This window comes from Brachyistius frenatus, unplaced genomic scaffold (assembly GCF_029030835.1).
Source record: "Brachyistius frenatus isolate BFR_SWC_R1_liver_20210118 unplaced genomic scaffold, ASM2903083v1 Contig_26, whole genome shotgun sequence".
Taxonomy (NCBI): Eukaryota; Metazoa; Chordata; class Actinopteri; family Embiotocidae; genus Brachyistius; species Brachyistius frenatus.
Window position 1 is genome coordinate 1,039,390 of NW_027210625.1, and position 140,611 is coordinate 1,180,000.

Below are 140,611 nucleotides of genomic sequence, written 5' to 3' on the forward strand. Positions count from 1 at the left end.
AATGGGCTCCAAATAAGCACATTTGTTAAACTCCTTTTGCTTCACATACCAAAGTAGGTTAAATATATATTTGTTGACAGAAATACTTCACTGGCCTTCACTCTGGCGCTCCCAGCTGATTTTGAGATGCATCCTATTTCCTTAAATCATCAAACCGTCTGTAGAATTTGACTCCCGTTCACTTGGGACGAATGAAGTGGATTGGACATGACTTTGAAAGGCTTGTCTAAATAAAGCCCATGCTCCTTCACAGTAGATGTGAGAGCAAACACAAAGCCTTCAAGCCTCAGAGATAGAACCGAGATAGAATCATGTCGAGACGTCATTCCAGGCGGAGTATAAAGATTTGCTAGAGCAATATTCCCTGGACAAGCGCTGTGATTCAGACTGAAAGAGATGATGGAGAGCACAGGAGGAACCTTAACCAAGCTTCAGAATCCTCCGGTCAGCAGGGGTGGAGAAACCTGCTATCCCTGTAGCGCTCCATCAATGAGGGTTTTATGCGGCGGCTAAATGGTAGCAATTTCTGAGGGAATGTAACATAGCACTCACCTGCTTGTTAAGCAGTCCCTGAGCAAACTTACATAAAATATTAAAACACGTTTTTCTAGGACCCATATATACCCGTTATAGATTCATATTTCGATAAGGACATTTTACGTATAGTCAAAAGCCTTTGCTTTTACACCTTAATACAGCCTTAAAAAGCACTCACTATCTCCTGCAATGTACCCACTTGTGATATTTTTGAGCTGTTGTTGGGCTGTACCCGTCTGTCGTCTCGCACTGGGATGGTAGGAGGTTTTTTTTTTCTCTGAAAACAGCTTCCTGCTGCAGTCAAAAGTGCCGCTATGATATATTGATACATTTTGATCATTAAATACTGTTATAACTTTAAGCTTGCAGGAGCTGACCATTTCTCAATTTTGCCTATTTGCTGTGCTGAGCCAATACCAATGGCAGCCAGATCCTACAAGTGGGAAAATACACCTGAACACCTGTCAAACAAGGTGTATCCCACTGGGAAAGGGAGAGTTTTTTTTTCTTTTTTAAAGCTCAGAGCAGTAGGTTTGACATCACGTTGCACGTTTGTAGTGAAAGGAAGAAATATACTTGCTCTAAAAATCTGATTTAATAGCCAGACTTTTCACCTATCCAACCTAGTTTGTGAACCTGAAGGATAAATACTACATCAGGCAAATAATACCTTATAAGAATCATATGATGATGATAGTTTTGTCATACATTTGTGGAACAATGCCAACTACCCACCATGCCCAAACTATATATTAAAGTTATTAAATATCAAAACAATATTTTCTGCAGTCCATGCATTTGACTGAGTTATAAATATATAACTGTCCTCCTTCAGTATTGCTTTACAGAGCAAAAACTCCTGCACTTTTGGCGAGGCAATTCCATTGTGGGTGTGTATCGATGAGCTTCACTTTGCTTGGTGGGTAGTCCTCCTCTTTTTCTCCTCATTAATGCACAATTTTAGCTGTGCTCCAATCTGAGCCAAATCTCAGGAGTTCTTCAAGAAAGCTTCAAAGTGCTCACAGCTTTAGACAGAGATGGAAATTCACCCTTAAGCACAACAATTACCTCGAGCATACAGCCTCAAGATTAGTCTGGAGTGGCAACTCCCTGGATATCCCTGTCGATACCCAACCAAAGCCTCGACTAAATTGGCAACATGCTGTCACAAACCCAGTTCTAAAGTCCAACACATGCTTTTAGGTTTTGTTTTTTAAGAGCGCAGAAGAAATTGATTGCACAGAAAAAAATAACACTCAGTGATAATTTAACCATTCTCTGTTGCACATTAAACAAATATATAAACAACATATGTCCTTGGAGTCTTGCACAGGAATCTCCATACGATGCGTCTCCTTGTGTGGCCCTGGCTCCAAGGTTGACAAACTCTTGTTTTTCTCGCTGAAGTTCAACTTTGCTCCTTCGAAATAAATGAATGACAAATTCGCTGGGAGCATCCTAAAATATAAATAAAATAAGGAGGAGGGAGAAAAAAAAATAAGAGGCAAGGTTTTCCACCCTACGAAGCAGGGGCTTTTGACAGCTAGACATGAGACTGGCCTCTTCTTTTCTTTCACCTCCACTATTCATTCCCCTCATTGGGCCTTTCCTTTCTGAGCCGTCTCTTTTCACCGTCGCCTTTCTTCTCTCCGACACATAAATGACCCCGGAGGGCTGGCAGGCTGTAAGCAGAAGCTATAGTCAAGCAAGATTTGAGAGGAGAAAGGGAAGAAGATCCAAGATATCACGCTGGATTCCAGACTGCATGCGGCTGGCGTGTGCGCGCGTCATGCGCGTATGCGCTCCAGCAGGGGGTTGTCAGCACAGGTTGGCCTGACACGGGAGTCGGTTACAGAGGTTGCCTCGGCAATGAGGCGGAAACGATTCCGCTAACTCCGTTCGTAAGACAGACAGGGAAAGTGACTTTGGGGAGTTAACAACCACTCTCACAAAGGACAGGCTGGCCTGAAGTTAAAAGAAGAAGAAGAAAAAAAAAAGATCATTTATTTATTTTATTTAGTTTTTCTTCCTCCGTGAGAGTTTGGAGAAATGACCTCAATAGAGAATTTGCAATTACCTCCGGAGCATGACGTTTATCTCCTTTAGACACCTTGCCTTGCGTTATACATCCTAGGAGACAAAGCGAATTAAAAATGTATGGTGGTCTGGCACCTACCTACAGTTCAGGAAGGTGCTGCTGCACAGACGGCTGGCGGTAACTGGGGAATGGCGGCCTGGTTTAGACTTTACCAAGTGTTTTGTAGCACGATGGCTTGATTTCTCACCTGATGAATGTAGTTGACAACCGGGTCTGTCAGTGAATCTTCATGTTTCTTCACATAAGTGATCTAAATGAAAGGTTAAATTTACCTGAGGTCTTGAGAAAGTCATCGGAAATGAAGGGGCATAAGTCTCGGAGTTAATGAACTCGGGGATAAATCCAGGTTTACTCCGTAGAAGTGAAAGGCAGAGTCCAAATATGATTAAAAGCTAATTAAACACGCCATCAAATCTGCAATGAATGTGGTTGCCTGTAGTGTACAATGAGTTTCATGTATCACGCCCAGCTGTCCTGCTAAGCGTGGGCTGCTTCATTTGTCGCCGCTGTGCGGCTTCAGTGTAGTGTCAGCAATCACAGAAATAATTTTTTCTGTTGATCCACTTTCTGCTCACAGAACTCTGATATCTCCTCCTCAGGACCTACAAATCAGTTTAAACAATTCTCTAACATCTCAGCATACTCCGAAGTGTGTTCGTATTGTATCTCCGAGGCAATTTCCTTTTGATCAGCTGCCTCATAAAAGTATAACTAAATCTTTATCCCAGAAACCTGTATCAGTTTACATGAACTGCAAAAAATACAAACATTTTCTGCCCCTTTGTTTCGGGATACACCGGAGTGAAACCCGGCTCGGCTTATACCCTGTGCAGGTCCACACACATATTTTTGTTTTTTATTATTTTGTATGATGCACAGCACACAGCATGCTGTCCTTTTCAAAATTAATCAGTGCCATTGTATTGCACAATTCTTCCCTCATGCATGTATCTTCCATACAAAAATCCCACAAGAATTACTTTAAACATTTGCTTTGATGATGAAATAATTTGGTAAAGTTGCAGCTTTCATCCCGTCAGACATTTATCTTTGACTTCATGAGACCAAATTAAAACAATAAATACATGATATTAGGATGATCACTTTTTTGTGTAACTTTTTGGTTTTTTTTTTTAATCCCTGGGGGAAAATGTGGATTTTCAGCTGATTTGTATTGGCCGATGTTGGCCCATCACAAACATATTGGTATCGCATATTTGTCGGCCGATATGAAACAGATCATAATGTAGAAGAATATGCTTGAGTTCAATTTTTATTTTTTTGTAGCTACTTGTAATGATTACATTTCCATTGAAACATCCTCTCCCTGTTACATATCTTTGTCACAAGAGTCAAAAGTATTTGATAATCACATTTTCAAAAAATGAGAATAATAATATTGCCCGATCAATGGGGGGAAAAAAAGGATTTGTCTCTTCCTCTTGTTTGCATTGTGGCTCCGGAAAGTCTCTTATTTGCAAGTGATTCTTTCCGCATCCAATTGACGACTCCCCGGTGTCCTTATCTTGTGACCTACAACCAACTCTGTATTACCATACGAAAGCAGATACAAAGGGAACGGGGGTGACTGCCAACTGTTTGTCAACTGTTAGCTGCCCTAAGGAAGAGGACAGCGTTGGAGAACGGAAGACAAGGACGGCGGAGGAGAGGACTGCTGGGGGAAACCAGGCTGGGCGGAGCCCGGCTGGGGCGAGCCCTGCTGGAAGGACTGCTGAAGAAGGACTGCTGGAAGGACTGCTGAAGAAGGACTGTGAGAGGACTGCTGAAGAAGGACTGCTGGAAGGACTGCTGAAGAAGGACTGCTGGAAGGACTGCTGAAGAAGGACTGCTGGAAGGACTGCTGAAGAAGGACTGCTGGAAGGACTGCTGAAGAAGAACTGTGAGAGGACTGCGGAGGAGAGGACCTGCTGGGGAAAAGAGCCCTGCTGTAGAGCCCTGCTGGAGAGGACTGCTGGAAAGCCCTGATGTAGAGCCCTGCTGGAGCCCTGCTGTAGACCACTGCTGGGGGGGATGGGAGAGCCCTGCTAGAGAACCGCTGGGGGGGAGCACTGCTGGACACCTCTCTTTGAGGGTGCATGTAGTTGCTCCTTCTTGTAAGAATAAATGTGCGGTGTGTTTGATTTTGAACCAAGCCTCTTGAGTCATTTTTCCAACACCGATATATTGATATCAGAATTTTTTTAATTCCTTATTTCGGTATCGGCATTGGTCCCATAAATCCAGTATCTGTTGGGCTCTATTAATAACATAGTACAAATGAAAAAATTGAATTCAGAGGCCTTTAAAGACTTCAAACATTTTCTACTCATCAGCTACCAAAACTCATATTTCCCTTGCAGTGTGAATAAGTCCCACACTCATATCCACAGTAGTTCTGTTCTTTGTTAATGGAAGGCAAACTCATGAATTTAATAGACGCCGCAATCTGTGCGTAATAAGTTTGGATAGACACGCACTGCATATTTACTATATGCAATTAGAGCAATCTTCTAAACTCATGCACTTGATCTATAGACTCGTTTTCTTTTGTGTGAAAGGGTTACAGCGATCCCGCCACTCATTAACGCTCTAGAACATCCTTTGGTGTACATGATGTAGTGCGTCCGGTTCCCTTGCCCCTGCCACTTTGGAAGTCTCTCTGGGGAAAGATAATTCACGCATCATAATTCTAAAAGAAGGGTGTTTGCACCAATATATGTATAATTACCCCCTGCACCTCTTGCATAAAATATGCCCATTAGAGGGCATATTTTATTTTGTGAAAAGTCTTCTATTCTTTTGTTCTATATTTGTAAAGATACATAATGTATAAGGCCAACTATAGCTAATTAACTGCTATGATGGCCTTTTAGAGAATGCATGAATAAAATCAATAGTAATGCTAAATCTTTACTTACATATTCTACTCATATGCATTATGAATCTTATTAGCTGCTGTATTATGTGTGTCTCAGAGGGATATTTTAATTCACAGCACTGAATAACAAGCACTCTGGCTCTCTCTGATTGTCTTGTAAGGTCTTTTCTTTGCTCTTTTACCTTAAAAGACTGTGAAAAGAGATGCGGCGGACGGAAATATAGCACAACTAGCTATTTAGTTGCTCAAACAAATAATGTTGGTGTCAGCGCAATGCCAGAAACGCTCCCTAAACCCATCCCAAAAGATAATGACCCAGAAACCCCCCTCTGTCAAGCAAAATAAAAGTACTGCTTCATCAGCCTGTTCTTTTTATTATCTGTTTTTGGCATCATGGCGTGTTTACAAGACAGCTCCTTATTGTATTTCCCGATCTTATCCTCTGCCCCCTTTCATTTCCGCCTGGCGCCTTTCATTTAGTCTCCGCGATGCGGCACCTATATATGCCAGAGCCTCGTCAAAGCCCGCTGCTAAATATGCAGCCGTCTCAAAAGGTGCTCCTTCCCTCCCCTGGCGATCTCCATCGCTACTGTGCCGCTCTCCCTCGTTTGTTTCTCCCGGTCTGTCTCCTCTCCCCATTGCCTTTTCACTCAAAGCTCAAGAGCAACCGGTGCTCTCAGAGGAAATACAGGCCCTGCCAAAGAATTCATTGAATTTGTTGTACAATTGATCCCTCGGAGGCAAGCTGGGGTTGCGAGCGGGATGAGAAGGAGGGGATAGAGCGCGGGAGGTATGGATGGGTCAGGAGAACAGGGAGGGAGGGTTAATGTGAAGGGCTGGAAAGTACATCGGGGGAGTCTGATTGAAAGTCACGCAGCGAAGTCTCAATTGGAATGGATCCTGTTCAAATTCAACCCACCCTTTACCCATCTCCCAATTCTGGGAAGTGGGAAAAATGGGAGAATATACAGTAACAGTGTCCACTAGTTGGATAATGAGCCGTTTTTGTTATCATAAGACAGTAATACTTGAATGAGCATCCAACCCGTCATCCGCCCACACCCGTACAGATGTATTGCAATGTTCGAGATCTAACCACAGTATTTGAAATCCTAATATTCGGCTGCCTTCGACAGCATTTTTGATGGAGTTTCAGTAGAATAGCAGGCTCGATAGCTTCCGCATAGATCTGATCATTAGAGAGAATGTAAGGGCGCCCGTGATTATCCACCTGCTTCATTTTAAGCTGAAGGGGGTGGGGTCGAAAAATTGAAGCTGCAATTTGAATCTTAGTGGCTTGTTTCCATTTAAAGGTCCACGATGGCATCAAAGTGGGTAAAGTGTTGGTTGTTCTCCAGTATACAAGAAAGCCAATCATAACTAATGATGGAAGCTGATGAGCAATTTATAGAAACAGGCTTTTCAATGCATTGCCCCTCCTGGGCATCGAATTAGCTGTGTTTTGGTACCATACAACAAGATGATTCACCATCATTGTTAGGAACATTATTTATAAAGCTTTTGTTATTACAAAAGAAAAGCCAGAGAATAATGCTGAGATAATTTTTTTTCCCATGCATGGATCTTTTCCAAAGCCCTTGTGGTGAAAGAAAGCTTAATTTCTTTTATTATTGTTTTTTCCCTTTTTCAAGCCTTTACTAAGGTCGAGTTTTCTAAGTCAAAAAAGCAAACATATCAAGGGAGACAGAAGAAGCAGGATACATGCTCTATCCCAACAAGAAGTGGATTCCAAAACTTAAGTTGCAAGGCTTCGAGACTCACAGCAGTCTGCGTTTGGAGAATAACCAAGGCCAGGGGCTAGCTGCCTCTCTTCAAAGGCATCGAAGCAGGAGGGGAGATGCTGAATAAACCCAAAGTTAGGCCATATTTTTTTTTTGGCATGAAAGCCCCCCCCCCCCTCTACCCACCCTCTTTCTGTTTTATTTCCCTAAACTGTCATATTGTCTGCTTATCATGCTTCATGGGTATTCTAAGATAGCTAACTCTGGCAAGTTTTACAAGCTGCTTGTTTATCCACGAGGGGCTAAAATCCCTCTATTCTTTTGGCTCTCCAGAGTGGAATATAGCAAGAGCTCACGAGCTGCGCCTTCCCTTCCGCTGGGCTGATTGGAATAGAGAAGCTGACCCCCCCCCCCCCACCTCCCCTGTTTCTCTCTCAGCCTAACTAGTTCCCAGCGCTTTGAAGTACCTCACCCAGAGCTCTGGCAGTCTGCAGGAGACAGATCTCAGACATGCTGGAAGAGGAGGAGCACGCTCGGCACGCGCTCGCGCATTTACGACTGTGGGATATGTGGGCAGCGAACTACACCCCGCCATGCATTTCTATATGAACTTGTACACGTGAACACACTTGCAAGCGAGCTCAAATGCAAAATAAATGTCCTTTCTCAACACTACCTGTGCTGATTGAAGAAGTGGAAATGTGCATGAAACGTACAGTTCATTTTGATGATAATGGTAATTATAACTCAGTTCAGTTCATACTTTGTGTCAGGTTATTGGGAAGAAGCAGCTGTGATAGAAACTGCCTGCCAATTCCTCCTATTTTAAAGTGAAGTTTTCAGATTTGCCTGAAATGACTTTTAATTGACTCCAATATGTTGCTGCCCTTCAAAATCTCCACTGATACTCTGGCTTGAATTTCACTTCCATTTGGCCTCATTGCAATTTAGCTTCCTTCCTCTTAGTAATAATATTGCCATCATTACACAGATGACTATTCCCTCCACTGTTCAGCTTCAAATGTGCCCTAAAATCCCCAAATCTCTACCTTGAAATGCACTCGTAGAGCGCTGCGAGCCACGCGCCCCGGGCAACAATCCATCGGGGCAATGAATCCTATACTATACAGAGCGTCTATAAGGGCAACGCATCTGTCTCACAACACACTGGTCCACTGGACTGAAATGTGCCTTCAGTCTGCATTACTTCCACGGCATTCATCCTTGGCCATGTTATTACATGGCCAAGGATGGGCAGATGTACACACTCTGATGTAGACAACTCCAGGAACCGGCTGCACTCTGAGTGAAGCAGTTCAATTTGTCAGAGCAAAAATCAAAAATAAATGGCAAAGTGTACAGTGGAAATATGAGCTGAAATTCCAGTCCGTGTCGGATGCCTTATCCCTTGTTGGTGAATTGAGACACTTAATGTGCTTTCTGCTTGGAGCTCCAGCCAGGCATGACGGGCGTGCTGTTTCTTTACACATTTTAATGGTGGAGACCCTGCAGATAAAGGCAGGTATATGCTACTGTAGTTGCATTTTAACTAATGCATTACTACTTACCTTCAACAAGTATGGTTGTTGTCAGGAATATTTTCAGAGGCAATTACATTTCAATTAAAAATTAATTATTGGTCAGGAGATCTGATTCCCTGAATACAATTATAAGAAGCTGAAAAAAATGGAAAAAAAAAAAGCACAAAAAAGACATTTACTTTCAACTGGTAATTACACATAACCCTAGGTTGGAGAGTTTCTGTCTTATATCTACTAAAATATAAAAGCAGTTAAAGCAGTGAATCCACAGACTTTCTACTTTTTAAGTCTATAAAATACTAAAACGCTTCAGTTTAATCGATTAATTAATTAATTAACAATCAAGAACAAATAGACACGTTGCTGGTGTGGATGTTTTAAGCAGGTAAAAAACATTTGAAGCTGAAATCAGTGTAGTTTATTGCTACAGAAACCACACACAAAATGAGAGGGCATCGAAGTAAACACACATGATCAATGTTAAAAGGCCCATTTTTTTCAGGAATGATGCTGTAACTGTTAACTGCAGCTATTTCAAGATGTGTTAAGTGCGGAGTAGGAGTTATTTTGTTGAAAGAACATTTTTCTCACTGGTTGGTTCAACTGTTGGTGATTACATTCACTCATTGTGGGTGTATTGGGCAGCAGGAGCAGTGCCTTAAAGCTATAAATGGTCAAGTTTGAAGGGATTGTGCTGCCAAAAAAAAAAAAACTAATTGTAAATCAGGGCCGCAGTCCGAATTCTGCTTGATCTGTGTCTGCTCAGTGACACAGCAAATCTAATAATAGTTGGCGGCGATTATTCAAACTCACCAGTCAACTGTTGTACTGCCAGCGCAGATATCCTGAGCTCCGCGGAAACGAACTAGAGGACCTCAAATATACACCACTGTCAATCTGAGCCGTGGTTCCTCTTCAGAATCCTGCCATCACTACAAATAAGTGTTCCACTGTGCTCTTTTAACTTCAAATACACTGTGACTCACCCAATTGAAACTCCAGTGCACGTTTCTGTGCCCAGAACGCCTTCAATCCTGCACAGCAGTATTTCACAAGTTTTGCCGGACAGATTGTTTGCTGATACAAATGCGATTACGCGGCCGGCATGTGTGCACACATGAACCGGGGTGCATTGCTATTCAAGGTGCTGCCCGAGTATTTACGCATTTCTCCTGGTGTGCAGTTGACCCATAAAATTACGAAGCCAAATGGATGTTTGACTCAAAACAACACCCTTAGGATGTTTATGCTGCACTGCAAAATGCAGTCTGCTTCAAATCGCCCTCCGGTAATTGCAGGAAAAAAAACAACCTACCTTTGCTCTTACAAGCTGCAGCCTTAACATGTCTGATTTGGGGCTGAGACGTAACGGTACCTTTCAGATGTGGGATGATTTGGGTACAAGGACGGTTGAGAAGGGATCTGCGTGGTTGCATAAATCCACACCTTGGGCGATGTCTTGTGTCGAAGCTGGAAAGAGATGGGTGGAGGAAGCAAGAAGCTTTGCAAGCTGTTGCACACGGGGACAGGGAAATGATCCCAGGCATCTTGTTTTGCATTGTCTTGCGTGGCTATTGTTTGTGAATGTCAGGCAGCAGCTTCCAGCTCTGTGTGCTTAGAGAGGGTTGAAGCTTAGTACTATGACAGATTCACACATGTACCACTGTGCGCACTTTTACACACACACACACACACACACACACACACACACACACACACACACACACACACACACACACACACACACACACACACACACACACACACACACACACACACACACACACACACACACACACACACACACACGCAACCGAACACACATGCACACACAGTTTCAGCTCCACTAAAATGTTGTAGAGAGTAGGAGAGTAGATTTTCCCCAAAGCCGCAGTCTGGAAAAGCTCCATTACAGTGTGTGCATCGTCCTCTGCTGGCTAAGTGTGTAAACTGCACTCACACGGCAGTTCCATTAACTGAACCATATTTGCATGCTGTTTACTTCTTGTGCAATTACCAACAGCTCTGTGCAAACCTCTCGTTAGCCCCTAAAGGCGTCGATGTTGTTACAGTTCTTTAGAGGCCTTTGTATCTCTAGTAACACAGATCAGACTACAAATTAAAAGCATGTAGAATTAGATTGAAAATACAGACACTTTCAACACTGCCTTTTATGTTTAACTTTAAAACACGTTATATTGTGTTTCTATACAGGACACTGTTGCTGCACCATGCCTGCCACAGATTAGTCAGCTGTTCTTGCATTGACATTTATAATAAACGGATCACTTAGCAGAAAAATGGCAATCGACATCATCAGTTGCTTCGGGTTTATTTGCATAAACCATAGAGCTTGACAGTGTAGAAGAAAAAGCTGCAACTTTGTTTGTGTTAATTAGTGTCAGTGTTCTGCAATGTACGCTTGCACATTTGCCCGCAAATAAGAGGTTTAGATGCGTATCTGTCACGCAGTACCATCAGAGCCATTGACTGATCCAAAATTCATTCTGCAGTATGACAACAAGTCCCAAACACACAGCCAAAATAACTCTCTAACCTAACTATTAAGGGTTAATAGTGCTGCTTTGAAAAATATCCCATTTTTAAATTAACAGCAAATTAAGTCAAAAGTTATATAAGTTTCTTCCTAGACAGTGACTGTGTAACTGTTGCTTGTAAATCAGTGATTCCAATCAGGTATCTCTGTAGTGCTTTAATCCCGGATCAGCTGTCCTGCTGTGCACTTCAAATCATTGATTCTCTATGGGTCCAGTCTAGCCGCTCCTCGGGTCCCAATTATTCTCATTAAAAGATGCAGCAGCACAGAATTTATAAACCCAAACCTTGTATTTGTACTTGCTCTCAAAATTAAAGAAAGACATGTTTAAAAGTTTTAGGACTCTTTCATGTGACACAGCCTCCAAGCAAAGGACGATACAGTCGGCATAGACGAGTGCATCAACCACAGTGTGAGTCAGTGCTCTTAAGAATACAAGGACCAGTGAGTTTGCAGCTTATCCCTGTCACCCCTCATCTACTTGAGGCCCACCACGGTTCAGTACATGCTGTGTGTATAGAGGTATGTAATTGAATGTTACCTATACCTTTCACCGCTCACAGGTTCCCAGTGAGTCTGAAACTCTATAAAATGCCCGACTCGCAAACAGCCTCCTCAGGTATCCTTCAGTATGAAGTGTAATCATAGTCTTCCTCTAGATTGTTTGTCCACATGACCTTAATTTGACCGAATAGAGGAGCAGTACATAAATATAAATGGCGGATGTTAATAATTCTTGACTTTACCAATGTGTTTTGAGTTCACTGGTGTTTTTGTCTGACGTGTAAATTTTGAAGCAACATTTCCAAACCATTTCCTGTCCTAACGAAGGGAATTTGAGCCCGACTGCCTTGGCTTTTACGCGGTGATAAAAAAAACATTTGTCGCAGAACATTTATCACCTTCCATTTGTTGCAGAATTTCCCCCTCTCTTCGTTTTTTCTTTTTTACTTTTAATGGCTACGAGAGCCAAGAAAGTCCTGGATTTTTCTTCCAAGTATCTCCAAGTAAATGAGGGATGGTGTTTAATACAATGTGTGAACTCGTGGACAACCTCACCAAGAATTACACATTGTCATTCACTTCCCTATCTCACCTTGCAGTAGAGGTTATTTAAGTCCAGTCAATTATGAGGAAGGTACTTGCAGGAGGACATATTTCACTATCAAATCAATAAATGTTCTTGCAAAAAGACCTCCATTCTCCACTTTCATACCAAGTCGGATTATTTTTTTTATTATTTTTACCCCCTTTGTCATTACTGCAATAATGTTTCATTTGAATCAGTAGAATGACCTATACACTCTGTACTCTGTGCATGGGGATATTGAAAACCCTCCCGGGGAGCAATTGTTGATAGTGGTTAACTGTCACTGTTTGAAATTCTAATTCGCTATAAAACAGAAAACAAGCTTATCGTCGACTGGGAAAATTGCAACAACCTTTTTCCCGATTTGGTGACCCCCTCTATTTCCACCGAACATAAATGACAGAAAAAAACTCTGAATGTGATGTTAATAGTCATACCTTAAGTGGAACTTTCTCCCCCGCTGTGTGTGCGTTTCGGATTACTCGCTTATTAGGGCTGCATCATGAGGAATTAATTTTGTGGCCAAAGCTGACATCAGTGGGTGGTGGAAAAATTAGCCTCAAGGGTGGGAAAGTAACACTGAGTAGTTTTCTTTGGTCCATTTAGGGTGTACTGCAGCTCAGCAATCATCATGATCAGTTAGTGATACAAATAACTTTCGTGCATTGACGATTATTTTCCACAATCCATAACCTGTCGATTACTGTCTCGATTGATTACTTAACTGATCTTCAAAATGTCCAAAAATGGTGTAAACAAATTCTACAAGTGTTTCCCAAAGTGAAGCTGAAAATGTCTCGCTGATATCAGAGAATTTCATAACATTGTTTTTCATTAATCGATTATGAAAATAGCTTGCGATTAATTTTCTGTCAATGAACAAATCCTCCAATTGGTGGAGCTCTCGACGAGAGTATCCTGGATTACATTATTTCTTCTTTTCAGACTCTATCGCTTCACTTAAGGGTAGCACTGTCAGTTAGTATATGGGGGTGCTGCACGATATAGTATATGCAGTGTGGCTTTGTATTTATTTTTCGTTGTGACACCTTTCAGCCCCAATATTTTCATGTGTAACAGCAGGAGGCTTGAAATTTAAATGATATATTGCCATCTGTATTTTATACCTGTGTTTGTGATTGCTAGCATGGATTCAATATTCCACAAATGATCCCCGACACAGACGGGACCGTTGTTTGTTTTTTCAGGATTTTTAGTGACACGTGCGATTGCGAAACGAATCAGTTTTGTACTAATGTAGCTGCTACACATTTTGATGTGAGACTCCGCTGCTGTCAAAGGAGTGACACTGAAGCAGCGGAGCGCGCAAACCACCTGTGTGTCATCACAATTTGCGCTAAAATGTTCCTGTTATAAGTTTGCCAACTGGTAGGCCGTGGAATTGAGCTCAGTCATAGATGATGGATTTGGAGGGTGTATGTGTTTGGTGTTGTGTGTGTGTATGTGTGCGTGTGCGTGTGCGTGCGTGTGCGTGTGTGTGTGTGTAATAAACAGCTCTGATGTCGCAGAATTACTTTTGTGTGAGTCAGTGAGATGAAAGAGACAACGTATCCCCTTGGATCTGCAAACGCTCACACAAGATACACAGAAACATGGACGTGCACACATGGACACACACACACACACACACACACACACACACACACACACACACACACACACACACACACACACACACACACACACACACACACACACACACACACACACACACACACACACACATACATACATCAGGCAAAGCAAAATCAAACTCTCGCTCAGACCGGATATGAACATGATTCAAGGAGTCACCTGGGAGTGTCATTTCTAAGTATCTCCAGTGGGACTCGCCTCAGGTAATCCATAAGCAATTATTCTGGGGAGACAACAGACAGGCCTGTCATATCCATTCTCCTCTCTGCAAATGCACTCAGGCAAGAACAAACGGCGCCACGAGCGTGCACACACACACACCGACAGACTCGCGCACATCCATATACAAATGCGTCTTTTGCTTTCACCTTTTACTCCCTCCTCCTGTCTCCTTCACACACAAATACACCTAATCTCTCACATACTCTCTTTGCTCTTCTCTTTTGCTCGCACAAACTCTCCTTTCCTCTCTTCTCACATTTTGCCTTCCCTCTCATTCTCACCTTCTCTCCTTCACGCGCTCTCACAGAGGACTTCCATTTCAGTCCTGATGAGTTCCTTCCACTGGCCTTCTTCACTCCGTCTTCATGAACTTAAAGAGGCATGCTGCTGATTTTACGCATGACGTTCATATTACTTGTCACGAGGCGTCCTACTCAACCTGGACAATAGCTGTGCAATGTTGTGTGTGGCTCTGAAGAGAAAGTTAGGCTTGTTGGAGGACAGGGGACGAGAGCAGGCGGCGACAGCGGTGGGCAAAAAGCTTATTTATCAACTTGTGGTCGTAAAAAATTGTCATTTTAATAATGTTGATTCTATATGACAGGGTAACCTGTTGAAATGCTGTTTGGGTTCTTTCTAGGCAAGTTGAACCTCATAATATTTGTGCTATCCCCAACATTTTACTCAAATATTTGACCTAAAAGTGTTTACAGGCTCGAATTCTCTGTGAAGCAGAAATCGGTTCGTCCCTCTCAAACTGCATATATTCAAAACCATTAATCAGTAATATTAATTTTGTAGACAGTCCATGCAAACGATGTGCAACGTGAATGTTTTCAGCCTCTCAGACTGATAAAAGTCACCATTAACCACAAGTTTATTTTGTTAACACAATATACCTTTATAGTACAAAAGTGCAGCTTGTTGATGTGTCTCGACCGATCAGTTGTTAGATCATGTGAGAGCCAGGTGTTTCCCATCACGGCCTGACATCTCAGTTGCCAGAGAATAATTGTGCTCCTGACTTAGACTTACTGATTTGCATTATGGGAAATAGATGATCTAGTGTTTTTGACCCATTCTAGGAACAGGTCTCGGCCTCTGTTGACTGTTCATTTTAAATATGTCACTTGTCAGATTGGCTGGCGTAACACTTGAACAAAATACTCTCATCTGAATCTAACATCGACCAAATCCCTCAAACCTTAACTTAATCAAATCCCACCATAAATATTAAACCAGTGTGATGAATGATTTTTTTTTTTTTTTTTTTTACTTGCTATTAATATAGTATGTATAATTACACCTGGTCATGAGATTTGATATTTGCACTTTGTATTAATAAGCATGATTGACTGATACCGCAATCTATTAATTTTGTACAGGGAACTTAATGCTGATAAAAGTGATGCTCCCCTAATTTTACACACACAGATGAAACATATCTGAGTCATTGCTTGTTCATTTGCATTGCCCAAGTAGGACTCCATTTAAAAAAAATATTGGCTGGCTCTTAAGTGTGGATGTGGTCAAGAGAAAAAAAAATTGCAGAAATGACTCAAACATACTGTAGCTAACACCCAGCCGGTTTTAATGCATGCCCTTTTATCGTTTTTTGTTGCTTCGTTGCTCCCCTCTCTTGTCTCTTATATATTTTTTCCAATTACAAGAGTGCACAAAAGCCCTTCCCCATTTGGAGTGCTATAAATTATCATCTCTTAATTAGGCAGCGAGGCGGTAAAAGCATGTCTGTCCAAGTTTGTTTCAACCTGACTGAAGATTTTATGATTGAGAGGTGCAAACTAATTGGATTCTTGACTGGCTGTCGGGATAAAAGTGCAAGACCATCGAAGAGGGACTTGACTGAATGAGTGATGGATAAGGTGGGAGAGAGAAGTTTATGAAGGGAAACCCAGGAAATGGGAGAAGTGCTGAGAATGACAGATTGTTAGAAGTAAGAGAAGGGAGATGGCAAAGGATGAAGGGAAATGGGAAGGAAGGAAGAAAGAAAGAGGTAAAAACATTAGTATCTAGACCAGTGATTCTCAAACTGTGGGCCCTTTAGTGGGGCGCAGTGGTATTACAGGCCAGGCGCAGGGGGAAATGCAGAATTTTTTTTTTATTTCAAGAACTTTATTGAGAACTTCACATATTACAAAAATACAAAGTACACGGACATAAAACTAAGTCATTCATAAATACATGGCGAAATGCCTGTACTTTCGTGTAAATGTTGACATTACGCCATTAACAGGTTACGCTTGCGACGGCCAAGATCCTTGCCGACTAATGTATAGCTTAGTGTGCACGTCGGGTGTGAGGGGTATGGGACCCAGGATCTGCGCTGCTATGGAGTTCGTCTCTCTCCCTCATTTCTCAGCTAAATAATCCCCGGCTCGATACAGTCTGCATGTTTAGTTTAGTTTTTCACAGGTTGCACTTTATCGTTATTACCTTGAAAAGATATTCAGTGCAAAACAGGTTAATCGCAGCCACAATAAGCTATTATTTGCCAAATATTAGTTCTTTTTTTTGCACAGATAAAACTTTATTTGTGTTGTTGTGATTTTATTTGTTTTTGCCTGATGGAACAATCTGGTTAACTTGAAAGTGATTGCAATTTTCTTTACTCTATTATTTGAAGGGGGAGTCGCAAAATGTTGTTATTTCAATACAAATTCAACACGGACCATTTTGTTACAATTTTGTTAGGGCGATGGGGCATGAACATTTTTCTTCCTCCGAAGTGGGGCGTGACAAAAAAAAGTTTGAGAACCACTGATTTAGACGTAGAAAATGAATGCGGAGATTAGTCAGAAAATGTTGTCATCGCAAGGTGTGATTTCTTATCCTCAAAAGTCAAACAGCTTGAGTCCACTACTAATTCAAAACGTTATATTGCCAGTTCATCCATCAGTCCGCTGGACGATACTCACAATTTGCCTCTCCGAAGGCATGAAAAGTAAGGTGCGTTATGTTCAGGCATCAAAAACCACATGTTTAGTTCTGTGTTTGAACAGATCGTGCTTTGGTCTAAAATAAGTAATTCTACGTTACGTATGTTACATAACTTAAAATAAAGCCGTGTTGATTTTTGCTTTTTTTTTTGCAAACTCCTGCCTCTCCATCACTCTTTGTACTTTACCACAGGACCTCTGTCACATGATCTCCTTCACTGACCCTGGTCATTGCATGCGTGTGCTTCTCACAGGCAAAGTGCGACTCTTACACGATATCCTCTCGCGGGCTGATGAGTATATTACACACTTTGACGTGATGCCGAGATGCTTGAAAGAAGTTTAACTGCCTAGCTGAAATTTGTAAATTTATTTTACAAAATTAAAAAAACATAACAAGTAAAAGTGATCAGTCATTATTTTGGTGCCAGGCTTTGCCTGATCAATACACTAAGATGCTCATCACAAAGGCCATTGTTGCCTTGTCTTGTACAACAGATTAGATGTGATCCGATTAAGATCATGAGCATTTAAATAGGAATGAGAGCTCCAAACATGAGAGGACACAACATAGGTTTTGCCAAGTTGGGGAGTACACTTGGATATTACTCGGAAGGTAGCAATCTGTTTCCTGCAAGATGCTGAGCTGGACTCGATTCTCTTTAATGACTCCCCTGTCTGCTATCCCCCTCGGGATGCAGTGAGCTTAGGAATAACACCAAAGCTTGTGGGAGTCATGGGTTAGCCACAGAATTGTTTCTCAAGAAGTTAGTATCACCATTAAGGCGTGCACTTCAGGGAGAGACACATTTCTTGTTGGAATAATTGCATTGATCAGTAACAAGGCTCAACGGAGCTGAAAGCCAGGATGAAAAAACAACAATGGGATACCTGTTACCTTCACGTCCCTAAAACAGCGAGCCTGCAATTAGCACAGACTGCACAGAGGCTAATTGCAGGCTAAGAAACGGAGTACCCTTTTAGTTTCCGCGTGTCCAACATCAACCTCTCAAAAATAATGCCAGGCATCCAGCCCTGCGCTTTCTTGGAGGGTTTCCTGAGGTCATCGGTAGACATGATTAGCCAGACAGCCTTGCCAGCAGCCAAAAAGCCTTGCAGCACCCTCCCTGAGGTATTTAAGCCAGGCGAAGCAGGCCATTCTAGACCCCAACCGATCCCCGCAGCACCAGGACCACTGCCAACAATCTGGCCTTTGCGGACGTCAGCCAAGTACCTGGATTCTTGGTGGCAGCAAACTCCACTGCTCGGCCCGTTATTAAGAAGCTTGACCAGAAGGCGGAACAGAGAGGCAGCAGCATATCAAACGAGATGGTTGACTGCCCTCGGTGCAGAGGTAAATCTCTGCTGTGCTGCAGACAGAGAACCACTGGGCCCTCCATTTGCTGTCAGAGACGGTGAGAGCCAACAGAGAGGCCTGCTGCTGCCCACACCTCTCTCCACCTCTCTGCTAATGACTGACCTGAAACCCGTTAGCCACAATAGCTAATAACTTTGCCGTAATAATTGTAATTTTACCATCACACCAGCAATTACGTTGTCAGAGTGGGTGTGCGATTTCTCAAAAGCGGCTATTTGGTATGTAATGTTTAATAATACTATGATAGTCAAATGATCCCCTTTGGATAAATAGCACAGGCTGCAGAGGCGCATATCTGGCAGCAGCAGGGACTCAGTATCACGGACACATCAGCTTGTTCACACAGAGCATGGCTCTGTTCTTTGTCTGGTTGAAGGACGCCCTCTCTCCGACAGCTCGGGTTTCAGAAAATGCCGCTGCTTCAGAGTAACAGCCTGTGAAGCTGCTTTCTGGAAATCACAAATACAAATAAAGTACATGAAAGAAGCACCCCTGTGACATGCAGAGCTGGAATAGCATGGCTTGCGTGCTTGCGGTTTTCTTTCTTACAGTTAGACTTGCATATGATGGTCTTTCAGTTCATTCGTGGTGTGCAGTACTGTGCAAAACCTGTTATGGCACTTTGATTGCCTAATGTGATATAGTTACTATGGTGAAAGACAAATATCCAGGTTTGCTATGTGTTGTGTGTTTGCAGATAACCTGGAACCCCTCTCTGTTGTACCTCCTGATTTTTGTCACCTGCTGGTTGGCCTTGAAAAACCCTGTCAAACTCCACCCACAGTTCGCCCACATTACAAGCAGTGTTAGCAGCATTACTTTTAGGCTCTTTGGTTGACTTTGTTTGACTTTGCTTCTCCTGACCGGGGTCATAATACGTGTCACCACACTTTGTGGAATCAGGCTGTCACAGTGCCGTCTTTCTCTTCATATAATCCCAGACAGACTATGAGTTTAAGATCAGGGCTCTGTGGGGGCTGTACCATCTGTTGCAGAGTGTCTTGTTCCTCTTGTTGCTGCAGATAGACTCTAGCTCTGTGTTTGGGCTCGTTGTCACGCTGCAGAATGAATTTTGGGACCCATCAGGCGCCTCTCTGATGTTAAAATCTAAAACATCTAAAGTGCCTCAAATTTCTGAGCAGTAATTTGCATTCTGTTCCTGCAATTTAACATAAAACAAGAAAGTGACTGCAAGCTGAAATGTTAAAAAGTCTCCATCTGGTGATAAATGGAGAACAGCGACTCATAATAACATTTGTGTCCTTTTGAACTCTCCAAATGTGGATCTGCTTGCACTGTGATATTTTCAGTTGTCTTCCCCAAAGTTTGGGAAGGCATTTGTACCGTTTACAACCCCAGTGTCCCTGACCTGTGCAGACGATACCAGACAGTTTATTTAGACTAACCTCAAATATCTGCTGCCCTGTTTCTGACACTTTCCGAAAAACATGGGAAAAGTCCCGACACTTTATTTTGTCGTATACTCGGTAGAGTCAGTAGCTATCTAGCGGTGTTTTTCCTCTAAACCAGGCCTGGGTAGAAAAGGTTAGCTCTTCTGAATCCCCGTTAGAAGTATAGAAAATGCCCGACAAGCTCTTGATTGCATATCGACTGCATTTCCAAAACACTGCTGAAACATGATGACAGCAATCAAGCCGTATCACACATTTCCTCTGCCCACAGCCCAAAATAGACACACGTGCCATATGGTTTCTAAAAATGCCATGACTAGTGAGGATTTCCAGGAATAACAGGCTCGAGAAATCACAGACTGACCGATGCAGAGGGAGATGTGTTTCTCCTATGTGCACTGCATTTCATTGATTTTCTCATTCAAGTGCAATAAAGTTAAATCAGGTAGATATGAGGAGCTCTGTGACAAATGGACATGATCACTGTTTGTTGCCCGGACCCTCCTTCATGTAAAATACATGATTTCGATATGCATGGATTGCTTGTAGATTACCACAGATGACAATCTATTGATTTGTCTGTTTGAAAATATGACTTTCTTCAACCATTGACACACACACGCACACACACACACACACACACACACACACACACACACACACACACACACACACACACACACACACACACACACACACACACACACACACACACACACACACACACACACACACACACACACAGGGTCATGTTTCTGTAACTTTAGAGGACCTTAGGTCGACAAATATTCAATTTACACAAACAGCAGCCGTAACTGCTGCTTACCTAGCCCTATCCATAACCTTCAAACAAGTTTGAACCCTTAGATTTCCCTATCAGGGAGACAGGGCCCGACAATATACCAGTGCAAACAGATGCCCCTAGAACATAAATGAGACACACATATATACACACACCAAGTCCAGAGAGGAGTTCAATAGTTGCTATTTACTGTCTATAATTCATTTCTGTGGGGGGGGCTTCTATTTTCTTGAATCCCAGCAGTGACATCTGCTGGGCATTTGGAGGAGTGATATTCTTTGCGGCATACAGAACAAAGCTTCTGCACATCCAGACACAAACACACATGAGGAGTTTGTGAAAAAATAAGACAAAAAAAGAGGGACATTAAAGCTTAAAATAACTTTTATAATAGAGAATAAATTGTATTTCACCATCTTATAATTCGGTTGTGATGTAGCCTTTAATGGTTGATGCACAGAACTAGTGTTTTGAAGACTTTCTTTTGTCTTTGTGCTGTTATAGTGCGTCTGTAACAAATTCTACCCCATTTTCCAAATCTGCTCCTGAGGGAGTTGCCATCATTGCTCATCTCAAAATGCTGCAGTTTGCTTAGAGAAGCCAAAATTGTCACCGGCAAGTATCCATTGGTACATGCACACTCACTCTCCACACACACACACACAAACACACACGAGTACATTAGGTTGGCTAGAGCCTATAGAGAACATGCACAGCTCCCCCAGGAGCTCGGAGGCTGTGTCTTTTTGAGCCTCTCTCTCTGCTGTAGCTTGGTTGGAGAGAAATAAAACAATCCTCCGGGGACTGCAGAGCCTCAAGACTGCCCAGACAAGTGCAGTTGCAGTGGTAGCAGCACAAACAGCAGAATGCTGAAGCAACTCTGGCCTGATGCTATGTATAAAAGTGGGACGGTGTTTGCCTAAAGGAGAGTGAAGTGGTCTTGTGAGGGAAGGTCAGTGGTTCAAATTCCCATGGGGGGGGAGGGGGTAACAGCCTCTACTTCCTGTTAAAGTAGATTCAAGGTGCCCTTGAGGAGGGGGAAAATAAAAAGGCCTGAGCTGTTTAGGCTGCTGGACATTCCCACTATGTTGTCATGTGTGACGATCACAGCACAAACAACACAAGCTCAGCAAAATCCCTCCCCTTGATAATAGTTAATAAAACAGTTGGTCCTCAACCTTTTTTTGCGGTTATATTTCAGCCGAGCAGCGAAATCCCTGAGACGCATTAAGTAACTGTATCGATTGTTTAAAATGTCACACAAAGTCTCGAATGAGAACACAATAGGGTCAGTAAGCACATTTTACTGCTGAACTTGGCTCAATTGTATAAATTTGGAAGAAAAGGTCAGAATTTAAGGGCTGGGAGATTTTATTTTAATGCATAAACGAAATACAAATGCTGGAAAATGACTTGAGAAAATCTCATGGCACACTTCCAGTGCAGCGGAGCAACAGTTTTTACATGTCAGCTGAATAGTTTAGTTTCAGAAGGCAGTTTTGGGAAGATAATTGCTCTCTGTGGAAATCCTCATCTCAACACATGACACAATTCGTGCTCGTTTTCCTTCCTTTTACAGTCACGCAGACGGCCTCATGTTGTGACTCACGACTGTATAGATTTAATATGCAGAGAATGGAATTTGTGTCATAAATATAATACTGCAAAACTGGTTGTGAGGACATATGCTATTAATTATAGTCAGTCAGTAACCCAGATTGTTTTTTTGTGCTTTGCTGTCGAGTGTTTTGTAATTTAAATTCAGACACAATTTTAACTGTTAATGTACTGAAGGAGAATTATTTATAACAGAATAGTAAAAATATATTGTGTAGCATATAGAGCTGTGTAAAGCAGCTCCAATGACTTGTAAAACAGAGAGATGTCCACCCTAATAGCGTCAACGGATCCTCTGTATGACAGGTATTACAAACACACACACCTCCATTATTTATGGTGGCGGTCTGTAAATTGTCTCTCTGTTCTTCCCTTTGTTTGCTCAGCAGAGTGCTGGGTAGATTCATTTCTCCCCGCTCTCACCACTGAGCTGTGTGAACGACACACAAAGCTTCAGCTAAGGCTGGCCGTCCAGCGATGAACCCCTTTCCGCCCCCTCCCGCCCACCGTCGAAGAACAATTGCCCCTGGAAATATCAGGAAGAGACCCCCGATGTCCGCGGGAAGTTCACATGATAACACTCGACAACTTCCCCTTCCCCACAGGAAGCTCACAAACTCGAGTGAACTCGGCAAGTGAGGTCTGAACTTACTGAAGAGTTTGACATCATTTTCTTGCTTTGATGATTCATCATGTGGGAGATAAAGTACAGGTGCAGTCGAGTCCTCGGATGCTGCATTTGTTTCTATGAAGCAGAAGTGATGTAAAAATATTGATTTTGGCAGCTTTGAATGTCTTGATTCTTGCTCACGGCAACAAGTACAGCACCTTACTGAAGTAACTTCACTCAGAACAGAATATCATAGTCTAAACTTATTGAATTTGGGACTGCTTGAATTTGTGATCTTTGCTTGTGAGTTCCCCAGAAAGACAGAAATGGCCTCCTGGCATTTCACCCTGTCCTGTTTTTACGGGATTGGCTCTTGACATTCTCACACGCTGTATTACTGCTCTATTACTTCACTGAAAGGAAGAAAAAAAAAGAGCACACTTTGATGTGAAAAGGAACAATGTTTATTTCCCACCTTCTCATAGACTTTTCTCAGTGATGCAAGCACTCGTATCCTGTTTTGTTTTGTTTTTCCATTAAAAATGTCCACAGCGACAGAACATATAACACCATGGTCATAAAGTTCAAATGGAAACATTAAATTAAGCACTATATATCAGATACAATGAAACAACGCAGCTCAATGTATTGCCAAGGTAACACAAAGTCAAAGAACTATTGTCCTCCTTACTTTTACCTGTTCTGGGAATCCAACCAAATCCCATTGAGAAATCGTTACATTTACACGGTTTTGAAACTGTTATTACATATAGAACTAATCTAAATTATAGAGTCCTGACTTGACTGTGTCCCTTTGGGAAGTTTTCCTCTTCGGGCTGCGACCTTGATAAGTATCAGTGGCTGTTTCATTTTCGGGTGTTTTGTCCCTTTTTATTAATAAAACAAGGAAAATCCAAATCAGGATTCAGCTATTAACTGAAGTGAAGAATGAGGTGCACCCTTCTGACATCATCATTGTGCAACAGTTTAGACTTTGTGCATGGATGTGTTGTCTCAATCAAGTGACGTGTTTTTGCAAAGGAACTTCAAGTTTTGAATGTAATTGTAGATTTGATGAAACAACGTGTACAATTTCAAAAAGACTCCATTGAAAGAAAACAAATGGTTCCTGGTACACCGGCACAGCTGTGTCTTATCAAACCATATGCTCGTTTTGCAGAAAAGTGAGAGAAAGAAAGAGAAAACAGCAACACCCAAATGTGCATTTTTACCCCTTATTTTCAATAATAACCGGGGGCAACAACTGCAACACAACTCACAGTTTATGCATCACATGAAACCATGAAGACAGTACTCCTGCTGCCAGAAAACAATATGAACGAGTCAAACAGAACACAACACTTGCCCAATATGAATACATGTTAATTGCACTCAAATTAATTAAATTGTTTTTAGGCTACAAAACAATGTGCAAAAACAAGGTCTATATTTAAGGGAATCGTGCATTTTAATATTATTATAACGCTATTTCCTCTCTGTCGCTTTTTAAAAATAATTATCGTAGAGTAAAATTTATCTGAATAGACAGCAATGGCTACTTTGGTTCCTTTTTAATGAATGGGGAAATATAAGAGGGGGGATGCAATGAATTTACAAAATATACATCTGTTATTCTGCTCTTTATAGCAACTGTGATTAATTAAAGGGCGTGTACTTTAAGGGATTTTCAAAGTGCTATATCTGATAAAGTGATAGAAACAAAAAAAAAATACAACTTGATTCTTGGCTTGTTTCCTAGTTCTCATCGTAGCCCAAAGTGCCTCAGAGTTGGACTGTCCCGCCCAGAACTTTCCATTTGAACTCGACTGACTCCATCTAGACAGGGTTTTCACTAAGACTTTTTAGAGTATAACACAATATTAGCCGGCATCATACAGTATCTGCTTAAGGAAATTATAATAAAAGGAAAATCACTTCTGAGAAGCTTGACAAAATGACACCCTAGGCATTTCTTCTTCTTCTTTTTTCTGCACATTAAAGCTGCACTAGGTGACTTTGCACAAATGCAAGCAAGTTAAATTTTTGTCTGAGAAAGTGAAGCCTGATGCATTTAGGAAAGAAAACCAAATTGGGAAAGAAGATTGAAGTAGATGCTGTTGAGTCCAGCTTATTTTAGGACAGTGTTCATTTGCTGCTGTTAGAGAGGAGACCATTTGTATTTCACTGTTTTGTCTCTGCCTCTGGGTGCAAACGTGCACATGAGCAGAATTTAATTTGGGTAAATAGAGCAGATCTGTATGAAGTAAAGAGGATGGATCACTCTCCCAACTCTTGCCCAGTGCAGCTTTAAGATAATGACTTATTGTTGTCTGTCTGGTAGCCTTCAGTTGTCGGGTTCCAGTCCCTCCAGGTGGTCAGGGATGGGTAGGCCTGTGAGAATGGTCAGACACTTATTCCACACGTTGAACACGGGACACACGGGCTGCACGAAGGAGACATGGAACGTGTGCAGGTGCTGGGAGCCCACGGCGTCATAGAAGGTCAGGTACCCGGCGTCGTAGTCCAACAGGACCCCAACGCGTCGCAGGTGGGGCGAGGGCTCGATGGCCAGCTCCTTGCTGTTGTGGCGCACCACCCAGGAGTTGTTGCAGCGGCAGAGCACCCAGGAGGCCGAGTTCTTGCCGATCCACTCGTGCTTGGGGGCTGATTTGTAGGCTATCCCTACAGCGTACCTGGGGAGGAGAGGACAATTCAAAAAAAAACTTGAACCTCGGCTCAAACAGACTCGGTAAATTACCCCTGAAATTTCTATGGCTCTCACCATGTGCTCCCTCCAATCAGAGCCTCCCAGTAGTGACGCCCGCTGTCAATGTAGACATTGCCCACCACGCCGTAGCTGCTTTGGCTGGTGAAGCGCTCCTGGCTGTGGCCTTTCTTGGACGTGGTTTCGTCCCGCTCCACTGTCAAGTTATCGTGGGACACCTTCAGCTTCTTGTGAGCTGATTTGGGGTCCAGCTTGAACGGCTGGCCTGATTGTACAAAAATAAACACATCTTAAACAGGCAGCATTTTTCACCGATCATTTGAATTACATTTTTTTGGACATCATTTTTTTAAAAAGCAAAACTCAATTTTCTTACTGTTGGTCTTCAGAGTACCCGGTTCACTGCTCCTGCTTCCTGCTTGGTTAATGGCCTTGACAACAAAGATATACTTGGTGCCGCTCTGCAGCCCGTGTACCGTGTAGTGGTTCTGCTTGATGTTGGGAACAATCATCCAGCTCTCCAAGGAGTTACAGAGGCCTAAGAGGAGATAAAAAGAAGAGCAGGATAAGGAAGGAGGAATTAGTGCATAGTCAGTTAAATCAGGGAAATGATATCTACGTTTTCAGATTTTTTTTTTTTTTTTTTCAGTTTAAATGCACATTAATTGCAAAGGCTAAAGTTTGGAAGAAATAAGAAAGCTGGTGAGAAATACATGTAACTATAACTTCTGGCGCATTTTGCACAAAAGAAGAAATAGCCAAACAGGAAAGAAACTATTTACTTCAAAGTTTCCTGGAGAGGAGTAATGTACAGCTGTGTGAAAGGGCAGTGCACTAAATAACTGATTGTGTGCGAGCCTGTGGCAGTGGAAACAGGTGAGAGGGTGTGAAAAGGCACAAGAGGAAACTATTCGCACCTCGTTGGCTTCATAGCTGCACTGCGCTCTCACTGCTGTGTGCGCGTGTCTTCGGTGTGATGTTTTTAATGTTTTTTCTTATTTAATGGGACTTTAACACTGCTGCACCAACCTCCTAAGTGTGTGTATGTGGGTGTAGCTACATTTTCCAGCCATGTCATGGCTGTGTTTGCCTGAGAAATTTACTTAAGAAGATACTGCTGTACTGTCTTGGTTGGCCACCCAGAAGTGAAAACCAGGAAAATTACTTTCCGTAACGAGCGCCTTGAATTTAGTTTTCATTGTTACACGGTCGCGTAAACTTGTGCTCATTATGTCCAGCATCTTGTCGTGAAGACCTGCCTAGATGCCCGCCTAGTTGATTTGACCAGCCTTTAAATTACATATTTATATGGAATTCGATTGTAAATGAACGTATAATGCAAATGAGTAAGACTAGTAATGTTAAACAGATACCTGCATTCATTTCAAATTAACTTATGAATCCAATATTTAGAATACGTTTCATATTAGAATAATACACATTTTGTGTTATATCAAACCTTTACATTAAATGATAGAATGGGGTCTGACTTTATGAAAATTGAAAAGAAATACGACTTTAGGTGGAAGTGGAACCTCCTGAAGTGAAGCCTCTGGCCTTTATGCCACTAAACATACATGTAGTGTTGTTCTAAGCAACTACAACACACTAGAGCATCACTCTATGTAGTTAATTGCTAAAACGTTACTATAGCCGTTCCGTCTGGAATATGCTGTACGACTTCACATGGGAAAATTAATTAAAATGATGACGAATCATGCAGTTCCACGCATATCAAACACAAATTGCAGATAAGAAAGAGAGTTTGTCTTCCACTCTCATCTTGTCATACATTTCCCACTGGAAATCCAATTCACAAGGCTGTGCTGAACAATTATGCACGGCAGTTAAGGGTGTTGTTTTTAATGTTTTTTATTGCATTAACATTACAAGACTTGCACTTCTGGCATCGTGATTCATCTGAATTGTCCCAGGGGGAATTATCTGGCCGTGACTCGGATGCCAACAGCGACACCTCTGACATTAGGGGATGTGATAAGAGCGGCAGTGGAAAAATCACAGCATCTTATTGAACGGAAAGAGACGGGGGTTTGAAGGCGGGAGGCGAAGAAAGTGTCACATTAGTTCAATAGCTGTCAATTCTAAATATGCTTTAAACTGTAAAGTAATGACAAGGCAATGACAAAGATGTAACCTTGGGAAGATGTGAAGGGTGAAACAAATGAAAGAATAAAGTATAGAGGAAATTAAGCAGAAGGGGAAAATAAATCAAAGAAGGCACTGAAATTTTGCTGTGAGGTAATGCTATTTGAATCTTTAGAAAAATACTTCAAAAAAGAATATATAAAAGAATAGATAAAAGACAGAGGAAAGGCAGTTTGATTGAAAGGGAGCATGGGAGCTCCTCTTCAGCTGCCCTGACCCCATTTCCTTCCTTGTAGTTGTTGCTCACTCGAGTGTGCTCGTGATTTTCTGGGTCTTGTGTGGATGAGTGAGTGTGTGTGTATGTCTACCTATACTGCATGTCTGTTGTTTTACAAGACGTTGGTTGTGTCACCGTGTGTGTGTGTGTGTGTCTGGGATGCTGAATCGCTTTCCGGCTGTCATCTCGCCTGATGCGACGTCTCACTCCTTCAGTGGCGCTTAAACGTTTTGCACACATCGACGTAAGAACTCTGCATATCCACTGAAGTCTAATCTTTTCACTGAGTGCTCTACACACAATGTGGATTCCCCATTGTCACATCTTATCCCCTTTCATCCCCTCACGAGCTATAGTCATTTGATGTGTGACAACATCATGTCGCATAAAGGCCAGAGGCTTCACTTCAGGAGGCTCCACTTCCACTTCACCGCTATCTCAGCTTTTAGAAAAGCACTTCAACCCCCAGCTGCCTTAGGGGAGCTGGTGTCCGCCAGATTGAACAAAAAAGTTCTGTATATTGGATATGTTTGTGTTAGTAGGACAAGGACCGTAGCTAAAATTGTATTAATAACACCTCTATCACTCCCAATTCCAGACACCTTTCTTTTTTAAACAAGTAGTTAGTAGCTTATTCTTTATGTATTTAGTTCATGTTTAATGATAATATGAAAATTTGATTTCCCCTCATCTAAACAAGACATTTCAAAGACTTCTCCAGTTGCTTTTACTGCCCTTTGCATTTTCAATTCTGAAGCCTGGAGACTTTTGCACCAAAGCCATTTACATCCTGTTTCACAAATATATGTCTTTTGCCTGAAGTCCTGTGGTTGTTGATTTGCAAGTGTCTTTGTTTTTAGTTAAACATGTAAAAATTATGAGGAAAGTTGTAGCTTGCCAAAGTGGCAAGCCACTGTGACATCAATTATTTGTTTGGGAAGTACCATTTCGAAACCCTCGAGTCTGGCCACAGGTTTTTGGGAGCCAGCATCCTAGTGACTCCATTTTTACATATTGTTCATGTACGATATGAGATTAAGTCATACCCTAATTCGGTAGGTAACCGTAGCTCAATTTTGGAGGGATGTAAACAGGAGGTTTTGTCTTTAGAACATTAGAACTTGCCTGAGAATCATCATGTTTTCAAGTGACAATATATAGATGTTTGCTCGCTTTTTTACAATTGAAAATGTATGTCACACTGGATCTGTGTCCATGTGTTCTGATTTAACTACATTACAGCTCTGAGGAGCACTGCTATTTTTTGCCACAAATTGCATCAATTGGATGCTAAGGGTCTTGAAGTGCCTTAATTGCTTCCGTGAGCTGCGTGCCATAGACGCTGCTACAGCTTCAACCCCTGAGTGTGTTGGTGAACAGGCCCCTTCAATTTTCATGTGCCCCCCCGGGCACATTGAAAAGCTGCAAAATACATGCGCTTTTAACTGTAAATGGTTAATTCTAATGCTGCTGATACCGAATATTAGTGGTATTACCCACATGGCCAAATGGACAACTGGGCCATGTCCTCTAGTTTGTTTCAAGATCTATTCTGCTGCTTCCAAAAATTGTGAAAGTTCGTTTGTGATTTCAGCATTTCTTGTCAGCCATATATACTTACTTGCAATGTTGGACTGTCCGGTGAAGATGGCATACTGGAGCTCATAGGAGACCACTGTGAATTCATCATCCGACGTCCAGTGGACAGTGATCGTGTCGTAGGAAGCCGTGCACAGCTCTTCCCTTATGCACGGAGCACTTGGAGCTGCAAAGAGTGCAGAAAAGAAGCATCATCTCAGGCCCTAATGCCATATTCTGTTTGGATAAAGTTGCAAATTACATGAATGAAATTCCGAAGGGATGACACTCTCAAAGGTTGTCGGTTGTTCGAGCAACAGAAGCCTGAATTAACCATGTGCGTGTTCATTCGGGTCAGTTTATGAGTCCACAGGCTTCATTACACGCGGGATTGAAAATGCTCTTTCCAGTAGAGTGGTAGGTTGAGCATTAAAAGCAATGAAGAGGGGAAAAAAATCAAATATTGAGGTAAAAGCCAGGTCACATTTACACAGCAGGAAGAGTAAATATCACAATCCATTTAGCAGTAACAAATGTGAGACGTTACATAACCAGAGACACTGGGTTGGTTCTCGTATACATGCAATACGATGCATTGATTCATGGGAAAACTTTATAACGTTCGAACTGTTTTTGTTCTACGTAGAAATAAATAGAACGAAAACTCCTTTGTATTCCGTTTGTGAAGCCTCTCGTAGAAAGAGAATGAACCGAGGTAAAGAAACACAGATACAAAGGCACAGCTTAAATTGATTGTAAAGCCACTTCCTATCCCTCTCTGTGTCCGTCACTCGCTCCCTCTCCCGAGCCTTCTGTCATGAGTGGCTTCACATAGTGGAGTGATTCAGACTGATTCACTTAGTGAAAAGGCCCTCCAGCGAGGCCCTCATGCATCGCACCGAGTAAATATGAGCCAGCCATTTTCACAGAGCTTCATAACCACGACACCCGATGCTTTGTTTTTCGTCCCCAGCGTCCTCATAACTCAAACAGCGGCATTTTTTTGATGGGTCCTTTGCAAATATGACATCAGGTATTAAGGTGGAAAATGTATTTTGGAGTTAACAGGCTGGGGTCTGTACCTTCAAACGCAATGCTTGAAGACAGCAGAGATTTTTTTTTTTTTTTTTAAATCCAAATTTTGAAGCTGGAATGGGATCTTAATTAGAGCCAACGTTTGGGTTCCATGGTCAGTGAGAAACTGAAAGACTCAAAGGGTGAGACTAGATACAGACAAAAAGGACATTTGGTCGGTGATTCTAACCTCCAAGAAAGACGGTATCAAGAGACGATGATGCACATGCACTAAAATGCCCATTGATTTTCCCTTCAGACATCACAAATTCATCCTGAATTTAAAACGGGGAAGATGCAGGTCACAGACTGTTTTGACTTTAATCAATAGATGTCCCGCTGAACAGAAAGGCTTTGATGAAAACATGAAGGCTTACCAGTGAGGTAATCCAGATTCTCCAGCAACTTCTTCTCTCGGGTGAAGTCCAGGGCGAAGGTGTCGAAGGTGTCCGTTAGGTGTATCTCTGGGATCAGCACTTGGGTTGATGCGGTTGCCATGGAAACCCTAGATCAGTAGCAGGTGAAATTGATTGATTACATGTGATTACATTAGGATATGGATCTTCTTTATTTTATTTTTATTTTGTTTTTGGTAATTATACATTTGAACACGCCGCAAGTGGACTTTTAAAGTTAAAGTACCACTACTGTGCATAGATGCTGGTGTTTGTGAATCCTTCAGAAATGTCTATATTTCTTTATAAATAAGTCTGAAAGCAGATAAAGAGAAATCAGTTAAACAAATAACAGAAACTATAACTCTGTCATTGTTCTACGAAGGGAGCCTTTTCCATATGTATATATAGCATGGAAAGTATGTTTTAGGTCATATTTGTGCAGAAATATAGAAAATTCTGGAAGATTCACAAACTTTAAGTATCATTGTATGTCACAAGTGTTACTCTTATAGAGACAAATATTTGTATAATTTTGCACCAGATCTGATTTGATGATCTATAACAGATATACACCATTAGCTCCTTCGTTGCTAACTTAAAGAATACTGAGGGGAAAAAAATCAGCTTCCTTATTATTAGATTAGATTAGATTAGATTCTGATTGAAACTACTTTTGTTTGAAGGACTAAAGGATAATGATTTCTTTTTATACGACTTCCTTTGTTTCTCCTGAGGATTTGCTTATTGGACACAGGGTTTTTTGCTCTCAATTTCCAAATCAATTAGTCACAAAGCTTAATGCAGGGGCAGGAATACGATTAGGCTAAATAAAAGATGAAATCCCTCTTTGCTTGTCTTGGCAGTCGGGGAAGTTAAGCAGACAAAGTTTTTCAAACTGTTTCTCAACATCTCTTGCGTGAACTCGTTTAACCTCTCCCTTACACTAGACCTTTCATGTGCTAAGCTGAATGACTCCGGCATGTATGCTCAGTGTGTGGGCCGCCTGACCTCTCATTGATGCTCTTGGCCGTCTGCAGGAAGCGAGCGTGATCGGTTTCTTTCAGCGTCTGATCGGCCTGCGTGATGAGGGCCGAGGACCTCTCGATGCACTGCTTGCAGTTAGAAATCTGTTGGGCGAGCTTCCGAAGCCTGTGCGCCTGCAAGGGATGGTATGTTGTTAGGAAGGATCAAAACAATCAAATCAGAAAACGTCCTGATCCAGGTGAAGATGTCGCAGATCATTAGGGATGAGAAAATAATCAGGGATGACAACAGGAAATGATCCAAGAATATGCAGTTTAAGATAATAGGTGTTGTATGTAACACGTACACAAAAAGGTCAAATCAAGGGTTGACTGATGCAGAGACTCATCTATTTCTTCATGTTTCCTTAATTTGCATGAACATCAGAGAAGGTAAATTATAGATAAGGCATCCTTAGCTAAAGTTACAAGGGCTGGAAGCTGATTTGTTTCGACCTTCTCTCTTGCCTCTTGTTTAGAAGCCCTGGCTCGATTGAAACTATGAATATAAATGAGGCCGACACCTCAAGGTTAAATTTTTCGAAAGACAGACAAACATCTTGACATATGTTTTAATAACATGAGCTAAGCTTCTCATGTTCCAGCTGACATGACATTTTTCAGGCTCATCCATGATTCTGTTGCGTATAAATCTGGTACTTCATTTTCCCCTTTTTTGCCCCCCAGCTTTGTTCCCTCTCCCTAAGAGCAAAGATTTTAAGAGACATATTTAGGTCAGCAGTTGGATTGAGGTCAAAGGATATTTCATCTTCAGTTTGGCTTCTAAAAGAACCCCAAAAAAATGCAAATTTCAGTGGATTTAAATGGAGATTACAAAGTCATCTAATTTAAAGATTGACAGAAACTTTCTATTTGAAAAGAGCATGTTGAGTTATTGATCAGGATGTGGCACTCCACTAAAAAGCAATTTGTAGAGGTCTGTTGGCTCTTACATAATTATTTCAGAATTTTATCTGATCAAAATCTTAATAGCTGAAAACCATGGTTACAAAAAAAAAAAATACCCAATGGATTTCAAGCGTCATTGGACACAGTTTAAAGTCGTCCGGGTTTATAGTACAAGTTAACGCGCCCTCCCCTATGCTGCAGGATCCACTTTTGACCGGTCTGACTGTTTTTTTCTTTCTGTTCCGATTGTGTCGAAGGGTTTGCATTAGACTTCTGAAGAGTTTGTCGTCTATTAGTGGGATAAGGATCAGGTCAGGCAGCCTTAATGAAGGCTTGCTTTGGACAGAAAATGTGGTCTGACGGTATTCTGATGTGATACCGGGGTGTTTAAAGAGAGATTAATGAATAAGGGAGTTTGATTGTTCTTGCGGAATATTATTAACCTGGTGTTACAAGACCCAAATTCACCGCGTGCATGTTAATATTTTCTGGCGTTGGAACAACTCTTCGCCACCCCGCCACCACTGTTGGTACTGCATCTTGTAACAAACGCTTGACTTGAGCTACCGTCGCACTTAGCCACCGACACTGGTCGCTGATTGGTCTGCTCTTCAGGGTGGCTGAGCTAACCGCCCTGCTCACAGGCTTATGTTTAGATTCATTCACTTTTTGCTGAGCTAGAGACAATGCAGGAATCTGAATCTATCAGGTAAACTAGATTGCACATAAAAGACGGATCTAAAGACAGCAAGGGAAATAAATGGTATCTTCTCTGCACTCCTCACCCCTCTCAGTGTTCACCTCACCTTCCCCTCTTTGATCTTGCTGCCAATGAGCTGCCTCCTCTGCTGAATTATGTCGATCAGGATATCACACTCCTCCAGGAGCTTGCCCTCCTGGCGGGATGCATTCACCTGGGAAACCACACAGAGAATGACATAAACAAAAAGATTGATGAAGGGTGAGGATACGGGAATACAGAGGGGATGCATGCGCAATGGCTCGGCATGATGTCGACCGAGAAACAAGATGTTATTTTCTTCCATCAACCAGACCTCCTCTCTGGAAGCAAACACTCGAGGAAGATGGCATATTCAGGCGTTCGGCCTCCTGCTGGCTCAAGTGCTGAGTGACATGTAAAATAAGCAGAAAGCACTGTGCTAATAAGAGAGCCGACTCAGCAATATGCTGAAGAACCAGACACAAGGATCATGAAATCACCTGCTATTCACTATAGAGTGCACTGCATTTAGCATCTGCCATTTTATTTGACAGTGTGAATTGTGAATATGAAATGTATACACTATTTAGTGTTTCTTACAAATCCCATTCCCTTGTGCTATCTGCTCACCACCCCACACCTGAGTTGATCACCATAGAGGGGAAAGTTACCAATGTGAAACTTTGAGATTGCAGACAAGAATACTCATTTTGCATTTTGTAGCTGGCTGCCATGGAAACTCTAAACTGCATTCAAGCTGTTTTCATAGCTCCTCCTTTGTGTCCCAGCAACGACTGATTTGGCATTGTGTGCTATGATCAGACTAAATATCATTTCGAGATGTGACTGTTGTCACATTAGGTTGTCATTTGAACGTGGGCCAGTATTCGCATGCTGTCTAAATGTCATGATGTGTCAAGGTTTATTGGGCTGGCCTGGACCCAAATTCACCGCATGAATATATGGGTCAGGCCACGCTTCATTGGCGATTGTTTCCAGTTGTTGTATCCTAATGGTTGGCTGACAAATTGTCCCATTTTGATATAATAAGAGATTATGGTCATTTATATATTTGTGTCTATAGTCAAGTGTCTCCTGTTTGTGGCAGCGGAAAGGGTTACCACTTTGATACTTTTCTACACGTTTGGTTTTCCAGTGCTGTAACCGCCCTCACGTTCACTTTAGGGTGTTTCATTACAGAGCCCAATCCCATTTCAAGGTGTGTTCAAGAAAAAAAAGCATACTTTGCATTCTATATGATGTGTATTCAAAACATCTGATTGGCTCCAATCCCACTAATGTCAGTTAAGCTTAAAATCATAAAAATGATTTAATTTGGTCAGAAGGGGTTTTGAAAAGTGCAGTCGACGCAGTTGACGACAATCAAAGTGTTTCTGCCATGATGGTACTGAGAAGAGAAAACAGCACCCAGCATTTGAATCACTGTGCAGTTTGGAACCTCGGCAGTCTGAGCAGGCCATAAACGTTGTTCTGGTCCAATTATAGGACTTCAGGTCCGAACATAACGTATAATACCTCATTGTGGTCATTTCCCCGTGGTCCTTTCAGCACCTTGTAAAGTGTTTTCTCGCTGCAGCGAAGCGATAGCACCGGGAGCAATGAAAGGGAAGTCAGCTGCGAGTGTTACCGACCCGAGACGTTGCGCAGTTATTCATACAAATATACACTGTTGTGCAAACACACATATACTGTACGTTGGCAGGTGCTTTTATAATGACATCACAGGGAGTCGTTTGCTTTCCCTCCAAAGAGCCAAACAAGGCTGGAAAGCACCTCCACTATCTCCTCAGCGTCCCGTCCTAAACAGCGTTCATGCAACTTTTTCGGGGATCTTGTTGCCAACAGAAACAATTTGCCACCTGGATTACATCTCACTGTTTATGTGGGACATGCTGAGCTCAACGCCTTAGCTCTGTTGTATAGCAAATCCGCTGCATCAGTCTATTCAGCGCTGCTAATTGGTTTCTTCAACATCACCGTGACAGCTCCGGGGAAGCTGGAGATTAAAAAGAGTTTACTTTGAGAAAAGCTTGCATATATGTTATCTCTGTGTGGTTTTTTGTACACCAATTAGCTATGCGGATATAAAAGCAATTGTTTTTTGTGTGTGTGTGTGTGTGTGTGTGTAGCTTCTCTTAATATCAATAGGCACACGTAGAGGTTCATTTGAGGCAGGTTAGAAATGGTTTCCAACAACTCAAACAGAAACTAGTGAAAGTTTTAGATTTTTTTTTTGGGGGGGGAGGGCTAACATTGTCTGTTTAGTTCCCCATGATGCTCTGCTTTGCTTCTTCTTGACATGACATTTCATGACTGTAAATGTCAAGGACTCAATGTGAATGAAGAGGACATGCTCTGATATTGCTAATCTCTCAGGAACAACCACCCACAATGCTTCATGGAGACACACACACACACACACACACACACACACACACACACACACACACACACACACACACACACACACACACACACACACACACACACGCACGCATCCAAAGTACATCATGTTCCATGTGAAGATGTGGAGCATTTAATGACTGTGGGCAGAGCCCTCTGGAGCATATGATCAGTATGACAGATTGGAGCCTGACAGGGACATTAAGTGATTCATTTAACCACTGACACACACACACACACACACACACACACACACACACACACACACACACACACACACACACACACACACACACACACACACACACACACACACACACACACACATGTTACAAGCCTGGAAGATATCCAAACATTTGGAAATATACATGCAATGAACTTTCTGCAGGGGAGGAGACGTTAAACTTTAAAGGCCTGTATTTGCCGACGCTTTTGCAGCATCAAGCCGAAAGCACCCGAAGTTTTCCTGCTGCTTTGGCTTTGAAACATAGTTCAGGGTACTTTTTTGTTCGTGTTACATGGAATCATTGACTGTATTGCATGTTATACACCTAAAAGTAGCTGTCTTTGTCTTTTTGTGATTATTGACTGACACTTGACTTTAAAACTATGACGGTGTCCTATTTTTCATCATGCAAAATGCAGCAGCGAGGGGTCCAAATATGGTTTAAAATTCTATTATAACCACGACAACAACAAAAAAACACGATGCCAGCTGAAAAATAAAAAAGAGCATTAAAGCTGAACCACAGATGGTGACTAGGAGGAACAGGATGTGAGATTGCATTTTTTTTCTTTTTCTTTTTTGACATGTCAGAGAATCTCAGCAGCCATCTTCAGAGTAGTTTTGGAACAGCTTAATCTGACATGAAAGCTTCACCGATGGCAAGCCAAGATGTCTTTTGCTTTTTCTGTGTGACGCTCTTTCTTTTGTTTCCTTCTCACATTCATTATGTTCATGTCGGACAGCTTCATTTACTGAGTTTAGAGATGTTTCTGTATGTATTTTTGCTTCATGATCACCAGTCATTTTTTAAGAATTTTAATCTTCTACTTGCACAGTGTGCCTTTTTGCACCTAAAGACAGGGTGCTATCACTGTACACTCCAAAGGCTATTTTAGGGCTTTACAATGTGTGTGAGACCCTACTGTATGTGTAGTTGTGATAATGCACTGGCAAAAAAAAGAAGGTCAAGCATCTTTTTCCTTTTTTGCCCTTTGTGTGTTCATCATTTATTCATTTTTGACTTTTACAGTGTAATGTTTACATTTTTGGTCATTTTGTGATGATCGAAGAGATTTAAAATTCCTGCATCATCAAAATTCCCCCTCCAGGCATCGCTCCCAGAAAACATTTTGTGTGATGATGACACAAAAACATGCACACCAAATATGTACACAGCACTTTAGCAAAAAAAAAAAAAAAAAAGATGAAATCTTCTTAATAAATCACAATCCTCTTTCCGTGCAGTTTGTAAAGGGCTTGCCAAACAAATAGGCTCATCTCCATTATTTCAAACCTAGATGTTACAACCCTGTGGCATTGCTTTTTTTAAGCTTCTTAGTGGGCCAGCGTAACATGAACGGGCAGGCTTAGCACAGAACTGCCGACAGTAGAGCTAAATACATGCAGACATTCACACACTTTGTTATTATCCTCAAAATGAAGATGTCAGGCGAAACCAGATGCTGTGTAATGGCAACAAAACAAAACAAAAAACACTACACAGCTAATGACAGGTTCGGCACAAATATGGCTTAAATTGAATACATACAAGTTTAAGTTAATGCATTACTTTAAAGATGTTAACTATCGCTAAAGTCTATATTTTCGTCAAAATCACATCTTCAAATGTTGTCATGAATTAATTACGCAGTCTGTAAAATGACATAAAATAGGACTAAAATGCACAAGCTCCACTGTGACATCTTGAAATAATGTGTTAATCATCCTGTAATCCAGGACCCAAACATATTCGATTTCCACTGTTATTAAACAAAACAAGAACAAATCCAGTAAATCCTCACCTGTGAGATGCTGAAATCAGACACTGCTTAGCATTTTTTTTTGCTCGATAAATCCCTTAAATGATTATTGAATAATCCAAATAGTTGGGGGAAACCATTTATTTGTCCACAAATTATTTCCGCTATATTTTTGAATAGTATATTTCTTTTATTCAGCCCTTCATTGTAATTTTAGCTTCCATCCTCTGTTACATGCTAAGCTAAAGGAGCTGAATGCTGAGTCATGATACAGGTCGCATACGAAATGAATCAGTTGTACAGGCACTAGGGAGTGATAAATGCATGGATACATTTTGATATTAAAATAGGGTTTTGTGTATTTTTAGATTATTCACAAATGACAATAGAAAACACAAGTGCAATTCTTCCTCATTCCACATACCACCAATATAACATTCACCAAAGCAGATTAACAGTGCCAACAACATAATATGATCTGATTTATAGTCACAGACAATATATATCAGTGGTGACCCCAAAGGACGACTGAGACTCACCTCTACATGTTGACATGTCTGGATCAGTTTTCCCATGAGGGACTCCAGCTCATTGTTCCTCTTGATCAAATTACTCAGGTTGGAGTCCAGAGCTTGCTGTAGCAAAAACACACACAAAAAAGAGACAACAGAGATGGTAAGAGATGAAAAAGAAAAGTCTGTGACAAATGCAAAGGAACAGAAGTGGAGGGCAGAGAGTGAATAAAAGGGAGATCAAATTTTTTTTTTTTTAAAAAGCATCCCTTCCCCCTTTAGGTTTCTCTTTTTATTCAAACCAAAGAAGTTGAAAGATAACCTCAGACACTGCACATCAGAAAATAGCAAAATAAAAAGTTAAAAGTTGCAAAGAAAAAAAGAAAACATCCACATTCTACAAAACACAAGAAAAACGGAGCAAAAGTGTTTAATTCCTCAGTGCAAGTTCACCAAAGAGCAGCTAAGAGAAGCGCTGTTTTTCTCTCCTCTCTTCTTCTCCACAAGTAATTCCCAAGAGCTGCACAACATTCATCTGTCTTTCTTTTTTCCTTTTTTTTTCTTTTTAAAAAGGTGCCTTTAGTGACCACGTACCTCTGAGCGCGGGTGATCCCCCTCATCCCTGTACTGCCTCCTCATCCTGCCTTGTCCGAGCCTCCGACAGAGGATCCTACTCTAGGAGAGGATGTGACTGGGACAGCCACTCCACCGAGCAGCAAGCGATGCGCAAACCCGGCCAAGCGGCAAATTAGGCATCAAAAGCTTTCCCTATGAGAGCACGCAGCAGCACTCTCGGCTAACGAACCGGCAAACAGGTGACAGCACGTTAGTCCCTTAACGCTCCTCCCTGTTTTTTGTTTTTTTTCCTCCCTTCTTGCTTTTTTCCCCCCCTTTTGCTGCTTTTCATCTGCCTGAGCAAAAGCTTCCTCCTTTTGCTTCCAAGACCATCACATTATTGCTAAACCGAGCGTGCTTAAGCTGCTCTGATGTAGCTTCTCCTCTTTCCCATTCAAAACTGTTTTCCACATGAATTTAAGGTCAGAATGCTGAGATTTCCGAAATGCCGGGTAGGTCCATTGGAGCAGCAAGGCCGGGACAGATAGCACAGTGTTCCTTATGCATTTTGGGCAAGTCCTTTGCTTCTGTTAACACTGCAAATACTCAAGTAAGAAAACCAGCCTGCTTGATATGTTACATTACAGTTCACTTAACCTTTAACCACATTTTTAACAGCAATGCACACAAAGCCAGTTCTGCTGTTACAATGAGGATTATAAAGGTGCTACCTTCAGGGAATATTGAATAAACAGCAACAGTAAACACAGAGCGGAAGGATTTGTGTGTTTTTGTGTGTTTGTGCTGTAGTGGCAGCAGGGGCTTAATGGATGGCCTTAATACGGCGATGACACAAAAACAGAAGCAGCATGAAGGTCCACTTGGACAGGAATATGACACTGTTGTCATTATTCACCCTCCGTATAGAGATCAAAAATAAACCGGACCTCTTAAAGAATTGAAACAATAAGTCAGCAGCTGCGTCACGTACACGGGAGAAATTATGTCTATATGCTGTACAGTGTGTTTAAATGCAGTGTGAAATACACTGTGATGTGTACACAAGGGAAAAGGGACTTATAAGATTAAACCTCGTGTCAGTTTCCATGCTGTGTGTGTGTGTGTGTGTGTGTGTGTGTGTGTGTGTGTGTGTGTGTGTGTGTGTGTGTGTGTGTGTGTGTGTGTGTGTGTGTGTGTGTGTGTGTGTGTGTGTGTGTGTGTGTGTGTGTGTGTGTGTGTGTGTGTGCATCTACAGAGTCCATGCTGCCAACTAGTATCCATCTCTTGGGGCTGAACTGTCCGCTCGCCCAGCAGCCTGATCACCTGTCAATCATCCTGCCCCTTTATCCATCCCATCTCTCTCTCTCTCTTGCTCTCTCTCTCTCTCTCTCTCTTCGATCCTCCTTTTCTGCTGCCAATCCAAGACGGATTTTCAGCCCACCCCCCCACCCAGAAAAATATAGCCTCTGAGTGAAGTTAATCTCCGCTCTGAATCAGCTCGGCTCAGCCAGCGTTGATTTGATGAGTTTTAGATATACAGTAAGGCAGTGGATTCAGACAATGTTGTTGTTGAGATGCATGGATGCAAAGTCCTTTCTCAAAATGAAACCAATAGAGGAAAGTACATGTTGTCAAGTACTTGGCTAAATACTTTTACTTTTCATCCCGAAGTACATGGTAAACATTCTGTATTTAGAAATACTGCATATTTATTTGTGTTGGAGTACTTTTTATTTGTAGTATTGCTACTTCTACCTCTGATATGAGACCTTCCCGCACCTATGTCCAAAAATCATTCGTATTATTGTTGGAGCATTTCATGGCATATTAACATGTATAGTTATTTCATTGTGTTTTTCCTAACTTTTGATTTTGTGAGTTTTTGTCATTCATACATGGCAGCTTGGCAAAAGCAAAAAATAAATACCTCCTGAGATTGCTTGAAATGTAAATACACTTCTAAAAATAAGATTACTTTCCCTAAAGCGTGGTCAGCTGACAGTTGGAGACAGTTTTTGTGAGATTGTATTTGTCTTTTCAAAGAAAAGTTGGTTCCTTCTACATCATCTGCTCTTAATCGGCGTCCTATGAAGCACGTTCTGATCCTCACGTTTTTTTCTTATATCACTGTTCTTAAAAAATTTGCAAACGTAAGGTCTTCGTGACAGCTTGAAAAAAGCAATATGGCACTCTCTACTACACTTGTGTCACTGTTGTTTTATCTGCTTCATATTCTCTCCAATTGTGTCTACGAGACTCTGTTGTCATGTTCATGTGTGAAAGAAAGGGCTGTGGGCCTATGCTGTGAGTGAACTAAATCACCCTTGAGTGGTGCTGGTAAGCTGAAAATGTATGCAAGGGGATCACACTCTCTCACATGCCCATAGATGGAGACAGGTAGGCAAATGAACCCAAAACTTCAGAGGATATTTCAAGATTTACTGTGACACTGAGCAGGTTTCTCAGGAAACCTTGCTGAGCTGCCAGAAGTTTCACTCCATTCTTTTCCTTGTTTCTCAAGTGTTAGGAAGAGATCAAAGAAACCTCAGTCATAGAGATGAGCACAGAAACTGGGAGACAAGTACAGAGAGAACATCGGACAGTGAGAGATAAATTAAAGAGGAGGCCGGCGGAGGAAACACAGCGCTAGTGAGCAGGAACCTAGAGCTCTAACTGTAGGAGCCGTCATTTGTTTTGTGTCCTACTGCACTTTACTGTGTATCCACCTGCCTATACACACATCTCGTCAGCTGTATCAGCTATATTTGTCTCATATCATCGTTGTAATGGGTGTTCTGTATATTGATGGAGGACACTGGTGTATTTGCTCGACACCCAGGTCTCTACCAGGGGGCTCCTCTCTGAATAGGAAACAATATGTTTGTGTTCCTGGATCAGTCAAAGATGTTCCTGATTGAAAGGCGAAGCACGGCAGTGAGGGAACAACACGGCAAGAAAGGAACATTGTTCTCGGGGAAACGGAGAAAGGATGTTGTGTGTGTGTTGTGTGCGTGTGCGTGTGCGAGTGCGAGTGCGTGTGTGTACCACAAGCAAACGGAGTATTGAGCACAGAGGGAAAGAAAGTCATCTGTAAATGTTACACAATGCACAGTAAACTCTCAGAGACTGGCTTTTATTTGCTGCAGCTGATGAGAGAAGCAGTGAGGCTTCTACTATCGACAAGGCAGTGCAATGCCACTTACTGATTACTTTTTAATCATAAATACTTTAAGATGCAAACCATGTTATAACCTATTCAGTATCTGAATAGCCGATACTTTTTAAAAGAGGTCACCTAACTTTGCGGTTGCCCTCGGCTCTGCGGTGCATTGTGTGTCCCATTAATGCTATTCTTAGAGGTTGGTGGGTCCAAAAGTGGAGCTAAAATGAGATTAGATATTGGATTTAGCATTCATTTGGACACGTGTTTGTGCCCATTTGACAAACATAGCTCCACATCTGCACTTATAGATGTGTAAATACACAACTGTTGCCAACAGCTTTAAAGGGTGACAATATGTTGGTATTGTATGCCTATTGCAGGTTTAAGCGACTCTTTATCAAAATACTGGACAATAAAGTGTAATATGACAGAGCCATTAAAAAGTAACTGAACAGCCCCTGAGCCCCTGTGACATCACTGCTGTGCGTGGTCAAAGGTGAAACAGGCTTGAAACCTTTAAAAGAAACGGATTTTCAATCTGATGTTAAGAAACAGCGTTTCACCGCCCTTTCTGGGGCCTGTTGCACCTCTGATCACACCCAGTCATGCTGACAGGTGTGATGTCACACTGTACTGACACACCAGGAAGTACACTGCTATATCACCTCTGGAGGTCAGAAAATGTATTTCTCTAAAATAATTCACTTTATGGATTATTTTGCCAAAGTCAAAGTTGGAATTTAAACATAATAGGATCGACTTTATCATAGAAGTATGGAAGGGAAGAAGTGTTTTTATGATATAAAAGATGAATGCGATAGCTTGAGGACATAAAGCTGAATCTTATTTTTATCAGCAAAGCTGTGAATCAAATGCAATGCCTTGTGTTCATGTTTTATTGTGTATGTTTGCACCTGACACCCCAAAGTAGGTTGTCTCAACACTAAAGGGCAGCTGATTAAAGAAAGTGGATTACTACAAAAACACAACAAACCTGTGATTTAAAACCACGGCTGAAACACACACACACACACACACACACACACACACACACACACACACACACACACACACACACACACACACACACACACACACACACACACACACACACACACACACACACACACACACACACACGGCAGCTCCCATCTTTTATCCTCAAGGTTCTTTCTCCTCAAACCCAGAGCTAAGGACTTTAAAAGCTATTTCCAACCTCCTCCTCCGTCAATTTCCTGTGACGGGGGTAATTTTATCTCTGAAAAAGGATGGGTGTTACCACAATAACCTCCATGCCTCTTATCAGACACATACCACCACTGCCACCGAAAAAAGGAAACTATTTCCAATCATCTGATAGTCTTCTTTTTTTCTTTTCCCAGTAGAGAGAGGGGGTATCTCAAATTCCAGCAGATCAGGGCAAAAAGTGATATGCATGAAATGTTCCAGAAAATATGTTTCAACTCATCAGACTCCAAAATGAAAGAAGAAAAATATCAAGAGAAAAATAGGACTGCCTGTAACATCTCTTTTAAGGTTTAACTATTTGAAATGCCAGATAAATTGAGGCTCTGCGTTGTACCTCCTTCTTTTATAAGTTCAGCCAGTTTTCTGCCGAAAAGAACTAAAGATAAAATGTGTTATTCAGCATAAACATAACATGTTAATTAGCTTAGACCTTCATTTATTTACGACCCTATTCTTGTTAGACATTCCTCTTAAAAGCTTCAACCCATTTTAGTGCATGTTCTCCGGTTTCATTAAACGACATATTTGTCTTTGTCAAAACTGCTACATAATCATAACTGAAGATGTTTACAACATGCTTTTACTAAATACTGCCACGCGAGGTTAAACAAAAAAACTTTAAAAGAAAATAGTTTACTGAAGTGAATTAAAGTTAAGTGAACTGACATGTAAAGCACTCAAACTGAAATTATCCTGAGGCCGAGCTATAGTTAAAGCCCTGCTGTTGCCGAAGATGCAGCAAAACAAATCAGTGATCTGTGAAAAAGTGGCGATATTTTATGTGGATAGGTATAATCTGGCCTTAACCCCATTGATGGTGAACAATATCCCATTCAATAAGTCTCTTTCACCCTGGTGTTGATCACAGTTCTGCTCAAACCAGAAAGCATGACTGAAAAGTACTGAAAACTGGAAAATGTTGCCAATTGACAGACATTTTACAGACTTAATACAAAAATCATTGGAATAGTTGAAATTATGTTCTATTCTTTGTTAAATGTCAAAAAGCTGCATATTGCATGTGTATCCTTCCTGTTTTATTCTGTGTCTGTGGAGGTCAGCTGAAGGCTAACAGCGTCTTAACCCCATGGTTTGTATCAAACTCCCATCATGTGCCAGCTGGCTGACATGAAAGCTAAACAGATGGTCAAATCCCCATCTAACTTTGAGCAGAAAAGGCCCATTAGTTTTGCCGTGTGTGACAAAGGAAGCCTGTATCTAGCTTCAGATTAGTAGAAGGGAAGTGTACGGACATACATGCTTGGGTGTGTACGTCTTTATTTGAAAGTGTGTGAGAGAGAGAAGTTAATGAATCGGCCATACGTGCTTTGTTTTCCAATCGCGGGTGTCCTCACGAGGTCAAAAAGCAGGAGGATTATATATTACAGAAGGGACTGTATCAACAATTTTACTTGACAAACAACTCGTCTTAACCTTTTTTTTTTTAACCTACTTGTTAGGGAAAAATGGTCATAAAACTGCAGAGTTGACTGTTAGAAGGGGAAAGTGTGATGGAAATCTCTCATTTTGAATTGTTGCTTTTAGAAAATCATTGCGTTTTTCCTCTGTAGTTCATGTTGCTGGGTCCCCAAGGTTGTTCGTCCGCAGCTTCTTTATTTCAGAGACTATGTGCAGCAGCGCAGACTGTAGAGCAGCCGCCGTGGATGATCGTGTGCACGGAGCCCCCCCAGGCAATCGATTGTAATTCAAATTTCTAGAGTTAAACGGAGGGTGAATCCCACAGCACCTGCACCTGTGCTTCACACACGCACAGCCTCTGATGCAAACCTTTAAGTGTTTCTTTAAGGGTGCGGGTACACATGTACTGCACATGTAGGACACACAAATATTCCCATTATGACACGTCACCCGTGCTTTAATGCATGGAGACAAAATTCATATACCTGTGCTTGCTCAGGAAGTATTTGCCAACCCGTGATCAAGTCAGAGCTCGGAGGGTTCTGCTCTTGCTTTTGTTTTCTTTGTGTGTGTGTGTTATGGCCAATAATTAGCTTGTATAATAACTGCTGCGTGCGCTGACCTGTGTCGTCTCTCTCCGGATGAATAGGAGGGGGGAGGGGGGAGAGGGGTAGAAAGAGGACCGTGATAATTATACGATGCACTGACCTGTGGCTTTCCTGATAATATTTCCTCTCCGCTTAAATTTGCTGAAACACGCAAGATGAGACGGCGCAGACACACATTTCAACTGTGATGATGATGAAGCACATCAAGCCCATCTTTGGAGGCGGAGCAGTTTATTGTGGCACGGCTCATAAAAATAAAAACAAAATAACAAGAACAGACGGGGAATGTTTTCTGTCTTATTTATTAGAGAATGTGCAGTAAGTGGTGCAGAATGTGAAAATATATATATCATTATAATAACTGCTTTGGGTGAATTTGGCAAGCCCTGTCTTTGAGGACAAACGACTTCACACTTTGACTTGTGTTTCAAACCTCATATAAAACGGAAAACCTTTTCTTCTCGGGAGACACCTTGTTCATTTAGGGGCGCTTAGCAAGGCTGAATAAACACGTTCTGAGTGAGCGGGCAGCAGGTTATTGCTGAAAATGTTCCCTGGGTAAATGACGCTTTGGAAAAGTTAGCTTATTGTTCTGGGAGAAAATCTGTAACGTGGAACTAATGCACGGGATAATCGGCATGTTTGTGGTGGATGGATTAATTGGCAGAAAACCTCTTACTTTGTTTGTGTCCACTTGATCCAGTTTGACGTGAATAAGGGTGCAGCTGCTGGAGGTTAAAGGGTACTTAACTGATACACAGATATAATGAGTGTACCCTCAGCAATCCAACTTAAAACAGCAACAACAGAACAATTACTTAAAAATGGAAGCTTGTGCTGTAATAGAAAGTCTAACGCAAACGAGGCATATGGATGTTTGACCTTCGCTGAGCAGCGGAATAATGTGTTCAGAGTTTGACAGTCGGAGGCTGCTTTCAAATTCAGCTGCTGAAAGTTGCAGCTAATGTCTGAGATTAATGGAGCGTACCAGTGAGCAGAATTTGTGGCATCACAATTGGAAGCTTATCCTTTTCCTTGTGATGAAAATCATGAAGCCTCGGGAGACTGTATGACATAAATATGAACTAACATGGATGATTGCGGGTGAAGGTCAGCGTCTTGCCCTCCCAACTCTGACCGCCTTCCTCCTTTGCCACATAGAGTGTTCTACATTTCCTGATATGGCGTCACCCTCCTGGCAATTGTCTCTTTCTATCATCATAAAATAGTCATAGGCCCCCTCACCCGCTGACTCCTATCTCTGCCTGTGGGGACCCTCTCCCTCACAGAGCTCGAGAAAGGCAACTTGCATTTTGGAACTTGATTTGTACGAGGGATAGAAGTCAGTATATTGATGCCCCTGCTGCTTTGATTCAGAACGTTTCTTTTCGTTTGTGTTCAAAGTGGGGTTTTTTTACATTTTGCGAGTGTAATACTTAATCAGTGCAGTAGCTCTCGACAAAAGTGCTTATATCAGTGAAGGGCAGATAATTGGACGAAAACATCTGGTGGACATTCCAGGTTACATTTACTTCTGCATGATCTCTGCTGTAACACACACACACACACACACACACACACACACACACACACACACACACACATGGCCATTACCAGCACACTCTAATAGCCATGCTCAATTAAGCACACCTACACCCGGCAGGCAAATTGGTGCTCGTTAACCTGCAACCTCATTGAAGACACCATGCCTCGTCACTAATGACACTTCCTATATTCAGTCGGTGTGCATGCCTCCGAATACCCTCCTGGCACACTGGCGTGGCGCAGTGATTATGCTAATTGCTTAATTATTCCGGGGAGATAATGAGTCAGCATGAGATGATAAAATCTCACTTGATAATCGAGTTAGATACCTGGGTAAGGATAATAGGAAATTTCATACTTCAGAGCAGAATAGAATTAAAATGTAAAATTCATTACATGTGCTAGATAAAGAATGGAGGGTCTGTGACCTTTTCTGTCTTTAAAATGATCCAAATCTCTCTGAAAATAGCAGCAGCTTTCAGTAAGTGGACACGTTTACCAGCAACAATACGCCATTAAAGCCATTGACATGTAAGCAAACATCGAAAGAAAGAAAATAGATCCGTGCATACCTTCAGTTTTTCATAGCGGTCGCTCAGTGCTGCCACTTGGTGGTCCCTGTGCCTTCCAACCAGTTTGCACAGTGAGCAGATCAGCTGATCATCAGTGACACAGTACATGTTCACCTTCTCCTCCTCGTGCTCGAGGCACTGGAGCCCTCTGATGTGGGTGTCCGGCATGGGCTCGATGAGCCGGTGGCCGGTGAACGGCTTCTTGTTTGGGTGCGTCGCTCGGAGGCACTCCTCGCAGTACGACACCTCGCATGTGACGCACGTCTTAATGGCATCCTGCGGCGGGTCCTGCTCGCAGAACTGGCACTGGACCGGCTCCGGGGGTGTGCCGGGGCTGGACATGGCGGCGTTGACGGGAACCAGCGCCAACCGGTTGCTCCCTTCCTCACCGGGAGAGTTGGGCCCACTGTGGGGGGCAGGCAGCGGTAGAGGGAGCCCTGCTGAAGATGAGGCCCGCTGGACTCTGTCAATGATGTTCTGTAAGGTCACGTTTCTCTTAAGTCCGTCTAGTCCGCGCTCCGGACTCAGGGAGATGACATATCTACAGGTGGGGCACTGGAAAGCGCCAATGCTCTGAACAGATTCGTTGGTGGTGCAGTGGGAGACGAGGATGCGGTGGGCGCAGCCGAAGCACAGGCTATGGGCGCAGGGGAGCAGCAACGGGTCTTCAAAGAGCTCCAGGCAGATTGGGCAGGTCAGCTCTGACTCCAGAGTGTCCATCCTGCTCAGAATAAGCCAGGCGGGACCAGGCGCAGCGTCAGCGAAATCCAGAAGAGGCGGTCAGCTGTCTGGAGGCCACGGACAGAGGGATGGAAGGAGGAGAGCAGAGACAGAGAGAGAAAAGGAAAAGAAGGCACAGGGGTTTGTGATTAAATGGCGTGAAACAGCTCACTTCTCCCTGCTTTCTTGGGAGGGCTTAAATCTCAAAGGAGCAGACCCCTGAATGCACTTAAAGAACGGCAGAGTATTAAGTGTTGGTTTGTGTGAAAGCTACAAAATCGATTTCTTCAAAGACTAGACAAACAGAATAATTATCTATGTTTTACCATGAGACATTTAGATCTTTAAAACCAACAACGGACAAAATTCTGGCCATCGAACCTCAACTTTTGTCCCCCAGCCAACAGTTTATTGCAACAAATTCATTAAAAGAAACCAAGATCCTCAAAATCGGAGAGTAAATTGTGCCATTCACCATTAAACTCACAAACAAGACGGATTATTCTCAACAGAAAAGACTCGTAGTCCTTGACAGCCCCAAATGGAAGAAATAACGACTCTTCTGCACACTGACAGCCAAACATTCAGTAACTCTACAATTATCGTCTGGCTTTTCCTTCAGCCACATTTGCAGACATGCTGTTGACTTCTGCCCTGTAATGACTCTCAATGCTGCTGACTCTGCAAGTTGCAAGCAGCGACAGTTCAGTTTCGACTAAGACTGGAGACTCTCAAATTCCAAATGCTGCCATCATATTGTGTTGCAGGGTTTGTAAGGCTGTATTGCCACAGGCCAGTAAAGTAACTTCATTCTCATCACTTAACTCACTGTAATGGACTTTTTCTTAACTGTGTTATCTAAATAATTGTGCTGTAGTGGCTGCTGTAGCTCATTGGCAGTTAGTGCTGGTTCATTTTTCCCTGGCGAAAAAGTTAATTAGAAAGTTGGCTGCATAGTATGTCATGTAATGGGTGCAAGAGAAGAAATTTCTAAATCTACTTTTGTTCAAATATTTATGTTTTTTTCTGGAATAGAGTTTTTAATATTCAACACTAGTGTGGCAATGGGAGTGTGGTCGTGCTATGATGTGCAGCTGTGGCAACATCAGGCCCAGATGTAGTCGGTTGCTAATTAGTGCACATGACCATTCATTCCCCCGGCAGAGGAGCTGACTCCTGATTTCTGTCTGAAACTTACCAGTCTGCACGTTTTGCACTGGATATTCCTGCACTGTAAAGCTTGTCAGTAACCAAACCTTTGAGAAAAGGATTCATCCATCACTTCACTCAGTGTGGCGAGATTTCCTGGTTACCAAAGCGATGACCCGTCCTCCGTCCTGCAATACTGTCCAAAATAAGTCCATCTTCTGTTTGATAAGTGCATCTGTAAATCTATAAGTAAGTGTGGCTGGGAGTTTGGTTTCCTGTTAGCTTTATCACACTGCTCAAAAAAGTTGCCTTTGAGCCTCTGACTCCATGTTAAAATTTGTATGAGGCTTTCAAGTTCTGTTTTCTTTATTATTTTTTTAATTTATGAACTTAGCCGGAGGGGTTGTGTGTAAAGGCTGTGTGTCAGTTGGTTTTAGGCAGATATAATGGGGATTTCACAACTAGAGAAAAAAAGCAAATACAAACATTTGATTCCAGCTAAAATCTAAACAAACCCTGTTGGGAAATAGGATCACTGCATACACCCAGAAATGATATCGATAAGATTAGCACAAACTATTGAAGTTTATACGGCGCATAATTAGCAAAAGTAATGTTTTGACTGTAAATGCACCTAGCACTGCGTTTTGTCTTTTCTACAGATTATCACGTGTCATAATTGACATGCAAATAAATAAACAATGCTCCACTATTTGGTAGCAAAACCTCTACACATATTGCTAATACCGACGAAAAACAAGATAATGTTTCCTGGATCAAATGCACGCATTTCTGAGGCAGGAGAGGAATCCACTCTTATCCTCACAGTGAGGCCTTTTGAGCAGATGTCATTGTTTACTGAGATTAAGGCTTGTGTGCGTCTGAGTGGACGACTGCGCTCTGAATCTCTCTTCAGTTCATTCTTTATGCATTGTTTCCTTTCATCCTCTAAGGAGAAAGAAGAAAAACAAAACAAGTGCTGCAGATAAACTATCCTCACTCGAGCTCTATGCCGCCCAAGCTCTTTGTCGCCTGCAATATTTGAGGTCAGATAACATTTACTTGCAGTGCTGACGAGCTGCAGAATGGATGGAAGGAAAAAAGATTGGTGAAGATTTTTTTTTTGGGGGGGGGGATTCATTACCAAAAAAAAAAAAAAAAAAAAAAAAAAACCAAGTCCAGCAGAAAGGAAAAGACAAATGTTGAAACGAAGTAAACATTGGGAGGATAAATGAGGGGAATTGAGTGGGGAACATGGGAGTGATACAGCAATCACACGCTTTAAATGAAAAGAAATGGGTGTTTGACTGGACGGTCAAAACAAGCCCTCACAGACACTTTTACACTCGTCCATACATTCACAGATTGTGTGAAGCCTCCCTGAGGTGTTTATATTACCAGAGACTTTGTCAGTAAAGACTGAGGCTTTGATAGTCCACTAAAACTTGGAGATTTGTCAGGAATGGAGTCTGTTATGTTATTTTTGGCCTGTTGGTTGATTCTGTCAACAGCATCGTCATGTCGCCTGAAATTAGAACTAATGTCAACTTTTGCAGCTCTAAAGTTAAATAATCCGTTTTGTTGAGAGATGAGTTTCTAAAGTTTCTGTTGGACGGTGCCCAGCATCATACACCAGCATGAATATAATCTTGTTTAATCCACTAAGATTTGTCCACAATATCCGTAAGGCAAAGGCTGGCAGCCCGCAAACTCAACACTGGGACTTTTACGTTAGGCTGGATCAACACGTGGTGATGATGAAACCCCAAACAGATCTCTGTTGTTCAACTGTGTCTGGTCGCTGATATATCTGCTAATTGGTAGTTACTGCATGTCAGTGTTGTATTTATTGGTTTGTTGTACTGCCCCCCAGTGGCTGAAAAAAATCTATCTTTAAAAACTTAACTGAAATGTGACCACATCAAATCAATAACAAGCTTTGTCCACTGACAGTAAAGCTGCAGGGGACTATAGGCTACTGTTAGTCAACGGACAACCGGGGTTAAATTACAGCTGATTTAACAGGGCAATAATTGATCAGGTTTAAGTTCTCAGATATGTTTGCTTACAGTAATGATTAAAAACACATTTCAGGCAATATTGTACGGTTGAAAAAGTATAGGGATATTTTTTTTAATACAGTCCTGTCCTGCGCACAGCTGTCAGCCAAGTAACATAAACAGCAGACAGGGAAGAAATAAAAAACAATCCTGACAAAGCCCCGGAGGTTTGACAGTGATGGAGCTCTGACAGGTTACTGCTTGGCAGGGAGGAAACCTGGAGGTACTCAGAGATAAAGAGAATAAATCCACCACATTCTGACAAAGATAAAACACACACAAACTAAAATGTGTGCTTACATGTAGAAACACAAAGTCACACAAATCCAAATCAGCAGGTGAGATGGGGTGAAATGCCTCTCAGCACACCATAGGTGACACTGTTGAACCGTGATAGGAGGTGGTGATAGGAACAGAAGGAGGAAGAGAGGGAAGAGGAGCGAAGAAATCGAGGGGAAAACTGTAGGCTGAGAGGAAAAACATGACTGTGAGGGAGGGGGGGAAAAAAATGCCATTCAGAGTGGAGGAGGAACCTGAAAAAAAATCCGAGTTTATTTTTCCCACCATCACTTGGTGCCCCATGACTGTCAGAGCTGCCACTGTGTGTGAAAGGCTCGTCTGCTGCGCTGGCACCACGGAAACGTCAGTACCAATAGTCTTCAGTGGGGGGCAATACAAAGCTGAAGGAGTGGTGGAAGAATCCTCCACAGTCGTCTTCCTCCTCCTTTTTCCCTGCAGCTTCTGCATGTTTGTAACATAAACACGACTTGTGGCACGTTATCAATTCAATACTGTTGTCATATATGACCACATAGTATAAGATTTGAATATTGTGACATTTTAGTCCTTGCAAGAAAATAGACCACACTTCACAACTTGGTGAAGACAATATGTAGCCAATTATTTTCAAAAGCATACCACAACATGTTTTGTTGGTTTCATAACTTCAAACTTAATGCACTGCTTGGACTAAAACCTGACTTTAAAACAGCTGTGAAACTGTGAGTACGGGTGTAATACCTGTGACCTTTCCCATACAGATACAGCAATGTGATATCCAATAGATATGATATGTTTAGAGGATCTGCGGTGGTGATGCTTCTCGTTTCCGAGGAATCAGATTGACATTTGTGTTCTTTATCGTTCCCCTCTTTCTGCTCCCATCAGTTTACATGCCTATACCCTGCTTCCTTTCCAGAGTCCAAAATATATATTTGGTGGGGTACAAATGTCATTGCTCTGATGTCTCTCTTGAAGGTCTGATGTTTTTTTTTATTTTAAAACAAAACCTTCTATATAGTCTCTGATCCTTAAATGTCAGCGGATAACCTTTTGCAACTGAGCGTTTTTTGTTCAGCAATAGGAAAAAAATATCAATATTACATTTTTTAAGAATGTCCACTCGCGCCCTGGAAAACATGTCTGAGAGGACAACTAATAAAGCCTCTCAGAAATTAAAGCCCCTTCAACTTTTGATCTCTCTTCCTGTTTATATTTGGGCCGGCTGCCCCATTAGTCTGCGCTCTACTTCTAAATCTTTCATTAACTTTTGGGTCTATGAAGGTTGGAGCTTTCCCTTCCGCTCATAGTTTAAGCTGTTAAAATTTTCATAGGGGCTCTCTCTGTCCATTCTCTAAAAACTGATTCGACAAGAGCGAGACGTGGGACAAAAACAGAGGCGAGAGGGAGAGTCTGGTACAGTTCTCCATAATACATGGGGGGTGCTCATCATGCTGATGTGCTTGTTATAGCGAGCACTGTTTCCTCTTCTTCTGTTTTTATTATAAAGTTTGTCCTTTAAAGTCCACTTTGAGGGAATTTTGATGTCATTTCAATTTTTAGCTTTTTAGCAAAACAAATATTTCAGCTCCACCGTCGCCTTACAAATTGAGCTGAAAAAGATACACTTCTCCGTGGCAGTGGGCAGAGACTCCGTGGCCACATCACTTTGACGAAATGACATGAAATCACTGTGCAATAATTATAGTCAGCATCCAAAACGCTCCTTTGTGAAGCTCCCAAATAACACATTTTTGGTGCAGGGGTTCATTTACTGATTTGACGTGAGCGACTGTGGCAGTCCACGGAGCAGAACTGAGAAGTAGGTCATCCCCATTGACCTGGCTCACATAATCAGCATACACTGTGTGTGAGTCAGTGAGTCACTTTATGATTGTGCTGTTCCATTTCTCTCTTTTTAGCTCGCAGGAGACAGGAAATAGAGAAAACACACAGCGGAACGTTAGAACCAAGACAAAGATGGCAAAGCATCTGAAGCTGAGCATAAACATGATGATATTGGCCTGTCAGCCTTTGTAATGTCACATTTCAGGAGTTCTCTGGTCCAAATTCAATGTGGAATTTTATTCAGAACTATAATCATATAATAGAAAAAGATGTGACCATAGCTTTTACTTCGTAGTGGCTTGTCAAATTGTAAAAATTTAGCCCACAAACATCAACTACTTTTACAATTGGGACACACAAAAAAAGAAGCCATGCTCAATTATTCACATTTTTTAGGAAGAAATAAATAATTTACTTTTTTTTGTGCGTGTGTGAATCATGGAGCGCTATCCTTCCTGTTTCAACAACATCTAAACAATTTGACACCTTGTTCTCCTCCATCTCTCAAAGAATTTTAGACATCCTTCGTCCTTATGGGATTTAATATTCAGAAAAAAAAGAAAAAAAAACATAATCTGCTTTAACAGCAGTAGCAGATAGCTGATGACAGATTAACCCCTTAACCGCACAGTCGTTGAAAACACCTTGTCTTTTCAGGGTCATGCTTTCTGTGTCATCGCAAATTTGACCCTGCAAATAGATTTTTTTTTTAATGGTACTGAAGCAGCCATGCAGAAAGAGTGATGCATGTTTCCTTGCCGTTATTTATCCTATAAGCACTGCTTGTAGGAAGTATGTGATACATCTTGCAGTACAAGGACAGGGAGGTATTCATTTGATATAATCCAAAACATTGCTTGCATGTGTAGGCGCCATAAGTCCAATTAGGACAGAGGAAGAAAAAAATATATTTTTGGGAGATGAACAGGCCAGCGAAGTCCAAACTCCACTTTTAGACAAGCGATGAAAAGCTCGGAGCTTTAGATATGTCATTCAAAGGAGAATTAGATCTCTAAATCGGTCTCATCTCTGCATTCCTCCTCCACCTCCTCTTTCCTCTCCCTCTACGCTGCGAGGCTGCATTCTCAGCATCTTTAACAAGTTAGCAACACTAACAGTGGCCACACACACACACGCACACACGCGCACATGCACACACACACACACACACACACACACACACACACACACACACACACACACACACACACACACACACACACACACACACACACACATAAAGTCTTTGTCTGATTCCAGAAACCCTGCCATGTTGATCCCTAATCCGCTTCCTACCATACTGGCTGTGACCAATCGCGTTCTTTCATGTTTTGAAGCGGTCAGTCACACCTAACAGGATTGGCTGGCCATAGTCTGGGATGCCGAGGCTATTAGTGATTATGATAAAGGGTGACATTTGTGATTGGTGTGTGTGTGTGTGTGTGTGTGTGTGTGTGTGTGTGTGTGTGTGTGTGTGTGTGTGTGTGTGTGTGTGTGTGTGTGTGTGTGGTCTGGGAGGGTGTGTGTGTGTTGTGTGACCCAGATTGGGTACACTGAAATTAGATGTGATGTTTGGGTCAGAGATTATAGGGGACAAAAACAAGTATAGTGCTGTCAAGGGCATATTTCATCAGGGTGAATAAAATTCTCTACCATCGCACGCATGACTGGCACAACTCTCACTTTTGTATTAATCTGTCCTACCTTTAGCGAAAAGCCGAGGCTGCATCAACATCACCCTTTTCTGACATCCTCTAATTACTATCACCCATTCGTGCTTTCTGTAGCTTGAATAAAGCAGTTCATCAGAATTATCAAGGTTGCTTCTTTATGGCAAAAACCTATGGAAATGGATCTGTCTCATTATATTTGAACAAACAAAGGAATTTGAAAGAGTATTGGTCTCCTTATTCTTTCATACTTTGTCATGTTGCTTACCGTTTCCTCTGCTTCTTTCTCATTGATCAGGCTTTTGCCATCACTGCCAGCTCTCTTGTATGTGCTGACTTTTTGCTTGCAGTTTTGAGACAAATCTTCTGGTTGGGCAGGTTTTTTTAGGGATGCATCCCCATTGGCGAATTAGTTTTTGAGTGGCTGCTAAGAAAGGTATGACTGCAGACCTTTAATGTAAGGACATTTCCAGTGGAGGCCCCCATGGTTGTTGTTTTTCATGGAAGTGCACCAACAAACTTATCCATGTCAAGATGCTACCAACAAATATGGCCCCATATAGGACTGGGTACCAAATGCCGATACTTTGATGGCGCTGACCAAATTAGTTTTTTTTTTTTTTTTTTTTTTTTTGGCTTCAATAACTTTTATTTGTTCAATATTAAAAAATGTTGTTTGAACACACGGACACAAATGTATTTCCATACCCATTTGGTCTATTATTTACTTACATGTCTTTTTTTAATGTTAGATTGGCTGCGTTTTAAATTTTAAAGAATCGTAACCTCTGGAATGTCATTTTGAATGACAGAGCCCTCCCTGAGCCCCCTGCTACATCTCAAGACACCACAAATTTAGTTAATGCCTCCTTCCATGATTGCAATTATTCTATAATGCTTTAAAGTTGCCTCCAAATATGTGCCTCGTGAAGATCAAAGTGATTAAATTGTGGTTATTCCCTCAAGTGCTAAATTATCATTGCAACTTTGATTGGATAATGAAATGTTTTCAACATGAAAGCCGCCCCAGAGAGTTGCCAAATATTAGGTATGCTCGTGTGTGCATGCATTAACACAGCATGACTGGGATAAAGCCAAAGCATGCAGCATCTGCATGGCTCATGCAGTGCAGTGTGCATAAAGAATTTGTGAGGGCAGTCAAGAGTAACGCTGTAAAACTCTCCTTTTGTCCAGTTAAATTTGTGTTGTGTCTTGTTTTACTTACACAAGGGAAACCTTCTTGTGCAAAAATAATTCATGAGCTTCATGAAGTTGTATTTTTCTCTGCATCAATGTGATGTCTTGCTTCAAAAAATAATGCCTAATGAGGATTTTTACAGTGTGATCTAATCACCTTAGAGCTCCTCAAGAAAGCCGGTTCTTTGTGTTTAACCTCACTTTAACCTCAGCATGCCTAAAGTGACCTCGCACTTGCTGTTATAACCTCAAACATATGGACAGATTCAGTATATGTTAGCAATTATACATGATTTTGAACTCTCGCATGTTTTGGGTATGAGCAAAGTGAGACTTCTAGTCATCTGTGTTTACACTAAATTCGACAGGTAAGAATGTCAGAAAACGTATTGAACCTTTGAGCGACCTCTGGAGTGACGGATATTCTAAAATGATGTGATCTGACTTTTTAACATCTGCCGATCTGCTGCAGATTAAGCGAAGACCTCGATACATATCGAATGGCCGCGACGTGTCCTCAGACTCTGTACCTGAGGAGAAAAATACCTCGCACCCAGACATATCTGACACCTGTGAAAGGTTGTGAAATATTTGCCAGGTAGCACGCTCACAGAATCACTGAGGATTTTGCTTTCAAGCAGGAACTGTAAAGGTCATGTTTTATTAAGGATTTTCGAGCCGTGTTGATTTTGCCACCTCGATTTTTGATCTTTTGAGGAAAATGTGTCTCAGCTTCCATCAAATTGTTGTAATTTCATCTGTTTTAGTCTAGTTTTCATCAGCAAAAACTGTTTCATCTAGTTTTTGTCTGTGAAATTGTAGTGTAATTGTTGTCACGTGTTTGACCTTGTCCATGTCATTGTGCTCTGCAGTTATACAACAGATTGAATCTCTTCAGTAGAAGAGGCGTAGATCCAGCAATAAAGGAAGTCATGTTACTGAGTGACTGGGAGGATGTCGACGGTGATTGGATGAGCAAACATCAGACTTTTCACCAAGGAGATCGCTGCTCCTATCTTGTCTGCAACCAAACCTTAACATTGACTTATTTTGACTCATTTGACAAACGTAACTTTCCCTCAAATTAATCGACTTGTTATCATTTCGCAATGTTAACACATTTCTATTGCTGTTACCATGATAACAAGGGACCAGTAAGCCTGTCGATGGTACTTTCCACCAGCATAATTGGGGAAGTGTTGGTCCTTGGCTCTTGAAATGCTCATTTCGTTTTTCGAGTAGAAATCGACCTGTTGGCTCCAGATGTTGTATCTGAAACCCAAACCTTCCATCCGACAGCTGTAAGAGGGATAGCTTACTAAACTTAAATGTTACATCCATAGCCTATGTTGGTTGTGTTGTCTTCCTTTTTCTGAAATGTCACCATGCTGCCTACATGTTGTCATAGTTTGTCCCAGTTTTCTTGCATCGTGTTTAAATCCCTGTGGATTTTAGATTACTTTCGGCCATAATCTGCACCAGTAATGACAGAGAAATAACAGTACTTAATGCAAATAGTGAAACAGCTTAAGTAGCTAAATCAACTTCTCAAAAATATTTTACCAATCAGGTACAAGGCTAGAGCATGGGGTTCATGCAGGTTATTGAATACGACTTTAGAACAGCAATTCATTGAATGGCCTGTTCATTCATTTAGTTCTTTTATCTTTTGATGAAACAAGTAATATTTCATCATATTTCCTTTTTGTTCAGTTTTCATCTCATCTTCAATGTGGAAATAAAAGGATGTCATAGTTTTCAGTGACAAATTACCGGTTTCACAGTTACTTAGTTTGCTTTTGTCACATTTCTGGACAGTTTTATTGGCAGTTCTTTGTCCTGCACAATTTTGCCTTCCTGTGTGCATTTAGCAACCCAAAAAAAATCTGCTGTTTTATTGCCTTTATTTCTAAAAGAATTTAGTAAGAAAAGTGATTCAAATGTTAAATTGTTTGGGTAACGCCACACTGCCACACATTGTGAAGGCTTATGACAACTGCAGAGTAAAAAAGTTTGAGGAACCACTTATCCTCTCCACAGGAATGCACAAGCTGCCAAGTCTCACTGAACCAATTGTGCTCATTGTCACAGTTTGTGAAGTTCCCATGGCAACATTGCACTCTCATCTTATTCGGTTGGTGATTAAAGAATGCACTGGCCTGGATGAAATGAACTGATCTGGAGTGGAAATAGAGAATGAGAGAGAGAGAGAGAAAAAAAGGAAAAGATTATATATATATATATTCTATTATGTCTTTGTCCCTGTTCAAGGATGTTTAGATAGCAATTAGCAGTTTGCCCCTCAAGCATCTGAAGTGGGCGACTGCTGACGCTTTGAAGATCAAATTAACCAATTAGGGAGAGATAATAGTCTCATGAGCTATACCTCACCATTTTTATCATGTAAGCTACACGCCTGCGAGATAACAGGATATTTCGGGGGGAACATTGGAGGCTAATTCTATCAGCAACAGGCAGCAAAGCTTTCCTGAAACCATTTTCCGCCTTGTGATCTCAAAGTAAAGTAAGATCAAGACTGCACCTTACCCTTCAATTATGTTGACACAAACTGAAAGACGTGTCCCACACAGGAAAAGAGATGAAAACACTAGCCTCTCCTATATTTGTCTACATAGTTCCCACAGTCAATCTTCAGGTAGCAGGAGGGAAAAAAAAAAAAAAGCAGGATCTGAAAGCTAAGATACTTTTCTCAAGGCTGCTCTGGCTGACAATGACGCACTGAAGCATGTCAGGGGAAACAGGAAAAAGAAACAGCAACAAAGCTATTGTTGCTATATTGGTCGACATGGTGACAACTACAAACCAGCCTTCAGACAAAGCCTGTCTGTATGTCCTTGTCTGTGTCTTCAAAGATAAATTAAGCTGTTTTTAGTACAAAGAACAATATATGGTGTCCACATTTACAACAGATAAAAACAGATCATTTAGTACAACAGTTTAAAGCTCTTCTGGAAAACTTTATGAACAAAGATTTTGATTTGTTTTGACTAAAACCGAAGACAGCTGCCATAAAAAGTTGCTTGTACTTCTATTTAACGTATTTGTTTGGCTTGATCAAAGGTTACACGAATCTTTCTTTGAGTTAACACTGTAAGCTGCGGTTATAGTACACAATTGCCTCCCGTCCTTGAGTCTCCCATTGTCTGGCAGATCAAAACAATCATCCTGGATTTCCTTGATCCCAGTGACCCATAGCAGGTGAGAAGGATCAGTAGCAGCATTGAGGCTGCGCTGGCCAGCTGTCGCACACACGCTCGGGCACCCACGCTCACACGCGCATGCACTGATATGTGCTGAACACGCCTCGGCACACAGGAGATGCGGTGGAATTAAATAACCTGACCTCTGGGGGGTAGAGGGGGCTCATAAAAACACACAATGAGCGAGTTGTACCAGAATGAATTGAGGATTAATATGTAGAAGGCACAGTAGCACGACCTGCATGAGGATATATAATCATAAAGGTATGTTTTTATGGAGTCAAAAACACAGACATATTTAGTAGAAAGTGCCATCCGGATAAACATGTCCGCTCCCCTCTATCCCCCTTTACACTTAAATGAAAAAAAATAATAAAAAAAATAAAAAAACATTCAGAACCTTTAAAGCCACTCACACACACTTCCAGCACTCAAGTACACACACACACACACACACACACACACACACACACACATTTCAAGCATCCCTTAAGGCACTGTCTCCTGTCTTTATGTGTCGGGCTTCAAGCAACCACCAAAACACAGTGGCTCTTTGAAATTGGGTCACAAAAAAACAGACTCACACGCGATGTAAACCCACGCACACACACACACACACACACACACACAATTTAGTGTGCTTTCTTTGGTCAATATCCAAAGTGTCACAGTCGATACTAGTGAACCTCAATCCAACATTTTACAAAAAAAAAAAAATAAGTTTTTGCAAAGCTGGATTTGGTCAGAACTTAAAGGACACATTTTAGGAAATAAATAATTCATTCATAATCATGCACGCTGTGTGATAAAAGCACGACTCCTTGTTTTTAAAGTATATTCAGCAACTGTTTCTGCTCATGTGACAGAGACAGATGGCTCCACAACACTCATTGGCTGAGTCCAAAAGCCACTGCTCTATCATTATCATTCCAGTAATGCTGGCACTCAATGCTTCCACTCCTCATTTCCACTGGGAGTACAGTCGGGAGTTGAGACGGAGGGTGGAAGCATGCGGGAATCCCCCAGGGACTCGCAGACTTAAGTAAACTAAGAAGAGCACTAAACTCCCACTGAGAAAGTCTCCCCCCCCCCACACACACACACACTCTCTCCCACCATCACCATCATTTATACAGTGTGCAAAAGACAACAAAACCAGCTCCCGTTTCCTCTTCATCCTCCTCCTCTTACCTTCCACATGATTAAAATCCCATCGTCCACAAACAAAGTGAAAAAGAGAGAAAGAGGAAGGGAGGTGGTGGAGAAAGAGCAGCGGCAGCTGTCTCGGGCTCTCTCTCTCTCCTGTGGGATGCAGGAGCGGCGGCGGCAAAGAAGCGTCAGGGAGCGGTGAACTTGGGAATCAGTAGTGAGGATGTGGATACCTCTCCGTGGCTGTGTCATCACCTCTCATGACATGTTTCCTCCCCTGCCTGTGTAAGCCTTTCCATCCTGACCCGGCAGAGAGAGAGAGAGAGAGAGAGGGGACAAACTACTGCACCGCCCCCCTCTCTGTTTCCCCTCCTCTTCCTCCTCCTCCTCCTCCTCTCTGTCCATTCCTCCCTTTCTGTTTCCCTGTATTCAAATATGCCAGTGCACTGCCCTGCACTGTAAGTAGGCCAATCACTGAACTGCTGGGGGCGGAGTCTGCGCCGGCTGTGTGCAAGTATGTTTTGCAGTGTGATGTGTGGTATGGATACACAGTCTGTGTGCACTCCTAATCCTGTTGACCTTTAGTTGCCGATCGTTGGTTTTCAAATAATGGCTGTCTTTAATATTATAGACAAGTAAAGGTACGCTGGGGTTCTCCTCCTTTCTTCAAAACAAGCCTACGTGACGAATACATTTCCTGTGTCAGTGCAGTGACAGAGTTCGCGTTTGTTTAACGTCGCGCAATCAGCTAATAGAAACATTGGGGTGCTCTATTTGGAAATGGAAAAATAACAATATTCTAACAATCTACTAACACCTTGTTTGATACCAACCTTCCATCAAACTACTGAACATACACTATTGTGTTGTGGCTTCTTTTCTTTTCTTTTTTTCACTTAAAATGTTGTACAGCGGGTTGTGCTGATGACATGAGCTTGCGTTTGTGACGTCACAAACTTATAGAAGCCTAAATGGATTGTCCAAACGGCACAGTTGGTGAATATGAGCTTTGTCCCTTTCTCTGAGGAATGAGCATTTCGATGCTTTTATGGCATTTATATAGCACCTAGACCTGCTTTATAATCATAAATAGAAATAGGAATTTATTCAATATGTGCATGTATTGTACTTTGTTATTCTGTCGTTCAGTGACAGAGCAGGATTATTCTGTTTCAGCTGCAGTAAGGCTTTTAATTTGTTGCGTTTGTCATATTGCCCTAATTACACGTTTTTAAACTTATAAATCGAGCTGTTATCAACATCCAAGTTACATCTCAGAAACGCAGATCTGACTTGGCACTTAATAGTACGGAAATGCTTAAAAACAGCCACAGTCAAAGTAATTGTACACAAAATTAATGGATATGGTGCCTCACAGTATTTACACAACCAACTCTGTAATTATACAACCGTCTTGATGAAGTGAAGGCTCTACATTATTAACGCAGGAAAGAGCGAAAACTATACCTCCCTCCTCCATAACATGAATGCAATATTTACACAAGTAAATAAAAAGTTCAGTACAATCAATTGCAATCAATTAGTGATGAAGAAGAACATATGTCAGAGAAACTACAGCATTTCATTGTATTGAAGGAGTTGTGGAAACATAGAAGAAGCGTTGAGTCTGCATTAACTGCAAACACCATCAAAGCAGTTCCAAGTCCAAGAAATATGTTGAAATATACTTAAAACATAGACAAAATGCGAATTTCAAATAAAGGCCTGTGCTTTCAAGATGAATGAAAGCCACTAACTGTGAATTTCATCTGCTTCTACATTAGCATCCATGACACATCCTCAGCAAACATTCGCCCTCTATAATTTCTTAATGTCTCCCCGATGTCTCTCCTGCTCTCCCTCCACCTTGAAACCTCAGCTGTTTTGGCTGCTACTCATTAAAAAAAAAAAAAAAAAAAAACAGCCCTCCCTCCCTCCTTTTTTTTTTTTTTTTTTTTTTTTACTTTTTATGCAGCCCACAAGGAAAGCAGCTTAAATTAATCTCCAAGATGCAAGTCAGCCTTGCACAAGGCACGCTGCCCTGCCTATAATGGGAATCTTTGATCAGAAAACCTTCAGCATTCATCAGCCGTCTGGTTGGAAACCGTACCTGTTTGCTACACTGTGGACGGCTTTCTTTTTCCTGGCAATTGTGCATAACAAAAAAGCAGAAAAACTCTGAGCCCAAACCATTATTCACAACTTTACAGTTCTTGTGATATGAAAGCTAGAAAGCTTGAAAGCTGGCTGCTCATTGGTGGCTGCGTTCCAAGTAATTCCTAACATTTTGCCCCAAGGAAGGGAGTGTTGTAGCTGCGAGTGTAGAACATGGTGCCTATTTTTCAAAGGGTTATGAGTTTAATTTCAACCTTTATTCTGGACTGCAGAATCGAAGAGGCAGAAATTTTATTTTTGCCGGAAATTATGTTGAATGCATCAAATACAGTTGCTTGTTTGGGTTCTGATGAGTTCCAGAAAGCATGTTTATAATTAAATGCGCCATTGAAATGGCAAACAGACAGAGATTTGAATTTGATAAATATTTATTGAATTCCTTTCGGGTCATTGGAAATGTGGCCTCACCATGTTGGCTCTAAGATTTGAAATCTTTTTTGTTGTTGTGAATTTAGAGTTTAGAAAATGAAAACTTTTCCTCAAGTTTAAATAATTCACTCATTCTAATGCCTGCAAAATGTTCGTGTCCAGGGTCTGGGTTTCGGGTGTGTGTGTGTGTGTGTGTGTGTGTGTGTGTGTGTGTGTGTGTGTGTGTGTGTGTGTGTGTGTGTGTGTGTGTGTGTGTGTGTGTGTGTGTGTGTACTGTGGTGAGGATTCTGGCTGTGTGTTACTGGCGGTTGGAGTGGGATCAGTCGGAGTGAGGCTGCTGCTAAAGAATGCTCTTCTGGAAAAAGGACAAGGAAAGAGTTTCCATCTCGGGTCAGTTCTCGGCAAGAGCGAGACCACTCACTTTCTGAACACTTTCTACCAGTCCACCAAGACATTAAAATGTTCCTCTTACCACGGCAAGAAGCAGAATACAGGCGCATACATAGTTGGTTTGAATTGTGAAAGAGGAAATATATACTTGAGGTTGGTGCTCTAAGAATAAGTATGAGCAGTGAGCATGAGTAGTGAAATCTGAAGCTCAAAATTACACTTGGCATTTTCAAGACATATAACTTACTGGTAGACATAGGTCCGTCCTTTCCTTTCAAAGTGATCAGTTTCATCACAACTTTCAAAGCCACCCACATCTTCTTTGACATCGTGAGGATTAACAGCTAAAGGGCTGAATTAGAGGAATTTTTCTTAGGGCTGGTAATTTTTGTTTTCATCAGCTTACCGTAAACCTTCATTTTTATATTTAAAAAAAAAATAATCTGAAAATACACAAAACCTTCAGCGCAGTCGAGTCAGCTGCTCTATTTCAAAGTCACAAACTAAACCTTAAATGCTTGAAAAGAGGTATGGTATGTTGTTCGGCCACAAAAAACAGTTTGTGGTAGCTATATGCAGTAATACCTGAATAAACATCACCGTAACTTCAATGTCTTTCTGTATTTAGTTTTGTTAATGTATGGCAGCTTAATTTGCTTTAATTTTGTTCTTAAAATGTTGCACGTTTTGCCAAATTGGAGTTGTATATCTCACTCTAGTGGGTTGTGCCTGTTTGCATGTGTCTTCTTAAGGTGCAAACGTCAAGAGCCCTCTGGGCCTCCATAAAAAGAGAGTTTGCTTTTCTTAGAATTAGAATGTGTCCTTCAAAATAAAACACTTTGATTGATTTATTTCACTAATGCCACCATAAATCTGAGATATTGTACAGTCATTGCACAGGTCTTGAATTATGTTTTCTTTCCTTTGGAGGTTATCCAACAACACTCTTCAGAATTAAAGCAGACAGACACAAGGACTCTTAAAGTCTCACTGTTTTTCACCTTGAACTATATGTTTCTGACTTGCCTCCTGGTCATGTTCTGCTTGTGCTTGAAATGACATTGTGCGAATCGAGATGGAGGGAGTTTCAGAATTAATTGACATCTGAGGTCAGTTTCTTTAATGTTTCGAGCCAGAAAATTCAAAGATGACTACAAGACGTGATGGCACATAATGAGAGGAGGATAAACACCACTTATACTCTGTGTGCAAAACTTTTTAGACACTTGAGAGTTTTGAATAATGTAGCTAAACGTAATGTCCATTGTAGGAAGATGTTTAAAATATTTTCATATATTCAGAAAAGCTTTAGATTTCCTGTTGTACTACAAAAACGATCAGACAATTTCAGAAGTTGGAGAGATGGTAGAGGTTGTGGTTCTTTATCTTATTCAAGGCTGTGGTTTTGTGCCCATATGCTGTCAGATTTTGTTATGTCAGTTATACAAAAAAAACCATGAAACTGTGACGGTAAAATCACCATATTCAATCTTTTTTTATTATTATTATTTTTTGCGAAACATTAGCTGCTACATTTTTTCATGAAATATAGGGAAAAAGTCGTTTTGACTGTGCTCTAGCCTCCCCTTTTACCTCTCTCAATTTAAGAAAGCTGACCCGTACTCTGAGTTTATGTTTAACAACCAGGAATGAGTGGAATGCAGCAGAGTCCGTCTCCTCTCTCGCTGTGAGATCATTACGGGGAAGAAGGCCGACAGGGTTACGACCACGACCTTTCTGCAGAGGGCACGGACGCTGTGGGTAGCCTGGGACTTGTAGGATTTACATCCCACATATATGCAGCCAAACACAAGCCTTTAATGGTATCATGTGGCTTATAGCCAACATCACAGGTGATATACATGCAAATATACGCGCTGTAAGTCTTTTCATGCAAGAACCCCCGCACACACACACACACACACACACACACACACACACACACAGCAAACCCATTGGCTCAATCTGCATATCATCCTCCAGAGGCATCTTTACGACTTAGATATAGAGCATCTTAAAACCTCCCCCCAGTCACTGATCACTATCTTGGACATAGACAGCCATTCATATTGCATGACTCATGAGAAGCTTGGTGATATTCTGTATAGCCGTTCTTACATGCATTTGGTTTGGAGTGCCTTGACCCAAAAAAGTTGCATTTGTTTTTGGAGCATCTTGGAAGACACAGGTAAAGCTCCTTTTTGGAAAATGCCAAACACATTTCCCCTCCAGCTGACCTCTGGCCTTTCTCGGTTCGCATACGGTCAGTAACAGGACTGGTTTTAATCAGCGTGCGGGTCGTACCAGCCGAGCGGAGCCCTCATCTGTTTTGAAGCACAGTTTGGGATTAGGAGGAAGTAGGGGAGAAGTTGTGTTCGGGTTTTCATTTTGTTGAGCCGGTGAGCTATCTGTCTCTGTCAAGTGAACTCATTGAGTAAACTGATCTAATCTGAGAGAAACTAATACACAGAAAACAGATTTTAAGAGAGGAGCAGGCGAGGGAGAAGGAGCAAGACAGACAGATTAAGAGATACTCAGGGAGCGGGATGGGGAGGGCAGAGATAAACAAAAAAAACAAAAAAAAGTCTAGGTGATAAATACTAAATGTAGTTGCACTATATTCTCCGAAATTGATATTTTTGGTATGCAGAGGAGTCACATAAAGGAAAAAGAGAACTGAAGCAATTTGGGTGGCTGTAAACTAGAACTTTTATGTCTTTGAGTTTGGGTGAACTGACCCTTTAGGACTAAGAATAGCCTCAAGGATCCAAAGAGAGTGCTCATTATCACTGTGAATCAGACGCAGAATCTGAAGTGTGTGTGCACAATCATGTCTTTCTGTGTATGTGAACTGACTGGAGTCGAACGTGACGCACGACAGATGCAACGAGAACATGGCAATGTTGTACGAGTTGCTTCAAATGTCAGAGTCACAGAATCAAGCTGAGGTCAGACAATCAATGGAAATATTTAGATTCACGGCTCTTTCTGTGTCCTTAATAGGAAGCGTGAGGCAAGTGAAGCCAGTGTGAGCCATAATAAACTCTGAATTATCAGTAGTCTTGAACATCCTAGCCCTGCCCGGTCCTTTCAACCATGCCATCAAATGAGATGTGATTTTAAAAACAACATCCAGAACGTTGCAGGAACAAACTGCTGTTTAGATCAAGTTGAGAGCAGCTCCTTTGTACATTATACATGTACAAAAAAAAAACCATTTAGATCCTTTGCCTGAATCCAACACATTCATCAGCAGCAACAGCTGAGGGCATTCGCCGTTACAGCAAAGCAATTCACTGCAGCATCATCCAGGCGAATGCAAATATGCTCAAACACGCGAGACAAGCGCATAAACATGGATGGCCAAAAGCACACACAAGGGGACACGCAGACGAATGCTGATGAACGTAAACACATCGCACACTGATGCGCTCGTACGCATGCATACATGCGGGTGTCAGGCAGCATCACCATTAGCCGTCAGCGGGCCCAGCTTGTCCTCAAACTGTCACGAAAGGAGGTGCGTCCCCGCTGCTTGCCCTCAACCAGCGCTACACCAGCTGGCACACTATGACAACATCATATAACCCGCTCTTCAAAGAAACACGCCTAAATTAGCATAAAAGTAATCAAAAAAAAAAAAAAAGAAAACACATGCACACAACAAGAGTATTTACTGTATGTCTTTTAAACTGAGGGGCAAAAAATGTAAGTGAAAAGACATCGAACGGAATTATTACTCGAAGATAAATACCCTTTTTTAGATTTAGGGCACGATCAGGAGCATTTTTGCACCTTTCAGCACATTGTTTCGGTTATATGGGCCCCCAACTTCATTCATTGATTGGAATGATGTGACTCGAACCAGCAAAGTGACCTCTGGTTTCCACCTCCAGTGTGAATAAGAAACTGCTCGTTAACATGCTTGTGATGACAACTTTATTCAGATTTTATTCATTACAGCCAGTTTTGTTTTCCTATTGCCAAAAAAATCTATAGTCCAAAGGTTAGTTTTTCCAGAGCATTTAACTGTGGTTATATATAGTCAGGAAGTGTTATAATGTCAATATAATTTCACAGTACAGCATTAAATATCCCAGCCTGACTAATCGATTTATATCCCTGACCTGCCCAAAGGCTCCAACCAATGCCAAAGCTTTTTTTATCAAGGTCATTAAGCTGAAAGATCTGTGACCTGACTCTCATATGTATGGAGCCATTTAAAATAGGACTGTCTCTGAGACATTGGCTACTGACTCATATGGGTCAGTGACATCCTTTCTTTCTTTCTTTTTATTTAAGAAAGAGCAAATACGATTGGATTATTCCGCCTATTTGTTTTGCTAATCCCAATTTATTATATATCAAGACTTTGATGGTTTAACGTGTGGGGGAAAAAAATGCACATCGACTGTATGTAATAATAGGTCAGTGCATATTATGCACCACTTCGTGAGCATTAACTGGCTCTCAGGCGGTCACTGTAGCACACAGCCAAGTTTGTCTTTAAGATAATATGCTATTTCAGGCGACACTATATTATCTATTAAAATTCTCACACAGGGCGAGTGAAGTATATCTGCCATCTTGTATTGAGTGAAATAAGGGTGTGATGAGGCATAAAAAAAACTCTCTTCACTTCTCATCCTATTAGTGCAGGCTAGAAGCACATCCGATTGGAGTTTGTGTTAAAAAGGAAGACTGTTCTGCTTTTTTATTTTCCTGAAAAGTACAGTTATAACGGAGCTTTACAAACTAAAATCCGAATTATCCCCAATGTGGAAACTACCAATTAGTGCTCCCAACATACCTCAAACAGCTTTGGAAAGCCCACAGCTGGGTGATGTGTTTTTAGGGACATTTGTATCTCCAGACGGTCTGGACATCACTGTCCAAGACCAAAGACGGCACATCAGGTCTGGAGAAAAAAACAGGAGCATGCTGGTGGTTTTCTTTGACTCTGGGGGACAAATTCACAGTGAATAACCTCACAAATGTCAGACTTAGAAGGGGATGTCTTAGTCATTGTTTGGCTGTTATACATAGGGTATCGGAATTATTTTTAATCGTACCTGCAACAAATCACAAAGAAATGAAGTAACCTGATAGACAAACAGGAAGTTATATCAAATATCATGCTCTTGCGACCTGTTAAGATGACTGTTTTCAATCCAGCGCCAATGATTGAATCAGTCGAGTATGAAACTGCTCCAGCTGAGACACCGACTCCCACTGTGGGCACAGAAAATACATACTGCAGTTCGGGTACCAAATTAAGTATAAATCTGTCATTCCATAACCTAAAGGGAGGTCATAAGGAAATCTATGTGGAGATGTTTGAGGAGCAAGTTGTTATTTTAAAGTCATAGGCTGCTTTAGATGAGCCTGCTCGCTGTGAGAAAAATTGACTTTTTCCCAGGTGTGCCGAATGTCAGCATGAAGCATGAATAAGTTATAAGTGAAAGTCAGGCTCTCCGACCTCCCCCTGCTCTCGCCCCTGCAGTGCGATGCAGTGCATTGAAGCTCTGTGTGTGTGTGTGTGTGTGTGTGTGTGTGTGTGTGTGTGTGTGTGTGTGTGTGTGTGTGTGTGTGTGTGTGTGTGTGTGTGTGTGTGTGTGTGTGTGTGTGTGTGTGTGTGTGTGTGTGTGTGTGGTGGTTAATGTAATGCAATGGTTAATGTACTATAGTCCACCTGACAGTGAGAAAATATTCAGATTTATGGGCCTGCCATCACCTGTGACAGGGAGAGCGTACACACACACACACACACACACACACACACACACACACACACACACACACACACACACACACACACACACACACACACACACACACACACACACACACACACACACACACACACACACACACACAGGGAACATCTCACTTTACTCATAGTGAATGTAAAAACTACATATCTTCTATTGCCATAAAAAGAATCAGAGATGCTAGCTGAGGATGCAGATGACTGTGAAATGGAGTACAAGTCGGTGAGAGGAATCGAAAGCTGGGACATTAATCAAAGAACATGCATTTTGTATGAAGGTGAGGTGGGATGACAATACGACGACAGTGGAAGACAGTAATTAATTATAAATGGAATAAATGATGGTCTCAGTTGGATCATTAATGGTTTGAATTATTAATGAAGGCTATTGGACTCGGGTGTGATTTATACATTTTAAGTCATCATTTTTAGTGGGTTTACTGCTTTTTCAAGGCACATTATGTTATCACTATTTAAATAAAGAAGATTCATATTCTAAAGGTGAGACAGAACATTGTTTTTGTATGAAGTTGTGGATTTGAGTGACAGAAGTAGGGCATATAGTAATTGCAGCACTTTTTTGATGAGTGATGATTGATGCAATAATCCATCCATCCATCCATCCATCCATCCATCCATCATCCCTACCTGTTTAGGATTTGTATTTCTTAATGACAAACCTGGACCGAGGCAGATACAAATATGTAAGTCACTTCCAATGTGGTATTTAGACAGACAGACAGACGGGTTCACTTGCACACAGAGGTGCATCCCAGGGGACGGAGCTTCTTAAAGCAAGTGACATTTGGTTCCAACATGGTTGCTTGCCCTCTCTACGTGTCTTGTTTCCCTATCGAGCTCGAGCTGTCCCCTCAGGCTGAGCCAACACCTCGTCTCTATTCTTCTAACATCAGCACAGATAAATACTACCAGCCACAGACACACAAGGCCAGTCTCCACACACACACACACACACACACACACACACACACACACACACACACACACACACACACACACACACACACACACACACACACACACACACACGAACTGACCTTAGAGGTTTAATCAATAAACCACCCACAGCACTTTTCCAAAGCTTAGAGAGAGAGACATTGTGTGTGTGTGTGTGTGTGTGTGTGTGTGTGTGTGTGTGTGTGTGTGTGTGTGTGTGTGTGTGTGTGTGTGTGTGTGTGTGTGTGTGTGTGTGTGTGTGTGTGTGTGTGTGTGTGTGTGTGTGTGTGTGTGTGCGTGCGTGTGTGTGTGTGGTGTTAGCGCTCCTCAAAACAAACAAGGCAATCTATAAGCCCATTGGTGCTACTTGGAATGCACAGTTTTGTACATGCTATCTGTTTGCACAAAGGAATCCATTCTCGACAGTGAAGCTGAAAGAACGCTGCGAGTGTTTTCTCCCCGAGTGTTTGACCCTTCTTTGGAAGGTGCGTCACCTCCCATTTAACACAAATCAAGTTGCAGATGTAGCAGCTTGTGAAGAGCCCAACACTCAATGAGCCAATCAAACCGAGCACGCGGTGGGGAGACAAGTATTATTTGAAGCACAAGTGGACCGGCTCGCTGCGCCATTGTAGGACCATGAATCGCAGATGCACAACTCTTCACCCTCCTCATGCATAGGCAGCACAAAGGCACAGAACAAAACGAGGCTGCATGAGTCTTTCTAAAGGGTGCTGCTTTGTTCATCCCTCTTAAAATGGAATTTCGTGTGTGTTGGTCCACATTGTTACTCGGTTTTAACATTGATAAGGATTGCCACAGCCTCAGATAACGTTAGACAAGTCCGGAGATATATGTTCAATGCTGATAATAGAGAAATATAAGTTCCTCTTTCTGTATTTTTGTAATATTATGTAGTTATTTTGGACACAAGAATATATTATGGCCCAAAACATGGGCAAGATTGCCACAAGATTGGTTCTTTTCCATTGCATTTTACCACTTAAAAAACATGAAAACATCTACATTATTAAGGGTTTCAAACACATCAAACAAGCAACAAACCTTGAAAATAGTGTTGTTAATATTCCCCTCAGCTGTTGGAGCACATTTGCTTCTTGTCATAGCATTGCAACAAGCTTTCTGGCACACGTCTTCCTGAAACAACAGCAATCAATGGGAGGGTACGGCTCTCTAAATTACAGCTCCAAGAAATGCTGACACATCTCAGCTCTCAGGACGGTGTGAGATGGACGGCCCTGAGCTGGCCAAAATATATAGAATCAGAGAAAGCTACTTGACTCACAGCTTTACGTGGAGCAGGGGAACCTTGGGGTCGTGTACTGGTTCCATGACAGTATTTCTCATCTGCCGGGAAAAGCTATTAAATGCATCATGAGACAATCCAAGAAAAACACCCTCTTGATTATATTCAGATTCGGCTAGTTCATATTAAAAGCTTATTGCTTTTAAGGGCTAAAATGCGTAGATGCATCGATTTACTCAGTAACTTGGACATCAAAATAATTGCCTACACTCTTAAGGAAATACTTACATACAGTATTGATTGATTGCAGCAAGTTGCACCCTGACTTAGCCAATCCAACACGATTTGTGTCGCCTTTGCCGCTCATAAATTTCTTCTCAGCACTGCATTTGCAATTTTCCAGGTGTGATCCTGCTGATTTGATTTATTCCTTCTATTGTTTTCCCTCGAGACTAATGTGGGCCAAACATCAAACATGATTGAATATCAGTTTCCCTTTGTTCATACATCATGCAAATCCAAATGCTGTTTATTATAATCGATCATAATGGTTGACTCGTCCACTTTGAAATATACAAGCCTCTGCAGTGGGTTTTGTTTTTGGACAATTTAATCCTTTGTTGTCATGACTATACTGGTTGTCTTGGAAACAATGCCTTTGGATAAAAAATATATTGCTCTCTGACTGGAGATGCCGGGGAGATTAACATTTTTTGAATTTCTTTTAATTATAGTTGCTGCATTGTGAAAGTCATATCTCCGTTCAGTCGCTGGGTGCCCTTTATGTTTAGCACTTCTAAGCATACTTTAAATTTTTGTCCTCACTCCAAAGTATGCACTTGTATTGAATGAGAGCACACTGGTGGGAATTTGCTTACAAATCACAACTCTGCACCTGGTTTACTGTGATAAAACTGCTGATTTGTAGCCCCATTTTTATTGTTGAACTTCCAGGAATGGCTCTTCTAGTTTATGAATTCTCCACGAGGACACATCGATCCACTCCTGCTCGTAGGCCAGACATTGACTCTGAGCTTCAGCTAATCAAAGAGCCAATTAATGCTGGCAGCAGTATGCACACCGAGCTGCAGCATTAATCAATGGCATACTAAGCTGCACAGGCAAAGACTTTGTAAATTAGACAAGACAAACCGTCTCAGCTATTGTTGTATTGAGAATGATCTTGTCTGAATTACCTCCCATTGGTATTTAGGAGGCCTGCTTCACTGTAGGCTGTTCTGTTAGAAAGATTGTGCTGATTCCAGTAGTTGTGGAAAAAAAATCAACGTCAGATCAGAGTTAATCCTACAATGGCAACATTTCAAACTGATCTTACCATTTGTTTTGTCCTTACCTTGTGCAGAGCCAAGAATCAGCCCATCGCGAGACCAAGAAATGGGACAGAGAAACTCCAACTAAGGTAAGAGTTTCATATGCGGTCCATATGCTGTGAACTTATGACTGTAACTATATCTACAAGGATTGATCACGATGAACTTTGGTTTGTAGTATGTGCAGACAGGGCTTTTGGGGAAATTCCCTTGCATTTTTCAGTGATCGTCTTGTAGAATCGTAATATTCTTCTGCTAATGGTCTGTACTTTTTTTTGCTTCCATTCTATGTTTCTAAGTTTTACATGAGTGATTGTGTATTTGGGTCCGTGCGCTTTCAAACAGACCAACACTTTAAAGTTGTGCCTGAATGCCTCCTGTTCGCTTTTACTATCAACAAACGATAGAACTATTGTGTGTGAACTTTTCTGAGTTGTACAAGCCTGTCTCAGTATTGTAGCTGATGTGTTGTGTTCGGAGGTCTGCATCACCCTCACAGCCATTGCATTGTTTGAATTGGTTTATTTTCCGCTTGACTATGGCTCACAACTTCAGTTTGCACTGTGATTACAGTCTGGAAATCCTGTTCACATGCAGTTTGCTCAGCCACTCTGAAAGTGGACTAATTAGTGACAACTGGGGCTATTGTTGTATTGAGCCAAAGTGTGATGAGGTTGAAGTAGTTCTAACAAAAGCAGGGGTGGTAGAGTTGTGATGCAAAACATATTCTGTGTGGAGCTGAATGATGAAAGGCTGCTCCAGTGGTTTGAAAATGAACACAACGTCAACATCCATTATGATGTAACGACTGGAAACAATCCTCAATGGAGCGGGACCAGACCCGAATATTTGTGCAGTGGATTTGGGTCTGGTAATATCAGGCTTTTAGCAAACAGGTCTTGTTTACCGTCATAACATTAAGTGAAGCTAGACTTGGATTAAAGTCACATCAATGCTGCATTGCACTGATATACACTGCATGTTTCAGTCATGTGTCCATGTGAGGTCACATTACAAGTGTTGGTTTATGAACTGCTATTTTGGCCGTTGCTATTTTGTTTTTGTTGAGTGAGAAGTGACCATATTCAGCAAGCTGGGAAAGAGCAGGGGAACCTCGAGGACATTATGACAGCCCTCCTATACCGGCAACCTGACTGCACCCCAGGCATGTCAATTAAACCTGGCACCACTTAAACATACTTCTTTTTTAGGTTTAATATGTGATTAATTATGGAATTATTTTCAGAAGGACCACCACCACAACACTAATCAGAAGGATTAACTTTAGCTAATGAAATCATAATGACTTGTTGAAAAAAGATATTGACTTTGTGTTTCATGAGATAAGTTAATGCTTTTTGAATGGGAGTGTATTGGAGCCAGCTTGTAGTAGTGAATGGGGGTATTGCATTTTGAATGCTATTTTTTACATTGGCCTCACTTTTCAGGCTCAGATACCACGTCCATGTTTGTATACAGTCTATAGTGTTGATATTAGGATCTGTATTAGTACTTGTGACTCTACATTATCATTATATTGTATTGTATTGCATTCTGTGCATTCTCAGATGAAGTCCTATCAATTCAATGTTCCCAGCACATTTACCAGTGGCAAGACTCAATGCGTTGTGTATTTGTGCCAACCACAGAAGACAATAACTGACAGAAGCTGAATCGCAAACATAGCCAAAGCTGCAGTCGAGCAAAAGCTGTGTGTTCAACGGAGACGGAACAGAGTAGGGCACTTGACTAGTTCACAGTCCATCTCATCACCAAGTGTCTTTGGCTCTCTCAAGCTTTGTCATTATGCAGATAAACATTTAAGTGCCATGTTTGGTCACCCGTAGAACAAACCAGCCCATTCATATAGTCCAATACCCCCGGGGTGGATTAAAGGGCGACCATTGCAAATAAAACTGCCTCTACTTCCATTTAAACTCCCACCTAGTTCTCTCCAAACTCGCCCCTCTCTATCTTTTCTCTCCATTCACGCTCATTGTCTTGAGGTTTGGTATAGGACAAGGAGATGGCAAAGAGCCAGTGTTCGACTGTTGGGGTGCTGAAACATGAATGCCAAGATGGATGGGATTTTATAGCTGGAATGTAGGGGGTTTGGCCGGGCATGAAAAAGATTGGACACACTGGCAGTCACTGGTGCCAAGGCCCCCAAGCTTGAGACCCTGCTGGGCTCCAAACATGGCAAAGACGGTGTTAAAACTGAAAATAATCTGAGCACAGATTTGAAAGCAGAAAGATTTGAAAGCATGTGTAAACCACATTAAATTAATAATTTAATAGTTAAATAAACAAATGCCCCTTTAACTAGCAAAAAGAGGCAATGTTTCTGGCAAAAGCAGAGAACTGTTAACAGAGAGTGTTACAATGCCTCGGCTTTTTAATTCACTATTGTACCATCTTGTTCTTTCACCAACACCCATACTCCTCACTGTGACTAGCCTAGTTGATCCTATAGAAAATCTTTTTTTGTTGTTGCTTTTTAGTTCACAAAACCATCTCAAAACTCCTCTCAAAAGTAAAACATGAACTGCCAACATTAACATCTAAAACATTTCCGGAGAAAAACACATCTATCATGCTGACTTGTCTTTATTCCACAGCAAAAATGTCTTTCATTTATCTTGCAATACACAAAGTTGTAGATCCTCGCTGCTCAGTCAGCCACGCAGAAATCCAACTGCCTGCACCAACAGCTAAATGCATTTTAGATCATTATTCAATATTTAGAGCTGTGTGTGTTTGTCTCCTGGTCTTTAAGGAACTGAACACTCACAGAGAGCATTGCTACAGTGTCAACAGTTTGGATACAAGACCACAGTGATGTATAATAAAGCAATCACAAATATAACCTCCTAAATATTTGTGGAGGTAAACATGTTTACAATAGACCTCTATAATCAGAACTCATATTAACAAATAATTCATGACAGTATATGTACATTATTTTGTATTATTCACGTCAGTTACACTTTACTTCAGACATCAAACAGTGTTTAATGCTGAAATCTTACTGAAATTCTGAAGTACTAGTTTTCAAGTTGGACTGTAGGTTTTTCATCTTTGCCAAACAGTGAGTACATGTGCAGGAAAGAAAACACAGCGCTACAAAGCAGGTGCAGAAAAATGCTAACATGAATAATGAAGAAACCCTTCATGGTAGTACAAGATGATGAGACAAATAAAACTCTTTCAATCAAAGTGGTTAATTTTACAGACCTTATAAGAGTGTTTATGCATTCTAATCATTATGTCAGTCTCACATCAAAATGTGTAATGTGTGGTGAACAAAGCGAAATATCTTCTGTCTTTTGTCTTTTCACACAACTCACAATAATAGGCTAAAATTGTGAGATGCCAATGTTTTTATTGGCCTCCTCTTTTCTATTGGCTGTGTCCACGTCATGTAATGGTCCAACTGGTTCTCATCCCAGGGCTTCCAATACCACCATTTTGCCCAGGTGCCTAAGATTTAGGCTTCAAGAACAAAAAAGATAATGGTTTGGGTTACATGTGATGCTGTCAAAGTTTGGTTCGATTTTGGCCCAAAACTACTTTTTTCTATTTAGAAAAGGGTTTTGGTTTGGGTTGAAAACAGTATGTTATTCTAAAAAAATCTTTTACACTGTGGACCAATGTAGCTTTGATACATGTTTGATATGAGTTGTTCTATCTGTAATAGCCTCTTTTATTTTTGACTAGAACATTGGCTACAGCCTCAAATTGAAATACTCTGAGCTTCATTGCAAGTAACAAACCCAGCAAACAAAGCCTATTACAATGACTAGCAGGAGATTCAGCAACAGTGCATTCAGTTCAAATTTGGAACATTGGTTGATATTATATTTGAGTCTAAAAAATGACATGAACCAATTTATCCATTGGCTCGTGTACATGGAGAAAAGAGGATAAATTGGAGGATGTTTTGACATAAACAAGCAAAGGCCTTCTGAGTACTTGCAGGGTACAGCCAGCAAGCAAGTGATAAAACATAAATATTTCATTTTGTAGGTTTCACATTGTTTGACAGTACAGAACCCACAAAAATACTGTCAATAATATATTTTAGAAATCTTTTTTTTAACCTCAAATTATGTGTCATAAGTTATAGAAATAAACCATTAAATTATAGGGAATTGAATTCATGTTTTGTGTCTTGTGCTTCTCCTATTAATTTCATAAATCCATTATTTATGGTTAAACCAAAAATATTGTCAACCTATCATGAAGCATTTTGAGTTAATGCTCATAAAAGCCAAGCAATGCAAAGCCAAAAATTCAATGAACAAAACATGCAGCAATTCCAGTTGAAAACTGCAGACAAATGTGAACAAAAGCTACTCTGAGACAATCACAGCAGCATGCACGTGCATTCAACCACCGCCACGCTTGGACCACATGGAGCAATCAAGCCCCCCTTAAACCTCCCACCCCCACCCAAACTCATTCCGACCCACTCCACCCCTCCGATGTATGACATCCCATTGTGAATGTGCTATGAGAAGAAAAGAAAAAAAAGACTCTAAACCTGCTGCCTCTAAAGGAATGGTCCCAGTGAAAGTGAATTAAGCAACAAAGGGAGGCACTTACATTCAAGAGCCTCACATGGTCCTCCGACAGAAAAGAAGAGAAGCGGGCAATGATTCCAGTCTGGGAAAACAATAGTGAGTAACCTTGGAAGAGAGAGAGAGAGAGAGAGAGAGAGAGGTAGAGAAAGTGAGGGTGAAAAAGAGCGACAGTGAGTTAGAGAGAAAATAAATGTGAGAAAGAGAGGATGCAGATACAGGCATCCACACACCAAGCGTACACGCAAATCAAAACACTTAGGATCTTTTCATGCATCTCCCCTCCTCCTCCTCCTCCTCCTGTTCAGTGCCTTCGGGTTTTACTTGTCATGTGTTCAGGCTCAGGCAAGCGTGAAGCGGGGCTGAGGTAACCGGCGCTCCAAGTGCTTTGTCCAGCGGTTGAGAAACTCGTGCTTCCATTACGTGGAACATTGAGCTTTTTTGGCCCCTTTTTGTGTGTTTGATCCCCAGCAGATGAATGGGGTGGCAGGAGACGATATCCAGCATCTTGGCACTATGGCACCTTCCTGGGATCTCGTCCCAAAGCTAAACACACAAAAAAAAATCCCTCACGTGTTCTCTGGAAAATGGAGATAAATCTCTTTCACAGGCATGTGTCCAGTTTCCAAAAACAGTTTCCCATAATGGTACATCTCAGTCAAGTCAGGGATAATGAATGATGTAATGAATTGACTCTGTCAGTGCATCCATTCGCTGATTACACAAGACATCGTGCTGTAATATCTTGTCTCTTGCTCAAGAGCTGATGCAAACTGCTTAATTTTTTTTTAGAAACGTTTGCAGTTTTCTGCAGCTTTGAATTGCTTTTAACTTTTAGTGGTTGTCACCCGAGGGAGTACAGAGCAGCAGGATCAGCAGATGTTTTGGAACTCCACGGATTAACTGTGAGCACTTTGGACTGAGACTGGATTCTTAACTACAAATATAAAGTATTTGGTTTACTATAATAGCTAGTTTTAAAACTTGACCATTCTCAGATACAAAGTAAACCCCTGATAACATTGGTCTGAGTTAAAAGGAAAGGTCGAGAAATGTAGACCATCATGCAACACCACCACTCACCATTTGTTCTATATTTAGCATATTATATGTTAGAACATTTTCAATAAAACTTTACTTCATGGAAATATACAGTGCAGGGTTTTTACCATGCATGTAACCAAGCCGGCCCCAAATTTGACACTCCAGGAAAAGTGAAGCTGTCACCTGAGAACACAATTAAAATATCTGAAAATGGGAAGTTTACATGTGAAAGAAATCCAATTTTGGACGCCAATGTCAGTTGCTGAAAAAATAATGGTCGAGAAGAGGCATGTCTGCGTGATTGACAGGTGTCTCAAACTATTACACTCAGCTGTGTTGTTCACATCCCTCAGCTGTACTGAGGATTGTTGTGAAAGCCCTGGCAAAGATGGTGAGAACAGACGAATCCAAAGCCAACCTTCCAATTTTTTTTTTAACTCAAAACTGTCACAACATTTTCTTAGCACTCGGTCGCAGAAAGAGTTCCTGGCACACTCTGAATCTACACTGCATCAGTGTGCATCAGTGACGAGAAGGTTGAAAATCAGGCTGGAGGTCAGTGGACAGATTTGTACTCAACACAAATGCATGAGTGAAGATCATGTCCTTCTGGTTGCCATTTATTCACGGTCACACAGCCATCAGAAATGTGTGGTGTCAAAATCATATGGCTAAATTATGGCGCTTAACCCATCTGCCCAGATCCAGCACAAGGAAAGCAATTTGGCTGATGGTGGTGAGGATTTGAATGACCTAAGCCGCTCCAACAGGCCCTAACAACATGATCAGCAGCTAAGTCGAGCTCCATCGGGGAGATGTCCCGCTGGTGAGGGCAGACATGCCTAATCATCATCTGCTTTAGTGCTAAAGCAAAAAAAAAAAAAAAAACTGCAGATTGAAGTGAATATTAAATGTGCCATTCTTTTGATTGACAACTATTTCATGCTCCATGAAGATTACAGTGGATGTGCAGCTGATTTTCATGTCTGGATCTTCTGTCCCTCGTTCCCGTTCACACGTAGGGAGATAATCTTGAGATGTGCTAGTTTGCCAGGGAAGTGGTGGGATAATCTTACAAGCCACCCAGGAGAAGGCCTTTGGTTTTTCATGTGTATTATGAGTCAGATTAAGCATGTGCATCCAGATTTGAGGGGGTTTTTTTTGCAGAAGGGCTATTCTGTCTTGCTGCACATTGCTTTCATAGGACTTGTTTTTTTTTGCACTCTAAATAATGTTACAGGAGGAACAATGTTTTGCTTTTGTGTTCATGTGGGTTGCAGCTGTCTTTATCTCTCCAGAGCTCAAAGCGCGCCAACCTCTGGCACTTTTTAATGCTTTCATCCTTTTAGTATTTTTTTTCTGCAGTGCAGCGAATTCTGAAGGACCTGTTGTCTCTTAACACAGGTTTGAGTGGGGCTTTCATTATATTGGCTGTTATCAGCTGTGACAAGCTGTTGTATTTTAAGCCTTTGTCACCTTTGCAAGTTGTGTGAAAAGACAAAAATGGGGGGGGGGGGGTCAACTCTTGTTGTCATTGCAAGGGTCAATTTCAATGTGCATTGCACGCTCCTGGAATTTGAGCACTCGGGCATGACTAGTAAATCTCACTAGTTGCAAATGAGGGCACACAGATGTGTGCAATGCTTCAAACAGTGTACATTGGTAGTGAATGATGATCAAATCAGCATGAAGATCTGGCAAGAATTGCCAGCATTGTATATGTAAATATAACATTGGTCAAATAACTCTGGTCCAACTCTGCAGCCATTGTTATGCAAGGTGGATTAGTTGTAGCACGTGACGTCCTCCTCTCCATCTTGACCTTCCATTGGGTCAACCTGTTTGCCCAAATTCTTCTCCTTTGAGATTCAGAGAGCAGTAAAGGTGATAAAATAGGACTCCATCCCCACTGAGAAACCCAAACTTAAAGCTGAACCGTTCGTAAAGCAAGAACGCAACTGTTACTGTAAAACGCCATTTGACATGCAATCTATCACCAGCTATGTGCTGAAGCACCACTTTTAATTTAGTACTGTTATTAACAATCTTTTATAAAGATAAAACCGGATTTTCTTTTATTTCGGCATCTGCCTCTTCCGGAAAGTATGTGTATTTTTTTAAACTAACCTCCTGTCTGCATAATAAAAGACAAAGACAAACTTTCTCAAATTACTAAAGTTGGAACAGAAGCTTTTCCACATCAAGTGCCACCAGCCACAAAGGAGAAACTTCAAAGGAGACTGCAAGGAAACTAGTTTAATTACGTTGTGTTACGTGTTAATTTCTGGGTACTCAAGTTTTACTGTTCCCTCCCTCGCTGCCTCAAGGTACAAACCCACCTTCATACAGCTGGAGTTTCTGCTTCTAACCTCCCATGCACATCAAAGAGGGAAATTAATGGGATCAATATGTTCCGAAGTGAGACGTCGGGAAAAATGTCGACACTGTGCACACACACATCTGTACACTGTATACAGTTTGAAAGTGAAACAAACAGGTCAAGGCTGCGTGTAAATTAACATCAGCAGCTTTTTATTTATTTTTTCCTCTGCTGAATCTTCACAGGCGGGAGGTCAGCGATGTACCAGAAGGGAATCACTGACACACACCGTCTGTTGACCCATTTAGCCCATCTGTACAACAGAAAATGCAAAAAAAAAAAAAAAAAAACATGCATTACTGGTATTTGGAAGCCATAGAGTTGAACCCTTACAGGTCACGGTTACCAACATTACAGTATGTCCTACTTTATCTCCCATGTGAAAGTGGCTGTCGAGGCTTTATCAGAAAGGTGTTCTCACATCACCACACAACAGCAGGGGAGCTCCATTTGGGATCAACGGTGAGATAGAAAGAGAACATGGAAGTGGAGGGCAGCAACCTTTTGATATTTTATATTTTTAGCAGTGTCCCCATAGCAGTTTTTTCAGTAGAAGATTTTATAATACAGATTAATAAACAAACAAAAATAAAAACAATTCAGTGAATATAATTCAACCAGGAAAGTGTTCCTTTTTCTTTCTAGAGGGCATGAATAAGATGGATACCAATTTGTTTTTGCCATACACGTGTCTGTAAATTATGGGCCGTGCCCTGCAACTGAGTCATAAATATTCCACGTAACGTATCAGCAACAACTACTGTTTCTGTGCTTGGAGTGCCTGTAGATGGCTGACTGGACATCCACTGGAGCATCGTAACCAGAGGGCAAGAAAGGAAGTGGAAACTCAACATTTGCTGATACATCATTCTGAGGAGTTGCAGGAACAAAGACAGGGATGTTTTACATAATGTGCCCAAACAAGGCAGATGGACCGTGATCAACAACTTGAGCCCACTCTCTCTCTCTCTCTCTCTCTCTCTCTCTCTCTCTCTCTCTCTCTCTCTCTCTCCACAACGCCTCTCCTTATGTAACTCAAAGGGATCAGCAGGAGTCAGATAGTTGAAGGATGATGCGAAGCGCAGAAGTCGCAGTGTCCTCGGGGACACTGGAAGCTTATTATCATATCAAAGGATAAATGAGTCAAATTTCAAGATGTTTAAGTGACTGCTGTCAGCTTATTTAACAGCATAGGGTTGACCTATTTGCTCATGGTAGTTCAATATAATGCAGTTTCTTGTTTTATGCTAAAAACTATAAATTGAGTGACATTATCTGATAATAAGGCAGCCTGGAGGTTTTCTCAGAAGAGCCTTTTAATAAGAGGAGTATTATTTGCTAGTTTTGACCTTTGCATTCTATTCATGTGTGTTTAAAGAATCCAACTAAGCAAGATCAGTTATCAGATGCATTGAATCTCCACCCACCACCCTCATCTCTACAATCTTACTGCTGTTTTTCCTGCATTGTGAGGTGCAGAATCATCCAATAGATCTACAATTCATTGGGATACCGGACTCATTTGCAAGATAATGGGGGGGATAGGAGCCAATCCCAGTTTACACAGGGGAAAGAAACTCCAGCTAAAGTGGCTGAGACAATCAAGCGTATCTTTTGGCCTGGTTCTGATTTTGGTTGTAGTCTCCCTGTAGCCAAATCTGCACACTAACATGTTGTCTTGTACCAAAAATTAACAGTATCATATACTCTGAGTTTCTTTGAGGTTGCATTGTTTAAATATTCCATCAAAATGAGAAACATTAAGGACATTCTTTGCCCTATTGCTTGTTCAAACAGCACTTTGTCCTGACCTCTCCACGTTCTGGTTGTTTTTGGCATCGTTCCTCTCTCCTCGTGTTCCAGTGCATTTTTCTTCCCTGCCAGTGTAATGCAACACCACAACAGGAACTGGCATTTACACTGTGCCTCTCCATGCCCAGTCATCTGTGGCTTTTCCACTGGCCGTATTATTGGGTATGCATCTGCCTCTTCCCTGAGCCTTAATAACCTCAGGCGATGGCTCGGGGCTTCGGAACATGTGTAGGGGGGAAGGGCAAGCATGTCATAACCGCTTAGTCTTCTGTGCCAGCTTCTCCTGTCAACTCCCTCGACCCTGGGACTGTCTTTAATTATCCTATATGTGCTGTGCTAACAGTAGGCAGCGGGACTCAGCTGTGAGAAGCAAACAAGCGAGCTGACCTGGAAAACAAATGCCTTTACGCAGAAGGGCCCCAGAGGGTTTAAAGGGCACTATATAGGAGAACGGCTGGCAGGGCTGAAAGCATTGGCAATATCGCTCACATCAGCCTTGGCTTGGTTTCTTTGCCTGTTTTGAAACTCGTGCAGAAGAGTCGATGCTAGCCTTCACATAGCTGTGCTTCGGTTTTGCTATCTGCTTAGGACTTTGCTTTTCTCTCCTAAATCCAGATATTATAGCAGTAAGTGAAGGACTCAGAGGACACTTAAAGACCTTTGAGCATCCTCGTGGCTCTCAGTTGATAAGGGATTGAATGCTTGCGAGGCTCCGTTTTGCGTGGCTCTTTCCGACTGCTTCCTCCTCCTCCTCCTCCTCCTCGGAGCGTGTGTAGTAATTTAATTAAGTCCACTGACTTTTCTAAAGGGCAACTGCTAGAACATACACAATTAATAAAAAATGGGCGACTCCTCTGCTCTTTGTTGCTCTTTGTTCCCCTTTCCTCATTTGAGTGGCTCAGCACAATCCCCTCACGGCCCCCTGACTTCATTTGCATTTAGAAAAGTCAAATCTGGCGTCTCTCCTGTAATTATGCATAAACTTTAAGTACAAAGTAAATAGCACATAAAGATTTCAGCAATGGGAGTTCTGAAAAAAAAACTTCTTTTTTTGAGGGGGGGATTTATATAATTGCATGCAAGAGGCTGAAAATGGAAGCTAAAATAAATATTGAAGAGTCATAATGGCAATTAAAATCATTATTATGTGCTGTTTCATGTGAATGCTTGGCTCAAGTGTTGATTTAGGATTTTTAGCTCAGTGGCAAACAATTGTGTACGTAAATGCTGGTATCTCTGATTGCCGCTTCAACACATTTATTGTCCTCCGGGAGTCGACTTATCCTTCTCAAATGTCAGTGTTTAACTGATGATGTCGCTTCCAAAATGGTTGCTCCTCCTTGGGATTTCTCTCCGAAACTTGAGGGTTATTAGCAGACTGGCGGTGGCTCATAGATGGCTCAGGGGTCCCATAGGACAGTTCAAAGTGTAATGAGGTTAATTAGCAAGAATCACGACCTAGACGAAAGAAAAAAAAATGATAATGTATATTATAAGAAGCAGAGGGGAATTTGTAACTCATTAATTTAAGACTTCAGACAAAGAACTGCATAAGTCAAATAATATACTTTTATCAATCTAAAGCAGAAATGTTTTTTTAAAGGCCTCTACAGTTTGAGGAAACACTGAAAGTCATATTGTTGTCCTGTATCTTCCCATTTTAACTTTGAAAAGTCTCAGATCCATTGAAAATGATAAATTAGAGGCCAATCTCACTGACAAATCTGTATTTATAATGTGAAATTGCACCATATCTGCATGTTATCCATTATATCAGACATGAATGACTGCCTTGCATGTGTTTTCTCGACACTGGAACGAAATGTGAGGGAACATTTGGGACTCGACCTAATGCAAAAAAAATACAAAATAAAATGAATCCCAGAAAAAACAAAGACTAATCTGACCACCAAATTGCTTGGAAATATGTAATAACAACAACAATCAGAAAGGTTTAGAGAAATCCTGCAGACAGTCAAACAGATTAATTCACAAGGGTAAAAAATAATCACAATAAATCTGGGCTGCTTATTTATTCAACATAATTAAGCTAGAAGTCCCTGCCCACATGTCACATGCGCACACACACACACACACACACACACACACACACACACACACACACACACACACACACACACACACACACACACACACACACACACACACACACACACACACACACACACACACACGTCCATAAGGATGGTTTGAGGATACACTGGTCAGGCAGCCACCAGTAGAAGGTCAGTGTCGAGAGGACTGTTCCCCACAGCGGTAAACACAAAGGTTTTAAGGTCAAACACAGAACAAGCACCCACTCAGAGACACAGAAAGAAAATGAGGGGCGTGTGTGTGGCCTTATTGTTTATGTAACATGTTTATGTGGGCAGTTATTTTTACAAATTCAACTTCATTTGTGGTTGTGTCCATCTGCATACATCCTGAATGCCTCTCTGCTTTTTCTGCTCGCGTGAGTTTTATGCGCCGCACATGTGTGGCGCTGCCGACACATGCGAGACATGTTGGGGGGATTATTGGTCTCCCGACCTCACAGTATACCAACATCTGCTTTCCGTTGGAGTGTCTTGAATTATGCATCCCCTCACCTGCTTTCAGTGTAGCGTCAGACACGCTGCTTCACAGATGTATAGTTACATATTGTGCACGTACGCCTGATTGTTTTTATGTTGTAGTGCATAGGGAGGTCACTTGGGTAGACTGCATTTCAAATTCAATTAATTATTTAAAATTACAGCAAGTTACTTTCTTGATGTTCATCGACTAGCCTTTTGGGAGGTTTATTTTGAAATTTAGGTTGCAGGATTAGTTCAGATATGTTCAAAAATGATGATATTTATAAATCATGTGTTTATTTTGATTTGTCTTTGACCTTTTTTAACTGTCATATATCAAATAACATCCCTCCCTGCATTGCCAGCTGCACTGAACAGCAGATCCTTTGTTTCTCCATCAAAAATCCATAAAGGTGTTGTGTTATCCCATAGCATAAAATAGCATTTCTATTTTCGTTTTATCATCTGCCTCTAAATTCCCAATTGAGATCATGTTGAGAGCTTTTCAAATAAAAAGGCAAACTCACCCGCATCCACTTCCCTTCATGTATATTTCATATTCTCTGATTCTTGTACTGTATTTCTACATCTGTAGCAGGCTATATTTTTACTTTTACCAAGCGGGTCCAAGGAACATTGCAGCCTTTGGCTCTTAGGAGGCATTAAGGACTGTCAGATGAATCTGAAAAATCAGGGTTTGAGAGGGAATGAAAAGCTCTCAAAGAGCCACATGAAATCTTAAACACTTCGCAGCGCTTTTTTTTTTTTTTTTTTCCTATTCATTTGGCGAGCGGCACCTGCACCAAACATACTTAAAGGTTTCTCTCAGTGGGTGTACGACACTTAGGTTCTGTTTGTTGCTTGTTTTCTCACCAAGTGAGAAACGTGTCAACAAGGCAAAAAAGTGAGTTTGGTTTTGTCACAGAAAGTATGAAACCACAAAATGTGCACCGATTTATGAATACATTTGAAATAGCAGTGCACTTAGTCCCGTTGTTGATGCAATGAAGTGTTTTTTTTTTCTTGTAATTGCACCTCAACTCTATTCATATGAAAACCTTTTACTTGTAAAGATAAAAAAAATGTCTTTGCTGTGGCTTTATTTTCTATGTAAATTCCCACTTATAGTCACCCCGGTTCTTGGTTTTAGCATTGTGCATCATAATTTGGTATTTAGCCCAAGTGGGAACCTACTGTGATGTCACCCTTTAGTTTGCGTGAGGTAGTGTAGGCTACATTGGGTTTATAAGAGGTTGTTTGTTTTTTTAGCTGAGAACAGTTGCCTATTGTTGTTGTAAATTAGATTGGCAGGAGCTGAAACTGTAGGTCAGAAAACAAAAAACTCTGAAAAGTTCAGTCAGATGATGAATGTATTTTGATTTGGAGAAGCTTTAAAGCTGGCTTGATTTTTTTCCCCCACCTGAATATCTGTTTTCAGCTTCTAAATAAACAAACCATTCGAGGTTTACTGCGAAACTGCAAATATACTTTTCTTTGACAGGAGATTTGCACAATCAGTCTGTTGAATTCTAAATCCTTTGGAAGACCTACAAATATCTTTGAAACATGGCTGGCAGGTCATCCAAGGGACAATTTATACAAAACTGTCCTAAAATTAGTTCACTCACAAAGTTTGCTGAAAATCCTCTTCTGAGTTGATTTAATGAACTTAGAATTTGTGCTGTTGTCCTCTATATGAAAATGTCTTTGGCACCCTGAACATGTGCTTTCTGAGCATGAAGGACCTGTGCAACAGTACAACATGCTGTTTTTACTGCTCATGAAGATGACACACCCATACAAGGGCATGTTTACATACCACAAGACAGAGGTGGCCTGTTTGAAGGAAATCCACTGAAGTAAATGTGGAATTGATGTTTGTAAAGAGGCAAAACATCTGTTTGTTGCACTAACTAGAAAAGTACCTCCGCTCCTGTGAATCATGTGGACCCACAGCAGAGAGGATGACATGTAAAGCTTTTCTTCTCTTCTTCTCAACCCTTTGGTAGAAAAACAAAAACAAACTTTGAAAAACCTCAAGGCAAAATCTCTCAGTGAAACCATCTATCATTGATCCGGCCATACGCTGATACTCATGAGGATATCGTCTTTTTCTAGGACTGATCCTAAAAAGGGATTGAGCTCTGTAGTTCCCCGGGCGAGACTCAAACACACTCCACCTTCGTCACTTTTTCCACTCTGTTCCCAGCAGCCTGTGGCTATCTTAAGCAGCGTCCTGGCAAGTCGAAAGTCAAACAAATCCTTGTGTGCTCCAACTTCTGTCCAAGTTGTCTTCTGTCTACACATGTAGAGTCTTCAACATGAGGGGGGGGGGTGGTATCTTTAAATAGTACACGTAAGTTTTGGGCAACATTCGGTCTTATTATTGCATCCCTTATTTCTAAAATAAGATATTTGGCACATTTTGTAGAAGTGGCATAAAGATACATGTTGAGTTGACCAGCTTTAAGCTTGAAATGGCTTTAAATTCGGAGGCCTGACTTTGACCACCAGAAGTGGGTCTGTCATATTACATGTGTGACGTTGTTTTGTTTGGTTTGGTTTTCCTCCGTTTTTGAGCTTGTTGCATGGGTAAGCATTGTTAATTGTTTTCTTCTTTGTCTGTTTTTTTTAAATTATTTGTTATGCTGAAGTACAATTTGAGTTCTTTACACTCATCCTGTTAGCAGATAAAGAACACATTTCTTCTACCAGGAGGTAGACGATGTACTGATGGTATGTGCAATTAGGAGTCTGCATAGGGTGTTCTATTTTGAAAATGTACTGTGTGCTCTATGCTTTCCTCTGTCTGACTTCCTGCTGGGCTGATTTGCTCTGTGCAGCTTGACACGATCTCCAACCGACGTCAAATAAAATATACACTGCTGATGGTATGTGTGGTGGAATCACAAGCAATTGGCTAGAATGATGGCAATCAACTCCAGTGGCTGTGTCGGAGTCAGACCGCAATGCAGGAAAATGCCTTTAAATCATTTCAACCCACAACTTGATCTTTCGCTAACCTTAACCAAGTAGTTTCTGAGCCTAAACAAGACTTAACTGACCAAACTGTCTGTAGACTCTTTTCCTCGAGACTGACTATGTTTATTCCAAAGTAGTTATAATGCATTCAGTACTGCCACCTAATTATGGTCGGAGCTGTTTTATCAGATCTCAAAGTAAGCAGCACAATATGTTTGTGTCTTTATGTGTCTGACCTCAGTCAGCTTCATGAGGCTCCGTCTAGAAAACAGAAAAACCTTCAGTGTAACTCTATCCATGACGGTTTTTCTCAGCATGTATAATTTTGTTAAGTAAAAGCTTGAAGTATCATAAAAGAAAAATGCATTTGCATGAAATTACACACTCTGTGGGAGTCCACAAAGACAATATCCCAGTCATTGTTGGTACTTGAAAGTGATGCAGAATGACACAGCAAACTGAGGGCCTGGGAAAAAAGCATTTTGGACACAAATTGATGGCAGATGTTACTTGAAATTGTTGAGTTCACCCTCCAGAACTCGGACCAAATGATCACTTTGGATTTCCATCAGCGATTGACAGAATAAATGTTTGACATATTCAGAGCTACAGCTTCGAATGACCGCGGTCATGGTAAACACAATGAGACGGTTGCTCTCTGTCAGATGAATGGAAAGGGCTGGATGCTGGTGCAGTCATTTTTGACTTGGTGAGAGACCGCAGATGTGGACCGACACACCCTGCTCAAACCACACACACTGGATGTTTCCACTCACTGAGGACAGGAAGAGTTTCAACCGGACTACTTCAGGCTAAACTGAAAATGTAGGCCAGTGTAATTTTTTTTGTTTACATTGCTCATACCCGATTGCATTGACATTAAAGAGAGAGTAGATAATGCAGCAATATCCTTTACATGCAAACTGGGCACTGATACAGAAGGACACCGTATTTAAATCAGCTCTGCTTTCCTGTCATTCATCATCCGAGGATGAAATGTTGTCCTCAGGAATATGGCAAGAAACATGGAAAAAAAAGAGCTTATGAAAATAAACACTGTCATCCTCCATCAGGCCTGAACGCACCTTCAAATCCTTATAAGCCCCATAATTGAGGTAAGACTGCGGTCAATATTTTCTCCTGCAAGTTCTTTTGAGATCTGCTACCAAAGGCCAGGCGGGTATTTATATTTTCTTTTTAACAGAGATGTGAAAGAGAATACAAGAGGTATGAGATTCGATGCTTCCAGATCACACAATGGAGCTACCCACATCACTTGTAATTATTGTGGTGTCAAGCCATTGATTCTGAGACTTATGTAAAATTGCCTTCTTGTGAATTCGGACCCTGGAATCTAATCAGTGCTTCCCAGAGACTCCTGTAGGTGGATGGTAATGCGAGCAGAGCATATTTTGGTACGAATGAAAATTGGATTCTTATACTATGAAGCGTATGCTGCTGGAGTTTTTACCTCCTTAGACTTTTCCCCTTTTTCCATGCACTTTAAAAGTGGATGAAGTTGTGCCAGAATTCCCTACTCTGCTGCTCCAGTAAAAAAAAAAAAAAAAATTAAAAAAAAAAGGCCAACAATAACTGCTGGATTGTGACAGGATACAGTATAAACTCTGGTTCCCCACACCTGCACTTTTTTTTACTTTGCTATATATTCTTCTGCATTGGCACTGAATATTGGCATTGTACGTTAAATCCACCCTGCAAATGTTCCTGTAACAGAAGATCCCAAAAGTGTTTATGGTTATGAATATTTTACAAATTTCATGACGCTACGTATAGTAGCTGCTCGAATATTTAGACTTCATGTTGAATTAACAGATATATGAACTGACAGTGTCATCTCCATATATATACTAGTATCTTACTGTAGTTAAAAATATAACAATAAAAAGGATCATATTCCAAAGGGGGGAACCACATGACATGTTAGTAGTGCCGTAACCAAAAACCTCTACAGTAGATTACAAGCTTGTGTAGCTTCCATGTCTTACATTTAAGTAATTCTTGAGGATTCCTTCTCTTCTCTTAAATGGCACAGTGGAAGGAGACACTTGGAAGAAAAAAGAAAATTAAAAAGGAAACCTGGGGGTTGAAAAGGATGGAGGAAAGACGATGGAAAAAGCAGAGAACAATCGACACACAGCTCAGCAATGAAACATTAATATGCCCTCTGTGTATGGCATAGGCAGCTCTGCACTTCTATGTCAGACTAATTTCTGCTGTAAAAAAAAAAAAAAATCGTAACCATGCGTCTACTTCGCCCGGTGTATGGATCAGTTAAATACATTCTCGTGAAAAAGCTCATTTTTTACAGCAGGCATGCACATTTTTGTGCAATTTCCTCAGGCTTCATAAACACAACACCGGCTGGCTGCGGGACAATGAAAATGTCAGTGAGTTTCCCCCTCCGAAGAAAAGCAAAAGCAGACACTTCCCGCTGGAAAGCAGCGGTGAATTCAGCAGTCACGCGCTGGAATGTTACACGTTTTGTGGCGCTTGATACTTCTGATATGCTCGGCACAGAGAGTGGGAGGACTTGGCGGACGTGAATGAGGAGAACTCCGGAGGAGAAGGACGGTGTTCGGTTGCAGAAATAGAGGCGTGCGGCGAAGACAAGCACCAGCCGTATGGTTATTTGACAAGTACAGCTAACTGGGTTTTGTTATCAAAGTTTCCGTCATTTTGGGTGGAAAAGTAGGAAAAGAAGAAAGTTTGACCGTACTGAAAAGCATTTTAAAAGAAGTGCGGAGGAGTGGAGCAGAGAAGAGCAGCAGCACGCTAAAAGAGGAGCAGATGGAGGCCAGGTTCTCATCTCCCATAATTATAGCTCTGCTATTGCTTCCATCTTCACCTCCTGTCCTGTCATTCCTCTTTTTTAACCCCCAACCTCTCTCTCTTCCTCTCAACAATCGCCACCCCTCTCTCTCTCTCTCTTTACATATATATATATATATATATATATCTGCTGACACATATTTTCTCTCCTCATGGCCTGTCATCTGTCATTTCCATACCTCTCTTCCTTTCGCCTCCCCTCCTGCTCCTCCTGGACAGATCTGGGCCACTTGACGTTTGTACCGACCCATGGGAAAGGCTCGCCTGTTCGCTCCCCCAGCGAGGCCAGTCCGCCTCCAGACTGCAAGAGGGCCACCGGTTTTGTCACACACAAGTGTTTTAGCGAGGCACATACCGAAGTAGATTCAGGCAAAAGGGGCATATTCTGAGGTTAATATTTACAACCTGAGTGTAGTTTACAAGCATACATTTGCTAATTAGCACAAAACCAAATGTACAAGTGAGTCTGATGGAAAGGCTATTAGTTTAGCAGGTATTTGGTTAAATTGCTGTGCAATGTGACTTAGACCCTAATGTTGGTGCCACAGAAAAAGTCAGTAGATGACCAAAGTAATAACCTTTCATCCTGAGGGTGCTCTTGATGTCCGCACCAAATCTCATGTCAATCCACCCAATAGGTGTTGATAGATTTTTAATAAATCCAAACATGTTCCTGTCCAATGAAGCAAATATTACAGTAATCTAACAGCTGGTTTGAAGGTGTTTTTTTATCATTTTTGCCCCTTCAGTTTAGACACAATATTCTAAGTACACATTTACACATTTGTATATGCACAATAATGTTTTAATCTGACTAATATCAGTTTGCCCCATTTACTCTAGAAGTATGTTCTTGTACCGCGCCGTCCCCTGACGCCTGTTAATATTCCGCTTCTCTGTAAAGTTCAGCCTTAATCCAGAAATAAAGGACCCTCTTGTGCCTCGACTGTCTGCTTATATTACTATCCAGTCTTGGCCACCTCCTTTGAGCACAGTGTGGGAAAATCAACAAAGGAAAACCGATCAAACTTGGATAAACTCATGAATCTGGTGCCAGTGATTCTAAAACTATTTTTTACCTCCGAGACTCAGAATGTTTCAGCAGAAAATGATTACTTTTAATATCTTCAGTTCTTCGTATCAGTTATAGATTCACTATCTTATTCTTTGTGACCGAGTGACCCCTACGTCAGGGTTGCAGCTTTTCCAGAGCTTTTAATCATATCACATGATCTTTACCAGCAAGTCTGCTTTGTTCTCATGGCAGATGATTCCTATTTTTTTTCTCAGAAGGATCTTTTGTCCATGTGTTGCTCCAAAACTGAATCCAAGTTCATTTTCAACCTTGGAAACAGCAGTTGGGAAAGCAATCCCACCATAAAGTCCATTTCGTAGCATTGCTGGAGCTTTTGATTGCGTTAAATGATCTTCATCAGCAGATGGAGTATTAGTTTTGTAACAAACAATATGTCTCGTGTCTCAGTCTGTGCTCACCTAATCTGACATGTGTATCTATGTTTTGGGGGATCTTCAGTCCATCCAGAAACAGCCAATGAGTATCTTCACATCCTCGAAGTTGAGCAGCATCCACACAACAACTTTTAAGTGGCGAATCAATATTTCAAAGACTTCTGCGCTGCGCCCTGGGCTGCAGAGGGCCTTCACCAAACAATAGGATCCTGACCTGCATTATTCATCCCCTCACTCATTCACTCCTCTCTGACTCAGACGCAGGGCACACAGGGGATTCAACTTTCTCCCAACTAAACTTCAGACAGAAAAACCTTTCAAACACATCTGCCTCTTCCCATCCTCAAATCTCGATGGCATATATATATATATATATATTTTTTTTTTTTTCAGTTGCCTCGTACCATCTCTGATAATATTGTTGAATAATGCAAAGCAGATTTCCATCTCAAAGTCAGACCATAGAAGCCCTGTGGTTTTAATGGTTGCTAATGAGCAAAGCAAACAAAATTGATTTTCAGAATTATTTCAGTTAGTTTAATTTAAGATGGAAAAGCCTCAGAGCACATATGCATGAAATAATGAAAATATGTAGAATATGTAAAAACGACTCCTCCAGATCTATATTTAGAAGTACTCCAATCACCATTAAATCTAACTTTGAGTATCCAATAAGCATGACTCCGTTATTACAAAATGGCTTGAATTCTGGCAGCAGATTTTTAATGAACTTGACATTTAATGCATCATGGCTTTTAGTAGGTTCCCCCCCTAATGTCTCTTCATAACGTGTAATTAGGCACGGACTTTAAATAACGTGCGCGTGCAAAGGTTCCTAACACAGGGAGATAAGGATTGCTCAGTCTCAATCAGTGTATTATCTCTGCCTCAGCCCATTACTGAAGCTGGCTCTGAATTAGATGTGGGGCTGATTGCACATTGATTGTAAGCGAACGAGGGCAGCGGATGTCAATCGCCAACGTCCAAAAGTGTCTTTAAAACGAGCACAGAGAGGAGACACCGAGAGGATTTTGTAAATGAACATTTGTGTCAGGATGGATTTTACACCTTCAGGTCCGTCGCTAGAATTTTAAATATTACAATGGCGCTTGTAAAAGTGAGGTCCAGTCAGCGCGACAATACCTCAATTTAAACCGAAGGTCTCATACGCAAAAATCATTCTGCTGATCACCTTTTTCTAATACAGCCCCCTGAATATGTCAAGAACCGTGAAAGAACCACCTACAGGGCTGTGCAAAGGCTTCAGGGTCAGGAAGTAGACTGAGGATGTTTTCAATGACAATTTAGTGAAGAGAAGGAAAACTGAAATAATATTTGGCGCGGCCAGTTTTACAAAGTACTTGTCAGGTAGGCTGGACCGAGCATCTTGGGGAACTTGCTTCAGTTCTTGGGTTTAGGACGTCTCAGTTGCTTCATGTCATCCTAGAAAGAAAGCATGATTTTGAGATCAGACTTCTGCAGGGCCCATTCTGTCTGTTTCAGTGCTTTTTGTGACTGAAGATGGCTCTTTGGGCCTCTGTGTGTGTTTGGGATTGTTGCCATGCTGCAGAATGACTTTAATTAAATGCCTAACTGATGCATTATGGATAAGATTTGGTTAGTGCACGCACATGTGGTGCGCATGAATGTCAACAAGGTAGTGTTGTCTCAAATTTGCACTTAGAGGAAAATTACCTTCATATTTCAATGCATCACCTGCCAACATATCCGCCGGCTTTAATTATTTTAACCAGAAATGAATGTGTTTGTGTGTCCATGTTTCAAGCGCACAATAAACACACTGCTGGCTTTTGTCCAACAGCAGTATAGTGGTACTAAGTGGAAAATAATCTCTTTTGTGTAGATGTGTACTTCTTATATTTGTCTTGTGCTGCGTTCAACAACAGTTTCATTTTCCTCGGTCGCTGCAGTTTGCAAAAAAGTTGCTGGTGCCAATATTTTCTCGACGTAGCTGTGACGCCGACCCTCGAGGATGAGTGTCCGGCGTTCCCTCCTCAGTTTGTGGTCTGGTATGAGTACACCATCTGGGTACTTATATTGCACTGCATGTTTCCATACTTGACAGTTTGAGGGCACTTGTGCACTCAGAATAGCAAGAGGAAATTCGCAATTTGAGAGACGGACATAGAAGACAACAGATAGAATTACATCATTGCAGAGATGTTACTGTCCTCGTCTCATTGCACTGTAACAGCAACACCTACAGAAATAACTCAGCTGCTGGTGAATTCTCTACAGTGTTGCCTGGAACTATGTCTTATGAGAAATAAAGCTCCTCTACCCCAAAATAACCAACGCAAAATTAAGAGGAAGGACACTGCTACATCAACTAACCAACTAGTCCCTGCTTCCTATCAGTATGACTGTGTCCTGCTTCAAAGGTCACGTGGTGAGGAAGATCATCAGCCTTAGCAGGAACCCTTTCAAAGTTAAAATGAACCCCCCCGCCGTTCACCCCTACCTGATTACGGTGTCCTGACTAATTCAACAGCCCTTAAAGTGAACTCTTCATCTGCAATTTGCAATTCAAATGTTTAATTCAGTTACTATGAATTGTGCAAGTAAATTTTATGAATGATTAACAAAGATCACTCACTTCCTCGCTCCCACACACAAAGCTGCAGGATGACTCACACAGATTTACAGGATGTGGATTGAAATTACAATCTTGAAGGACAGCAGAGTTTCAGTGTGATGTCCTTTACATCTGGATCAGTGTTGCATATGCACTGAAATATGCTCGTATTTTCTCAATAGAGGGTATAAATATGTTTGTATCGAAAGGCTGCTATGCAATTTGAAATGTAAGGCTTCTTTATTATTTGTAAAGCTTTGTTGTGCTTCTTTCATTGCTGTGGCATCAAAGTAAGAGAATGTTTAGAGTAGGTTTTATGTCCACACTGCAGAGTATTAATACAACATAATGCTGCTATCACTGTAGTTTTCTTTCTAAAGCAGACAGAAGCCATATACGGCGCACATGTACGGTTTAGGTGAATGAATGTTTGACTCCAAGTGAACATGTAGCAGAGGATTCTGAGGACAGTGAAAGCAGGTCGAGGTAGGAAAATTAATCATGGCGATAGAATAATGTTACACACACTGTTTTTGCTTAATCTTGGCCATATTGTATGCCATGAGCACGTATTTTACAAAAATGATCTTTTAGGTTTTATTAGTTATGCACAAAGGCTGATTATTTGTCTGGTGATAGTATGGATATTTGTAGATTTCATTGACAATTTTACTCAAAAGTGATATTGTACAGTCTGCAACCACAATCATGCAATTAACCTGCAAGGTGGCTGTGACTTTGTATCTTCCAAATAACATTCACTTCATAGACTTACTTACAGAGTATTTCCTGACCCTAACGTTTGACTTATTGCTCAAATTGTAATATTTCTCACATGTATATTCAACATTTCATGGTTTAGTATCACCACTACATTGTTATACTTAACTTGTGACATTGCAAAGACATTGCATGTTGTTGTTTTTTCCTCTTTTCTCCCTTTTTTCACATCTGTATATGCGCTTCTTCTTTCTGCATATTAACTCATGGCTCACTGTGCCTGGTATATTCAACTGACCTGGAACCATGACCCGTGTTTCCCTTTGATATAACATTTTGCTATAAAATACAAATACCTTGATATATTATTTGGCATGTTATTTTTTTTAAGGCCTTTTTTCCCTTTGTTTATCTATAAGTCATATTTTGACTCTTGTTTTTATGTCCTTATGACTTATTTTTTTCAACTACTGAGATGCTACACTTCCTAGAACGAGCAAGACCAGTGCATGACAGCATTGACAACAATGAAGCGTGACCTCATTAGAATGGTAAAACAAAATCGACTGTGGCAATTTATCCGTGTGGGTTCTCTTTCAGGACTGGGCCACACGGTCAAATGGATTTGCCCATTACTTCCTATGAGCTTAAGCTGCGGAGAAAGCCAATGTGTGTGGGTGTTGATGGGTGTGTGAGTACGGACATGTGTACAGCATTGCGTGTGTTCCTGCTCCTGAGGGCAAATCAGTGTACGGTATGTCATGGTTGGTTGGACGGTTGATCCCCAGTCAGATGGCTGCAATCATGAACCATCACTGCTGAGAGCCATATCCAGCTCCTTCCAGTAGCCACATGAGGTTCGAGCCACACTGACAAGACTTGTGAAAAGTCGAGTTTTCGTACATATGACAGTCAAACATTTCACATGGGTTGTCTGTCATTGTTCAGGTTGCTGTCATATTTGTTATCACAGTGAATTGACTCATCTGCACCCTGAATAAACAGCCCTTTGAAAGCTGTCAGCAATGCATCTTCTGGCTTTTGGAGTCATTTTCTATCTGTGGCATCACTTTGCTGTTCATAGTGACACATGAAGTTTGTTCCTTTTTTGCACAGTTAATCTAAGTTTTGATTGTTTTTGCTGAATCCTACAGCAGTTTTATGAAATAACTTTTGTGACACAGACAGCACAGGAAATATAGACTTTAAAAAAGTGTTCTTTGTTGCCAGAGCATTTTAAATCGAACATGTTTGTAACTTTCTCGTGAAGTACAGCGCTGAATGAAAGGAAACCGACATATTGTCCTCTTTTAACTCAGTTAATATTGATGCTGACCCAGTTTTTTTTTTTTTTTTTTTTTTTTACAGAATAGGTCAGCTTTGGTTGAAATATCTGATATTAGAGTATTTTCAAGGTGAACTATGTGAATTGAAAGTGTTTGAAAGAAATACTCCTAAACTTTCATTTGCTGAGGTCTTTTCATCGATCACTGCAGGAGAGAGAATGCACTATAGCTGTGGTTAGACACATGATGATATTTTTTTACATTTTGCCAGGCAGTGATGTGATTTTTTTTTTTTCAGCAATGATTTACAGATGGGTTAATTCACGTCAGGAACCTTTTTTTTTTTTTTTTTTACATTTTCGACCGTGTTTTATCTTCAGGCTAGTTTTTTGGACCGTATAAAGCAACACATGATGATAATGAAGCGCCTGCGCCTGCTAATGAGGACCTTGTGGCTACGAATTCCTTTTCACAATGTGTGTGTGACCGTGCGTTTCTGCTAAAGACCAAATATTGTGCATGCACTACCTCACACGCCGCTCTGAAATGTGATAAAACCAAATGAAATCCACATTTTGTTTAGTGGCATGCATGGATTCTTGACTCCCTCCAGGAGTGCGGCTGAACTCTTTGTACAGGCAATTACAAGTGTCTCTGTGCGGATGAGTTCATGCATACCTATTTGTGCATGTGTACTTTTCTGGCAAATTGTTTTTTTTAACCCAGCCAACTGGATAACGTTACTCCGGGCCAAGTCATTAGCTGCTGAAATAAAAGCAGCTTTGTTTTGTTGTCATGGTCCACAAAATTCTATTTAAAATCCGGCTCCCTTCCAGAAACTGACAAAATAAAATAAAGGGGGGACAAAAGAAAACAGAAGAAGCACACTCGGAGTACAGTATCTGAAACAAACTGCTTCTGTGTCTTCACTGATCACAATTAATCAGAACCTCCTTGAGCGGAACATGACAGACTCATTTCAAACACTGCTGGCACACAGTCGGCGGCGGCAGCTTTGTTTGTGTTGTGAGCAAAGGACTCTGGAACGAGGGTGCATTTCCACTGATGAATCGTTGTGGAGCTATGGAGGGAAATGTTGCGGGAAGAAAGGAGAAAAAAGTCCTCGGGTTGTTTTCGTGGGTCGAAAAGTGCATATCTGCAAAAACGAGATCCTAATTACTTCCCAGAGTTTCCAAACTCAAAGTCGATCACAACTTCTGATAACCTGCAACATAGAGAAAATGGAATTAAGGACAAAAACTGCAGCCCAAATACTGAGAAATTTACCTCATTCTCATTATTCCCAGAGTCCATTAAGAGCAGTGAGAGAAAGCAAGTGTTCATACAGCACATTGTCTCTATTTCAATTATTGGCTCATGTGTCAGTCACTCTCTTCATCTCTGTCCCCTCAGTTAAACACCCAAATGCTCCTCCATTACCTTTTTCCAATGTGTCTAATCGTCTACTAGCAGTTAATTTCACTCATCTGGAGGTCTGTAAGGTGATTTGAAATGCTATCAGGCAGGGCTGAGGAAAATTGAAACCAAAAGCCATGAAATCTTTTTAATCTCCTCTTCTTATGCCTCCCTCTTCCTCTCTCAAACACCTGCTCTCACATTGATTCCTTTTTGGTTTGTTTAAGCTCAGACCTACCCCCCATTTGTCAGTGTCTGAAACTAGCAGGTGTAATTGTATTCATTATTAATAGTGCTTTTTGGTGACGTGCAACAAATACCTACCAAAAGGTAGTTGATTTGGTCCCGAGAGATACAGAAACTCTGACAGTGTGCTTTTAAAAAAAAAGATAGAAGGCTCTTGACTGACCTCTAGTGGTAATGTTGGAAAATTACATCAAAAACGGCTTAATTCATTTGTAAAATATTCATTGTGAAGGCTTTGGCTTGCAATTTCTCGACTTCTCCTGATGGCATAATTTTTCCACAGGAGGTTCTATCGGTGATTTGATGATGGAAAATGCAACCTCAGCACAACTTGCTCAGCTGAGTGCATGAGATCTGCAAACTTATGATCATATTCCCACCAACTTTAACCCATCAAACTACTCCGCAAACACCAGAACAGCTCATTTTTAGTATGCATTTGACTTCAACTGCAGTCAAATGTTTTGTCCCAGACTTGTTGACTGGCTTTGGCCCGAGCCCTGCATGCACTTTTCTGCCATTTTTTTGAGAGATGACTCATCTAACCATCTGACATTTTTCCACTGCTCACTGGACCGCCAACTTTTTTTTTATTATTTGCACCGCTTCACTCTCAGACATGTATTTTTCAAGTGTAATAAGGGGGTTTACGCACTATAGCCTGACCGCCGCACCCCGCTCTGTCGAGCTTTTGAAGGTGAGACTTTCAAACTGCCTGCACACGCCTCAGAATTGACATTTACAGTTGAGTGACTCAGAACTGCTTGTTTTACTTTGTTTGTCCTTGCATCTGAAACGAGCGACCACAGCCTTCACAAAAAAAAAAAAAGCTTTGGGGATGACATCTTTCTCAGACTTCCTGGCCCGTGTTGCTTTTGTTGCTGTTCTGCTGCCTGCTTGAGGAGCCTTCATGGCTGAATTTCTCCTTCTGTCTCGCAGCGCCTAATAATCTGCCATCTTTATTCGTTGTTCTCCTCCTGAAGCCAAGAACTGCCAGAAATAACGGAGCCGGTACACAAGTCCACTGTGTCGTCGTTTCTTTTTGAAAAACCCGACTAGTTGCATTTCTCCTCAGTTTGAAATGGAAAATCAAATTGTCCTTCAAAAAGTTTTTGTTGTTGTTGTTTTTTTTACAATTTTTCAAAATGTAATCCACCTCTTCAGTACATAATGAAACCATCTTAAAAAGGATGGTTCCTATATATCATTTAATGAAAGCAAAATTAGTAAGTGCACTTTATATCAGGAAGGGAGAGTGAATGTGTGTGGACCACGAAGGAGAAAGATTACACATCAGTACACACACACACACACACACACACACACACACACACACACACACACACACACACACACACACAAACACAAACACCACCCACCATTAAAATTATGGCCCAGCCATCTCTAAACCATGTTTGCAAGAGCTTTCCTCTGCAGACAGACATCCCCCAGGAGAACTAGTGATAAAGTTCAGCTCTGTAAGAAGTATCTTACTTAAAATGCAACACTGTGAAGCATCTTCACAGGAAATATGAAGAAATTAATAGAAACAAAAATAAAACAGCCAAAGCGCTCATCTAACGGTAATATACCTGGCATATTATGACATGACGTACTGTACAGTAACACACATGTACTATGATGTAGTATATTATGACATACTACATTGTAACATACTATCCACAGTCTAGGTTTAGGAACCTCCCACAGTATTCACTCCAACAACACGTGGAAACTTTATGGTATTTAATTCCATTGTAGCATATTGATGATGACACACGGTACAAAAGCAATTACCAGACATTCCATTACAACTTGGACCCAGTAAATCCCACCGAAATATATATATATATAAAAAAAAAGGAAGAAACAAACAATAAACAAAAACACCGCAGCACAAAGTTTTTCGTAGTGAAGTCAATAAGACAAACATCCACGTCTTGATCTGGGAAAAGCTAGGACCATGAGGATTACTCTTTGTTTTCTTCTTTTTTTTTTCTTTTATTCTTGAATAGAAATTGTTATATTGTATTTATATATTACAACACTCAACACAGTAATACAAAAAACAGTCACAAAATATGAACCTTGAGCAATGCATGGAGAAACAACTTTTAAGAGCAAGACCTGTGTGTGGCACTTCGATTTGCACATTTTTCACAAGCTTTGATTTTAAACTGAACACAGATGATTGGATTCCCATGGAAACGGAGGAAACTGTGGGAAGCAGCAATAAGCTAGTGCACACAATAGATGGCGCCATAACCTTTCTGATTCCTGCACTTGTGGGGTTCTTTTCCATTGACTTCTCAAAGCGACATTGGTGTGTCTGCACATTTTAATGCTGAAGTGGCTTCATATGAGCAAATATTACACCATAACTTGGAAGAATGTGAAATATTTGCCAGCAAATACCCACCTGACTGTGACGTATGAGAGGACAGGCTGGTCGTGGGTGGAGAGATAATTTACACTTTAATTAGCGACAACACTGTATTTGAAAGGAGAAATATTCTCCTACTCCTACCGTAGTTGGTATATTCAGTCTAGTCGAGAAGTATAACAACACGGATCAGTAAGGACTTCATATATTTTGTATTGTGTAAATGGTGTTATTCTGCATCATTGTCAGTGGTTATAAAGCTGGTTTTAGGATCTCAGCAGCATGTTTTTGTGGAAATTCAGTCCAATAAGTATTCATAAACTGACCATTGTGGATTTTTATTACATAAACTACCAAGGCTTAATTTTCTGTACATTTTCAGCTTCTTAATTTATTCTTGTTTCTTTGTTTGTTTTTTTAATAACTGGAAATATGGTCCTCACAAAAACCTGATGATAAAATCCTGTTGATGTGTTCAAATGAGTGTCCTATACTGAAATCCTTGACATGTCCTAGCTTTGAAATGAACAACTAGATGAAATGACCACAACTTGTATGAAAAAATATCCTGTAGTTTAAAAAAAACAAACAGATTTTGGCACATTGTTACTGCAGTGGGTGGCAAGAGCACATAAAGTGGAAGCAAACTTACAGCCGAGTGCTTTATAATTAGCTCTAAGCGTTTTGCTGTAAGTGAAGCATTTTACATTCAATATTAAAGACAGAAACAGCAGTCTGACAAACACTAACACCTAGACTGCCAGTTAAGTGGCTGACTTACTTTTAGGTAGATACTTTATGCAAATTATATACTTTACATATCAATTTACATGTCGTTTATGCATGTTTGTCAATAATTTGCGTATACACATATATATACAGTCAAATGTGATCTGACATCGAAAAGTAATTCAGCATTTGATCTTTTCAGAAAGATGCTGCCGAGTTACATTAATAGTGTGCACACAAACAGTCTACATTTAGCAGCAATTACTAATGCGTACATCTTAGTTTCCATGGTGGAGAATGTAAAATTGATGAAATGGAAACGTAACAAACAAATGTTTTCCTAACGTTTCCCATTGAGATATGAAGACTGAACTCGGAGGAGAAAATCTGGTAACATTCTGAAAGGATCTTTTTCTTTTTGAGGTATTTATTGTGGGCATTGTTGTTGTTTTTTGTTTTTAATGCTCCTATAACTCAAAATGTTCTTATGGACGAAACATACCGGCCAGGAACAGAAGCAACGTTTGAACATCCGTACAAAAACGAGAAATACTAGTGGCTCTTGGATGTAAAAGTTCTGTATGAGGCAGCAGCTACACACGTAAACAACAACAACGTCATGGTGCTAACGATGCAGGGCAGTACAAGAGGGGTGGGGGGGGGGAAGGCAAGTTGAGAGAGAAAATGAGGAGTGATTGTAATTGGAGGGGTCTGATCAGGCCATTGGTTGGATGCCGGAGTGGAATCTCCACAGAGACGGAGCTGGAGTCTGAGATCACACCAGTGTCTCAGGCAGTGTGTCAGCGTTGTCCGAGGACAGCAGTTGCCAGATTTGCCACCGGTCCCTCTGCCAGTCCTGCCACTCCGGACTCTGCGGCACCGTTTGGGCCTCTGTTGTCGAGTTGTTCTGCACCGCACTCGGCCTACCATGCTGCAGGGGGGGCTGCTGAGCTGTCGCGAGCTGGGGTGAGGTCTGCGAGCCGCCCAGTCGATGATGAGCGTTGTAAGATGGAGGAAAGCGGCCGTCGTTCACCCAGCCTTGAGGTCTGGAGTTAACTCCGTGTCCACTTCCTCTCTGGAGGCCCTGCGTGCTGTTGAGGTGGGAAGTCACAGAGGGGTTGAAGCTGAGCTGCAGGCGTGGTTGCCCCGTCTCCGCAGGAGGGCTGGTGCACACTCTGGTGACCGGCGGGTGAGATCGGCACTCGTTGATGCCCGGCGCTGTCTGAGTCCGTTGTACTGTCGTCTGCTGCCTGCCATCACCGTGGAGTCCGTCAAGACCTTCCTGTGAGCTACGGGAGCTTCCCTCTGACATGTTGCCATGGGAACCTAGGAACAGCGCATCAGTACTTCAGTGGATTTAATTACTGTTAATGAATAACAAGAGACACACACAAAGCAGCAGGTGGATGACATAAAAATAATCATTTTACTAATTTTTAGGTGAAGGCAAATTAAGACACACATATCCAACCACTGGTTGGTGAGCTGCTGTGTTGAAGCCTCCAATCTGGCATTTTGGCTATCCTTTCTTGGTATTTTGGAACCAGCCCCTAGTGGACCTCAGCGGTATTGCACTTTAAGGCACTTCTGCATAGGCTTTACTTTCCAGACCTTGAGACTCCATCTATTTGGATATACAGTTTATGCTCAGCACCCACATAGAACAAACTTTGCAGAGGGCCAAGGCTGATTTAAAATAGTTCACCTGTGTATGTTTGGTTCTTGAGAGCTGGTTTCAGAGTACTGTGCCATGTGCCCCAGATGTTAGCATGCTCCTCTGAAAGAAGCGAAAGAGAGGTCAAATTAATGTCAGTTCTACAGTCAACAATGCACATTTGGTGTGAGGAGACTTGGATCTTCTGCAAACCTGGCAATGGGCCTAAATGAGAGATATGGAGCACTTTCCAGCTCACCTTTGGAGCCCCAGGTGTCAGCTCCAGGCTCTCTGCTCCAGCCGGCCACCTGCCCAACGAGAGAGTACTGCTCCGGGACACGGAAGAGCTGCTCGCCTGCCGGGCTCCCTGCCTCCCCTCTGCGCTCGCTCAGCACCGGGGAGTTGTTGTCGTAAGGGGACACTTCGCCGCTGGACGCCTTGTTGGAGTCGCTGGACAAACGGCGCTCGCTCCGGCTGAAGGGCTCCTCTGACTGCAACAGGTCAGGACTCCTGTAGAAACCAAGAATCAGGATGAAAGGGTGGAAGATAGAAGAAGAGAAGGAGAGACACACGTTAATGAATACGTGGAACTCACTGTGATGCTTTTCTCCTCAGAAGGTAGTCGACCACGTCTGGATCAGTCTCCAAGAGGCTCATCAAAACCTCATTTTGCAGATCAGGAGACACCTACAAGCAGCAACATATCAGTGAAATGAGTGAAGGAATCAACTTTATAAAGTCGATAAGATGGGAAGAACAATGCAGCAGTTGATGGTCTCCCTTTTTGTCTTCATTTCCAGTACATTTCTTCATCTGATCTGATTTTTCTGCTGATCAGACACGCGGATTAAGATGAAGAGCACCGTCCAAAAATCCAATGTCTCCAAACACTTTCCATCCTTAAATGCTTTGAAAGTCAAAGTGGCCAGATCTCTAACAAATTCAGACATAAGAAGGTTACAAAACAACTTTCAGATGTCATTCGAAGACCTTGAGCTGCCTACAAATCAGCTTTCACTCACTTAAGACTGAGCAAGTCATTCCCAATTTACAATAAGCGATTAATAGCTCCTCATTGGCTTACTGCAGGAATGTAAGCCTCAGGGTGAGCGGCAGCGGCGAACTACAAAATATCGCGGTCTAAGGTTTCGGACTTGAAATGACCTGAACTGACCGTCGGCTGCTTGTTTTGAGAACCTGTGACGGAGAAGGAGAAAAGCAACTGATGAGACAGTAATCTGTGCAAAATCATGACCTCTTTGACAGCACGTTGAGGATTTTCATGCTTCAGTGTTCTGCTTTTATTTTGGAAAGAGCAAGTTCAAGTAGCTGGATGAAAAGTTTTAGGCGTTGTTGTGAGCGAACTGGTTTTGACTGACGTTTTTTCTTTTTATATTAAGTCCAAGACTTTGGAGTGATTCTGACCAAAAACACACGCATACACACACTAACCCATCTGTCAGCTGTGTTTTTTTTCCACACTTTCATCCTTTATGGTGTCTTTTCCTGCCCTTTCTGTCTCAATGTTAGTACTAAACCAGGCAAACCTCTGTTTTCATTAACTACGACAAAACCATTGTCTGCTAAGCCAGGGAGGATTGTCTTACTTTAAGCCTACACAGGAATGTGAAGAGGGAAAGTGTGCTTCAGTGAATGCGAGGCCGTCTGCGCGCGTGTGCGTGTGTGCGTGTGTGTGTGTGTGTGTGTGTGTGTGTGTGTGTGTGTGTGTGTGTGTGTGTGTGTGTGTGTGTGTGTGTGTGTGTGTGTGTGTGTTAAGCAGAGAGGAGGAGGAAGATTCTCAATCGACTGACCACGAAGAGTGTTTGGTAGCTTGCGATCATCCTCTGCAGCACGGCGATGACGGCTGTGCTCTCCTCGGCCCTGGCCGAGCTCTGGACGCTGAACTCCTTGTCGGAGTTCTTCTGCTTGTGGAGCAGGTTGGGGCCGAAGATGGTGGCGAGGTTTAAAGAGGTCATCTTGTTCCCCGTGATCTAAAAGTGAGATTCATACACTCTTTACTTTATGCTTTGCAAGTTTTTAAAGAGAAAGTATTCAGCAAAGTTGTACCAAAAGACTGATACTGGTGCCACTTAAATGTGTCCCTAATCTTTTGCTAAATCTGCATTGTCCTAGATATCAGGGACCATTTTCTTCCCTTTGTTACAAAAATAAACTTTAAAAAAGTACTGCAGAAATTACATGGCTTTGTTTGTCTGTGATTACACAGTCCTCTCTCCTCCAGTTCCCTCTGACATCCATCTTTTCCAGTCGATTTCCTCACCTCTCCCTTACAATGTCTGCACCTCTTCTCACATCCCCCTCTCAATTTTTGTCACTTTGAGCCAAAGATGGATAAAGATGGCGTTTTTTAACACAGAAAGTGTTGGAGTGAATGACAGCGGCATCAGTATCTGCTCTGGTTGAGTGGTTGTGCGCATCCTTTCACACAATTAGCACATACTACTACAAGCCCCTTCAAAGCTTGGACAATTTTTTTTTTTTTTTTTCTGTTGTAAATAAATTAGTCAGTTTCTTGCCCAATTCCTCCGATTTCCGCTCCCACTCCCAATTGAGAAATGGGAGTCACAGGAAGCCAAAAAGTAGTGACGTGTCATCCCAGCCGACCATGAAAGTCAGACTTCCTGTCATAGTCTCAGATAAAGATACTGGAGCCATATGAGGGAAAAACAACACACACACACACACACACACACACACACACACACACACACACACACACACACACACACACACACACACACACACACACACACACACACACACACACGCACATACACCAATGTTTGAGTCAATTTTCATGTCTACACACACAGGCAACAAAACACACTTCCATCTGTGCAAACACACACATGCCAAAACGCTGCTTCTCTTTCACACAGTCGATCAACACGAACACACACTTCCTTGCAATAAATGGTGGAATTACAGTGACGTGCATGCAGAGAAATTAAAATATACTCTTGACACACTCCCACACATGCATGCATGAGTAAAGTTGTTTTATATGTTGTCTGTAAAAAGCTACAAATAAGATGGAATTTAAAAAAAAATGTAGAGACAGAATTTGTGGCACATTCAGTGACTTTATTGCACTTTTTTTTTTTTTTTTTGAATGCAATAAAGTACGTGGACATTTGATTATTCCGCTCATATGTGTTACTTGAACACTTTTTTTTCCCAAATTACGGTCCGTCTGCTGCTGTAACAGCCTCCATTCATCTGGTTCAGGCTTTCCACTGTATTTTAGACGCTGATGGCAGGACGTTTCCCCCTCCCCCAAATTAGACCCCAATATCATTTGTGAAGTCAGGCTTAAACATTTGGCGATGAAGTCTGGCTCCCTGTCAGCACACCAGTTCATACAAGAGTTGTGAGACAGGGTTGAAATCAGGGCGAATTCTTTCAAACTCAGAATGTTTTTGTTTTTTTCTGGATCAGTTGTACGCCGTTGTCTAGTATATCATATTAACTGGCTTAGAACAGCAAACCTCAATCATGATCTGTTAGGATTTTTGCCCATATAGTGTGTCCTGCAACCCCCTGAAGGAAGGTCCTGACCCCCTTCATGGGTACCACCGTCTTTGGGAGTCTTGAGTAATACCTACTGTATTGAATTCCACTTTTGACCCGGAGTTTTATCCTTGAAGTATTTGTTCTACTCTGCACTCATTCTGAGCAGCACCAGAGATTATTTTGAAGTTAAATACCTTCATGTTACTCCTGGAGCTTGAGTAAAAATGAGAAATATTTACTTGTTTTGCCAGACTTCCCTCAAGTGAAGGTGTATTCTGAACTTTGGAGTTGTGGTTTCCATGTTTTGGAGTAAATGCAGCCATTCATATCATCGCGGATGTCATGATTGCTGCAAGACTATTTAGCAATCTAACATCAATGTTTGTGCTGTTTCTAGTACTGAAGAGATCTGTTTACAATCTGCCCACACAAACTGCTTCCTATCACTTATTTGGTCATTTCCTGCCAATGAGGCAGAAACAAAATAAGCAGCCCACAAGATGTTTTTTTTGTACTTGTTTGCGCGGGACTAAAAAACAACTACGGACATGTTTGGTGCTCACCTCCTGTCTGTCTTTGTCCTGCTGGTCATGGGCGTGGTCGGCCACGGTGGACAGGAACTCCAGGAGGCGGTGAAGGGTGTCGCTGTTGCATGCTGGGAGCAGGTAGACGAGAAGCTGCATGACACTTTGCTGCTCGTCCGAGTCCAGCACTGCAGCACAGATTAGGAGGGAATGAGTGAGGATGAGGAAATGTTGCAAAGAGGAAGAAAAAGGTGACAGCAGGAGGATGGAAATATGGCGGAGAAGAGAAGGAAAGGACACTGACATGTGGTGTTAATGGAGGCCGTGTAGAGCTCCTTGGTTAGAAGAGGGTCGGGCATGTCCCGGAGGAACTCCTTCAGCAGAGCAGCCACGTCGTGGACGCTGTGCTCCTCGTCCAGCGGGACATCGACACCACGATCAAACTCCTCACGTAGCTGACGGAAAGTCACAAAGAAACAAGAGGAAGAGGGGGATTCAGAAACAGCCTTCGCACACAACAATGGACATTATATTCTGGGTGACCTGGGGGAGTCTCCATTCAAACTAGTATGACCAGTATTCCGTATTAATCTCTACCATCTGACCTTCAGATGACTTCCAGAGAATTGCAAAGCATTTTCTCAGCCATGATCATAGATACACAGGGCTTATCTGCATATTCACGTCACTTTTACAGTGAATTATATAAATATTTTTTTATTTTACAGTAATCTGATATGTGCGCGGGAAAAATAAAGTTTAGGTGAAAAGAAAGTCTGAATTTCTGCTTTGCTTTTATTTTGAAGGACATGTGTTTCCCAAAATGCAGCATTAAGTTTTACCCTTATTTATGCATTATTTTACAGTGTATACTCCAAGTGTGTCTTTGCACATGTGTGCGTACTCTTTAATGAAGGGCTATTGTGAAACAAAATGCAACAATTGAAGCTTTGGGAGCATAAACGGCCCGTTTTGGTGCAACGTCTTGATTATTACACGCTCTATTAAAAGAGAGGAGGTTTTGATTGTTGGTGTTGACTTTCATGGATGGAAACGAATGTGTGAAGAACATCTCACACTAGAAACTAATTTGTCTTTCTGCAAAACTGCCCTTTGATTTGTTGTTGAGGAAACTTGGTAGGATGTGTTTTATCTGTGGATACAGGGGGTGCTCATTAAAAGGAGGCTTCCATATAGAGGACAAAGGGTTAGAAAATGGTTTGATAAGTACAAACTTAGGGAAAAACTGAGGAATACTCACTTGTCGGACTCTTTTCTTGGAGCTTCCCACTCTAAAGATCCCCACAGTCTGCAAACCTGAGTGGAAAAGGGAAACAACCTCAGTACACTGTAGAAACTAAAGAGAAATAAAAGGCTGCGTGATGATCACAGCAGTTAAGTAGCTGCTCACCGTATTTCTCGATGTGTTGACAGCAGCTGTCGACCACCCGTGGCACCTGACGGTAGATGGGATTGAGGCTCAGCCTTTTGTCCCTGTGCTTCTCCTTCTTGCTCGGCGTTTCGGCCGGCAGCGAGAGCTGCAGCGCCTCGAGCAGGCGGGACTGGTTGTCGTCCAGGTCTGTGATGGAGTCCACTGACATGCCTCCCTGGAGGAGAGACATGCAGAATGCATGTGTGAATAAAAGCAGACAAAATGTACCTGTACGTGGCTGAGACTGGAGTGAATTTTAATGTCTCACCCTCCTGCGGGCTCGCGGTGCAGCTTCAGGCGTGTTGGGTGACGTGGACTCGTTGGCCGTCTCTGATGTGGAACTCAGCGAGGAGTTACTGCTGGATAACTCCTTATTGGATGGCCGCTTGGTGGCAAACTGCAGGACACATGATGCAAGAGTTATATTTGGCTTGCCTTATACTGTATAGCTCAGGATATTTGTGATATCTGGGACTGAAATTCCTAAAACTGAACCCCAGGGAATATGTCAACCCAGGGAGAAGCTGACGGACCTGCAGAATGGATGAGACGAGGTCGGAGGAGTCTTTGTGCTCCTCCCGCTGTGGAGGGTCCTGGCGATAACCATCCTGACGCTGCCTATGTGTTCTGTCATTAGCAATGACCTGGGAGAGGGGTATGCTGAAGGCTTGGGGTATGCATTCTGTGGAAACGAGAGATGAGGTCGGAAAGAGGAGGATTGTGGGAAAAAAAAATGAGAAAAGTTGTATCACCAACATCCAAAAATAGCTGTTTATCTCCATTTAAAGTTTTTTTTTATCACTTCTGCTCCAGCTTGCTTTTTACACACGCAGTAAAAGCATCACGTCTTACTAAAGCCCTACATCTGTTTTCCAAAATAAGACATCACAGAACGAAGGCTGACATAAAATCTGGCTGCGATAGCCCACTAATTCTAGAGCCTTTGACTAAAATAACACAACTCCGATGACTTAACCCACATGAAATGTCATGTTCTCCATGCAGGTCCATTTGAGAAGCTTTGACACATATGTAAATAACAACCTCCTCTTATTCCTTTTTGTTTCATTTCCTCCTAATTCTATAAAGGCCGAATGGAGTTTGTTTTGGCAAGAAGCTGCAAGAGAAGTTTCAAGTTTGTACAAAACACTGGTGAAGCAAAACCCAGTGATTAAGTTAGAGGATACTTCTGATGAAAATTGGTGTTGTCCTGCTGCTGGAAGAACACATGCAGGCGCCTGAATTATGCGCAGGGCTAACTTCAGAGCAGAGTGATGTCATACTGGGACATCGCAGGCTATATATTCCATTATACACAATCCCAAAAGCCTGAGCCAACAGCTGGAGGGGAAGAAAAAAAAGTCCAGCTGTGCAGTGTGTTTGAGACACAGTGTACCAAATAGGCAAAAGGAAGGCAGAGAGAGAGAAAGCTAAAAATGCATTCCACAACCACAAGTGAAGGGCTGTGGTCTGTGAACAACATGACCGCTAACACTGTGACACAATGAATTTGCTCTGCAGCCTCACAGCGCTCACATAGCTTACAAAATACGCACGCACACACACACACACACACACACACACACACACACACACACACACACACACACACACACACACACACACGCATGTATATGCAAGCTGAATTGCATAATGTACAGGGCTCTGCCAGTGTAATGCAGCGTTTCACAGATGCGTCGACAGCCAAACCACATATCAGATTTGAACAGATCTACATTTTCCAAGCCGACAGCATCTCAGGTTCTCAGCGCTTGCTTATTCTTCTTCATGTAGTTTGTTTGCATGGGCTGGATGTGTTCTCACTTCATGGCAGGAATCATCTTCGAGCCTCAGGAAAGTTGTGAATAATTTGAATCTTGGGTTTTTTTTCTTGTTGGGTGGAGTTAACCCAGCACTGTATGGCCAAAAAGTGTTTGAGCCCAATTAATACATTTTTCGCATTGACTGACAACTTGCTTGATGCTACTTGAGGTAAAGACTCAGCCTTTAGCAGCACTCAAAGCAGATTACAACAGCTATTACACCATATTTGAAAACACAGTTTTAGTGCAGGGCCGGTCAAAACACAGCTCAGATTACTGCGGCAGCATCAACAGAGCCAGCATTTACCTTTGTGCTCTGTGAGCCTCTCTTGCAGAGAAAACGGCTAACCCTCTTCAAAGTGGAATACAAGGCTGGTATTTAGGGACCCCAGGAGAAAATTAAACTTCGAATCCCTTCTGCAGTTTAGACCACAGGTACATCTGAGCTCTCTGTGCTCTGGAGGGGTAGATCCAGGCAGTGGAGGGAAAACCCACCTACAGTACGCTCAGTTTACACTCACGGTTTTACCCTGCTATAAATATCGCGTGCTTGCTTAGCATATGTATCCTGGCAATGTGTTTACAGTTGCTGCAGCTGTCATTAACAATACACTGCAGGCCAAAGCATGTGCATTATTTTCACACCGCAAAGCTGCAACATAGAAGTCTCATCATCGATCCAATCAGAGCTTGTTGAGATGCGGACTGCGGAAATACTTCATTGTGCTGCAAGTGTTGCACCAATACGTAAAACAATTATACAGAGAGTCATTGCTATGGAGATGTATCGCTGTCCGTCGAGTTGCTTTGTTGTTGAAAATATTTTGGTCTGAAATGACCTTTAAGATTGTGTGTAAAACAGGTCAATGCCCCTAAAACCATGCATGAACGCTATTATACTCATATAGTACTAGAAAATACTAGAAATACAAAATTGGCCACGGTTAAAGTGAGAAACGGTGAGAAACAGGTGGATCTGTGTGTATATTAAAAACCTAAGTTTAGCATCCATACCTGCTATTTTATGATCAGATTCTCTCTTCATTTGGCAGAAACAGAAAAGGATCTGCTTCAAAGAACCCCAAATATGCAGAGTTTGCTGAGAGCAGTGCAGTGGCTGCTTCTTAGAGTCTGTCCCCTTACAAGGAGTCCCTCCACTTTAGCTAAATATAAACTGTCGAAGCTTGGCAAACAGAACCTGTGTTTTTGTAACTTCGCTGTTCACCTGCCTGGGGGCCGGACACCACCGACTGGCAGAGATGGAGAGTCGTGACAAAGAGCGACTGAAAGAGAAAATACCCTCTGAGCGCCTATTAAAAGGACTTGGCATACCTTTGTCTTTACTCTTCTCCTTTGCTAGAGAGTCCAACTTCCTTCTCAACGACTTTTTCCTCTTCTGTCCATCTGTGCCGGGGGGGAAAAAAACAAGTAAATAAATCATGCGGAACAAATGGTTTCCATATCTGCTGTATCTTATCTGTCTTATTATATTTAATAAGCTTATGTCAGGAAAGCAGATGTAAATTAACTGGGAAAGCTGCCCGTGAACTGAAATCCATTTAACTGAATGGTCAACAGGATCGGTTACAGTATTAGTCAGCACAAAATATTGACACACTCAATCGCTTATATTGTTTAGCTAAATTGGTCCGTTTGTGTATGGATTTTCATACTATTTCTCATAGCAAAAATGCACTTTATCCGTCGACTGGTTTCACTTAAAAAAATACCTTGTGGATCTTAAAATCTTAGCATCACCCTGATGACTGATATAAATATAAAGTAAAAATTGGGCAGATAATCCCACATTAAACAAAACTATTGCAAACAATCCCTGAAAAGGACATTTATGTGTACATGTGTATTACATCAGGTTTTGAGGCTGGAATGCCATGAAAGAAAGAAGTCCCCCGTTGTCAGCTGTCGACATGATGAATGACTCCTGAATTTGCTGATAAATGATCAGGAAACTGTGGAAATCGTGGCGCATGCACACTTGAAAGTCTTGGACCAGGATGTCGGTTTATGGAAACCTCAGCAGCTTTTAAAGTTATCTTTCTGTCACTCTGCTGTTTGTCTTTTTCGGTGTCCAAAACCAACTGCTTTTTACACATCACATCTTTTTTTTTTGGACCCACTATCAGAGTCTGTGCCTTGATGTGCAGCCTCAGTTTGAACCCCAGATGTTCCCCTCAGCGGGACCAAATGAGTCACTTGCGGTGCTCAGTAAATTTGATCTAGCTCCCAGAACATGCTCGATGGTCGTGTCGGAGGCTTACATGAAGGAGCAGGTTCAGTTTCCCTGATGTGTGCGACCATTTGTGATAACTTATTTGCCCCCGTGTTGAGAAACATGCGTCCTCCAACCAACCACTTAAAGCTGTAATGGAGTCTGAAGTTTTGATTGCAGGAAAAGAAAGTGAAATCTTAGGGAGATAAAATAGGTGGGAAACAATAAGGACGGGGTGTGAGATACAAGGAGAGAGAAAGCAGATGTTGTGATGGAGAGTGAGGACAGTGAGAGGGGAGAAGCAGAGATAGGAAATGGTTTGGATTTTTGACAGATGGCTCCCAAAGCCGCACGGAAATCCCCCAAACCTCCACACTCCTCCCCAGTTCGACTCCCGACCCGTTGTGAAACCGTCTGATGAACCCTTCGATGCATTTCTATCCCATCACACCCTCATCCCATCCCTTTTTTTTTTTTTTTTGTCCTCCTCGTTCCTCCCTCTCTTGCGGCTTTTCGTTCTTAAAGCTACAAACGTGAGCCACTGGCGCTCTGGTTAAATATTAGAAACACACATCGGCAGTGCTGAAATAGCACACACTCTTACACATTTGAAATATTTCCCTCGCTAGCACATGGCGGCCGTCCGGGGCTCTGGAATTCATAAGCAACACAGACGAGTATGTATTAAATCATGGCGGGGAGAGGTTTAACCTTCAGCTGGAATGCAAGGCCCTCTCTGCACTGTACTGCTGCTATGGCACCCACTCCATGCACAGAGAGGGCAGTTTGTGTTCCACTGTATCGCAGCAATGTGCATCTGAGCACGGACTTACCAGTCTAATATAAAGACAGTTGAAGCAGACATTATTCTGGTTTGTTACAATTTGGGTCCAGTTTCAAAGTTTGGGCTCTTCGTTCTATTGATTGTGATCAAATTATATCTTTATTTAAGTGTCTGTAGAGAACTGCAGCATGTTTTGCCCACTTCTTTGCTTGAAATTGAGTGGGATGATGTATATTTTCTCTTCTGTCTATGAACCTGATGCACATGGATGTTTTTAGAGTGGGCGAGTCCAGTGTAAAACCACAGTGCTCTGCCCATGTGTGCTACATTTGGAATAATTTGCCTAATTTTGTCATTTTCCAGAAGCTTGTTCATTTAATTATTTGGTGTACAAGAGCAGAACGCGTTTGGTCAGCTTCAAGATTAGGCCACAAGGACAAATAAATCCTGTTTCTGACTTTTTAAATGGCGGACACAGTGACTAGTAGGGTGACTGCACTCAGCTTCTGCTTCAGCTCCAGCGGAAAGGGAGTCGCGTGTCGTTCTGAGAAGGGGAGGTCAGCAGATACCACGTCAAACAGGAAGCAGTCGATCCCTGTGTTAAGTGTGGTTTACATCTAAATTCATGTGTTGTCACAACTTCCCCAAACATAGAACATACATGCCGTCTCTCAGATAAACTTAAGGGATGGGAAGAGGATGTGGTCAGAGACTTGAGTGTTGGCTTCACTTAATGGGACACTTAAAAGTACGTGGACAAGCTTACACAGCAAACCCTGGTTAAGCAGATTAAATGTAACAGGGAAGTGTTCCGGAAAAAATAACATGCATTTTGTGACAGTTACTGTACACAAATGTCAGGGTCTTTAAAACCTGATGTTATGTCAAGTATGTTGCAACAGTAAATACCATCCATCCAGGACTCACAAAACGTCAAAATGATGTAACGGTGTGCAACTCAGGGCTGCAATCTGTGTAAAAAAAACAAAAAAAAACCACACAACACGTGCTCCCCACCTTTTGGCATGGTTATCTGACATCCCAGGTCGTAGTCCTGGTGTAAACGAGTGTAGGCTACTTCCTGCAGCCTGGCCCGCTCCAGCTCCGACAGGCTCTGGATGGCAACGGGCATCAGGCGCACGCTCCGCCCTGACAGGCTGCCCCAGGTGAAGTCACCCTGCGAGGGAAAAGCAAAAATCTCATAAGGATGGAGAATTTTGAATTTTTTTTTCTATCATGTGGTAAACCTTTCATTGATGTTTTTCACCCTTTACACAAAGAGATGGTGTCGATTTTGATTTTGAATTATAGCAGTTTTAAAGATTTGTGAAAAGGAACCTTTATTTTATCATGCAAAATCACCTAAACACGGCCTTCATTAGGCACGAAAATATTTTTTTCTATTTAGAATTATTATCAGTTTATTCGACATGAGTAGCACATTAACTATGAATTCAGCCGAGCATTAGTCTATCACATTGTTTGTGCAACGCTGTTTCATTCTGTGTTGTTTTCTGGACGTCTTCATATCCCACCGAGTGTTTCAGAAGCGTTTTGCTGACTTCCTGTTTTGGTCATTTTCCAAGATTTTTGTGCTTCTAGCAAAGAAAAGTCTACATTGTGAAGTAGTTTCTCTTTTTCTGTCTGTTTATCGTATGTATTTCCTACTTTGTAAGTTAAAACAATGGGCATTGTCCTAATAATGATTTCTTATCCGTTTTTCATGCAGTGTGTGTCGACAGGAGGACACATTTGTGATGCGGTGATGTGATATACGAGTCTTATTTTGAAAATCGACAGGCTGCTCTCATTTTCATTTCACTTCTGTGTCTGACATCCTACCACGGATGATCTGATCTGTAAAGATTGATGGAGCTTCCGTCAGAAAGAGACAAGGCGCTGCGAAGCGTCTGGAGGAATCACAAACATTGTCTGGACTGGCCGCGATCAGCTCCGGTGTTGCGTCGCAACCTTTATGCTTCATGGGACTGCACAGGCCTTCAACATGTGGAGCTGAGTAATAAATCCATTTCACGTGAAGAATTGATGTAGCTTATACAGATAAACAGAAAAACAACATGTGCCTCAGAAAAACATTAAATCCTGTCTTTGTCTGAGGAGCAACTGAGGACATCTTTTGAAGTGTTCTCAGTGATGGATTTGCAATATGCTTTCCATATACACGTATTGAGGATGCACAGCAGATGTGGAAGATGAGATATTGCGAGTACGTGGCCAGAGTATATAGAACGCAGCCTCCTGCTCGTTGTTCTGCTGCATGCATATTTACTGCCCCGCTCTGGCTTTATCTGTGATCAAGGTGGAATTGAACTGAAGTGAATTGTAATGAATTTGCTGGAAAAAAAAAAAAAAAAACACCCAAGACAGCTTTGGCTTTGATGAACATTTGAGTCATCTGAATCTCTGGTCATGCATTCCTCTGCGTCTACTGAGAGAAGAGGTCAGGAAGAGGGAGAGGTTAAGGGAGAGAGGGGGGGAGAGAAAGAGAGGAGACATTGCTGCAATTTATCTAATGCCTTATCCAGACAGAGGGCTTACAAGTGTGCTCTAATGTGTCTGTGTTTACATGGTCAGTGTTTTTGTTCGGCTGCAAGCAGAAAGCAGAAAGTGCACCTCTTACATCTGGAAAAATGTCAGATCCTGAATGAGTTGTAGGCTTTTTGAAAAACGGCTTCATCCGAGACGGATTCTGTCGAGACGTCTCTTCACTTTTCTTATTTAGGCCTCTATCAACAATATTTTCTTGAAGCCGTCAGCTCTCTTGTTATTTGACCCCTCTCACTGTAATGAGGCAAGAGAGCCATCATTCAGTCTTGGAAAGAAAACAAGATGTGGATACAGGCAACCTGGAGAGCCACCTGCGTGCGTGCGTGTGCGTGCGTGTGTGTGTGTGTGTGTGTGTGTGTGTGTGTGTGCGTGTGCGTGTGTGTGTGTGTGTCACGAGTCCAACGAAGCAAGTTGCACGTTTCCCCCTTTATTGCAGCATTTTGTCCAGCACAGCTTCCCCGCGTGCTTTTGCGTGCGCGCGCCTGTGCATGCGATTCCTTACTGCCGACCGACCGAGGGAACCCTTTTCCCTCCCGCTCGAACTCACGCACAGCTCGACGGGGCGCACACGCGCCTGCACACAACCACACGCGCACACACACACACACGCACAGCTCAAAAGAAAAGACAAACAGTTGGAAAAGTTAAATAAGAGGCCTCTCCTCGCTCGAGCTGGTTCTTCCCAGCAGGATTTCTGAAGGAGGACAGACGAGCTTCACTTCTTAAGTGTCAACCTACGAAGCCTGTGGAATGCTGTCAGCAGAGCGAACGGGGTGGGGGACAAAGTCCTGGTATCACTGCTGGATGCTGGCAACAAGGAGCTGGAATGTGTGCGACCTGCAAAGGACACCCATTCAAATTTCCAGAGCGAGGTGTTCCAAAGTCAATCTGCACAGTTCAACTCTTAAATAAGCAGACAGCTGTGAAATGACGTATGATTTGTGGTGTAGATGTAATGGCAGGGGTAAAAATTTTTTTTTTTTTTTAAATACACACCACATCTACAGCTGCTGTCTGTACTCTGCTATTTATTCAGCTCAGGAAAAGTTCTTATTCAATTTGTTCAAAGCAAAGTTGTTGCACACGATGTTTATGTAGTTTCGCACGTCGAAATCATTAGTGTACTGTTAAGTAAAGCATTTGAAACAACTGATTAAAAGGAACAGCAGGAATCAGCATGAGTGCCTTTTTTTAAACTATTTTTTTTTTCAAATGTTATTTGTTTATTTAACTATTTATTAACACACTATTTGTTTCTTAATATTGTATTTTAAATATATTTTTTTTTGCCTTTTCTCTTTTTACCACCAAAAGTTATCAAATTTGCCCATAAAATAGCACTACATTGTTATTTATTGTCAATTTAATAGGGCACTTAAATGCTTGAGAAAAAAACAAAACGTCATCTTGGTTCAAAAGCCTTAACATGGTGGGGAAAAAAATGAATTTAAACACGTTTATATATGTGTGGAAAGCTCAGCCCCTTTTCCACATTGGCTCTTCTCTTAATAGAGGAAAAAAATACAATAATTGGGATCCATTTTGGCCTTGGAGCTGTCAGATTTGACAGCAAAGTTTATCTAGTCAGACATCCAAGGACCAGACTTAACAGCAGCAGACACAGATGCAGAAGCTGATCGCCATGCTGATAAATCTTTTAGCGTGCATGGTTGAATTTAAAGAGCAGATGACCTGTCCTCCGATAGGAAAGTGACATTTAGTCACTGACAACCGATCAAGACCTCAATTTTCTCACTCGTGACATAATGAGCCAGCTACTACACATTATATTCTGTACATGTTTATTTGTTTATCTGGGTCAGTGGAGCTAATGAGCTGCAAAGCACACATGCAGGATATTATCATAACCGATGTCCTGATAGTATACCGATTGAGGTTAATGGGATCACATGTTGAAGGACCATAAATCCCATTTAAAATCCAAGCAACCAAAGAAAAGCTGAACTCAGATCTCAGTCTGATATGAATGCTTAAGTAACACTGTTTGAATAGTGTGTCTAGGGACAAATATACTGCAGCTACTGTCCCAATCTTTAAATGTTTCCTGTGTATTCAATAGAACCATTGAACCACGGTTTAATGATGTTTGCTGGAATAACTGTGCAGATCAGATCAGATAATCTCAAGTTTAACAAATGCTATTTTCTGCCACTTTACTCCACTTAATCAAAAATGTTTTTCTATCAGCAGAACTAAATCATGAGTATGCTTTGGAAGGTAGAAAGAAAGAGAAAGGATTAGACGCATTAGGTAAAATAATGCAGAGGGTTATTTAAGTGTGCAGGTCATCAGAACCAAAAACCAGCTTGTTTAGACGTGTATGTACATAAAATACGATGTAAAGCTTCTGTTAGGGGTTGCATTCAGCACATGATGTGCTGTCATTGTTGCTTACATGTGACAGATGTTACACTGGAAAGATTAATGACTTTGCTGACTGGACCGGCACCGTGCAGCTCGGTGATTGAATGCTATTCGGACCCACAGTGCATTGCATCGTGTGGTGTCTGCCCTATTAGGGACAAATGGTACAAAAGCAAAGGCAAAAAACATGGCAGTTACTGTGGAAACACATACATACAGAAAATCAAAAGGGCCAGGAAGTGAGAGCAATATTACTATGGTAACGCAGCTGGAAGGCACACACACACACACACACACACACACACACACACACACACACACACACACACACACACACAGAGGCGGTGGGACACTCGTTGCTATGATGCACTGCAAATCATTACATGGCACAATGGAAACTGTTGTGACAGCCTGGCAAACATGCGCTCACAAAACAACACATCATTATGGTAAAAACACTAAAGGCATGCGTGGAGACACATGAAAAGAGAAGTTAGATGGCACTCGCCTGTCCTCTCTGAATCTTTTTCGTCCTTGATGCATCGTTGACAGCACCATGATGTGAAGGGCTCAATAATAAACAACACAGGGACTCCTCTGCTACTCAATATTCCATATAATAGAGACAGTGTGACCATTAATGGACTGGAGCGCCGTGGCAACACATTGACTAAAATGTTGTTACGTTAGTTATTGTCTCCCTGTTTGCATGCGGCCGTATATGACTGTGTGTCCACTGCATGTCATTAAAGCAAATGTATGCTTCGTCTTGCCCTGAAGTGCTATTGTACATACTTTCATTACAGTACTGGAAATAGAGATGATGACAAATCCTCTCCTCATGGAGAAAAATGTGTTAGAAAGCCTTTGATCCACTGGTCTGAACAATTAACATGCTGGTAATCTTGCAAAGACTCCAATGAGTTTTAACCTCGATGAGAGCCCGTATGTTCTGTCGCCTCGGCTTTTCATTGTGTTTTATTGCCACTGCCTTGCAAAGCACAGCACTTCATTGCTGTGGAGCAGTAGAAATAGCATCAATCAAACCTTGTTTTCAATTCTGGGACACGGTATCACTTGGCAGGGACGTTGCTCCGCCAAAAGTGCTGTCAGTTGTCCCCCATGACTGAATACATGTAAATAAATGCAGAGGAAACTGGATGAATCTCTACTTTTGTGAAGTTTAGTTTGATTTGTTAAATACCTTTCATAGGATTTGAGCGGAATTACAGGTCTTTTGACTTTTAATGGATCAGTCACATCTGGCTGGTGTATTTAAGCGCCTCTATCGGTTGGAGTGCAGTGTGCCAATGCATCTCTTGTAAAAGTCAGAATTGTATTTGTAATTGTTTTTTTTTAGGAAATGACCTAAATGCGATGCATATTCCAAGCACTCTGGATTATGATCAAATGCCTGCGTTTCCATTGGAAGTCAGCTGTGTTCTGTGCAAATCAGCAAATGATAGCAGGCTGACAAGCCAGACAAAGATTATGTACATGTTAATAACCATCAGCATGTTAGCGTGCTGACCTTAACCCTTTGAGTCGAAGCATTGCTGTGCCAATGTGATTAATTGTGAGCATTGCGAGAGATCACGGTTGCGACATTGTTAAGTCCTGTGCGCGGTATACTCTGTGTACAAGTGTTTAAGTAATGAGTACTGGTTGCTAGGCAAAATTTTTTCACATCGCACTTCTGCTGTGTTTTCTTTCTCTTTAGCGATGCAGCCGGGCTTTAAATGACCCTTGTGCAGAGTTTCTGTGCCACAACACTGAACTAAAGGAATGCACAAGTATTTTTCAGCACTTCTTTTTTTGTGCGTGTGTCTTTTACGGGTTGACTTCATGCATGCATGTAATACATTGCTTTCGCTGACCTGGAACCTCCTCGAGGTTCACATTTGCTTGTAATTATTGACCACCCTATAGCTTGTCAGGCAGTGCTGTTACATTTAGGAGTGCGTGTGCAGGTTTGTACATGTGCCTGCCCCCACACTAACAATTAATAGGCTTTTCCACCTGTTTTAGGTCATCCCTGACTCTGCCTGAGGACAAAATAACTCCTGAAATACAGATCCCTGTTTTCATACAGACGTTGCATAAGCCGATGAGAAAGTAATTTAGCCGCATCAGGCTTATCATTAGTTGTAAAATGTGAGGTTATCAGCCTCCAGTGTGGGAGGTCACGCAGATGGATGTGACGAACAGCTTGTAGATGCGATTATCATACCATCCATTCTAGTGCAAAAGAAAAGGTCAGCTGCTGGGATTTAGACATAACTGGCTCTATCTGTTTGCAGTTTTAAAAGCAATTATTTATCTTTATCAGTGTTGAAATGATTAAAATTATTATTAATGAATGTTTTGATAGTAGATGAAGTAGACGTGTGAAAGTTTTCTTGCTTCCAGCTTCTTAAATGTGCGAATTTTCTGATTTATTTTATTGTAAATTGAAAATCATAGAGTTTTAGACATCTGGAGGGTCTGAAGACGTCACACTGAGCTCTGACATCTTTCAGGATGGAATAAGCAATGATCAAGGCGTGAGGAAATAATTGAGGTAGCACTTCTTTTCCACATGGAAAGTTGAGTAGAGAGGTCGAAAGGTGAGAAAATTGCTCAAAGCTAGCGGTGAATACCGGTGTAAAAGATATCACGTGGTGGAAAGTGATTCAAACCTTTTCCATAAAGTTTGATTTCAGCTTTAGACAAGCACCATTTCCAAACTAACATTCCTTTTAAAGGAGCAGAAACCATTGATTTAATACAGTTTGGCCTTCATCGTATAGTCAGGGATGGCAAAGTAATGAAAGTAATTTGTAAAGGAAAGATATCATTGTTTGCAGACTAATCTCCTGAATATTGTACGTGTGAAACTGATATTGCAAGTATTTGGCCAGTTGTTTAAATATCAATTTGATCTGATGTGACATGCAACGGAGTGTACCGTAATAAAATACACCGCCATCAATGCAAAATGGCCATAAGTCATAAATAAGCAAAGTTTCACAACTTTAAGACAGTTTTGTTCTCGGCACCTTGCTGAGCAGGACAATGTGTTCTTACAGAATCATATTCTGTCAACAAAAGTGATGCATCTTACGGCGTACTGCTACGTCCTATTTTGTAAAAGGAAGCAAAGTGCATCATTTGGCGGAGCGTGACTCTTAAAACAAGGGAAATCAACCGTTTTATATGCACTTAAGGAATTCATTCATAATGATTTTTTATTTAATGCGATTCAGGAGTTGTGACATTTTTTAAATAACTACATCTCCTGCCAGCAAAAGTCATTCATATAGCCTAATTGACTTGACAGTATATGATTTTAATAGTTATTTTATTGAGACGATGAGCACTAAATGATTCCTTTCAGGGACATTTTTCACACACATCAATGAAGAAATACAGGATTTCAAAATGAGCCCCAAAGCATCTATAAAATACAGTGTCAGCTTTCGTTGCATATTGTTTTTGAGGTCTGCCTTTGCATTTAACGAGGCCTCGCTGGCTCAGTCACAAGAATTAACAACTTGACATGTGCGCTACAGATACCCACCCACCCCCCAAAATCATTGGCAAGCACATCTAAAGCCTCGGGCGAGCTTCAAACATTTTAAAGACAGATTAATATGAAAGGCCTGCAGCAATAATGAGGCCTGACCTTGAAGACATCTTGCATAATGGTTACATAAGCTGCAAAAAGGAAATCAGGTATTGTGTCAACACGGCAGTTGATAGTAGAGGGGGAGGTTGAGGTAATGTGTGTGTTGTGTGTGTGTGGTATTGGCACAAAGCAATCTGGAAATGGCTGTTTCTCCATCGGCTGTCACTGGCAGACTGGATTACGTTGGAGACATTAAACTCCTGTTTGCAGCACAGAAACGTATGCGCCATAACACTGAGTATTCAAACTCTGCATTCGAACTTCAGGTGCTTCTTTCTCTGTCGTAATGAGATACAGTTCGTTCTGCATGCTGGAGAATTGTGGGAGGTGAAACATCACAGCTTCAGTGTGAAAATGCACATTTAAATATACAAAATAACTCGGCTCTTGCTTCATATTTGTATTTCCTCGCTATTCAATAAGAAATGGCTTCAATGATACTGCACACTATGGAGAGTATTAAGTCTTGTATAGTGCAGCTGCTCCTCAAATGTTAGGAGTTGGTCCCTGCCTCTACTTTGCCTTGCAAACCGTTCATTTGTTTGTGAAGCATGTTGGAAACCATTCAAGTTGCTTGGGTTGGCCCAGGCACAGACGATAAACAATTGATCATTGTGCTGTTTTATTCTTCTCATCCTGCTTCATCTCTTTTGTACATTTTCTGCCATATCGAAGGTCATGATTTGAGAATTAACAGCTTCAAAATTCCTATTTTTGTCCTTCTCACTTTTAATGTTTCAGTCTGATCGTAAAAAAAAGTATCCTCTGACTGACTCTATAATATGAGGCAAGATATGCGCGCAAACTCAACTGTATAGAATTATTCAATTTAAATGTAATTCTCCTCATTTCGTTCAAACCAAACTATCCAGCTGAGCTAATAAAGCTGGTTAATCACTACTAATGTAGTCTGTAGATGAATGTAGTGATTGTTGTGCATCTATGGAGATGTGTTTGTGTGCACATTGAGAGGAGTGGTGGAGATTATGTGGTTTACCATAAATAAGTGGGGAAAAAAAATGCATTGCTTGCTGCACTTGTGGCAGCACAGGTGCTCAGAGCAATCGGTCCTTAACCTGCAAGTGTGTGTGTGTGTGTGTGTGTGTGTGTGTGTGTGTGTGTGTGTGTGTGTGTGTGTGTGTGTGTGTGTGTGTGTGTGTGTGTGTGCGTGTGTGTGTGTGTGTGTGTGTTCCATGGAGTGAAGTGAAACTCAAATTCAGGTCACAACTCAGCAGTCACCCAACCACTGCCAAACACAACTGAGCCAATGATAAGTGCAGGCTTTCAGCCACCAAAAGCATTCGTGTAGTCAACAGACACTTATAGTGAAGGAAATGGAAAGACAAACTTGCAAGGAAATAACTTTTCTGTTTGTTTTAAGAATCACATGACACTGGTATATTCATCTTTTCATCAATCAGTGTTTATCCATATTACTATTTTTAGTTCAATAAATTGCAGACTACTTCAGAACTCTGAACTTTAAGCCTTTTGGATAATTGCTTCCCCCTTTGCTTTTGTGTATCAATTTAAAGCCTTTAGTCTTTTATATTCTTGTGTATTGACTGCAAACAAATGCACATGCACTTCAATTCAGATATTAAGCTTGATTCAGTAGTGGGAAATCCCTGAAGTAAACATTGGTTTTGCCGCATTGGCAACAACTGCTTAAACTGCAGAGCAACCCAAAAAAAGGAAGACCGAAATCTCAAAAGAGAGTCTGACATTTAACGCAGTCTGGTTTTTCTGGGAAACGTGAGCCCTGGATTTATCCACTGGGACAGTAGTACACTCTCATGGGCACCCTTAATGACAGGCATGCAGAGAGGGGCAGTAAAGAGACAGAAAGGGGCAGTGAAAACTTCATGGATTTTTGTGATCGTCCACTTGCCCACCGATGCAGTGATAACATATTTAATTAACTTGTCTGGTCTAACCAACAATCAAACGATATTAACTATCATAAAGCACAAAGAAAACCTTTGCTCGAAAAGGTGCACGTGAATTGATCACCCAATATCTTAATTGATTAGTAGTTTCTGCTCTGTTTATATATTTTAAAAGTTGCACAAGCATCTATGTTTCAGTCTTGTGGCTCCCTATGAGTGTATTTCCTGTGCACTGTATGGTTTTGATTTATTTATAGCCTTGTGTCAGTTTGTCTTCATAGCTCAGAGTGTGACCTGATGCTTAGTTAGCTAAATCAACTTTGTGTGATCATTATCCAATATGTGCAATTATGTGAAAATAAGTGCAGCTAGTTTTAATTTCCCCCCGCCCCCATTGACTGGACAAATATGCAGTTAAGATCAAGACTGAACTGGATATAAACATATTTACAGTTATGGAATAGATCCAGTTAATGATTTAAAAGAGTGTACCTCCATTAATACATTCAATGCATATCCAGGACACGGTGGGTCTGCACGTGTGTGTGCAAATGATCTGTCAATCAGTCAAATTGGTTACACAAGTGGCCCCGTGGGCATTAGGTTCCCATCCAACTCTGAGAGTCCCACTATGGCAGCACCGTGAGAACGAGATCTCACACACACACGCGCACGCACACACACACACACACACACACACACACACACACACACACACACACACACACACACACACACACACACACACACATAGGCTTTACAGAAACCACAACCAGAGAAATAATGTGTCACTACATCAACTCTGGAATGTTCTTAACAAATAGATTCAGAGATTAGAATGGGCATACGTGCCAAGAAAGCCGTAACATGCCAGGCTTCAGATGTAAAGCTGGATTCACGCGGTCTAAACCGGCCTTCTCTTTCTTTTCTTTTTTTTTTTTTTTTGCCACATCTGTGAAGACCAAAATTCAGCGTGCAAGGATAGTTTCAACTGCCGTCATGGTTACTCAAGTTTCATCCTCGTACACATTGACACACACCTCATAAACACCTTCTGTGCTGCCAAGACGCTTTCTGACAATCAGCTGTTGAAATATAACAAGCTATAATGCGTGGACGCACACACACACACACATCCCAAACAACTTTGTCCCATTACTTTCTGCTGCATTAAACTATGATGCTTTCAACAACAACAAAAAAGCCAAAGTTATGATGTTTAAAGCATATGTAGATCATTTCTGGCAATTTATATCTAATTCCAAACATGTGTCGTTAATCTGTCATTTTTGTAGCAGCTGCTGTCCTTTAAACACTTTTTTTTTCTGTCAAGAGCCACATAATCAGCCTGCAAAAGTTTCAGTTGAAAAGTGGTTTTGCAACCCTGAACTGAGCTTCCTATACTTGCCTAAGAAGATTTCCTCATCCAAGCAGATAAAGTTTAACATGTGGGGTCTGTTGGAGTTTCTTTAGAGGAAGTGGGGTTACAACTGTCATTTAACATAAATCTGACTTCTCCCTGAACCGTTTCAGAAGTACAGTTTGGAGTTTGTAAATGCAGTTGATGTCTGAGCCCTTTATTGTCGTGTTTTCAGCATTTGTGGCATAAAGACATAGGCATTAGACATAAACCCCTTCTATTTGAGTGTATTCACTTAACACCTCAGTCTTTATTTTTCACGGACGCAAGCGAGTGCAAGATTACGTTGATCCTATTAGGGAATAATGCGTTTATTTCTCACGCCAAGTTGCGTGAACGTGAGCTGACAAAAAGTGCAGCACATTCTCTTGGTTTTCCCTCTCCGTGCTTCTCCCAGCGCATCCATTTAACACAGCAGGATCAGAATAAAGTCCCCATAAGACTCTTTATTTCCCACGTGGGCGCCCTCCCAGTTAATCCGGCACGGTAGTTAAAGGGCAGGGATTAAAGCATGCTGCTTCGCTCCTCGGGATCCGGACGATGTTGATGATGAAGATGACAGAGTGTAAAGGCAGAGCCGCGGTCACTTTCACGAGACACATGGCAGCGTTTACGCACGGCATAAATGCAACGTGTGCGCACGAGCTACACATGCAGTCGCACATATGTCCGGGTGAGCAAACATGTGAGTTACATGTGAAGAAAAGTGGGAAATACTGTGTATTCTAAATCCCAAACTATGCAATCACGTATTTCCATCAACAAGGTAACAGCTGCTAAGAATAATACAAAAACAGCTCTGTCTTGTGACTTCTTGTGACTCCATCGTGCGTGTCTGTTTTTGTGTATTTTCAGTGATACGTGACAATGTGATCAATGTGTTACACTTTATCTTTGACCCCAAACAACGTTAGGGCCCATTTTCTTCTACCTCAGGGCACTTCCTGCAGGGGGAGGTTGAGTCCGGACTGACTTAGCAGCTTTTCCAATGGAGACTGAGAGTCTTCCATGACTGGCCTGGAATGTATGACTGCGCTGAGACGAAGCAGATTTTAGCCTTCGGGGCAACTGATGGCTGAACAGTTTGTGAGCATTTCCATTAGACTTGGTGCTTGTATCCGCACATTGTGGGGTTTAGATGTGGCAAAAGAACATTGTCACATTTTACACAGATATTACTGTGTTGTTATTTACTCTGCATTGGAAAGTTAATACCAATTGCAGGGAAAATGTAAAAAAAAAAAAAAAAAAAAAGGTATTAAGGCAGAGAACTGGACATTTGTGGTCTTTAAGACAACACTACGGTTCATTCTGAACTGTGTCTGACATGTGACAGCATCCACATGATCCACTATCCAGAGAGCAATATCATACATCTCCATACTAGCATCAGTCTTTCCCAAAATCGCCCACTTTATACAATAATTCACCTTTTTTTTCTCCATAAACCTCAAAAACAATTAACTTTAAATATAAAACTGAACCTATGTGACCTTAAACTGACAAATTTGGATCAATAAGTCAACCCTTCAACTCCAGTAAACCGGTGCGTAGAGGAGGAAACACTTCAAAAGTAATTAAGTCAACAATTTAAGACCATCAGCCTTGTTTCGGTCCAGGAAGTTTTAGCTAAGTGTGACTTCCTGAAGACCCACACCACGCCCGCCACTGCCCAGCATCGCTTTGTTCTCTCTGCACAGTGGATGTGACGGTGCATGTGTTTATGCGTGCATGCATTTGTGAAGGTGGACCACGGGTCATCGCCAGGTCAGCTGGTCTATTATTGATTTCTAGCGGAAAGAGGACGAACGCAGAGCTGCCGTCCTGCCCTGCACACCAGCCAACCTTCAACTGACCGAAACGTGTGTGTGTGTGTGTGTGTGTGTGTGTGTGTGTGTGGCAGTAAAAAAACACTATAAACAGACTCTCAGCAAAAACTGATGAGTGTGCTAATGGGGTGTTTAATGAACACAGTAAACTACTTATCACCTGCTCTTTGAGAGACATCCAAACTCCACCACAGTCTGTTTCTCACTTGGTCTGTTTAGTGGCAGTTTGATTAGTGGTGAGAGTCAAGAAACTAGATCAACAAACCTCACGGTTTAAACAATATTTGTGACCAGAATTATTCATATCTGCCTTCCAAATAGAAAGAAAGTAAACATGCGCCCTCCAATACCTCACCTCTGTCCAAGATTCACATTTTATATTATACTGTATGTTATAAGACAATGACCATGAGTGAAGATGCAACCATGCGAAAGTTAACAAACGATGCAAACAACACTGCTGATGGATGGAGTTGCTCATCCACTAATCCACTGGTCAGCCTGTGCAATTCGTCAGAGAACTATTCATAGCCAGAATCATTTTATTTGTATTTTGTATTATACAAAGCCACTGCCTCTTTTGTATGACAGAAGAAGAGGAAGGGGATAAAGGATCATTAAAATGAAAGAAAATATAAGAAGTGATGAAAAAGCAAAATGTCAATTAATTGTGGTTAATGCACGCAAAGCCACAGACGGATGCAGCAGATAAAACTAGGGACTTATATCGTCACTTCATCAGCGCTGGATTCACCTCTACAACCAGTGTCAGAGAGAGGAGGGAGCGAAGGTAGAGTAGAGACATATTAATAGAGAGTAATAGTCTGGAAGGTAAACAGTGAGTGTGCCGCAACAGACAGGTCGATCCTCACATTCCTGTGGCAGCCTTGAGAGCAGCTAATCCAATCTCAGTAAAAAAAAAAAAAAAGGCCCCTAGAACTCGCGGGTCACACCTATTACCAGTCTGCACTCAAACAGAGGGAAGCTGGTGGCTGACAGAGCAAGGCTGAGTGGCGATGAAGGCAGAGTTGTGAGCGTGGCGGGAACATGTGGAACGATCCGCACGAGCTGAAACATTGATCTGTTGATAAGTGTGATGAGTTGGCGTCCTGCTAAATGGAACACATGCACAGTAAGAGACAGACAGGAGAGGCTGGAAATAACGTAACCGTGACGTCACCAGGCTGTAAATTTGATTCCTGTCTATCAGCCAACCTGATTGTTTCCATCAATCTGACCCCAAATGTCTGTCTCAAGAGGGTTTTTTTCATGCTTTCAAAGATCAATTGAGTGAGCACATTCAGGCCCATCGCACCGGTGACTATCAGCTACATTTATTAATCATTTCACACCCGTTTACAATAATATCTTGATAAGACGGCTTTGAAACCACATTTTGCATATGCTGCGTAGTGTCGACTCTAAATTGCCTCCCCTTTATATTGCTGCCTTATCATGCTTTGAGACTTTTACACCACAAACACAGGTTAGCAGATGTAATTCTTAGAGACAGGAACAGACTCTTGTTCTCTCCTAGCTGTTGGATCTGCTTGCTATCACCATCACTAATACACTGAATTCTTCCAAACTTTGCATTGAACTATATGCACTATATACAGAAAGAGGTGGTGCACTGTTGTGCATAAAATTTGTCATCTTTTTCAGTCAAAATTATTGTAGTTTCTCTCTCATCTTAATGCGTCACTTTGTGGGGCCGTGGTGCTCCTGTTTACATAAATACTGGCAGAGCTAGTTGTGTGTGTGTGTGTGTGTGTGTGGTGTTTGTGTCATAGAGTCATGGTTGTCAGTTTATGAGTAAAGCATTATGGGTATTTTTTTGGAGCGCAGCTTCGAGTCCACAACTGTTACTGTTCCATATTCTGCTGAGATTTACCAGCTTTAGCCAGTTTTGGCGTAGATATGTAGCTAAGGTCATCTGGCGAGCAACAGCTGTCTGAGGTGTCGAAAATGAGATTTCCCTACAGTACAGCACGATTTGTTCTTGGGATTTAGCTGCTTTCTGTGCATGAAAACCTTTAAAGAACGTGTCAAACGTATCAGACTTGTTTCCAGTTCACTACGTCATTTTGCAGTGCAGGCAAATCCAGCAAAACATACGCTTGTGGTCCTTTAAAATTCCCAAATTATGAGGTCATACTTGTGCACTTTACACAGCAACATAGTGATTGACATCATGCCCTTATGGCTCTTTCACAAATAGCCAGGAAACATGCCGAACCCGACTGGCCAACACCTCTGGATGAACTGGTGAAGAAAGCAGAATGTCAGTTGTAAATCAAAACTCCCTAAAACATCTCCAGCCCATATTTTCGTTCCGCTTCGGAGACAAGACTCCAACTTCTGGAAGCACATCTCCCTCCACAAACAGCGGGATCAGATCTTGCCAGAACTTTCTCTTCTGCGTTTCCTCCACTTCGTTTCCACCCCCCCCCCTCACACACACACACACACACACACACACACACACAGCCTTACACCGTCTCCATAAAAAGACAAGTCTTCTTGAGGAGGGCGGACTTCTCTTTCGCTGTTGATAATAAAACAAGTGCCTTTCCCCTGACGCAGAGAAAAAACAAAACGAGGGACGGACGGTGTTGTCATGACGAGCCAAAAGTGACGGCTGTGGAACGCGTCGTGGCAGCATCTCTTTTCCTTCTTGTGGCGTCTCTTTTCCTGCCACGCTGGAAACGGAGCTCTGCATGCAAAACCATGAAGTGTCAGTTTAATGAATATACAGGAGGACGTCTAGAGTGTCAACACGCGACATACGGCACATGATAAGCCCTGTATGTGTTATGAAAAGCGGTCAAAAGACACCCTAAAGTAGGATTTAGCAAACAAATAACACTTTTTCCCCCTGAAATTGGACTGACAGGCAAAATCGTGTTAATTAATTCCGTAACTTTGTGCATTCCTACTGACTGCACTCTCGCAGTGAACAAAATGTCCACTCCCGGGTCAGACTGTGCTTTGGAAAGCTTGTGATCATTGTAAATAAACTGTGCTGAAGGAGCCACATGGATGGTTGACACACACACACACACACACACACACACACACACACACACACACACACACACACACACACACACACACACACACACACACACACACACACACACACACACACACACACACACACACACACACACACACACACACACGAATGAGCCCAGCTGTTCATGACAGTCAGTACAACACAGAGGGTAGGCCTAAGTCAGATATAAATGTTCTGTTTTTTAACCACACTTAGATTCATTCATTCTGTCAGGTAAGACTTTGTGGCTTTTTGTTTGTACTGGGAGTGGCAGGGGAGCAAAACAAACACACCTACTGTCACAGAACAAGGTCATACATCAGCAGGTAAGGAGAGGAAAGTGTGCTCGGTGCTGTTTGCTCTCAGCATTATTGGGTTAGAGAAGGGAGGAGGAGGAAAAGTTTAAAGATTCTGAAAACAATGAAGCTCAGTAAATGTCAAGGGAAACAGCACAGTTTTTGTGTTTGTCTAATCAGGTAGCTGCTCTCGTACTGACAGGAGTTCCTGGATGTCTCGAGGAAGACGGAGCGTTTTTTTTTACATGGTCAGCAATGAGAGACACTCAAACACCAAGAGAGACAGAGGTGAAGATGAAACAAACGATAAGGGGAGGAGGGTAATCAATCATTTCATCAATATTTCCTTTGAGTCGCTCCCCGACTGCCTCTCGGCTCCTCAGTGTCAGCAACAGCAAGGGCACCTCTTTACTTCTGGTATAGTTTGAGCTGATTAAAAAAAGCTACCCACAGCTTTTCTTCAAGATCCTTTTCACACTTTATGAGTCACAAAACTTTAAGACCCTTTCAGCTCTGAAAGCTCAATCTGAAAGCAGACGCAGCATTGGATTCCTCATCCCTTCATTGAATTGATAGCCTGCTTTAAAGTGCTCAACTTGTAACCATTTGCCAACACTTGTGAACACAAAACAGGGCTTGGAGACAGAGACGATCATTATTAGACGATTGGCAAAGCATCAGCGCCAGCTGGCTGCTCTCCAAGATTAGCTCACTCAAACTTGTATTCTAAAACTTCCTTGTTCATTCATTTCTCTGTTGTCTCTTGTTGATTTGACATCCAGGCGACGTCTTGATTTATGGCGCACAGCTCCTTCTACGACACCAATCAGAGTGAAACCAGCTGTTGTTGTCGCCGGTGAAGGAATATTACATTTTATGGAACGAACTCTGCAGAAACAGGTTAAATAAACCACCGTTTTTAAAGCGTTAAATGGGATTAGTGTCTGTTCGGATAAACTGACAATCTTCTCATGCGCCGTACATGACTTGCATTTCCTGCCTCCACTATTGTGATGAATGGTAATTAGTTTAGTCATTAAATAAATTATTTAACAGCTTATCCATTAAAGCTAAATCAATTTATGTGGGCTGAACAAACAGTTTTGTTGTTCAACTGATACAGACAAGATTGATTGACTTAGCTGGTTCTGTTACGAGTCAGTCGTCACAAAAAACATTCAGGGAAGTAGTTTTGTTTGATACAGTGATGGTGATAAGAAATGTGTCGCTCGAAGGATGGCGGTATGTAAAAAAAATTCACTCGTATCCTGTGCAACCCCATCTACAGAAAAAGTCAAAACCTCCACCAAAGTACTAACTGACAAAAGTTAAGCCACAAGTTTTACATTTTAACATTTCAATGTCTTACCAGTACTTACAGGACAACTGTTTAGTCTCACTGATTTTATGGCATCGAGCATGAATTTTAAACCAGCCCAGCCTGGTGTTTTTCCTTTTTTAATTGCTTATAAACCATTACATTAGGAATGATTTGTTCACCTTGGCATTTTTAGAGCTGAATCTTGCTTATGTTGACTAAAAGGGTTGCCTGCGTACGGTGCTTCTAATACTCGTAATACCGCGTAAACCTGTAGTCTGCAATAATGGAGAACAAATTCCTTCCAAGACATGACCTGAGAGATCAATCCAGACTCCTACATGTTATCCCTTATGGTATCCCATTAGTATAATGCTCTGACGCCACAAGCAGAGCACAAGTAGAACAAATGCACGGCCGCCTTGAGGGGGATTAAACGTTTATGCACTGGCAACCTCGAGGTGCTGTTACACATCGCTCTTACTTTCTTTCTGGCTCGGTCTTCTTAACCTCTGTGCATCTCCTTTCTGGTAACCTAGATTCTGAAATATTTATCTACTCTGGCAGGAATTACTAAAAAACCCACATTTGTTAATCATCAGAAGACGGAGTGCAGCTTGAAGGGGCAAAATCCTCCATTAACACAAATGCAGCTTCAGTTAGAACTGCTTCTTTGGCATGTTTTAAAGGCCTTCGTGGACCAAGTTGAATGATGTGTTGAGGATTTATGAGATGGCAACGTGTGGCCTGGCTGAACGTGCACTTGTATTTGATTGTGATACTCTATCGGGACATAATTTGTATGTCTGCACCGGCTGTTTTTGGTATGAAGTGATGCTTTAAGGTTCCCTTAGGAAAGATTTTGAGATGTTTACAGTCAATAGATGTCGTCTGAATGACTTTGTTTGCCTTATAAATCCTCCAAAAAGTAGACTGACACATTATCCAATGCAAACTATGTCCAGTTTTTACAAATTGGCAAAGTTGTTCCGCCTCACACCAGACTTACTTTGTTAGATTACGAGATTTGTACTGCTTGCTCATGAAGTGAAGAGCAGCAACAGAAACTTGGCCAGATGTGTTCATACAGTATGACCTCAGCAAACCCCACTTACTCATAGTGTGTCCTAATGCGCAGGCTACACTGAGAAACCAAGAAAATACCAGAGTCATCAAAGAGCTGTGAGGAAAATGTACTCAAAAGAAAATAAAAGGCATGACAGAGACACCTGTAATGTCCTTCAGCGATCAAAAGTCCCGTTCTACCAATGGGAAACCACCACGTAGTCTTTTGATAATGACAATATTGGTTTACAGATTCAAATTTTAATCCCATTTCTTGCACACATCACCTAAATGCTGACTGCCTAAGCAGGCATAATTGAGGTGGATATAAAACAGTTAGTCAATTAGTTAATTAGTCTATCTACTATTTCCATATTTTTATGTAACTTTTTCAGCAAAAATACCAAAAGCTTTTGGTTTCTGTTTTCAGTTCATTAAATGTGAATGTCCCTCTTCCAATCAGCAGGAAGCACTACCTATTAGATACCAGAGTCTACTGTGTCTGAGCTCTTCACACTAACCCTCAGGGTGATGAGAGAGATCCAGCACAGGAAACTCATTTTGGATGCTTGTATCCGAGACTACATTCTTCTGGGCACTACTTTTTTATCCAAACAAACACTTAAGCCATCAGAATTATTTGAAAGATGCTCTGATCATATAGGATCTCCCCATATTGTGGCTTTAATATTAATAAATGCTATCAGTTTTGCTCCTACTTCCAGCCATTCAATAGGATTTTCAACCATCTCCCAAGAACAGGCCAGAATTCCATTAAACAAACTGGAGTCATCAGATTTAATTTCTCTACAAAGACTGCATGCGCTGCAGCGAAGAATTACACTGACAACAATTTGCTCGGTGCACTGAAGCCTCATCAGCCTGTTTTGGATGAATCTTCGACACATTACTGTGGGCCATGTGGCGGCAGCTTTCACACCACATAGCCCCGCTACAAAGCATTAATCCAGACCACAGCGTGGTGCCAGCTGAGCCAAAGGAAATTGTATTGTTTTCCAATCAATGCTCGTAGGTTTATGAGGGCTTCCAGCCACAGAAACATTGGTCATAAAGAGCAGACAGACCACTGGAGCAGTCGGCAGAGGATTCCTCCCCACTGGAGAGGAGGAGGAGGAGAGGGGGAGGAGGGGGGGGATGGAAACAGAAGGAGGGGATGGAGGGAGAGAGGGTGGATGATAAAACACTTGCATGTGTGCATGTTTAAAGCTGCGTCTACTGCACAAACGCAGTTCCCACATTGAAAAGAACCTGTTCTGAAAGCAACCTGTTGCCTCTCCAGACCCTTTAAATCGTTCAAATCTGTTTTTCTCATGTATGCCAAACAGTCGAATATGAGCTGTAAAACGCTGATGGCTTCGGTTTGAAGGTGCAGTTCTCACAAGTCATCAGGCTTGACCCATATCTGAGTGTTTTGCCTGCATGCGGCCTGGCTGTGACGTTTAGAGTGTCAAACACAACACCTGCGGCTCCACGGCGAGTCGGCTGCAGGTTTGTGTGCCTGCGCCCAGCTTCTTTCAGAGCAAAAGACTCCACTTCGAACCAGGAAACATGTGTGGTCTTGTGAGCCTGAATGTGGACTGTGCTCTGTGCACCACATGTCATTTAAAACGTTCCATCACAGGAAGTTTGCGCATGTCTAGGCCCCTTTTAGTCTGCTCAGTTTCAAACGTCTGTTTCAGTCTCTGACAGACTTTTAATGTGTTAAAATCTTAGAGCCATATTTTGATATTGCATATCTTAAAATGTGTAAAGAATTACAGTGTAAAGGAGAGTTTCACTGCCTAATGATTTAATGACGGTTGTTAACTAAAATACGAAAAATAATTTGCATATTATTTTCGCATAATTTCCGTATATAGAGACAGATAGGATTTGAATAGTTCATGCAAAACGGTGCTTCACTCATAATCATGCAGAAAATGAACATATTCCGCACATACACACCATGCACGTGTGCGCGCTCTGCTAAACAACACAAGTCTTATCAGTTCGAGTCATCGTAATTAATTTAGGGCTAATAAACAGTGTACTTACAAGATAGGAATTCTGCCTGTCGAGGAACACGGAGTCTCCCATCGTCCCGGATAAGTATCCACATATAGTAAACACCCCCAAAAATGAAATGGAATAATCGATATCTTAAGTCCAAAAAAGTGTGCGTGTGCGGATCGGAACGGACCGTAGAAAAAGTCTCCACGAATCACTTGTGTCCTCTCCTTTTTCTACATTAACGACAAACCGAGACCTTGGACTTTTGTTTTGTTTAACTACAAGTCACAGCAGAGCCTCTTTATAAGAGTTGATGTCTCCACACCAGTCAGAAACGCGTGTCAGAGCACCATCTGTGCCAGAAAGGACACCATAGCGCGCAATGCGTAACGGATCCATACCACGCGCACCGTGGACTCGGGTGAAGACAGATGCTGAACCAAAACGAGGAGGCAGAGAGCATCATCAAGTCGACATCTGTACCGACTATTATTCCCGTTTAGATTTTCAAAATAAAATATAAAACTTTGGCACTGCTTCAAATATCAGAAGCATGTATGCCAACGCCAGAGTTGTACTGAATTAAATTACTATAACCAAACAGAGCTTTATATTGTTTGGGAACTTATATTTAAAAGGTAATCGGTCGTGTGTAGAAATTAATAGTACTGACATTACTCACACATTACAATGTCTGGTTTATCTCACAGCAAATTAGACGTCATTTGACGCTCTTAAATTGAGCTGTCAGTTTTTCACCACATCCTGTCATGTGACTTGTGTTTTCTACTTTGAGAAGGCATTACTCTTTTATTTTGAAGGCCGGGTCAAAAAACCCCGGTGCTATTTAAAGTTTCTCTGGGTGGTTGATGGTGAAAAATATCGGAGAGGAAGAGAATGATAGGCGGGGCACTGAAGGAGGAGGACCAGCTGTGGAAGAAGCTTTTGATTATCAAGAGCAGGGCTGCTCAAATGTTTTCATGTCAGTCTCCCACAAATGGAACTCCACAGTTGATAAGATTTAACAGAAAAAAGACTCCACACAGGGAGGATTTTTGTTTGTGGATAGTTTATGGTACAGAACTATAACTGAGTGAGGAGGAAACAGTATGCAGACTGATGTCAGAATTTCACTGCTCTTTGAAAAATGTTGTTTGATGGGGGGGGAAATGGACACCCATTCTGATATTTCCATATAAATTAAGGGGATTTAAAATGTTTTTAAAAGCTGATTCATTTCTGACATTCTCACTGGAAACACTGAGAAATGTCTGGTAGTCAAGCTAAAAACAAATCCTTGGGAAAGTTGATATTTTAGAGATACAAGGTTTCTTCCAGCAGTGACAAACAGCCTGCTTTCAGCCTAGAAAATAAATCGCATTGGGGAGAATTGAGCGGCTAGAGTGTGATCGATTGCTTCCATTGTAAAAATCTGTAGTAATTTCTGTTTATGCGCGTTGCCTCTTTTCAAATATGCTCTGAAGAGCGACAGTAAATACCAGTCCACCAGTGGCAGAGATTGTGTGCAGGAGGGACAGTCTCGTGTGGGTTTGTGTAATACTTGATCTGGAACCAGCATTGGGAAATCTGTGTCAAAAGACTACGCTTGCATGCAGCCTCATAAATAACAGAAGTAGCGCAAAGCAAATAGAGCACAACCCGCTTTTATCAAGGACGCAGTGGCTGGAAAATACGAGCTGGCCTGAGGCACGCACACATAGTGAGACCTCATAAAAAAAACATTTGCTTTGCCCTGCGGGAGGAGTTATGTTGAGGAAGACAGTGGGCTCCTCTCCTTAATTTTATATACAGAAAGTGTGAATGAGTTGAAAGAAGCTGGACTCCACTCCTCTCTGCTTATCAGACAGTGCTGTGAGCATTTAAAGAATGCAGAGAAGTTCAGAGGAACAGTCACTTTAATACCTGTCAGATAACAGATAAACTGAAGACCAGAGGCTGTACTGTATCTCACACAGGCATCATGTGTCATAAAGTTACTACAGTGAAAGAAAACCTGTTCTTGCAGACAGTAGACTGCTGATTATCACATCTTGTATCAAGATGTTTTGAGGTTTTGAAATTTGGGCCATTGTGATGAGCTGCAGCTGACAGTTTACTTTATGACTTACTCTCAACATTTGTCCATTGTGTTAAATGGCTTCAGAGTTATATGGAATCCGGAGCATATCTTTACACAGGTAGACATGTGTCTCTATCTGCTTACAAACTTCCTGATCTGCATGCGTTTGGAATGAGGAAGAATGCCAAGGATGCAGGAGGAAATCGTGAGTCTTTTTTTTTTTTTACTTTAAATATGCAAATGCCTTAATCCTCAATTTATTCAGATTTTTGTTATTTAATCAGCACCTGCTAAAAAAAATTACTGACTAAACATGACTCACTAATAAGCTCAAAAATATTTTGTTCAGACCCTGCACTTCGTATGATGAAACTACACCATAAAAATGTCTTTTTTTTCATGTTCATGTTTGTACTCTGTGTTAGATTTTTCATAATTTCTTCCAAACAAATGCAGCCATTGATTTATATCACAGTGGACAGTAGAACCATATTCAATTCCCTGTATGTGTTTTCTTTCTCCTCTGTTTTATTTTGTTGTCGTCCTTTTTTATTTGCTGTAATTCTGTTTGTCTTGCCTTTAGGTTTTTGTGTAAGCTTTGTGTTTCCAACTTTTCCTGCACAAGCTCTCTTTCGGGGACTGTATCTGGATATATGTTAGGTTCTTTAAGTCTTCATATGGTTCTAATTACTGTTTATGTGCAAACAAATAAAAAGGTACATTTTTTAGGATGAAACAGAAATATAGAAGGGAGGAGAAAAATGTAAAAGTGATATAAGAAGGATTTGTTTCCTCCTTTAAAAACAGTCAAGTTCAGTGGTAAGGTTAGGAACTGTGTTTTATGGTCCTGTGGGAGGAGCCTATTGTCTCCTAAGATGGTGTTTCTGTGGTCCCATGGCTCACAAACATGCACACACGCAGAGAGCAGCGATAGAGTTAGGACAAGGCCGAAGGCGAGGAGGAGAACCAGACAGACACTCACGTATGAATCGTGCATATTTCAATTAATCAGCTACTGCTGTGTGTTAGGATTCTATTTGATTCTTTGTGAAGGCCACAGCAAAGAAGAGGCCCGACTCTCCACAGCCCCCGAGTTGGCCATCACTCCTCGTATCATCTTGAAATTGTTAAAACGATGCTGAAACGAGGCCGCGTGTGATCATATATCAATTTCAAAGCACGCTCGGGATTTTCCGCTGTTGAGTTTGGCTCGGCCTGTCTGTGTTGATATGTCACATCCCTGCTATTAAACGTTGATCTAGAGGAAAAGCAGCTTGGATTTTTTTTTTTTTGAGCAAGAGAAGTGACAATGAAGACAGCGATTTAGGTGCTTATCATCATCTCCCTTTACTCCTAATTGCCCTCTGATGTTGTACACCAACTCTCAAACTAAACGAACATCTACAGATTACTGACATCATTTTACAGGGGCCGCATGAGGCCAGTCTATAATCCCAGCGCGATATGCTATATGGTTTTGCAAGCTGCGAAACGCTAATGTTTACATCGTTTGCTCGGGGAGGTGCAGCGCCCCGCTTCCAAAAACCGAATGCCAGAGTCGTGAAATCACCCGAGTGGAAAGTATTCTGTTAAAGTGCTTTAAGACGATCCAATGACTGACAGAGAAAAATACTGCAAGGCCTTTGATATGTTTAATAAACACTCACAAAATAGATGTTGCGAGGCTGCGATGGAGGTATTTAGATGAGCTGCGTCACGCATATGATTCCACCTCGCTTTCATTATTCAGTCAGTTTGAATTTTCCAAATAAGTGCTGTAAACTTCATGCATGGTTTTCATAACTTTAGTGATGTACTGTATGTGCAGATCATGCGATGTCAACAGAATATAGGGCACCTCAGCACTGTCTCTTGTTTCCCCGATGCTCCCCATCCCCACAATATCCCGTCGCCAAGGTTACCCACATAGATCATTTATGGCTCAAAATGCACACTCCTAAATGCTTAAGTTTTTTATGCCTGTGGTCCAAATGTCTAAAAGTAGCTCAGAGATATATACCTTAGTTTAATTTATCGTAAGACGCACATGCCAGCCTGATTTGCAGGATGTCTCTTGAGGGCCGAAAAAAAAAACACCTGCTGGACAGATTCTAAGACCTCTGGAGATAAATTTGTGATTGTTAACATTGATCTATTTAAATTTACTCTACTGGCATCCTAACCTGGTGCTAAATCAGACACAGCTGATCACATTTGACCAAAAACAAAGATATAAAAAACATTAATCCAAGTTGATCAATTCACTGTAGCCACATCTTTGCCTGCTTATTAGCTTGTGGATGAGTTTTACCTCTCCGTCTTTTGGGTGTTGAACTTTGACCTTAGTTTCTCGAGACAGAACTAAGAACGGGTGTAAGAGAAAGAAAATGAAAGAGAGGGTCAGGGGGGCGGTGGTAAAAACTGGGCACACAAATGAATTTACAGCAGGAGCTGCACAAAGCAGCTCTGGGGGATGACCTCACA

The 140,611-nt window shown here is 41.6% G+C and overlaps 2 protein-coding genes across 6 annotated transcripts in view; both read right to left on the reverse strand.

The window, feature by feature from the left end:
- Positions 1-23,544: 23,544 nt before the first annotated feature.
- Positions 23,545-78,472, reverse strand: LOC138620724 (E3 ubiquitin-protein ligase Midline-1-like). Of its 4 annotated transcripts, XM_069698139.1 has the most exons (11): positions 78,396-78,472; positions 78,097-78,179; positions 47,940-48,727; positions 38,857-38,952; positions 33,993-34,100; positions 32,264-32,412; positions 31,235-31,362; positions 29,827-29,970; positions 26,199-26,360; positions 25,880-26,087; positions 23,545-25,790 (listed from the first exon to the last, which is right to left on the reverse strand). In XM_069698139.1, exons 3-11 carry the CDS (start codon positions 48,657-48,659, stop codon positions 25,442-25,444), a joined length of 2,064 nt encoding a protein of 687 aa, XP_069554240.1. In that variant the 5' UTR covers positions 48,660-48,727; positions 78,097-78,179; positions 78,396-78,472; the 3' UTR covers positions 23,545-25,441. The 4 variants fall into 4 exon arrangements, with proteins under 4 accessions (XP_069554240.1, XP_069554239.1, XP_069554241.1 ...); XM_069698138.1 differs by lacking the exon at positions 78,396-78,472 and having other exon boundaries at positions 78,097-78,335; XM_069698140.1 differs by lacking the exons at positions 78,097-78,179; positions 78,396-78,472 and adding an exon at positions 68,977-69,073.
- Positions 78,473-101,180: 22,708 nt separating this feature from the next.
- Positions 101,181-140,611, reverse strand: part of LOC138620723 (rho GTPase-activating protein 6-like) — a 62,357-nt gene continuing 22,926 nt past the window's right edge. The window contains exons 1-14 of one of the 2 annotated variants that reach the window (XM_069698135.1): positions 136,093-136,453; positions 115,560-115,719; positions 112,861-112,932; positions 110,239-110,387; positions 109,974-110,102; positions 109,685-109,880; positions 109,535-109,590; positions 108,578-108,728; positions 108,313-108,461; positions 106,027-106,206; positions 104,811-104,902; positions 104,475-104,725; positions 104,267-104,338; positions 101,181-103,887 (exon numbers count right to left, since the gene is read on the reverse strand). In XM_069698135.1, the coding sequence (XP_069554236.1) occupies positions 103,337-103,887; positions 104,267-104,338; positions 104,475-104,725; positions 104,811-104,902; positions 106,027-106,206; positions 108,313-108,461; positions 108,578-108,728; positions 109,535-109,590; positions 109,685-109,880; positions 109,974-110,102; positions 110,239-110,387; positions 112,861-112,932; positions 115,560-115,719; positions 136,093-136,134 (2,250 nt within the window). In that variant the 5' untranslated portion in view covers positions 136,135-136,453 and the 3' untranslated portion in view covers positions 101,181-103,336. Of the gene's footprint in view, positions 103,888-104,266; positions 104,339-104,474; positions 104,726-104,810; positions 104,903-106,026; positions 106,207-108,312; positions 108,462-108,577; positions 108,729-109,534; positions 109,591-109,684; positions 109,881-109,973; positions 110,103-110,238; positions 110,388-112,860; positions 112,933-115,559; positions 115,720-136,092; positions 136,454-140,611 lie in introns of those variants that run through there. The other variant, XM_069698134.1, reaches the window with a different exon arrangement.

Bases quoted from the DNA above. Each gene is read 5' to 3' on its own strand.
- LOC138620724 (XM_069698139.1), bottom strand. From the start codon at position 48,659: ATGGACACTCTGGAGTCAGAGCTGACCTGCCCAATCTGCCTGGAGCTC. The intron at 31,363-32,263 runs GTCAGGCGGCCC...CTACTGATCTAG, and splicing joins GCCAAGAGCATCAATGAGAG to GGTTTCCATGGCAACCGCAT. The intron at 25,791-25,879 runs GTGAGAGCCATA...TCTCCTCCCCAG, and splicing joins CTGATTGGAGGGAGCACATG to GTACGCTGTAGGGATAGCCT.